Below are 111,833 nucleotides of genomic sequence, written 5' to 3'. Positions count from 1 at the left end.
TTGTGTAGGGACCCTTCATGTCATATTTCGCCATACCTTAAAATTAGGGAGGATTTCTATGATGCACTGAACATTTCTTCTTCACTCTGTTGACTCCCCTTTGCGTCACAGTCTGGCTGAGTAGCTGACTGTGTGAAGTATGAATAGTAGACCCAAGTGCAAACAAAATGGAACATGGAATCTAACTTGAGAGACAAAAAGCGAGCCGTTTAAAGTGGCTGATGGAGAAATACAAAGTAATGCACAAGGCAAACAAAGATGAGAATATAAAAAAAACCGAAACTGGGGAAACTAAAAATAAACATGAAACTTGGTGTGGATGCAAAGACCCTGGACCATGGAGACATGGCACAAAAGACAACCTGACACTGAACAAAGTAGGACAGAGGACTTAAGTACACAGAAATATAATGAGAGGATGGGGAACAGGTGGAAACACAGCTGGGACAAATCAGACCTAATGAGACAAGGGGAAGAAAAACTAGATACACTGCATACAGGACAGAGACTTTCACAGAAAAATAGGAAGCAGAATGGAATGCAGACATGACAACATAAGACACGCAAACATAAAACACAAAGGGCGAAGGAAACTCAAACAGGGGTAGAAGACAGAAGGGGAATCTGAAAAACAAACTATAATGGCAACTTAGCCATAGTAGAAATTAACTTAGATAACCTAAAGGACTTAAACATAAACCATAAAAATCAAAATAAGCCAAAACTCAAAACTCTGAGACAAAAACCCAGGGGCCATGGAAAGGTCAGGGTGGTCAATGAAAGTCTAAGGAAAAGGACCCCCTTTCTATTATTTATATTATAATCTGTATAAAATCATTCGGTAGCCTTGTTTCAGGTCCTGCACAGCTGCTCCTCATTAAAGATTGTGGTGGTTGTCTGTGAAAAGGAAAAGGTTGTGATTCAGAGGAAATAAGGTTTACCAGTAAGGAGAATTAATGCAAACGTGTGTGTGCAGGTCTAGAATTAAAGGGGGTGCAAAGAAGTTATTGTAAGATGTGATTACTCACCTTTCTCTCCTGTGTACTCTGCAAGGTGTTTGGGCAAATGTTTCCCTGAGGGTCCAGACACCCTTTAAAGGTTCCGGGAGAGACCATGGATTAAGAGAGTGTGGTGAATCTTTTGTGCTTGGGTTTTGGGGTATTTATAATAATGTTTGGCGTAAGATTAAAGTGTAAAATATTTATTAATATGAAAATGTGAAATGTATTTATACATGTATTTATTCAAGTTGATGTGCTGTATACTGGGGTGGAAGGTTGGGATTTAAGAATTTACCTGTGTGTGGAATAATGCTTTAGTCTGGGACAGCTGAAGGTATTTAAGGCTGCCAGTTGGCATTGGATGGGGAGTGAATTGTTTGTAAGGAGAGCTGTATGACAAACAAATACTACTTGTCCCCCTGCACTTGCCTTGATCCATCTCACTGTGATTCCAGCTGCTAAGGGCCGCCCTGTGACAGAGAGAAAGAACAGTGGTGCTAAAGAGCAGTAGCATTGAAAAAGATCTGCTGATTATTCCACACTTATTAAGGTGTTTTTTTCACTTTCTATGTTTGACACATAAAACACAAAAAATGACAAAAAAGGAAAAGTTAAAGAAATTAAATCTTTTTGTTAATTATTTGATCTGAAGCATATGGAAATTTCTTGTTTTGCAACTTATCATATGAATGTGATAAGAGTGGGTGTGCCTAATGCCTGCGGTAAAGAGACTGTAAACAGAGGGAGGCTTAGACAGGTGTGCTTAATTCCAGGAAAGGGAGTAGTCAGAGTGCTGTGAAACTGAAAGTTACTTTTATAAGATTAGATTTTTTTTTTCTTTTACAAAAGTAGCTTTAAGGTTTCATTCGGCTTCATCTGGGCATCGCTCCATGAGTCGACCTGCTTTGCAGTTGCTGCAGTTTCACACTCTTTGCCTGCCTGCACGGAGCTACTGATAATAGATACAACAATATGAAAGTATGACTCAAGCCTACCTTTTATCAAGTTCAGAGTGCCAATGATGTAATGGTGTGGTGAATATGTTCTTGGCACACTTTGGGCCCTGTAATATTTAAACCCCTCAACCTACCTAAGTAGGCAACTTGCCATATATATCAGTTTTCCATCTGATACATCAGACAGACATATTGCTAGTAATGGATCTAAATGATCATCAGTTCCAAAAATCTGTTATATCTGTAAAATCCTCGATCAATCCAAAGCCACTACAGCAAAATTTACATGAATTACTACATCTTAAAATCAAAGGAGCTTGCAAAGAAAAGCGTCTGGACTTCTTTAAGTTACTTGAAGACGTTTCACCTCTTATCCGAGAAGCTTCTTCAGTTCTAAGGTCAAATGGTGGAGAGTCCCAGATTTAAACCTAGTGGGAGTAACCCCCCACAGAGGGACAAAAGGACCCCTTGATGATCCTCTAATCGCCTGAGCCAAGGTGTGAAACTGGGTGTGGGTCCCAATCAGCCAGAGTTTCGGGTGAGTTCATTGTGAAACCTGGCCCCACCTTATCATGCAAATTCCTGAGATCGTAAACCACCGCACCGACGACACCAACTCTCTGCCATCTATAATCCAGTTTTGAGATCCCTTCCCAGACGCCTTAACGCCCACTCACATCCTGGGCCATCTGACCTCAGGAATTCGCATGATAAGGTGGGGCCAGGTTTCACAATGAACACACCCGAAACTCTGGCTGATTGGGACCCACACCCAGTTTCACACCTTGGCTCAGGCGATTAGAGGATCATCAGGGGGTCCTTTTGTCCCTCTGTGGGGGGTCACTCCCACTAGGTTTATATCTGGGACTCTCCACCATTTGACCTTAGAACTGAAGAAGCTTCTCGGATGAGAGGTGAAACGTCTTCAAGTAACTTAAAGAAGTCCAGACGCTTTTCTTTGCAAGCTCCTTTGACTACGATGACCTGGATGACTGAGAACCTTCACAGATACATCTTAAAATAATGATCCGTACATTAAAATATCTCATTTTTATTTTCCACTTTGCTAGTTTACTTCCTGCTTTTCTTATTATGAAAACTTTTTCTTCTCTTATATTTAAATTTCTTTCCAATTCAACTTTTACATCCATATTTTCCCACTTAAATTAGTGTAGACCTACAGTATGTATGTTTTTAAGGTTATACTTTCTTAAATTTCATCATTATTTGAAATTATTGAATGCTCTACTTTAAATGTCTCTTAACAAAAGTTTCCATCATTCATGTTAGTGATATTTTATTTCTTGAAACAGGAAACTTTAGTGTACATTGCTCACTTTATTTCACAAACAGCAGTAAATAAATAAAGTTCATGAAAACATAACTAAAATTAAACATTTTACAATCATTTTCCACCAACTTAAATCTAAAAATGAAAAGTACATTAAAAATGCAAACACCATAATAACCCTGAATCAAACACATCTGATATATAATTACTTTTTTCTGTATTTTTAAATATAATGAAGTTATTTTCATATGAATTTATATTTATGTGAGTTTTTTCTGTTAATGTTACAACAAAACAGTGGTTAAATATAAAATATGTAAGAAATGAATATTGTTTTGCCAAATAAACAGTATAGGAATGCAAAGTACATTAAAAATGCAAACACCACAATAACCTTGATTCCAGCTTATCTGATACATAGATTCATCTTTAACAGGTGCAGGATAGATAAACACATCTCAACAAGTAGCACACAGCATCAAATTTCACTATTTTATGTTTATTCTCTTCTTGAGCTCACACACCTCAGCAGTGTGTCCAGCACTTTGTGGAAGCCACAGTCCAACATGGAGAGGCTGAGTGAACCTGGTCTGGACTCTGTGGAGGAGATTCATGGTCTCAGTGATGCTGTAGAAAGAAAGAGTTCCTGCCCTGTGATCCAAATATACTCCTATTCTGGAGGACAGAGGGCCTGGGATGGGAGTGGAAATGTTGTTGTGTTTGAATTCATAACCGCTGTCTGAAACTGTTAATGACCAGGATTTGTCATTCAGTCCAAATCCACATTCCTCTCTGGTCCCTCTACGGCCGATATCCTTGTATGCAACAGCTACTCCAACAGTCCCGTTGCACTTCACCTCCCAGTAACAGCGTCCAGTCAGACCCTCTCTGCTCAGGACCTGCCGGCAATCAAGGAATTTGTCTGGATGACTTGGATATGACTGGTTTCTACTCATCAGTGTCACTTTTCTGTTGCTGTCACTCAGTGACATCAGTGTGTGTGCTGTATTTGGATCTAGAGTGATCTGACAAGAATATTTCAAAAAGTCATCTCTGGTTTTGGGTTCTCCTTGAGGCAGTAAAATATCTGCTTTGGTCGTTCCAACTGAGATTTTTGGCCATTCATCACTGAGAAGAGCCTTCACTTTATCTCTGGTCCGTGACACAGATGCAGTCACATCCTCAAAGTACTGCAGAGTAACATTGTTGTAGGTGGGTACGTTTGTAGATGCACTCAGATCTGACTGCGATGAGTAGCTTTTCAGAAAATGGAGGTGATCCTCTGTCAGTGAGAGCTGCTGCAGTTCAGCGTCTCTCCTCCTCAGATCTCTGATCTCCTGCTCTATTTTCTCCTGAAGCTCTTTGACTCTGTTCTGTTCCGATTTTTGCTTGGATCTGATCTTCTGCTTCACCTCAGAGCTTTTTTTCTCAATTAGACTGATCAAATCTTTGAACATCTTCTCAGATTGCCTCAAAGCTTTATCAGTAGAAAGATTGATAGCCTTCACCTCCTCTTGAAGCATCTTCACATCTTTCTCTCTGTTTGGGATTATCTGTTGGACACTTTTTCGATTTGTTTCAAGATCTTTCTGTTTCTCAGCTCTTTCTGCTGCAGCTGGCACTGTGACATGGTCTTTGTGTTCATCCATTGAGCAGAAATAACAGACACACTGCTGATCAGTGCGGCAGAAGATCTCCATCACCTTATCATGGCGAGGGCAGAAGTTGTCCTGAAGCTTTGAAGCATCATTGATGAGCTTGTGTTTCTTTAATGGAGCTACGTTGTAGTGAGGCTGGAGGTGATGCTCACAATAAGACGCCCTACACATCAGGCAGGACTTGGAGGCTTTCCGCTTCCTCCCAGAACAGAAATCACAGGCCACATCTCCAGGTCCAGCATAGGCAAGACCAGATGAAGTAGCTGGAAGTTCTGCTTTCTTTACGTCTTCCACTAGCTCACCTAAAATGGTGTTTTTCACCAGGACAGGCCACGGTGTGAAAGTCTTCCTGCACTGAGGACAGCTGTGGGTTTCCTTCCCATTCCAGCAGTTTCTGATACAGGTCATGCAGTAGCTGTGCCCACAGGGAATAGTGACTGGATTCTTTAGAAGTTTCACACAGATAGAACAGCTCAATTTTTCTTGATCCAGCGGAATAAGTTGATGTGCCATTTCTCTTCCAGATAAATTAAGTTTCACTTTCCCTTACTAGAGAAAAGCTCCATTCAATGCCTTCTGACACTGAGACACTGATCCGTGGTGTGTGGTGTTTTCAGCGCTCGCATTTGATCACATGGTGTTTCGATCCATATTTTAACTGGCTGCTGAGTCAAAGGGGAGGGAATGAGTTTTCCTTGATCCAGCTCAATTACTTATTGCGCCATTTCTTCTCCCCTCAAATGACATCTTACTTTCTGTTTCCAGATAAAAGCTTTTTCATGCAGAGACACTCACCTGAGCAGATGAAAATGTTCTGTTTTGCATCTTATCACATGACCGGCAGATCAGTAAAGTCTGAAGTGAATACTCTATAAACAAGGAGGAGCTTAAAAAGGTGTGCTTCATTCCAGGAAAGGAAGTATTCAGATTGGCGTGAAACTGAAAGTGTTTCAGATGAAAACAGAATTGTAATTGTATGTTTACATTGGAAACTGTTACTCACTCAACAATTAACTGGGAATACAATTAGCAATACTAAATATTAGTAACGTTCAACACTGATCCCTTTATGCCTTTATAGAGAAATATTAAATTGACTCAAATTTATAGGAAAAATGGACTTGTAATTGTCAAAAAATAAACATTTTAGTACATTTAATGTCCATTATATAATTTTAAATGCTGGGAATGGAGCAGAATAGACTGGAGCCAATACAAGTTTAGAATAAGCTTAACAGTTGATGTGAGACATCACTAATGCTGAAAAGTTCTTTTAAGTCTGGCTTGAAACATACAGAATATACAGATTACAGGTCAAGCATTTAACATGTAAATAACAAATATAGGCCTAATTACTCATTAGAAAGCAACTTTCACATCTCTGTTTAGGTACGTTTATTATGGTTAAAAGATGCTTTGTTATCCCAATAACAATTAAAACTGTTTTTTAAAGTGCTGTTCTTTCTAGAAATCATAACTAGGTTTCAGTAGGGATGCATCCATCACAGGCGTAGACAGCCACACATTCCTCATTATAAAACGCAAACAACTACAAATGAATTATACTTGTGTAGGGACCCTTCTGGGGTCCTGGGGAAGGACAGAACATCGGCAAAACTGGAAAAAAAATACTGCAAACTCTGTAAATACTACTCTAAAACACAAACAAAATAATTAAAAAAAAATAATCCAGACTCCAGAAAACTCAAAACACAGGAATCAATATATATGGCTACAGCTGAATCAAAACTACCAACTCATCCCAGAAACTAAATAACAACAAATAATAACAAACTAAACAAAACTGTGAGACACAAACCCAGGGGCAATGACAAGTTCAGGCCTGTCAATGATAGAAAAAACAGTGGTGCTAGAGGGCAGTAGCATTGAAAAAAAATCTGCTGGTGTCAGAGTGAAGGGCACATTATTCCACACTTAAGTTTATCAACTTTTTGTTTTTCATTTTCTTTGTTTGACACACAAAACACAGAAAGCGAAGAAAGAGGAAAAGAGAAAAAAAAACAAATATTTTTGTTAATTATTTGAGCTAGAGCTTATGGATATTTCCTGTTTTTCAACTTGTCACATGACTGTGATAAGAGAGGGTGTGCCTATCGCCTGTGGTGAACAGTCTGTAAACAGAGAGGTAAATAGACGAGTGTGCTTAATTCCAGGAAAGGGAGCAGTCAGATTGGTGTGAAACTGAAAGTGACTTTTACAAGATATCTTTTTTTCATTTACAAATATAACAAATAAAAAAAAACATAACATTGGGGTTTTGCCCACGTGAGACATGCTGCTGTGCAGTCCTCCAAGATCTTTACACTTTTATTCATATAACGCCAAATAACAACGGTTGCCTCATGGCGCTTTCTATTTTAAGGCAAGACCCTGCTGTAAGATGGAGAAAACAGAGAAACCCTCAACAATCAGAAGACCCCCTATGAGCAAGTGGTTTGGCAACAGTGGGAAGGAAAAACATCTTTTTAATAGGAAGAACCCTCCAGCAGAAGGGCTTGTGTACACACAAAGCCTGAAGAAATTCATCATTTTTTTTCCACGTGGATGGAGAGCTTTAAAGTTTAATTCATCTGGCCATCACTCCACGACAAGATCTGCTTTGCAGGTGCTGCAGTTTCACACTCTTGGGTAGCTCTTTACCTGCAGGGAGTTACTGATAACAGATACAACAACATGAAAGTATGACTCAGTCCTGCCTTTCATCAACAGTTCAGAGTGCCGATGATGTAATGGTGTGGTGAATATATTCTTGGCATGCTTTGGGCCCTGTAATACCAACTGAGCATTATGGGGAAAAAAATCAGCCTACCTAAGTAGGCAACTCTCCATATTGTCAATATGGAGCAGAATTCTTAACAAATATATCAGTTTTCCATCTGATATATCATACAGACACATGGCTAATGTAGAGTAATGGATCTAAATGATCATCAGTTCCAGAAATCTGTTAAATCCCTTTTTGAAAATCTTTTATGAAATGAAGTAACCTTGAAAAATCCCAAAATATACGTGTAAAATCCTTAATCAATTCCAAAGCCCCTACAGCAAAATGTACATGAATTACTAAATAATAACGGAAAAACTCGTCTGTTATATTTAAATTTCTTTCCAATTCAACTTTAACATCCACATCCTCCTACTTAAATTAGTGTTTTAGAGCTATCTATGTTTTTAAAATTACACTTTTTTAATTTCATCATTATTTGACATTTTTAAATGCTCTATTTTAAATGTCTCTTTACAAAGTCCATCATGTTAGTGATATTTTATTTCTTGGAACAGGAAACTTTAGTGTACATTGCTCACTTTATTTCACAAACAGCAGTAAATAAAAATGAAATCATCAATCATCAAATGAAAACATAACTAAAATTAAACATTTTACAATCCACCAACTTAAGTATAGAAATAAAAAGTACATTAAAAATGCAAACACCATATTAACCGTGATTACAATTATCTGATACATAATTTTTTTCTGTAATTTTAAATACACTGAAGTTATTTTCATATGAATTTATATTTATGTGAGTTTTTTCTGCAAATGTTACAACAAAACACTGGTTAAATATAAACTATATAGGAAATGAATATTGTTTTGCCAAATAAACAGTTTTACCCAAATAGCTATTGAAAACAACACAAAGAAATTAAAGAACACACTTATATCCATAAGCATTCATCTCTAACAGGTGCAGGATAGATAAACACATCTCAACAAGTAGCACACGGCATCAAATTTCACTATTTTATGTTTATTCTCTTCTTGAGCTCACACACCTCAGCAGTGTGTCCAGCACTTTGTGGAAGCCACAGTCCAACATAGAGAGGCTGAGTGAACCTGGTCTGGACTCTGTGGAGACGATTCATGGTCTCAGTGATGCTGTAGAAAGAAAGAGTTCCTGCCCTGTGATCCAAATATACTCCTATTCTGGAGGACAGGGGGCCTGGGATGGGAGTGGAAATGTTGTTGTGTTTGAATTCATAACCGCTGCCTGAAACTGTTAATGACCAGGATTTGTCATTCAATCCAAATCCACATTCCTCTCTGGTCCCTCTACGGCCGATATGCTTGTATGCAACAGCTACTCCAACCATCCCGTTGCACTTCACCTCCCAGTAACAGCGTCCAGTCAGACCCTCTCTGCTCAGGACCTGCCACCATTCAAGGAATTTGTCTGGATGACTTGGATATGACTGGTTTCTACTCATCAGTGTTACTTTTCTGTTGCTGTCACTTAGTGACAACAGTGTGTGTGCTGTATTTGGATCGAGAGTGATCTGACAAGAATGTTTCAAAAAGTCGTCTCTGGTTTTGGGTTCTCCTTGAGGCAGTAAAATATCTGCTTTGGTCGTTCCAACTGAGATTTTTGGCCATTCATCACTGAGAAGAGCCTTCACTTTATCTCTGGTCCGTGACACAGATGCAGTCACATCCTCAAAGTACTGCAGAGTAAGATTGTTGTAGGTGGGTACGTTTGTAGATGCACTCAGATGTGACAGTGAGGAGTAGTTTTTCAGAAAATGGAGGTGATCCTCTGTCAGTGAGAGCTGCTGCAGTTCAGCGTCTCTCCTCCTCAGATCTCTGATCTCCTGCTCTATTTTCTCCTGAAGCTCTTTGACTCTGTCCTGTTCGGCTTTTTGTTTGGATCTGATCTTCTGCTTCCCTACAGAGCTTTTTTTCTCAATGAGACTGATCAAATCTTTGAAAGCCTTATCACATTCTCTGAAAGCTTTATCAGCAGAAAGATTGATAGCCTCCACTCTTTCATGAAGCGCCTTCACATCTTTCTCTCCGTCCTGAACTCTTTGAAGAAATTTTTGTCGATTTCTTCCAAGCCCTTTCTGCCTCTCAGCTCTTTCTGCTGCAGCTGACACTGTGACATGGTCTTTGTGTTCATCCATTAAACAGAGATAACAGATACACTGCTGATCAGTGCGGCAGAAGATCTTCATCACCTCATCGTGGCGAGGGCAGATGTTCTCCTGAAGCTTTGAAGTGGCTTTGATGAGTTTGTGTTTCTTTATTGGAGCTACGTTGTAGTGAGGCTGCAGGTGCTGCTCACAATAAGAGGCCATACACACCAGGCAGGACTTTGAGGCTTTCCGCTTCCTCCCAGAACAGGCCACATCTCCAGGTCCAGGATAGGCATGATCAGGTGAAGCTGTCAGATGTTCTACTTTCTTTAGGTCCTCCACTAACTCAGCTAACATGGTGTTCTTCACCAGAACAGGCCGCGGTGTGAAAATCTCTCTGCACTGAGGGCAGCTGTGTGTTTCCTTCTCATCCCAGTAGTTTTTGATACAGTCCATGCAGTAGCTGTGCCCACAGGGAATAGTGACTGGATGCTTTAAAAGTTGCAGACAGATGGAACAGCTCAATTTTTCTTGATCCAGCTGAATCGTTCGCTGTGCCATGTCTCCTCAATGTAAGTAACGTCTCCCCAGATAAAAGCTGCTCTTGTCTCTTTTATATAGAGACACTGAGTGTGGAAATTTCCTGTTTTTCCACTTATCACATGACTGTGATAACAGAGGGTGTGCCTAACGTCTGAGGTAAACAGTCTGTAAACAGAGAGGGGCTTAGAAAGGTGTGCTTCATTCCAGGAGAGGCAGTCATCAGATTGGTGTGAAACTGAAACTTTTCATGTTTTTGATTAAGATGTATTTGTAGGTGCTTCAAGTCTTTGTGCAATACTTGCAGGCTGGTTGGTAGGTTGAAGCCCATTGGTTTTCCTTACTTATTTGCAATGTATATTATGGGGTTATTTCATGTTTTATTGTTCTATTACTGAAAATGATGAATTCAATTAGTATTGTCTGTATTTTCTAACTGTTAATGTGAGTTTTGTATTCTGATTTAAACAAGAAAACAAGCCTCTATTTAGAGGATAATTTTCACTCTAAGGTTTTAATTGTTTTTTTTAAGAATGCAATTTGTTCAGAATAATAATAAAGAATAATAAATGACCTTTAAATATATTTCTACTTTGTCTTGAGCTCATTTTGCCACACACACCACATATGAATAATGGCAGTCACTTAGTTTTTACAGTAGTTTTTAATACAGCTCATGCAGTAGATGTGCCCACAGGGAATAGTGACTGGCTCCTTTACAAGTTGCAGACAGATGAAACAGCTCAGTTTTTCTTGATGCAGCTGAATTACTTGCTGCGCCTTTTCTCCTCATTCAAATGGTCTCTCTTTTCGTTTTTAGATAAAAGCTGTTTTCGTCTCTTAATGCTGAGACACTGAACTAAAGCATATGGAAATTTTCTGTTTTGTATCTTATCACGTGACTCTGTCAAAGAAGAGGGTACGCGTAAACAGTGCAGAGAGGAGCTTCCATCCAGGTACTCAGATTGGTGTGAAACTGAAAGTGTTTCGGATGAAAACCAAATTATAATTGAATGTTTACACTGGAAACTGTTACTCACTGTTTATCTACCCGCTGTTGCCAAGTGCTTGTTCATACTGAGTGAAGCAAATACAAATAAAACTGAATTTAACTGAACTGACCTGAAGTCATCATGGGCATGAATTTGGACCTTAAAGACTTCAGTAACTTTTCAACTTCAAACTTTTCATTTATTAGTTAAATCCTGGCAACACATGTCACATTTTTTTTTAAATTTTCAATCTGTGTTCAGATCACACCACAAAACTGAAACTGCTCTCATCAAAAACACAAACTACCTCCTCACTGCTGCAGACTCTGGCCATATAAGTACCCTCACTCTCCTGGGCTTATTACATTGTACTTAACTTATTTATAGGGCGATCGTCACTCAAGAGTTGGCAGTTCGTCTTGTAATCGGAGGGTTGCTGGTCCGAGCCCCGGCTCGGACAATCTCGATCGTTGTGTTCTTGGGCAAGACACTTCACGTACCGCCTACTGGTGATGGCCAGAGGGGCCGATGGCGCGATATGGCAGCCTCGCTTCTGTCCGTCTGCCCCAGGGCAGCTCTGACTACAACTGTAGCTTGCCTCCACCAGTGTGTGAATGTGAGACTGAATGAAGAGTGGAATTGTAAAGCGCTTTGATGATCTTGAAAAGCGCTATATAAATGCAATCCATTATTATTATTAATGCTTAGCGTTCATCCTCCAGCTTCACTGTGTTTCTATTATTTTAACCATAGCTGTGTGGCTAGCTCTATAAATACTACTCTAAAACACAAACAAAATAATTAAAAAATAAACCAGACGCCATATAACTCAAAACACAGGAATCAAAATATAGCTACAACTGAAAGAATGAAGACTACCAACTCACCCCAGAATCTAAATAACAAAGAATAAGGAACACTGGGACAAAAACCCAGGGGCCATGACAAGTTCAGGCTGGTCAGAAAGAACAGTGGTGCTGCAGGGCAGTAGCACTGATGTCAGAGGGAATGGCACATTATGTCACATTTATTACGTTTATTTTCTTTTTGTTTTGTTTTTTTGACACACAAAACATAAAAAAGGAAGAAAGAGGAAAAGAAAGAAACAAAATCTTCTTTTTATTATTACACTGTACTCTGTCCAGTTAGCAGTGTTCTTATATGCTGTACGTTTACAACACAACTATTAGTGTCAGGACCAAAGCTCTGAGTAGTAAACACTACTGATACAGTGTTTAGTGTATTTTGAGCTACAAAAGACTGAAAATGAGCTTTAGAGGAGATCCTTCTCTAAAGCTCGATTCTCACGTGAACACTGTGGTAAAATCCTGCTTCCAACTGAGGCAGCTGTCAAAGATCAAGCTTCTTTTGGTCAAACGCAACCTTGAAAGAGACATACATGCTTTTATATGCTCTCATCTCAACTACTGCAGTGCACTTTTCATCCAACTCACCCAGGCCTCCATTGCTCACCTTCAGCTGATGCAAAACGCCACCGGTGGATTTTTATCTTGTGCAAGCAAGAGCTCCTTCACTCACCGTTTTAAAACACACTTTTACTCCCTGTCCTTCAACCCAGTGTCAGATGTCTGTGATCTTATGTTACTTTTATGTACTTGTTTATTGTTTAACTTCAACTCCTCTTTTCTGTTTCCGTATCTTTTACCTTCTGGTGTGTGTTGTTTGTCTTTTGTATTTGATATCATTTTACTGCACTTTGGTTTGCCCTGTTGTTGTTTTTAAGTGCTTTATAAATAAAGTAGTACGGTAACTGTATTTGTTTAAATTACATACTTACAAGTCACCATTTTAGAAAATGCAAGATCAAATCAAAAATGAGTTACAAAAATACTTATATATTTGCCTCCAGTTAGCTGTATTATAATATAAAATACTTAAAAACATAACTATTGGAAAAGGAGTGAGCATCTTTACTCTCCAGGCAGAACAAAGCAAGTAACATGTTGAATATTTTCATGTTTTGAGACAGGCGAGATCACATGAAACAACTACTTCACCTTAACTCAAAAAATATATACCTAAGATCGTCTACAATCATTCACCGCACAACCCTTCCCTTCTTGCCCTGCTATCAGAATCAAAGTCCATTCAGTGTAAATATCTTTGTACCCTCCCCTTTCACAGACCTCCCTCAAAAGGACTTTGGGTTCGAATTTCAGTTCATATTTGCATTCTTATAACAGAAAGGAAAGCTTTCAGACATTTACAGTCATCGTGAGGAGACATGACGCAGCAAGTGAATCAGCTGGATCAAGAAAAATTGAGCTGTCCAATCTGTCTGGATCTCCTTAAAGATCCCGTCACTAATCCCTGTGGGCACAGCTGCTGCATGAGCTGTATCAAAAAATATTGGGATGAGAAGGAAACATACAGCTGCCCCCAGTGCAAGAAGACTTTTACACCGAGGCCTGTCCTGGTGAAAAACCATGTTAGCTGAGTTAGTGGACGACCTAAAGAAAGCAGGACTTCCAGCTGCTTCACCTGATCATGCCTATGCTGGACCTGAAGACGTGGCCTGTGATTTCTGTTCTGGGAAGAAGCTGAAAGCCTCCAAGTCCTGCCTGGTGTGTATGGCCTCTTACTGTGAGCAGCACCTCCAGCCTCACTACAACATAGCTCCACTAAAGAAACACAAGCTGGTCAAAGCCGCACTGATTAGCAGTGTATCTGTTATCTCTGCTTAATGGATGAACGCAAAGACCATGTCACAGTGTCAGCTGCAGCAGAAAGAGCTGAGAGGCAGAAAGATCGATCAGGGAATCGACAGAACATCCAGCAGAGAATCCAGGACAGAGAGAAAGATATGAAGGTGCTTCAGGAGGAGGTGGAGGCCATTAATCTTTCTGCTGATAAAACAGGGAAGGAGAGTGAGGAGTTGTTCAAAGACCTGATCAATCTAATTGAGAAAAAAAGCTCTGAGGTGAAGCAGAAGATCAGATCCAAGCAGGAAACTGAACAGAACAGAGTCAAAGAGCTTCAGGAGAAGCTAGAGCAGGAGATCAGAGATCTGAGGAGGAGAGACACTGAACTGCAGCAGCTCTCACTGACTGAGGATCACCTCCATTTTCTGAAAAACTACTCCTCACTGTCACATCAGAGTGCATCTACAAACGTACCCACTATCAGTGTTCAACCTCAACAGTACTTTAAGGATATGATGATGGAAGTGTCACACCTCAGAAATGAACTACAGGCTGCTTTGAGTGAAGAGCCGGCAAACACCTGTCAGAAAATGACTCAAGTGGATCTAAAAGAGCCCGTGACTAGACACGAGTTTTTGAAATACGCCCGTAAAATCACACTGGATCCAAAGACTGCAAATCCATATTTATCTCTGAGTATGAGCAACAGGAAGGCAACGCTGACGCAAGTCGAACACTTGGTTTCCATTCATCCGAAAAGGTTCTTTTTTCTTTTCTTTTTTTTTTTTTTTTTTTTTTGCCTGTCCCATTTGGTTCTTTAGCCATCAGAAATGTTGTCTGAAGACCAACAAGGATACCCAATGGATTTACTTTGCCAAATGGATCATCGTGGCATTGCCGTATTGGTCCATTTGGTTGATCTTTGTTTTTATTATTTATTATATTTTATTTTCAGATGTTACAGACGGGACAGACATGAGTGAGGGATAGGAAAGGGAGAAAGAAAGAGGAAGGAAAAGAAAAACAGAAGGGGAGAGGGACAGTGAGAAAGGGGGGGAGAAAAAAAATAAAAATCTCCTGGATCACCTGTTGAGAGAAGAATAGAAAACAAGCAAAAAAAAAACAAAGCAACGTACTAAACACAACACCATCGCATTAATCTAGCTAAGTGTAAACAGCAGTAAATACTAAATATTCAATGTTGTTGTGCAGCACGCAGGACAGATGTGCTTCGAAGTAGCAGCCAAGAAAGGTGTAATTTGGGTCTACGAGCAGTGAACACCCGTGTGCATACCTGTGTGGATCAGCGCGCTTGTATTCCAAAGGTTTCTCCATGTAACGATCTGCTAGGGAGTGTGGGGGGGCCACAGCCCCGTCCTCCGGGGTGTGAAGCGGGTATGGAGGAGATCAAAACTCCAGACATCCAGAGGCCCCCAGAACACAAGAGACCAAGGAAGACCAACAGAGGGGCAGCCGCGCCACTGTTCCAGTAAGAGCTGAGGAGAGTCCCAGATGAGGGTTGACTCAGCAGCCGCGGAGCAGAAGCCAGGGGGAGTTGCAGTGACGCGCCCGTGAGCTCCGCCGGCCCCCAGCTGTGCCTGAGTGACCGAGCCCCAGGCCGAGAGGCCGGGGGCACCCCACCTCCGAAGGGGCCCAAGCGAGCCCCAGGCTCCAGGCCCCCGATAAGCGGCCGCCAAGGAGTGAGCCCACCTGGACGCCCACCCCCAGACACAAAGAACCACCAACGCACCGACACCTGAGGGAGTCCGCCACTGCATCCGAAAAGGTTCTTACCATGGTGGCAGGTGATGAGTTCTGATGGTCTGACTGGATGTTGTTACTGGGAAGTAAAGTGGAGTGGTAAAGTTTTAATTGCAGTTACATACAATGACATTTGTAGAACAGGAAACAGGATTAAATGTGGATTTGGAAATAATGAGAAATCGTGGGCACTGGAATGTGAGGACGGTAGTTATGTTTTCAGACACAACAGCATTTCCACTTTAATCTCAGGCCCTCAATCCTCCAGAGTGGGAGTGTATTTGGATCACAGGGCAGGTATTCTGTCTTTCTACAGCATAGGTGTCAAACTCTGGCCAAATTTGGCCCGCAGCCTAATTACATTTGGCCCGCGAAGCCATACCAAATTACTATTAGAGCTGGCCTACTGGTATTATACAGCTAATATATATATTGTTTAGTATTAAGCTTTGCTTGTTCCATATTCAGTTTTTCAGCAAAACTTGCTTGAGTCCATAAGAAAAGATTCATTCTTATATCTGAGAATCTGAAGATTTTGTTTTTCAATAAATATTAACATTAGCCCGCGACTTTGTTCCAGTTTTGAATTTTGGCCCACTGTGTATTTGAGTTTGACACCCCTGGTATATATTGTATTATCTTACTTATTTTGTATTTGTTTGTATTTTATTTGTATTTTTGTATTTTCCTGCTGCTATCTGTACCTGAGCTGAGGTAACGCAAAAATTTCCCCGCTGTGGGATCAATAGTCTTATCTTATCTTATTTTAGAGAAGAGAAATACATTTGTTTTGGCCGATTTCTCAACTTGACCTCCAGCTTTAGGCAACTAAAAAAAATGGCACAGTGTCCCACATTGTAAGGAAATATGGGCAAAGCTGCTGGGGGAAAGGGTTTGCTTCAAAACAATCCAACAACTACTGTACATGCTGGGATAAAGAAACATTTAACATAATAGGTCTGTAGTCCGTTATACTGCTGTGAGAAAATACATGCAATGTGTCACAAAATACAGTGTCATCACTTTTTGGCAAGATAAATAAAATTCTTGAAAAGTGCAATTACATATGGCTGCTTTGCCAAAAATAGAAATAGTGAGTGGTTAAGGTTCTCGGTATTTAACTTCTTGAAGTTGAACAAATGTCAGTAGACTTCCTGTTTACACGTTGTGTCAGGACAAGCGAGCCACACTGTATCTACTTTAAGAAGCTCATGTGCAGCAGATGCAGCATTACCTTTAAATGTCACTCAGCTCTGCCCAGATAAGTGACTTCCCATTGTTCCCAGAGTGAAAAGGAATGGCATTAACACAAGAAAGAAAACAGCGGTTTAATACAAGACATTTTTAAAAAAAATGAAAAAAAGAAAAGAAAAAGAAATTATGATTTCACAGAAACATCCCTGGTTAATATTAGTTTTACATTGAAAAGTGTTCAACTGCCTTTCAGAGAGGTGACACCTCCCAATTTCAAGGTAGTTATTTTATTCACTTTTTCCATTAACCATTTAACAATTTTCCCTTTGGGTTCAGCATCACAGCTTTTTTTTGTGGGAAAGATATTGCTCACATCAAATACCTAAAAACCATATCTGTTGCTCTCATAGATTCCATCCAGTTTACCACACACGAGGCTCCAAATTGTACCAGGAGTGGGGTTTGAACCCACGAGAGCATCCGCTCATTGAAACTTAAGTCCAACGCCGTAATCACTCAGCCATCCTGGTGTATATACTTACATTTTGCCAAATCATGTGCATACATAGTAGCCCTTACTGGTAATCTCTTATGCATTAAGAGCTAATTAAAATCCTTACATCTATTATTCAGTTCTTTATCCTGCACCCTTTCCCACATTTCCGCCTCCCTGATCAAAACCCCAGTCTTATACTTTTGCACCAAGGTTCTATACAGAAGTCTATGATTTATAATTATTATTACATCTTTACATTCCTTATTTTTCTTTCTCCATCTGTCCATTTGACGGTAATAAGTTGGTCTATCCTCAGCTTTGGGGACCTTATTATCCCATTCAATCAAAAACCGCAGAGGTAAAGACAACCAGAAACAGATTAAAGCTTGGCACTTGTGTATATATGCTTCCTTTAGCAATTTGCATACATTACTGCAAAAAATCATGTCCAACTTCAGAGGGATGCATGGCACATTCCTTCCCCCCTACCTTATCTCTTGGTACATCATCCCCCTTTTCACATATTCATAATCCCTCCCCACATAAACTTAAACATTTTTCATATAAACCTCAACACACATGGAATTGGGAAGATGTAAGCAAGGTGGAGAAGGCCTGGTAGGATATCAGCTTTGATAACTAGCACCTTTCCCAAAATGGTAAGCTTCCTCTTGTTCCATAGCCCCAATTTTATACGCATCTTCTTCAAAATCTTTCCCCAATTAAAGATAGCATCCCCCTCTGTATTCCCAAAGGAAATACCCAAGACCTCCATTGGCCCTCCACATAATTGATATTCACAAATTGCCTCTCTCCTGCCCGCCCATCTTCCCAGGTATTTATACATTGACTTATACTTGTTTATTTGAGGCCCCGCAGCCTTCAAAAACTCCTGTATAACTCTTATTGATTCTGTTACACTTTTATCATCAGCCAGGTACAGCATTGTGTCGTCCGCATACTGTTAAATTTTTAATGTTTCTCCTCCCGGTAACTGTATTCCTGTTATGTCTGGGCTTTCCCTAATTGCACAAGCCAACGGTTCTACATATAACATGTACAGTAAGACTGAGAGGGGGCAACCTTGGCACAGACCTCTCATTTGTCTTTCTTGTCTTACATCCCAGCTTTTTTGGGGGTGACTGGGTGGGGGGATATTGCTCACAGCAAATTCCTAAAAACTCCTATTGATCATTGTTGCTCCCATAGATACATTTCAGTTTACCAGTCATGAGGCTCCAAATTATACCAGGAGTGGGGTTTGAACCCACGAGAGCATCTGCTCATTGGAACTTAAGTCCAACGCCTTAACCACTCGGCCATCCTGGCGCATATATATTGTGTATGTGTGTTCCTTTAGGAAACAGGAAGATTGGTAGGAGAAAGAAACGTATTATTCTTGTTTGTTAGGATCATAGCCATAAATGGAGGACTCTTATAAAGTCCATGGATTTTCATTCACACATATTACATGAGTTATCTACTCTTTACACACTAAGGATCCACACTACCAGGGCTACGGCACACAGCTGTTTTATAAATCATCAAAACCAATACTATCCTAAGATTTATTATATACAAAAATGATCTGTTCCAAAATGTTTTCATGTAATCCTGAAAACAGAAAAACAATCTTCTGCACTATTAACCATCCACAAATGGAAACAACAGACAATACAGGTGATTTTAGCTAAAGAAGCCAAGAAAAAATTGTGGGGGGTTTTTTTTTCAAACGATGTAATTTACAGCCACAGAGGACAGGAAGCTGCAGTATGTAGAGAAAGAGAAGAGTTAAACCTATAATCAACATGAGTCCTTGTAGATGGCAGCCTCCGGTTTTTAAAGACTTCTATCGGTCTCTAGTGGACAACAGAGGTAACTGCAGGATTCGAGCCAGAATAATGTAACTGCAGTTCAAAACTACATATTTTTTTGATTTCCCATAAAAAGTGTGTGTCCACGTGTCAGTCCAAGTGGCAGGATTTAGTAATTCTCGTAATAGTTAAATGTAACTCATTCACAAATATTAAGTCGCAACATTTCAGCCTGACTAACCTTCGAAGATTACACGAAGGCAATGTCCACATATCCACACGCACGCATATATCTAACGTATAACAAATTTCTTTACAGAAACTGTTGAATCAAATTACACTTCTTTTTCACAGCTTCAGGGGGTGCACCGTTCCTGGAAATACTGCAATACCAGGTCGATGCGTGGAGTGGACGGAGCAAGCCCCTATTCCATCTCCCTGTTCCAAAAATCAATTTAATATATGGTCCCCGGGTAGGGGACGTATCAGATATTAAACTGATAAGAACAGATACTACACTTGATCTTAGCCAAAAGGCCGAGAAGCGATACCCACATATGGCACGACAGAAACGACTCATTCTGCTTACTGCAACTCTAACTCATGGTTACAATGAAGAACACAGTCGCCTTCTAACAAATGGTAGAGGACAGGTCGATGTTTTACTGACGTTTTACCTCCGAAAATCACAATATAACTATGGTCGGCATGTTTCAGTTTATAAACGGCGCCACATATATAACGACACTTTAGTTTCTGAAACGCCGGTCAGCGCGTGCCGGTTAATGAGATTCAAAATCACGTGGTCGTCTGCAGTCCAATCAGCGGTCGTTAAGACGGAGCGTCTTAAATTCATTTTTATAACTTTCTTGGCGTTATAATTGTTTTCATAATATGATAATTACAAGATGAAAGAATTATAATACCAGTATCGTGCGTTGAAATGAAACGACGAAAATCAAATAAACACGTCTATGATTGTTTAAGGTTTCACAAAGACACACTTCCGCCCTCAGGTGTACAGACAGAAAACTGCACAAAGTCTACTCTAGACCACAGTAATCTACTGTAGAGTACTGACACTGGATTTGCAGCAGTTTCTAACCATGGAAGTGGACATACAAAACTAGCTTAAATAAGTTACAATTATTTATGCATTTTTGTAACTTTGGTGTGAAATGAGAAAGTCTGAGAAAACTTGCAGCTGGAGGGAGGTTGAATGTATCTGTTTATCTTTTCTGCATTTGTATTACTTTAACGAACTAACCCCAGTGCTATTTCTTTTTTTAAAAAACAAACAAAAAAACATAACAAACAAACAAAAGAAAAGCGAATAATTTTTTTTACACTTTAGCTTGTTTAGCAGTTAGCAAAACACCCTTAGGTTAGAAAACACACACAAAAATAAACAAACAAAAACAATTAGGATTAACAAAACAGTACGACATCGACAATTGAAACTAGGGTTAAATGTCAGAATGAAATAAAAGGCACTGTTCATAAAGAGTTGGTTTGACCACACCTACCTTTAAAAGGTTCTCTTAGGGGGCAGTGTTTACTTTATACGAAGTAATAGAATACAAGCCACCCTAAGCCGTAGACCGCAAGACGTCTTAAGATTGTGGTGTGATGGTGTGACATTTAATAAAAACATTAAATAGAACTATTGCCAGCTATTTTTTAAACACTTCAAAAACAAAGCCAGTTTAACCACCTTAAACTAACAAAAGCTACACTTACACCAAAAGAATCAGACATGTAAACTGCTCTTGAAGCATTTACAATTCTTAAGATTGCAGTCCCATTTAGAAGAAAACTGGGTGATGTAGAGACAAGGCACCATCTTGGTTAAAATATATATTTAAGTCAGCTCAAGAGGACAAAGGCAAGGAAGGCAGCAGGTTCGAATGGAATCTGCTCCAGATTGCTCAGGGACTGTGCAGACCAGCTGTGTCAGGTGGTCCTGTACATCTTCAACCTGAGCCTGAGTCTGGAGAGGGGTCCTGAACCGTGGAAGACTTCCTGCATGGTTCCGATGCCAAAAATCGCACACCCCAAGGAGCCAAACAACCTCAAGCCTGTGGCCTCGACTTCTCATCTGATGGAAAGGCTCGTTCTGCACCACTTTTGCCCACTGGTGAGCTCAGCGATCGACCCCCTGCAGTTCACCTACCGATCTGGAATCGGGGTGGATGACGCTGTCATCTACCTTTTACACCGATCCCTCTCTCACCTAGAACAGTCTGGGAGCACTGTGAGGAAAATGTTTTTTGACTTCTCCAGGAGACTAAGGTCCTTTGGAGTCTGCAGGACTCTCTTAAGGACATTCTATGATACCGTGGTAGCATCTGCCCTTTTCTATGCAATGGCCTGCTGGGGGAGCAGATGCACGGACAGGGACAGGAGCAGGTTTGACAAACTGGTGCGGAGCTCTAGCTCTGTGCTGGGATGTCCTCTGGAGTCTGTGGAGGCAGTGGGCAAGAGGAGGATATTAGTAACGCTGACATCCATCATGAACAACCCACATCACCCTCTGCATGAGTCTGTGTGCTGAGCAGCTCTTTTAGTCAGAGAGTGAAACAGCCTCACTGCAGGAAGAAGCGCTCTCGCAGATCATTCATCCCAACAGCAGTTAGACTCTATAACTCCTCAATCACAAAATCACAAGTCACTGGACATTGTGGACATTCACTGTCACACTTCATGCATAATGCATCTTTTTATATGTATGGACGTGTGCAGGTATATGTGTATGTATACATATGTATATTTAGTGTGTACATTCAATTCAATTCAATTTTCAATTCAATTTTATTTATAAAGCGCCATATCACAACAAAAGTCGCCTCAAGGCGCTTCATAGATACAGAGAAAAACCCAACAATCATATGACCCCCTATGAGCAAGCACTTTGACGACAGTGGGAAGGAAAAACTCCCTTTTAACAGGAAGAAACCTCCGGCAGAACCAGGCTCAGGGAGGGGCGGCCATCTGCTGCGACCGGTTGGGGTGAGAGAAGGAAGACAGGATAAAAGACATGCTGTGGAAGAGAGACAGAGATTAATAACAGATATGATTCAATGCAGAGAGGTCAATTCACACATAGTGAGTGAGAAAGGTGACTGGAAAGGAAAAACTCAGTGCATCATGGGAATCCCTCGGCAGCCTACATCTATTGCAGCATAACTAAGGGAGGATTCAGGGTCACCTGGTCCAGCCCTAACTATATGCTTTAGCAAAAAGGAAAGTTTTAAGCCTAATCTTAAAAGTAGAGATAGTGTCTGTCTCCCGAATCCAAACTGGAAGCTGGTTCCACAGAAGAGGGGCCTGAAAACTGAAGGCTCTGCCTCCCATTCTACTTTTAAATACTCTAGGAACAACAAGTAGGCCTGCAGAGCGAGAGCGAAGTGCTCTAATAGGGTGATATGGTACTACAAGGTCATTAAGATAAGATGGGGCCTGATTATTTAAGACCTTGTACGTGAGGAGCAGGATTTTGAATTCAATTCTGGATTTAACAGGAAGCCAATGAAGGGAAGCCAAAACAGGAGAAATATGCTCTCTCTTTCTAGTCCCTGTCAGGACTCTTGCTGCAGCATTTTGGATTAGCTGAAGGCTTTTCAGTGAGTTTTTTGGACATCCTGATAATAATGAATTACAGTACACATGTGTGTGTAGTGTGCATGTACATGTCTATACTTATAGATATCTATTACTTACAAATTAATAGTAGCGGTAAAATAGTTAAATTTATGTCTTGCATGTTTCTACAACCATATCCATAATCACATACTGTGTATGCTACCACTGTATATATCACAGGTGTCAAACTCTGGCCCGCGGGCCTAATTACATTTGGCCCGCGAAGCCATACCAAATCATTAACCATTTAACAATTTTCCCTTTGGGTTCAGCATCACAGCTTTTTTTTGTGGGAAAGATATTGCTCACATCAAATACCTAAAAACCATATCTGTTGCTCTCATAGATTCCATCCAGTTTACCACACACGAGGCTCCAAATTGTACCAGGAGTGGGGGTTGAACCCACGAGAGCATCCGCTCATTGAAACTTAAGTCCAACGCCTTAACCACTCAGCCATCCTGGTGCATATACTTACGTTTTGCCAAATCATGTGCATACATAGTAGCCCTTACTGGTAATCTCTTATGCATTAAGAGCTAATTAAAATCCTTACATCTATTATTCAGTTCTTTATCCTGCACCCTTTCCCACATTTCCGCCTCCCTGATCAAAACCCCAGTCTTATACTTTTGCACCAAGGTTCTATACAGAAGTCTATGATTTATAATTATTATTACATCTTTACATTCCTTATTTTTCTTTCTCCATCTGTCCATTTGACGGTAATAAGTTGGTCTATCCTCAGCTTTGGGGACCTTATTATCCCATTCAATCAAAAACCGCAGAGGTAAAGACAACCAGAAACAGATTAAAGCTTGGCACTTGTGTATATATGCTTCCTTTAGCAATTTGCATACATTACTGCAAAAAATCATGTCCAACTTCAGAGGGATGCATGGCACATTCCTTCCCCCCTACCTTATCTCTTGGTACATCATCCCCCTTTTCACATATTCATAATCCCTCCCCACATAAACTTAAACATTTTTCATATAAACCTCAACACACATGGAATTGGGAAGATGTAAGCAAGGTGGAGAAGGCCTGGTAGGATATCAGCTTTGATAACTAGCACCTTTCCCAAAATGGTAAGCTTCCTCTTGTTCCATAGCCCCAATTTTATACGCATCTTCTTCAAAATCTTTCCCCAATTAAAGATAGCATCCCCCTCTGTATTCCCAAAGGAAATACCCAAGACCTCCATTGGCCCTCCACATAATTGATATTCACAAATTGCCTCTCTCCTGCCCGCCCATCTTCCCAGGTATTTATACATTGACTTATACTTGTTTATTTGAGGCCCCGCAGCCTTCAAAAACTCCTGTATAACTCTTATTGATTCTGTTACACTTTTATCATCAGCCAGGTACAGCATTGTGTCGTCCGCATACTGTTAAATTTTTAATGTTTCTCCTCCCGGTAACTGTATTCCTGTTATGTCTGGGCTTTCCCTAATTGCACAAGCCAACGGTTCTACATATAACATGTACAGTAAGACTGAGAGGGGGCAACCTTGGCACAGACCTCTCATTTGTCTTTCTTGTCTTACATCCCAGCTTTTTTGGGGGTGACTGGGTGGGGGGATATTGCTCACAGCAAATTCCTAAAAACTCCTATTGATCATTGTTGCTCCCATAGATACATTTCAGTTTACCAGTCATGAGGCTCCAAATTATACCAGGAGTGGGGTTTGAACCCACAAGAGCATCTGCTCATTGGAACTTAAGTCCAACGCCTTAACCACTCGGCCATCCTGGCGCATATATATTGTGTATGTGTGTTCCTTTAGGAAACAGGAAGATTGGTAGGAGAAAGAAACGTATTATTCTTGTTTGTTAGGATCATAGCCATAAATGGAGGACTCTTATAAAGTCCATGGATTTTCATTCACACATATTACATGAGTTATCTACTCTTTACACACTAAGGATCCACACTACCAGGGCTACGGCACACAGCTGTTTTATAAATCATCAAAACCAATACTATCCTAAGATTTATTATATACAAAAATGATCTGTTCCAAAATGTTTTCATGTAATCCTGAAAACAGAAAAACAATCTTCTGCACTATTAACCATCCACAAATGGAAACAACAGACAATACAGGTGATTTTAGCTAAAGAAGCCAAGAAAAAATTGTGGGGGTTTTTTTTTTCAAACGATGTAATTTACAGCCACAGAGGACAGGAAGCTGCAGTATGTAGAGAAAGAGAAGAGTTAAACCTATAATCAACATGAGTCCTTGTAGATGGCAGCCTCCGGTTTTTAAAGACTTCTATCGGTCTCTAGTGGACAACAGAGGTAACTGCAGGATTCGAGCCAGAATAATGTAACTGCAGTTCAAAACTACATATTTTTTTGATTTCCCATAGAAAGTGTGTGTCCACGTGTCAGTCCAAGTGGCAGGATTTAGTAATTCTCGTAATAGTTAAATGTAACTCATTCACAAATATTAAGTCGCAACATTTCAGCCTGACTAACCTTCGAAGATTACACGAAGGCAATGTCCACATATCCACACGCACGCATATATCTAACGTATAACAAATTTCTTTACAGAAACTGTTGAATCAAATTACACTTCTTTTTCACAGCTTCAGGGAGTGCACCGTTCCTGGAAATACTGCAATACCAGGTCGATGCGTGGAGTGGACGGAGCAAGCCCCTATTCCATCTCCCTGTTCCAAAAATCAATTTAATATATGGTCCCCGGGTAGGGGACGTATCAGATATTAAACTGATAAGAACAGATACTACACTTGATCTTAGCCAAAAGGCCGAGAAGCGATACCCACATATGGCACGACAGAAACGACTCATTCTGCTTACTGCAACTCTAACTCATGGTTACAATGAAGAACACAGTCGCCTTCTAACAAATGGTAGAGGACAGGTCGATGTTTTACTGACGTTTTACCTCCGAAAATCACAATATAACTATGGTCGGCATGTTTCAGTTTATAAACGGCGCCACATATATAACGACACTTTAGTTTCTGAAACGCCGGTCAGCGCGTGCCGGTTAATGAGATTCAAAATCACGTGGTCGTCTGCAGTCCAATCAGCGGTCGTTAAGACGGAGCGTCTTAAATTCATTTTTTATAACTTTCTTGGCGTTATAATTGTTTTCATAATATGATAATTACAAGATGAAAGAATTATAATACCAGTATCGTGCGTTGAAATGAAACGACGAAAATCAAATAAACACGTCTATGATTGTTTAAGGTTTCACAAAGACACACTTCCGCCCTCAGGTGTACAGACAGAAAACTGCACAAAGTCTACTCTAGACCACAGTAATCTACTGTAGAGTACTGACACTGGATTTGCAGCAGTTTCTAACCATGGAAGTGGACATACAAAACTAGCTTAAATAAGTTACAATTATTTATGCATTTTTGTAACTTTGGTGTGAAATGAGAAAGTCTGAGAAAACTTGCAGCTGGAGGGAGGTTGAATGTATCTGTTTATCTTTTCTGCATTTGTATTACTTTAACGAACTAACCCCAGTGCTATTTCTTTTTTTAAAAAACAAACAAAAAAACATAACAAACAAACAAAAGAAAAGCGAATAATTTTTTTTACACTTTAGCTTGTTTAGCAGTTAGCAAAACACCCTTAGGTTAGAAAACACACACAAAAATAAACAAACAAAAACAATTAGGATTAACAAAACAGTACGACATCGACAATTGAAACTAGGGTTAAATGTCAGAATGAAATAAAAGGCACTGTTCATAAAGAGTTGGTTTGACCACACCTACCTTTAAAAGGTTCTCTTAGGGGGCAGTGTTTACTTTATACGAAGTAATAGAATACAAGCCACCCTAAGCCGTAGACCGCAAGACGTCTTAAGATTGTGGTGTGATGGTGTGACATTTAATAAAAACATTAAATAGAACTATTGCCAGCTATTTTTTAAACACTTCAAAAACAAAGCCAGTTTAACCACCTTAAACTAACAAAAGCTACACTTACACCAAAAGAATCAGACATGTAAACTGCTCTTGAAGCATTTACAATTCTTAAGATTGCAGTCCCATTTAGAAGAAAACTGGGTGATGTAGAGACAAGGCACCATCTTGGTTAAAATATATATTTAAGTCAGCTCAAGAGGACAAAGGCAAGGAAGGCAGCAGGTTCGAATGGAATCTGCTCCAGATTGCTCAGGGACTGTGCAGACCAGCTGTGTCAGGTGGTCCTGTACATCTTCAACCTGAGCCTGAGTCTGGAAAGGGGTCCTGAACCGTGGAAGACTTCCTGCATGGTTCCGATGCCAAAAATCGCACACCCCAAGGAGCCAAACAACCTCAAGCCTGTGGCCTCGACTTCTCATCTGATGAAGACCATGGAAAGGCTCGTTCTGCACCACTTTTGCCCACTGGTGAGCTCAGCGATCGACCCCCTGCAGTTCACCTACCGATCTGGAATCGGGGTGGATGACGCTGTCATCTACCTTTTACACCGATCCCTCTCTCACCTAGAACAGTCTGGGAGCACTGTGAGGAAAATGTTTTTTGACTTCTCCAGGAGACTAAGGTCCTTTGGAGTCTGCAGGACTCTCTTAAGGACATTCTATGATACCGTGGTAGCATCTGCCCTTTTCTATGCAATGGCCTGCTGGGGGAGCAGATGCACGGACAGGGACAGGAGCAGGTTTGACAAACTGGTGCGGAGCTCTAGCTCTGTGCTGGGATGTCCTCTGGAGTCTGTGGAGGCAGTGGGCAAGAGGAGGATATTAGTAACGCTGACATCCATCATGAACAACCCACATCACCCTCTGCATGAGTCTGTGTGCTGAGCAGCTCTTTTAGTCAGAGAGTGAAACAGCCTCACTGCAGGAAGAAGCGCTCTCGCAGATCATTCATCCCAACAGCAGTTAGACTCTATAACTCCTCAATCACAAAATCATAAGTCACTGGACATTGTGGACATACACTGTCACACTTCATGCATAATGCATCTTTTTATATGTATGGACGTGTGCAGGTATATGTGTATGTATACATATGTATATTTAGTGTGTACATTCAATTCAATTCAATTTTCAATTCAATTTTATTTATAAAGCGCCATATCACAACAAAAGTCGCCTCAAGGCGCTTCATAGATACAGAGAAAAACCCAACAATCATATGACCCCCTATGAGCAAGCACTTTGGCGACAGTGGGAAGGAAAAACTCCCTTTTAACAGGAAGAAACCTCCGGCAGAACCAGGCTCAGGGAGGGGCAGCCATCTGCTGCGACCGGTTGGGGTGAGAGAAGGAAGACAGGATAAAAGACATGCTGTGGAAGAGAGACAGAGATTAATAACAGATATGATTCAATGCAGAGAGGTCAATTCACACATAGTGAGTGAGAAAGGTGACTGGAAAGGAAAAACTCAGTGCATCATGGGAATCCCTCGGCAGCCTACATCTATTGCAGCATAACTAAGGGAGGATTCAGGGTCACCTGGTCCAGCCCTAACTATATGCTTTAGCAAAAAGGAAAGTTTTAAGCCTAATCTTAAAAGTAGAGATAGTGTCTGTCTCCCGAATCCAAACTGGAAGCTGGTTCCACAGAAGAGGGGCCTGAAAACTGAAGGCTCTCCCTCCCATTCTACTTTTAAATACTCTAGGAACAACAAGTAGGCCTGCAGAGCGAGAGCGAAGTGCTCTAATAGGGTGATATGGTACTACAAGGTCATTAAGATAAGATGGGGCCTGATTATTTAAGACCTTGTATGTGAGGAGCAAGATTTTGAATTCAATTCTGGATTTAACAGGAAGCCAATGAAGGGAAGCCAAAACAGGAGAAATCTGCTCTCTCTTTCTAGTCCCTGTCAGGACTCTTGCTGCAGCATTTTGGATTAGCTGAAGGCTTTTCAGTGAGTTTTTTGGACATCCTGATAATAATGAATTACAGTACACATGTGTGTGTAGTGTGCATGTACATGTCTATACTTATAGATATCTATTACTTACAAATTAATAGTAGCGGTAAAATAGTTAAATTTATGTCTTGCATGTTTCTACAACCATATCCATAATCACATACTGTGTATGCTACCACTGTATATATCACAGGTGTCAAACTCTGGCCCGCGGGCCAAATTTGGCCCACAGCCTAATTACATTTGGCCCGCGAAGCCATACCAAATTACTATTAGAGCTGGCCTACTGGTATTATACAGCTAATATATATATTGTTTAGTATTAAGCTTTGCTTGTTCCATATTCAGTTTTTCAGCAAAACTTGTTTGAGTCCATAAGAAAAGATTCATTCTTATATCTGAGAATCTGAAGATTTTGTTTTTCAATAAATATTAACGTTAGCCCGCGACTTTGTTCCAGTTTTGAATATTGGCCCACTGTGTATTTGAGTTTGACACCCCTGTTCTACAGCATCACTGAGACCATGAATCTCCTCCACAGAGTCCAGGCCAGGTTCACTCAGCCTCTCTATCCTGTTTTTTGGTTGTCAGCATTTGTTGGAGACACTGTTGAGTTGTGTAAGTTAAAGTAGACCGGAGTGATGACTGATCTGTGGTGAACAGTAAAATAATATATGCTGAGATGTGGCTGCACTGCTGAGGTCAAACTCTGTGGGTGAGAATTTAAAAAAATTGAAAAATACTTCATTTATAAAAGCAGGTATACTTATAACATATGCAGATTTTATAAGAATAAAACTTGCATTAGAAAGTGTTTTGATTTATTCATTTAAATAAACCTATTAATTTCTCTGAACACAATCATCTCCGAAAGGAATGTATTATAATGTAAGAAAATGTCATTATAATTTATATATTAATTAATTCAATGTCTATATTTGTTGCTGGGTATTTCATATGCTGTGTATTCTTCTTGTATATATTATAAAGCTGTTTTAATGATATTACAAAATCACAGCAGTATTAAATGTAAATTTAAGCATGTTTAATTGAAGCATTCTGAATAATGACCAAATTTACTTTTGGTAGCTATAATGTTAACACTAATGCTTTCAATCTTTACAAATGCAGGATTTTTAATTGTTATAGAGTATATTTAGTGTAAAAGCTCAGGTTATCTTTTCTTCCACTGAGCAAAACGGTCCCGTCTTTTGTAACCTGCACAGCAGAAGAGCCACACCTGATGGTTGCATTTATTTCTGATAGATTTCCTATTGTCCTGTCCATGGCCATTTAAAATAAATCTTGGATTTGTTCCACTTTTATGATTCTCAATTTCTTTACTTTTATTTTAATATAACAAATAAGTAAAAGGTTACAAAAGTAAATAAAAGTAAACATTTCACCAGACAGTGTTACTTTCAGATTTATTACACAACTTGTTTAAACATTCCACAACAATCATGCAGGAATAAAATGGGAATTATACAAAGCTTTACACGCTTCTCCAATCACACTTCAGGAATAACTGGACTTCTGATCATTGTCTCAAAAACACTCAAAATGTGAGGTAATTTTTAAAAATCATTATCTACAGACGAAAGACCGTGTGTTGACTGAATGCCGAAGAGGGTGAAAGAAACAAAAACACTCATTATAGGGTAATGAAGTCAGCAATTAACTATACATAACTGTGCACTGCGTCAGCATTGAGTTCATTTGGAATATTAAAGTTTAAAATGCCAGGAATGTCAACAAATGCACCATCAATTCCTTATCCCTTATTTGATGTCCTCCTTAGAAGTAAAAAAAAATTACACATCAGAAATTATTAACATAACACCTTGTCCTTTTTTCTTTTGTACATCAATTCTACAAAAGAAATAAAAGCTACAGTAAAACAGACGCACAAACAAAGTCAGGGCGCTCTGGGATCATTGGACATTTATCATTTCATTCCCTTAAATTCTTACCATTCAGAGAAAATCTGTAAAGGTGCAGAAAGTGTCTTACCTAAATTCTGACTTTGAAAGGTCAAATACTTGAGAGTCAATCATAACTACCTCAGCCTCAGCATATATCTATACTTAAAAATATCAAAGCTTGAGATAATTAAGATAACGGTTGTTATAATTACCTTCTGTTCTTTTAACGCCTGTAACACAAAAAGCTTCCTGTCTTTTTTTTAAGAGCTGAAACATGTTTTGGGGTTTTTCCTTAGTTGCATACACTATACACACTATATGAACAAACGTATTGAGCCACAACTTTCAGTCTTTCAGTCTCATTGCCACAGGTGTGTAAAATCAAGCACCTACCCACACAGTCTGCCTTTTGTGAAAGAATGAGTCATTCTGAAGAGCTCACATTCAAGCGTAGTGCTGCGGTACCTCTGCAACAAGTCAGTTTTCATGCTAGATATATTCAACAATCAGCTGTAAGTGGTTTTATTGCAAAGTGGAAGTGTTTAGGAACCACAGCAACTCAGTCATGAAGTAATAAGAGCAGAGGAGGCATAGTGTTTAACAGTCAGCAACGCTCTGCTGACTCTGCCGCGCTCCAAAGCTCCTCTAGCATTAACATCCTGAGTTCAATTCCACCATCAGGCCGGGGTCTTTCTGTGTGGAGTTTGCATGTTCTGCCTGTGTTTGCGTGGGTTCTCTCCGGGTACTCCGGCTTCCTCCCACTGTCCAAAGACATGCACTTGGGGATAGGTTAATTGGTTAATCCAAATTGCCCATAGGTGTGAATGTGCAAGTGAATGTGAGTGCGAATGGTTGTCTGTCTCTGTGTGTTGGCCCTGCGACTAATTATTGGAATTCAATCCAGATAACAGTTTCCCCCTTACTTGCTAAAAAAAAAACGCATATGAGAGCTAGCTAAGCTCTTTCAATAAAAAATTGAATATGCCTGATGAGGGTTTTTTACACATAATCTGGGTGTTTGGCGTTAAATACTGTTGTTATTAACAGATTTTAAAAAACGCAAAGTTTCCAAAACTCCACTGTCTATGTGCAAATATCTAGCTTTTAGCCGCTAATAGCAAACTAGCAAGATGTAAAAGTCTATTGGAGCTGCTAAAAGTGAACAAAGCTAATTGTGTGTGTGTGTGTTCACTTTTTCAGTAAGTTGCAGATGTTATAAGAACAGAAGCTACCCAGAAGATTGAAGAGCAGTAACAAAAAGCCATATGTCACAGCTTTTACTAAAAGGTGACTTACACATGTTATAAGCAACCTTAACATGTCTTCAAATCTCCCTAAGTCACTGCGAGCAAACTTCACAATAGCCATTGTGTATGCTCTTATTTATGCTTTTCCTGCTGTGTCATATATCAAAATGTCTGCTGTGGGAAAAGCTCCCCAGTTTTGTTGATCCTATCAGGGTTAGAAACAAATAATAACAATTTAATAAACACTTTAGCCACAAATACTGTGTAAAAAAAAAAAAAGGTCAGATCATGAGAAAAACAGGCACCATATCCACCATAATCTCAATGGAAAATATCAGGTAAATATCAAACATGACTATATAAGAATTATGGATAAAAAGAAGTCTAATTTTGAAGCATATAAATAGAAAACAATGAAAAGTAAAGTTTGTATTATCAACGTGTACTACTTTACAGTGTGCTCATTAAACACATACTCTCCCAGATGTAACAATGTAACGATGAAGCCAAACAATCATTTTTTATGGGTTAGTGGTTTGTTTGTTTTTCAACTTCCATTTCCATTTTCATGCGCCGGCTGTTTTGTGAGGTTGTTCGAGTATTTTTAGATCAAGTCAGATGAGATCATATTCTTTGGTAAAAGGAGGGTGAAGAGGATGTTTGTATGAATTACCTCTGATAACACTACGCACGTCAACAAACCAATGATAAAAGGCCTTATACACAAGTTTAAAAATACAATGATAAAAAGTGATAGTATCAAAGTTTCCACAGTACAATACATACAACAGATTATTGCACCAAATGTAACTATTATAAATGTTATAGCAGAGCGACTTAGTGACACTGTTTCACTTTCTCCACTCTCTGGATTTAAAGCCACCCATAAATGAATAATACAATTAAAAAGCGAATGTTCAGTAGGGAACGTTTTAAAGACCAAAAATTATTATTTGCTGAATGATTAAGTAAAAAAATTATAGTGGCAAGTAGTTACATAGCCAATCGGTCATTTTGTATCAAAATTCTCATTAACTATATGTGTATTACACATGTTGTAAAGTCACAAATATTAAACCAATAAAGCTTTGTGCATCTTACATTTACACTAAACTGGCATTTCAGAAAACATCGCTTTCACCTACGGTCGGCTTCAAGTGCGTTACAGGGTAATGGTAATATACCTAAAAATGCACAATAAATACTAACCTTAAATAATAAGCATGATTGGACTTTGTCATCACTTAAAAAATAATGAGCTGCTTAAACTTTTCCTTTAGGAAAGTTACATTTTAAGTGATGATTTTAAGTGATGATGCTGTGAGACTCACAGCAGTGATGGTGTGATCACCAAATGTTGCTATCAGCTCGTCTTTCCTCTGGAGGAACAGCGCCCTCTCTCTGCAGATTTCCCACTAAAACCTAGAGGCCTGTGGTGGGAGAAAGCCTTATTAGATGGTCTGATTTGTTTACTTTCAGCATTTTGTCCATACACTGCCTGGCCAAAAAAACAAATTTTACAAAGCAAAAAAAAAAGAAAAATTTTCATCCATCATTTTTCATCCAAGTATGTTGGAAGGGTCAAATTATTGGCCTCTTTCAGGCAAAGAAAACAACTAAAGAGACTGATAAACTACTAAAACCGGGTAGGGGCTTTCCAAGTTCTCATTACAATAAGGCAGTAAGCACAGAGTAAAAAGAACAGGACTAAACAAAACCACTCGTCAATGAAAGGGTAGAAAAGGGTTCAATTTGGTAGGAAGTATAAAGATTGGACTCAGCAGTGGAAAAATTGCCAGGTTTAACCCTTTAACGCCTATTGTTTCATATTACATACATTCAGTTTTTTGTGAGTTATATCATCAGTGTGATTTTTTTTCCCAATAACAAACCTAAAAAAATTAATTTTTAAGTATTTTCTTTGAAGCCAGATGTAGCAAACACAATATAAATTAAAAGTCATATATAGAAATTAAAATGTAATTCATTTTTCAAACAAATTTGCTAGATAGTTCAATAAACTCTCCATTTTCAAAAAATTCAAAGAACTTTCTAGCAATTATTTCATATTTCAGGCTTTCATAACCCTGCAGGAGCATGCAACTGTGTATGTACAAAAACGTGGTGACGCTGCATAAGCTTATCGAAACAATGCCATGGTGAATGCGAGCTGTCATCAAAGCTAAAAAGGCAGTGCAAGATATTATTAGATTTTTTTTGACAGGCAGTGTATTTTCTGATCTGTGAGCAAGGATGCCAATAAGACTTTTGAGTCTTTAGCTGGGTAAAAGTGTTTAACTTTTAAAAGTCATATCATTCGAATTACATTCAGCAACACATTCATAGCAGATGAGATTCTGAATATCTGTGAATCTGTTCACTATCTTGGGACAAATGTAACACTGACGCAAGATTTCATTATTTTACACCAACAAATGGACCCTGTGGTTTGACACAAAACAAGAACACAATAATAGGTAACAGATTTTCCTCTACAATGTGAGCCTTTTAGAATAAAGCAGTGTACCCTTTCTCTTACTTTATACTGACATCTACACACTAAAAACAGTCACACGGGTTTACATTTTGCCGTAGGAGTGATAAATGCAAAGCTAAAAATGAAGCTTTTAGATCAATATAAGGACATTTAAGCTGCGTTTCAAACACAAGTGCCTCCTAAAAACGAAACAAAACATGTCTAAAAGTTGTTCCAGAGCAGGAACAGTGAGGAAGGTCATATTTTTAAATGGGCATGTTGCTTTTTTAAGACATTAAGTTTGTCGTTCTTGTAAAAGTAAGCTGTGTAGAAAAAGAGCGCATTTTAAAAAATGATTATTTTGGTATTTGTGCTGAAATTTGCAAAAGAATAGCAGACAAAAGCAGAGAGTGGAGAAACAAGTCCCACCACAAATAAGCCAGCAGGTTGCTGGGACTAGCTAGTGGCTGTGAAGAGTGATCAAATACAAAAACACCATCCATCCAAATGTCTACAGCTTCTCTGTGCCGAATATGTAACAAAAAAGGCAACCACAGTCCACATTAGCCAATTTGTAGCAAGTCATCAGAGACGAAGAGTGTTGCTGTGAAGGTGTGTACATTTTTTTTTAAAGTTTTATACTTTTAGTTTAAAAAAATACAAACAAAACCTTAGCTGAATAACAATGATCTGCATGTTGAGTCAGTGGTTTTGCATGCAAATAATATGTAGATATTTTGCAATGTGACATTTAGAGAATAAAATCTGTTTTTAGGAGGAATTCCTTTTTTGTGTTACATGAGGAGCTGAGTGGAACTGGATCGGTCAGATTTTAGTTCTTGGATGCTGGATAAATATTTAGATTTCTACTTTTGAAGTGCCACTGAGCAAACCACTAGACTACCAACCTTTCCTCTATAACTATATTTCTTTACTTCCTATCAACCTGCCTGTTTTTCATGACGGCAGCTCATTTAAATTACAAACTGTAGTTCAGCAATAATGTCCTTGTTTACATCAAACAAGATTTTGAATTGTTTCCATTAGAGGTTTCCTCGATAATTTAAAAATAAATGATCAACATCACATCATACATTATTGTGTAGCTGTTCTTATTCTATGCTTTTGCATGGCTATGGTTACACACTCTCTTGCGAACTCCATTTATTTGGAGATTTAATTAAATTGCCTCAAAAGAAATTATGCAATAGACAACGGTGTAGATGAACTTGCAAAATTGCAATAATATTGTCGTTATCGGCAATAATCGTGAAGAGAAAATCTGACAGGACAGTCCAAGTTTCCAACATTTGTTGGCGTTAAAATGCTACATGTAACACTCTAAGACTTAACTACCACAGTAGCTGCTGGATAAAAGCCTCTTGTTCAATGAATATCTGGTATTTTTTTCTCCCCAGAAAACAGATACAGCAATGTGTACACTGTGTAGTGAAACCTTTCGCACACTATAGATCTCTAGCACTGAAAAACAGTAATTTTATCAGGTGGCAGGCACACAAAAGACACAAACACGAATAATAGAAAAATCCTCCTCTCTCTCTGCCACACAGCAGACTAGGAAAGTTTGCAATCACCCTCAATATGTGGCAGGAAACCTGTGCGTGTCTGTCTGTTATTCCAGAGACGAAGGGTGAAGTAGAAACGGGGTACAGGCTTTACTCATTAGCGGGCTTCTCTTTGCAGGAAGGTTCACAGAGGATTTCTTTGTGTGGTAGTGGATAGGGGAAAGCTGCTCCGCTGCAAGTGCTACTGTGAACCAGTTTGTTGAGGCGAGAGAGGCCCTTGATGCTGCCAGGAGGCCTCCCGGGGCTGACCTTATACCCCGCCGCTCTGGTCGTACCGAGCGGCCTTCCAGGACTCGTCTTGAACCCGGCAGCTCTGGTGGTGCCGAGTGGTCGCCCTGTGCTGGTTCTATAACCAGCTAGCTTGGTGGTTCCCAAAGGCCTCCCACGTCTGCCCGTCTTCCCGACAGACTTGTTCTTCTTCTTGGCATCATCTGTTGCTTGATTGGTGTTTTTTAACCCTGCTAGCTTTCCAGACGAGCGGGGGTCACCCCCAAGAACTTCCTGTCTCTGGCACACCATGGGCTTGTGGCTCTGGGTGGGTAAGGCCATGGGAGCCAGTGTCATCTGGAGGGATGATGGAGGGGGAGGAGGGTAGAACTTGCTGGCCTGTGAGGTGCACAGGTCAAAGTGAGCAGTGGGGTGGTGGCTGTCCTCTGCTAGGCACGACGGCCTGCTGTTCATGCAGAAGTCACTGGTTGTCACCTGGCGCATCATCTTCTGTTGGGGGTTGGAAATAATGCATCATCACTCAAACATCAGGACTAATGTTTTCTGGATAGTGCCATGTCAGGTTAAAGTTAAAAAACAACTCTGCAGTTGAAACTGATCATACCCATATTTGCATGAAGACAAGAAACATGGGAACACTAAGACTTCAGTGAAATATTCTGAAAGCATCATCTGGTCTAATCCAGATCTACACACGGTGGGTCTAATCCCATCCCAACAGATTATTCTCATAAGAAAGGTCAAGAAAGGGTGCTGCTTATTTCTGAAGTGAGCTTCACTTTTGTGCTGCTGGTCAAAGTTCAAATTTAGTGTCAGCGCTAAATATTAAGGGCTCATTACTGCCACGCTGACAGTAGAAGGCTGAAAGCATCTACTATGACCAAGGGGCAACAATGACCACATTGCACACTGAAAGGGGAAACTTCAAAGTGCATGAAGGTGGGAGACGATGCTATATCTGAACCATTTTAACAGAAGAAAGGACTTGAGGATTGTTTTGCTCTGCAGAGAAGGAGCAGCAGCATACTGTAATGTGGCTGTGTGCTGAAGTCGAGGTTATTACAGCAAACAAACTACACAATAACTGTTGTCTCATGGTGTTTGTACTATAAGATAAAGACCCAACAACCAGACCTCAAATAAAACGTAGACTCAAAAAGAAAGGCAAACTAACAGAAACAATAATGGACTTACAAAAGTAATCCACAATATTGAGTAAATATGCTTAGTCTTAGTTAACTTGCACTACTTCTAAGCACTTTGTTCTCCAATTTCTCTTGTTTCTTATTTATTCCTGCTGTCTTACCCTTTATATTTTGTTCCTGCACAGTTGGCATGGAGGACTTATAACTTAGTTCTACATGTACAGTGACAATAAAGGGCTATTTTATTTATTTTCAGCCTGAGGAGGCATTGGTTAATCTGTTGGGTTGTTTGTTTGTTTGTTTTTATTATAATGACTGTGAGTCAACTGCCTTCACACAGTGTTGTCCTTGTTTTATAATACCAGCTTTGAACTTCCTAATCTGCCTTCAATAATAATTAGCACGGAAACATACAAAACTAAACTAAAAGTAAACAAGAAAAACAAGCAAATCCACTCTGAAACTAAACAGAATTAAAACCAAATTAGAAATTTGGATTCACACCCTTCATGTAACAACAACAACCCCTAAAAGTTAAAAAACATTATTGTTATTATTACTACTACTACTACTACCTATATAACCAGGCAAATACCCTTCATATAACAACAAAAAAACAAGTGCTGAAACTATTAAAATAAACAAGAAAATCCCCTGAAACTAAACAGAATTAAAAGTAACTTATTAGAAATATTGAAATAACAATAAAAAAAATACAAAAACTATAGATCTCGATGAAAAATGCTTTGTTTAGAAACTCAAGTTCACATCTAGTTCGCTTGTTTACACGCAGACTTTCTCGTGTTAACTCGACCATGAAAAGCTGTTTCATAATTTAACAAACAGCATATGATTACATACGTCCCATAAACAGCTTCGACCTTAAGAATAAGGATAGACCTCACCAAAGTGGTGCTGAAGTGCCTTAGAGCAAGACCTCTCCTCTCGCCGGTCATAAAACCGCGTTAGACTGAATGCATTTGGCTGCTTTGCACACTTTAATTACAGTAATGAAGAGTGTAAATGGAGTGAAGTAAAGAGTGCACACAGCTGCTGTCGCCTTTTCTGCAGAGGAAACGGGACGCAGGGAGGTGTGGACTTTCACCATCACACACGCCACACTGTCAGTAGTAATATTCATTCACAAAAAACAAAATGCACATGGATTCCGCATCTTTGCATTCAGACAAAACCTCCAGCTCTCCGTTAACGAGCAGCACCGAGGGCTGAACGTAGCCTCGTTCCTGGCCCGAATAACGGGCTTTTTTTTTTTTTTAAGAGACACAGAGACTGGTTTACTCTGTTTACAACATGGCAGCTGACCGCGGACAGAGCTGATTTATGTGCTCGCATTTGAGCCGCATAACGAATCTAAATGCCCCTCCGGAGACCCGCGTTAGCGCTAACGTTACTGTACCTCGATTGTTCGCAGATCTCGGAGCAGAAAGGGTTAAGGAGCAAAATGATCTTTCATCCCCCTCAAAGCGCGAGTCGATCCATTTTCCAGAATATTTTCTCGCCACAGGACATCGGTTCGCTAACACACGATCACCGCATCGGGTAGTTTCGACGCGAGCGACGATGAGAGGTGAGATGTGGTCAGCTAGACGGCTCCTTTTTTCATCTCCCAGCTCCAGCGGTTTGGATAAGAAACGCAGCCATTTTCCATTAAAAATTAATAAGACAGCAGCGCAGTCTGAGCATGCGCACAACAGCAAACTGGGGATGTGAAGAGGTTATTCTCCTTCCCCTCCTCCTGAACTGCTTTCACGACGGAAAACGCTTTTTTTGTCTCTCAAGTCCTGAAAATTCTAATTTTCACCAAACAAGCGAGAGTAAAGGCTCAAAAAACGACTTTATTTTTCAGATTATTATCCTGAAACCGAGCCATGAAGCAGTTTTAATGCTCACCAAGCATCACTTCCCACCACTGATGAATAATATACAAAGAACTGCTATTAAATAATTAACATTAGCAGTCTGAACAAATACGAAGCACCTTAACAGACTGGAAACAAGTTTATTTTCTTAGCAACATTGTTTTCTTGGGATCTTTCATAAAGATGATGGTTGGTGTGGTGTTCCTACATAAATGTGACTAAAAACATCTTATTAATGAAACCAGGTCTTATACTTAAAGACATATTGTGGATAGTTCACTGCAGCATTGTGCTGGTTTGATGGTATAAAAATCATTGGACATATATATGTGTGTGTGTGTGTGTGTGCGTGTGTGCGCGTGCGTGCGTGCGTGCGTGGGAGGGGGGGGGGAGGGGGGTCAAAAATGCAAACAAACAAAATGCAACTAAAGTTGGACACATTACAAAAAATCTTGACTAAAATATTCTTCAACAACTTGGATGAAACTGTGGAGATGAGGAATGGAAGCTCCTCCGGTGTGCCTCGGTTCATCCTCTACAGCACTTTGTACCGGCCTTTGCTCGTCGGCTGGTAGGAGTTTTGCTGGGGGGGGAAAAAAGAAAGAAACGGGAAATAAAATTAAACATTTTCGGCATAAAGTCACTGCATAATAAGAGTGGATGACATGTTTTAACATGTGTGAGCAAAAAGATACTTACTAATCGGATGAGCTCTTCCTTGATTAGCCGTGTAATTTCTGTTTTGGCTTTCTGCACAGCCAGTTCATTTGCACCTACAACACAAATAACATGTTAATATTCAGTATAGGCTGCTCTGTTAAGGAAACTGGACACCCCATTAGGAAATTCATTGCCTTCGAGGTAATTAAAAAAAAAAAAAATACCAAAAGGGAGGGAGGAGTTGTATTTTGCAAGAGGCACTTTTAACAGCATGATTTAAGCCAACAAAAGCTTTTTTTCCTTCTTTAAAACTTGAAAAGTCAAGATTATCTGCTCCGTGTGATAACTAGTTTATAAACTTCCTGCGTTGTGCTGTTCTCAAGTTATCATGTTCATTGTTCATGTTCACTGAACCTTAGAGTTCAGCAATTGTACAGCTGCCCTAAAAATATCTTGTTATATCAGGTGTCAGGACTTTAAAAAAAAAAAAAAGGACAGACGTTCTTTGACACATACTCTCAATAGCCAGGTAGATCTTGCGCTCTCCTTCCTTGGGCTCTTTGCCTGGAGGGAAGTACGTTCCTCTGATGGTGATGGCAGCTTCAGAGTATTCACCGATCCTCTGCAAAGCTTCTTTAGATGTCACCTTCCACCTGGCAGTCTGTGGGAAGGAAGAAAAGGAAGATTTTATAAGCCCTTTTTTGTCTGCTTTATGTTCAGAGGAAGAAACAAAATACTTTGGGATTCTTGATTGTTAATCAGTCGTGACAAAAAACACAAAACGCTCAGTTTAAGCATCTGTCATCTAAAAGATAAGCCCCTCTCCCGGACAAAAAGCATTTGTATTGAGCATAAACATTTTGCCAAAAATTAGAACAGCTTAGCTTTTTTAATCAGAGATTAAAAGAAAGTTATTTTCTTAGTAGCTTAAAGAAGTCGAGGATTTTAATGTCAAGTATTTTTAATAGATGGATTTGCTTAATTTTCCACTCAAATTTGCATATGTTAGACTTTACATCATGATGCACCAACTACATGCAAGAGGTGGATTTTAAAGGAGTATAACAGGAATGACTACTAGGCCCTCAGGTCTCCAGCTGTCTGCATCCGTGTTCGCAATGGAGAATAATCAAGACTTACGTGTAAGCAAATCAGGAACACACATTCACAGATGTTTTAAAAAAAAGTACAAATGGCTTTCCAACTTTAAATCTGAAATTGCATTGCTAAAAAAAGCGACAGTGTAAGTCTTACATAAACACTTAGAGAAACAACGTCTATGCTAGAAAAACTTGAACGCGTTTCACTTGAAACCACAACCAGGAGATGGGTTTGGTGTGGTGTGAAAATCACTAAAAAGAAAGCAAAGAAAACACTCAAAGACGTGTAAAGTGGAACTTCTGGTATGTATGGGTAGAATGCCTGCAGACTAAAAAGTGAGCAGACTCTAAAATGGGAATCATCTCTCAGTTTTATAGGGGTTTTAGCAACGTTCACTCAACACAACGTATAAAAAGCAAGATGAGAGAAGAAGGAGGTCTTACAATAATGCAAAAAGAATGACAGGATATCTGTGCATTTGGCAGGAAAAATAACTTTTGAAGGAATTTTGCTGGATTTTTGTTATTGCTCCCCACATGAAAGTACACTTTAATAATAGTAAATCTGGGTGTTGGAGGAATTGTGGCTCCCAAACTGCAGAGCATTATGTCTGCTGGGAATGTCAACACATGCAAAACTACTGGATGGAAACAGACAGGGTGTGACAGGGTGGATCGTCAACACTCACATATGACCTTATGTCTGGATAACTTTCCACCAAAGGAATCAATAAATAATCATATTGATGATGTTGTTTTATCGCCTTATGATGTATTATGATCCTTAGATTTCCCCATTACGCATTCGTTATTTATATACAAATGTATGGCTAACCAGGTAGCTGCAGGTTAGTCTTACATGTCTGTAAATTTGTTGAAAAGTTTTAAATAATAATAGTTTTGGGGTTTTTTTCTTTCTTTTTTTTTTAAAGTGGGCTTGAAAAACAAAGGGAGCAATAGTAGAGCTCCGTTTAACAGGAAGTAGTCAGGAAAAAAAATGCAAAAGCAAAAGTTTGTTTTATGTTTTGATTTGTCTTCTATTTGGTCTTTTACTCATTTTTAAGTCCTTACACGGCCTTGCCCCACACGACATCTGAGCTGTTTTATTTCCCAGTTGCTCAAATCAGCAGACCAGCTGCTCCTGGATGTGCCGAGGACACAGTGGAGGCTCGGGAGAACAGGGATTTGCCATGGCGGCTCCCAAACTGAGGAATTCTTTGCTGTTAAAAAGACAGGCCTCTTCACTACCAGTTTGCGCTTATGACCCACCTCTTCATCTTGGCTTTTCCCAAGTGTGAGATGTTGATTTTACGTTTTGATTTTAAATTTTTACTCGTGTTTAATTCTGTCTTGATGCTTTTATTTTACATTGTAATTTTAATTCTATTTATTTTATTCTAACATATCTTTATTTTTGTATCCTGAGGTTTTATCAGTGGTTGCTGTTTTTTAAAGTGCTTTAAAGGAAGTTGGCTTGGCTTATCAGCAGCACGGGCTAAGCTAACAATCCAACAACAGCACAAACAGAAATAAGCTAGCATGCAGACAGTTGATCCCCATATTTTTGACACAGACCCCTGGTGACAATACACAGCAACAACATCCAGATTCATGATTCCTTCCCTATGCTGTTTTGGAGAAATGACTTAGTCGAGTTAAACTACTGAAACCCAGCGGCTGTGAAAAGAAAACCTGAGTCCAAAAAACAAAGAGCAAAAATAAAACTGATCCTTGCTGAATATTTCAGTACAGCCCTGCGCTGTGTGCCGCTGACCTGAGGGAAGTCGTTGATCTCCAGCTCCTCTTCATATCTCCTGACTGTCTCAGCCTGCTCAGCCGCCTGCCGCTCCTCCTCCAGCTTCTCCACCGGGGTGTAGTTGAGCTTTGCATTGATCTTTTCTGCCAGCTGCTCTGCGATGGTTTTGGCTGACACTGAGGGGGTCATGATGGTGCCGCCCCGCAGGATGGCGTTGGTTGCCTGCTGCATTACATCCTGTAGACACAGAGTAATTGTAATTGTCACAATGCAAACAAAGTTTTAATTACTAGCTGAGGTCCTAGGATTTTTGTGGGTACTAAGTATTGGACACAATAAAAATTAAACCTAAGTGGTTAGTCTGAAAAATCACAAGTCCAGCAATCTCAGCTGTGTCATGAATACGTGCACAACCGTCCACTTCACGGTGGCACTGGAGTCTTGACGTACCTGAGCCTCAGCGCCCAGGTTCTTCTGAGCGTTGATCTTGAGCGCCAGCCTTTTGGCCATTTCCAATTTCTGGATGTTACCAGCAGACGTAGGCCCGAGTCCTGGCAAACCTCCGGGGGCAGCCGCTGTGGCGGCAACAGCTCCAGCTGGACCAGCAGCCGTGCCCGGAGCAGACAGATCCTTCACCCTCTTCTTGGAATTAAACATACTTTCGATTTGCTCCTCAATCTAAGAAGGAATAACAGTTAAACATGTTTAATAATAATAGAACTGCAATTAGAGGACAAAAAAAAACTTGAAGCCAAGCAGCTTAGCAGAGGTAAGTAAATAATTTAAATAAAAAAAATTTAAATCTCCATTATTTAAAAGTTACTCACATCCAGGGCTCCGTCCTCATCGTCAGAGTCCTGCAAACCGAGAGCAGCTTTCTGCAGCTTCTTCCTCTCATTGGCCAGAGCATGCTCAGTCTCATCAAACTTGAAGCCTTTTCCTGAGAAACCACTGCTGGTCTTAATGGTCTTACCCTCCTGCACAGAGCAAAGGGAGGAAAGAAAGAAGCTTTCAAGTTTGTCACATTGTTCTTCTAGATCCTTTTCAATCTGCTTACTAACTGAGACACCAAAGATCAAATTTTATCCCAATTAATGTTAAGCATTTACAATATAAGAAAACAATAAACAAATGAAATACGAAGTATAGAAGCAACAAACTAGCACCATGTAACTGCAAAGAAAGCATAAAAATGAACATGATATTTAAGCTGATGCATTACATGTGCAGAAAGACGTTGCTAATACCTTCAGAAACTTCAACATACGTTTCTGCCTGGCAGTAAGTACTGCTAAAATATACGATTGCCTACTGCGGGTCTTTATCTTACCGCTTTTTGTTGGTCTTTGAAAGAGGCCCAAAGCTGCTCCAGTTCTGGTGGGACCGGAGAGCCCGACAGCTCCAGAGCTTTAATGATATCGCCAGCATAGCGAACCTGATCCTCCGTGATGAACGTGTAGGCGTATCCCTGAGAAGCAAATGTGTACAGATTTAAACATGATTACCACCAAAAACAAAACACCCCAAATGTCAACACAAATTTCCTAGTTTTTGATGTCTAAAATTAAATGAGCTCCCTTTAAAGGGGCTGACCTTGTTGCCTGCTCTGCCCGTGCGCCCGGCCCTGTGAACGTAGTCCTCGTAGTGGTTGGGACAGTTGTAGTTGACCACCAAGATCAGCTGCTTCACATCAAGGCCTCTGGCTGCCACAGAGGTGGCGACCATCAGACGACACGCTCCATTCTTAAAATCGTTGATGATGCTGTCTCTGTCGTACTGATCGATTCCTTGGAGACACAGAATTACTAATTTGTAGTAAATGTGGCCATAACAGAACAGAAACCTAAAAATATAACTGACAGATATAAAACTGACTGATTGTATATTCACATTAGGAGGACAAAAAAAATATATGAATTCATGTGGTTTGATGAGACTTTTTAATATTCCTGGTCGTTGTTTAAACAGACCAGATCATCCCAAATACCTGAAATTGAAAAGTGATTGACAATCTGCTAGCCAATGAAGATTCAATATGATGAAAAAAAAAAAAAAAAAAAAAAAAAAAAAAACTAATGAGGCTTCTAAATGAGACTTGAGAAACCAGAGGGTGATGTCACAGTAGCTTTGTTATTCATCATATGGCTGTCAAAGTCAAAGTGTGGCTCACTACCTCCATGTAAAGACATGCAGGGGTACGAGGCTTTCATCAAGTCTTTGAGCAGTCCGTCTGCGTGCTCCTGTTTGTCCACAAAGATGATAACAGATCCTTTTTCCTGGTAGTGACCCAGAATCTCCAGCAGCTTCAGGAATTTCTTGTCCTCATCGATTACTAGCTGCAGAAATAAAAACAGATACTTTTTAAAAAAGGGGGGGAATTAAAACTGAACTAGTAAGCAGAGAAACTGAAAGGGAAAGTTACTGTTTAGTGAGATGTAACATAAATGGCTTACCACGTGTTGCTCCACATCAGAGCAGACGACACTGCGGCCTCCCACCTGGATCTCCAGGGGCTTTGACAGGATCCTGCGAGCCAGCGCCTCCATGGCTCTGGGGAAAGTTGCTGAGAACATGACCGTCTGACGGTCTGGACGCACGTTGTCAACGATACGCATCACCTGGTGTGTGAATCAGAGGGGGAAAAAAATATATCTGAGAATTTTTGTCACTGAACATTTTCTTTTGCAGGTTCAAAGTTGATTTGTCCTGGCTTTATAAAACATTATTGTGACAACCGTTCCTCAAGTGCTAAACATTATACACTAAAAATGCTTCATTTGATGCTACTGATGCATGAAAAGCTGTATGTTAATGTATGATCCCCCACCTGTGGCTCGAAGCCCATGTCAAACATCCTGTCTGCCTCATCCAGGACCACATATGTGACTCTGCGGAGGTTGGTTACCCGACCTACACATTAAGGAAGACGGGCATAAGGAAATCAGTTAAATATGAACAACGCCAAGGCTTAACAGGCATCCTGCCTTCTTCACATCACATGAAACTAGTCTAACAAAACACAGAAAAGCTTTTTCCATGATACAACTACTTGATACAACTGGACAATAAATCAAGGCATCCTAATTTCAGCACATTTTTCAAGTGGCCAGAGTTTTATTGCATTGGTATTTTAGGCTGTTCATTTCTTTGCTCGTCTTGCGTACCATCTCAGGGGCAACTGGGACCTGTAAAACATATAATACAAGAGATGGAGCCACATCAAGCACTATCTGAGCGAGCGCCTTTTCACCTACAAGGGAAACATATTACAGATTACCTCGCATGTGTGGAAGCAACAAGAAACCCCTTCTATCATACTAACTGCTACACACATGTAATAGCTACTTTCTAAGTACACTAATAGTGTTTTTTTCACATTTCTATGCAAAGGCTCAGTGCTGCGCAGGACTCTACAATCATATTTACTCCCAGAAGCAGCACATTAAGTCAAAATAACCTGACATGATGCAAAACTCTGATATAATACAGTGCATACCGCTGACCACCTTACATCCATGTTATGATACACTTATCAAACATTACGATTGTTTCCTGCTTTAAGTCAGAGGAACCGTGGAGGCAGCACCAGGTCCACCTACCTGTACTTGGCCTGAGCTTCGGGAATAACACATCAGTCTTGTAGATATGAGTGATCCCAAAGGTGGTCAAATAATGCCAACAGTTTAGTAAGTAGTACTGATTTGGTTCATTATGTACTGTATCATACTGTTTAATCCATGCAAAGCAACAAGAAAAGGCATCAAATGAGCAGATTTGCATTTATGTCCTATAAGGATAGAGAAGCGACACGACCAAGAGTGATGAACTCACCGCTGTTGGCCCCCAACATGTCAATCATTCTTCCTGGTGTGCACACGATGATCTCAGCTCCTCTCTTCAGCTCAGCGATCTATAATACAGAAGGCAGCGTTAAGGAAAAACACACATTTTCTTTCTGTTACAGGAGTTTTGAGGGAGGAACAATGTCCAGAATTTAAACACTTATAATACCAACACAAACACAATAAAGTGATTATGGTGCACGAGGAGCGTATACAATAATGAGCAACTTGAATTTGGAAGTTTCTGCTACTGGGTCTCAAATCGGTGTTTCCTCCAAACCTTTTCAAAATTCTTCAAATTATTTTACAATATATTTTTTAAGAAGTCTCAGCCATGCATGTTTTTGTTTAAATATATACAAGAATTGCAAAATAGTCTAGAAGACCAATTTTAGGTAGGTATTTTATGCCGTTATTTGATAGTATAAAAGGTAGACACAGCCACAACGTCGTCACCTGCTGTTTGGTGACGTTCAGTTTGACATCACCACCTTGGTGTTTTGAAATTAGATGTGAAAAGTGAGACTCAAACTGAGGATATCACCACCTGGTAAACAGCCTGGATAATCCAAGTCGTTAGCCAGTGAACATAACCTGGATATTCCTCCTTTCTGACTACGAATGGCCATCATTTAGACTCAAGTCTTCAGGAAAGTGCTTACAGGTAACAGAGTAAAGGAAACCAAGGTCTGTTATAGCACAGACTCTACTACTTAAAATCTTCTTGCAATTGGAGGAATCACCCCCTTGCTGCCCATAAAAAGAAGCAGGTTTAATCTTCTACTCCACCTCAAAGTTAAAGTAGAATTTATTTATGGTTCAGCAGGGAGAGCTCGCTCACAATATGCTGGAAGTCCAGGGATGGCCCATCTACGGTCTACCTGCACAGAGCTTTTTGTCAATTGAGGCAGCGAACAAATAAGTGCTACAGCCGGTCTGTGGGCCACTCTTCTTGTGCTGTTGATATACAGTATTTTTTGACATGCACTACTGGCATTTTGGAGGACTGCATGGAAGTGTTTTGCAGTGGGTGAAAACCCTTCTCTCCACTCACTGTCCACACAGAAACATGTACATGGATGGAACAAGCGGAACCACAATTTGCTCTGAAGCCTGTGTTATACTGTCAATGTTGACAGTAGTCCTGTAAGCAGTTATTATAGCAGCAGTTGTTCTTTTGTTGTTGTTTGTTTTTTTAAAAACAACCTATTGTAGTTTCCCACACTATTACATCAACATCAGCCTGAATCATTAATGCAAGGCAGGATGGATCCATGCTTTCAAGTCGTCTATACCAAAATCTAACCCTACCATCCAATATATAAATCCATTTTTGGCTCTACTGAAAAGCATGAGCTGCTATTTCAGATGGACACCATAGGTCTATTAAACCTCTAAAATGATGTAGTTGTGCTACAGCGCACACTTACCTGTTCACTGATGCCCGTGCCTCCATAAACACACACCACCCTGAGTCCCAGCGGTTTAGAGAATTTCTTACACTCCTTTGTGATCTGCAGAGCCAGCTCTCTGGTTGGAGTCATAATTACAGCTGTGTAAAAGGGAGGAAAAACAGGATAATTGGATTGTTGTCGTTAGGAAAAAAAAAAGGAAGAAAAGAAAAAAAACTTGACCATTTGATCTTCATCTGACCTACAGTTGGATTCTGAACCCGGACTATGAAAAGCAAAGGAATCAGACAGGATTCATATGTTTTTATTTAAATGTGATCAAAAGATGAGTTTATTTATATTTTAGCGAGAAGCCCAAAGGAAAAATAAAAGTTCCTGTTGCTTACAGATTGGGCCCTCAGATTCCTCCAGGGGTCTCTGGTCCATGATGTGTCGGAACATGGGCAGCAGGAAAGCTATGGTTTTCCCGCTGCCGGTCTTAGCAATACCAATGAGGTCTCGGCCCGACATGATGGCAGGGATGGCCTGGGCCTGGATGGGTGTGGGTTTCTCATAACCGTGCCTTTAAAAGAAAACCATGAGCATCTTGTCAGAAAGAGTCATATGCAATCCCAATATATTAATTATATATTTGTGGCTAGTCTTGAGTGAATATGAATGGTCATATTTATTGGCTTATTAATGGATTTTATATAAAGAGAAAAGACTGCTCACTGCACAATGATTTTCAAACATGCACACACAGAGACACACTCACTTCTTCAGGGCGTTCAGGATCTTCATCGACACTCCACACTGCACCCATGTCTTGATGGGTTTGGGACAGCCTTTCCCTTTCACCGTGATGCCTTCCAGTTCCAGCCTGTACGCATTCACTTCTGTATTTATTTAAAATAAAGTAAATAAACAAATTGAATAAAGAGATTTTAAACAGGTAATTAAGCATGAAAAAGACAAGTCGTTTATCATAGAACAGATATGGTTTTCTCACTGACCTTCTGTAGTCATCTTGGCCAGCTCAGGCACCTCCACGTAGAAGTTTTTGCGGTACGATTCATACTGGATCTTTGTGTGGTCAACAGGCTCCAGGATCTTCCTTTGTTTGGTCTGGAAGCCTGTCAGAGCCGTCTGGAGATCAACCTCTTCCTCCTCTGATGAGTACTGTCAAACACATGAGCATCATTTTAGATTGTTAAAAGATGAGCCCATCAGCAGAAAGCAGATTAATTACTGAGGATCTCTGTTTCATTCATATCAGCTTCTCGGGCAGCGAGAGAAGAGGTTTAACCTTTATTATATAATCAAAGCAAGCATTAAAATCTCACCTCCATGGCATCCTGGTCATTCTCCATCAGCTCTCCCTTCTTTTTGTGCGTGTGAGGTCCTTTCTTGGTTTTAACGACTGTCACCACTTTGGTCACAGTCATTGCACCTTTCTGCAGAAGAAGAGAAGACACGCATATTCATCAGCAGAAGAACAAACATCCATAAAGGCAGCATCTGGTCTGACACTAGTAGATGATAAACCCAAAGCCACACGCTTCCAGTGATGAACACCTAAAGACAAAATGATAGCAACTACACAAACATCAGGAAAATGTTGACAAACTTCAATTGCATTTGAACATTTTTTCTAAGATTTTTAGTTCAGGTGTGTTTTTAGAGCTGATCCTAATGACTTTGGGGAGGGTTGGGCAATAAGGATAACACTGCAAAATGCGGGATTTTGTCCTCACCTTATCATTTCCTTTCATGGCTCCAATGTTGAACTTCTTCACTTCCTGTTTCACCTCCTCCATGTAGGCATCCAGGGGATCTATATCATCCTCCTCTGTCTGCTGCTCCATGGGAGTCTCCTTGTCCTTATCGTCATCACCCTCTTTCTTACCATCCTTTAACTCCTCTTGCCTTTCCCCTTTCCCGTCCGCCTCCTCGTCATCATCTCCCTCCATTACAGCAGAACCGTCCTCGTCATCGTCTGAAATGAAGAGTTAATTAAGATGCTGGGCAAAGATAAACCTATAGCAAGTATTGGTCAGTTAGCTGATAAAATTAAAGCAAATAAAGGGTGACTGATTGGTTTATCACACAGATAAAGTTTTGTTAGACACAGTTTAAACAATTTAAACTACTCATGAAGTCCAAAGTAAAAATTCAACAGTGTTTCCTCCAGTTACTTCCTCACCATCATCGTCCTCCAGGCTCCATTTCTTGCCCTGCTTCATCTCCTCCAGTTCTTTCTTGATCTCTCCGATGTTTTCGATGGCCTTCTTCCTCTGCTCTTCCCTCCACTTCTCCACCCGCTCCTTCCTCTTCCTCATCTCCTCCTCCAGTTTGTTCTGGTCAAAGTCTTGCTGCATGAAAACAAAGGAAAAGCACAAATATTTTACTTCTCGTTATGTTCTTTACTTACTTGCTTATTATTTCAAACAAAGAGGCACTTTAAAGTTCTTTCTATGGGCAAAGAAAAACATGAAGAAAGGACAATGGCATTCAAGCTAGCAGAAATAAACATATCAACCAACTTACATCCTCAACCTTTTCATCTTCTTTCTCCTCTTTAATCTTTTTCTTTTCAGCTATTGGCTCCAGGGTGTCCTTCTCTTTGCTTTTAGCCCTGCAAGGGAAAAAGAAAATAAGACAAAGTGTAATAGATGGGATTATGGAATTGCTCAGATTAAGCAAACCATCCATCCAATTTCCAAGGTCTTCTATACCGTTCACCACTTCTAGAGGACAGTTTAATCTTTATAAAAATGGAAAGCTCCATATATTATATGGTGTTTTTTTTAACTGTCACCAAGCTCTGAAAATATGCCTCACATCCTGGCTGCTGATAGCATCTTTACATGACTCTGCGTGCCAGCAAAAGAACACAGTGGAAGTACAGAGTAGAAGACTCTGTGTGTTTTCAATTTCACAGATGGGAATTTAAAGCCTCACTTTTCATCCTTTTTACTGCTCTTGCTGGGGCTACCAGAGCGGGACCTCCGGGCTCGGCTTCTGCTGCCCGACCGCCTCCTGTCTCGGCTTCTCGACCTCCTCCTCTCCCTGCTCCTGGAGCGCCTGGAAGCCAAAGGCAAACATATCACATGTAAAAGGACAAATCAACAGGGAGACAACAGTTTTGTCAGTTTCAGCTTTTTAAGTGTGCAGATGCGCATCTGAAAGGAAACCTCACAATAGCTTAATCATGATAAAACTGTATCATAAAAAAGTGCACGAGAGTTTTCATTGTCTCGATTCAAAACGATTCTTCGCCATCACTGTGATTTTTATCCACTGTCCTACTGGATTTGCAAAATTCAACACATGTGAAAGTTTTAGTTCAAAAGAATTTTCAAATCAATGGATGCAATTCTACTGAAATTAAAGATAATTACCAGACAGAGCAACAGCAGTAAACAGTTTTGTTAAAAACTAAATTTGGCTTCTGTTCATCACCGTATAGCTTGGACATATAGCCTGTTGTTTTTTCCCCCCATTAAAGCAGGCTATTGTCTGATGATGTTTATCAAAGAGTTTTTGGTGGACTCTGTTGTCCTAATGTCTCTGAAGGAAGAAAAAAAAATTGAGAATGTGCCCCTCTCCAAGCAGACAATTGACCTTTTCTCATTGGCTCTGGACAAGAACTGTAATGTTTGCGAGTCAAGTTACTCATCTTTGCAAGTGGGAAAACAAAAGAGTGTGAGATTAGCGAGTGCCCCAGGAGTGATTTATTAACAGAATACCTGCATGCTGAAGCTGAAATGGGACAACAGGCAGGCTACAACCAAAACAATGTCAGACTTTTGAAACAGATGCAAGATAAAGTGACTGAAATGAACCCAGAACTGCAATTGGTATTGTTGCGTCGTATTATAGGTCAGGAAGTGTTGTGCAAGTCTGCAAGAGATGGTCATTCTGCCTGCATATGGTTGGAAAGTCAGTATTGTTACATCGGATCAAAAGAGTGACCAAAAACTTCAATTTGTGTTCAGGCTGTAAACACCAGAAGACTTCAGTCCACTTCAAAATGTATTTATTTACGTGTACACTTAAACTTAAGTTCAAACCACCACACACCTGGCTCGTTTTCTGTCTCTGGAGCGCGACCTGCGGCGATCCCGGCTCCGTGACCTCTCCCTCCGGCTCCGCTCGTCTTTCTTGGAGCGCTTGTCCGGGGAGCGACTCTTTGATCGGCTACCCGACCGTCCCCGAGATGCGGAACGTTTCCGGTAATGCCTGTTGATTAAAAAACACATGATATGAGAGATTAGCTCTTGGTTAACGTGCATAAACATCAGTACGCTTTTAGCCAGCATGCTAACGCTAATCTAAAATCGCTTCCTCAAACAGAAGTTAGTCACACTCGATTCACCAGCACCAGACTAACCGTAAAAGTCCAGACATACCTCGACTCACGTCCCATCTCGAACCCACGCAGATAAGTCTCGCAAAAAAAGTGAAATTAGTTCTCAAAAAATAAACGAGTCTTGCGCGTCGAGTGGATGTTTGTGTGTTTGAACTCGCACGTAAAAAAAGTGCGACTCTACAACTCCTGAACTCCACGGGTAAAAGGTTGCTGCGCCACCAAGTGGTGGGAGGTCAGAATACCCCAGCCTTATCACAGGCTGTGTCGCAGGGCTTTTCATTTGTGAGCGGTTCCCGAACTTTATGAAGATGATTTCATTTTCATTTATTTCACCTTATTCATCTCTATCTTTCGTGGAACTGAAACATTTTAAAATGCTCTCATTCTTAAATATAAGATGTATTAATTGGAGGATCAGTGGTTTATTGGTTCCACCACAGAGTTATAAATTAAAAACCTATTTATCTTTCTTGTTATCTTCCACATTTTAAAGCTGAGACTTACATGAGAGATCGCACTGGATTTGAAAAGAAAATATATAAAAAAAAAATCCTCCAATGGCAGCTTTTTGTCACTACTGGGGTGAATCTAAATGCAAAATGTTCAACGTAGCAAATATTTGCCAGAAGATTGGTTAAATTTCAATATGAACCATGAATAGTAAAGTAAAAGAAGAGTAGTAACCGTAAAGACAAGACGTATAACAGCAGATCAAATGATTCCAATAAGTTTTACTCAAAGATAACCCAAGTAAATACAAAATGCAGTTTTGAAATGACTTCATGTATTTAGGGAAAAAAATCTAACCAAACTTACCAGGCCCCTATTAAATACTACACCATTACAACCAGAGGAGCGTGAGCTGTTGAAGGCAGAATGGATCCATGCTTTCATGTTGTTAACATCAAATTCTGACCTTACACTTTCAATTGTGCAAGAGTTTGTTGGTTTGATTCCAGCTACAGACACAAATACCCTTTAGGGTTACATCCTGTCTAAAACGCTGCCAAACCAAACATGCTTGACCATGCTTACATGGCTATACAGGCATTTAGTTACTGCCCTGTGATTGGCTGATTAGATTAGATACATATTTTTAATAACCTAAATTTAGTCATTTCAGTTCCCTTGGTCTTTCAAATTAAGGCTTTTTCAAAGTTTGGCTCAATAACTGACTGCCAAAAAAAAAAAAAAAGAAGAGGTGAGTCACACAAGTAGTATTTATTTGGTATGAATTGTTCGGTTGCTCATTCATCTTTTGGAGCAGAGACTGTTTACATCACATCAACACTACATTTGTTACTCACGTTCAAATATGTAAGATACCGCAAGAGCCATTAAAAACAGTATCTGCAAATTTACCTTATCAAAAAACAATCAAGTAGGTCAGACAAGTTGTGGGATAAATTACACCAAGTCATTCACATGGAAAAAATATTCACATTCATAAATTAATCAGGTTAAAATTACAAATATGAAACAAGGACAGCACAGAAGTAGAGAGAGCATACTGTATATTTATGCAAGTATGTATGAGAGAGGCTTGAACAAAGCAAAGCAGGATATGTCACCAGAATTACTCAACACAAATAAGCATACGAAGTCCCACTGCCTCACACAAAACTGCAGTGACAGCACTTTCTAGTAAAACCCCCCAAAACACTCTCAGCGTGTATAAAGTTCACCGCGGTTTTAAGCTCACCGAGCTTAATAAAGTACACAAAACATACAAGGGCTAAACTCTTCATCAGACGTAAACAAAGAAGGAAATTGTTTGTAACGTAAGTGGACCCTTCCCAAAGATCAGAGAAAATGTGATTTTTAAAGCAGTGCTATGAGGAAAAGAAAATCCCTCAGAAATGGGAAGGTCCTCAACACTCGACTATCTTTAAAATCTCTAACTGAAGGTTGGAGGGCCATCTATGTAAAAGTTTGTTTTGTAGAAAAATCAAAGAAGCTCACAGTTTGAGGCAATCCAGAAATTCTGTCATTCTTCCTCATTCCATTTATACCAGAGTAGTTTTGTTCTTCCCGGCCTCTTCTACCTCTAAGATCTCGGTCTTTTTAAGCCAGCTCATTCTGATGGACAGAAATGTTTGATACGGCTCTTTCTACAACAGATTATTAGTGTGGTTAAACGATGTCTAACTGCTGGCCTCTTTCTCTCCTTCTTATTATTTGTTTTAAATAGGCTGTGCAGCAGTGTCGGAGGTCATCCGAACCTCTCCACTCAGAGAGAAGCAACGTAACTGTGAGATCTCTGAGATTAATCACAGTATTCACAAAAAAGCTGAATTAATAAACCTGAGAATAAAAGTCAGAAAGCAAATTTCTGAATCTCAGGGCGAGTATTTTTCCAACGCTGCTCGAGTTAAACGTTTCTCACACTTTTGTTTGCGGGAGATTTTTCTACTGGGCTGCTATGCTACGATCTGTGACACAGCTGTCACGTCTCTATCTCGTCTACAGCTCTGGTGTGGACACTGCAATCAGCAGGGGTGTTTATGTACCGTATGAGAAAGAACAGAAAACTGCTGCTTCTGTCAATGTCATTCATACTGTCAATTGTAACGGATCAAGAAACTTCTCCAATCTTTCCTTGCAAGGTTGTACCAACGTCACTTTCACAATGTACAAATGAAGCACTTCAACCTAAAAGGCCAGCAGTGTTCTGCGTTTGATTTGAGTGGCATGAACTGAAAGTGAGTTGACCCTGTGCGATGCCCTAAGTTGACAAAAAGATTACCGTACTATAGTGTTGTAGACTAGCTACCTCCAAAATTCTCCAGCAGTTTTCATCGGTTTGACAGCAGATTTTGGTTTTACAGAAGAGTTAGAACCCTGCTGAGGAATCTGGCTGAAAATATGACACCCTGCTCAGACTAACCTCAACTTTGGAGGTTATTACTCCGCAGAATGACTCACAGGCTTGGCGATAATTCAAAGCGTTCTGACTCAACATCTTGTTCAGCAAACAATTGTTCCTATCAGGTGTCAGATTTTGAATTATGACCCAGCCTTTGAGGAGTCTCCAGTGTTTCCCCTTCATAAGTTAAATGCAATCTGTGGCTGCCCACTGGGATGTCAGACTGATGACTGTACAGTAATCCAATCTTCGGCGTGATACTTCCCATTTTCCGTACTAATAAATATCCTTCGGCGCAATAAATGGCAGTACATTCTTTACACACAGGTAACACAGGTTTCACAGCTTCTGTTCAGAGAAATATTAACCTGGAAGTCTGTAACAAACACCGAACTTTGTGGTTGGGCGTAGCTTTAGCGTTAGTGAAATCCCGAAGAGCTCAAATGACGAGCACTCGTCCAGCTGGCGTGTGCGGGCCTGATCATAAGGCAGCAGGGGTTCACCTCCAGACTGTCAATGATAAACAAGCACCTAAGGGTGCAAATGAGCATGCCTATGTTGCTATGAGAGATGGGAGGGGACAGCAAAAAAGGAGGGGTGGGGGTTTACAGAGGTCCTTGTAACCTATCAGGGAGTCTCTGAGCCAATGAAGAGCAGTATCTCATGCGAGAGGATGAAGGTGAAGAAGTAGACACAGAGGTCAGCGAAGACGTCACCCATCCTCCTGTAGGTGTCCATGGAGCGATTGATGACCTCGGCAGGGATGCCGGACAGTAACAGGGCAGCAGTTAGCACAGTGGTCTGGGTCTTCTTCTCTACCTGCAGAAACAGGAGAACCCAAAGCACATTATATGCAAATATATGTGCTTACTTCTCATTATTAATCAATCTATTTTTGCACTAAATAAATCAAGATTAAAATGTTCAAAAACTAAAACTCTATTAGAAATTTGTGCCAAAAGTTCCTTCAGTGGCCACTTGAGGCTGGCTCAAAGAGCAAGTCAATCCCCATAGACTCCCATGTTAAAATGTCCAGCTTTGCAGCAGAAAGAAACATGTTTACAACCTGCTTTGGTTGTAAATTAAGTGGAGTCACTGAACTGGACCTCTCCATCTATTCTTCTGGTGATGACTTAACAATCCACCAGCTTTTCCAAATATGATCACTTCTTATTTAAAAACAAGAACAGCAGCTGTTAAAATTAAACCCTGAGCCTTCAAAATGAGTCTAAAACTAGTGGGTGATGTCACGGTGGCTATGTCCATGTTTTAAAATATCACTGGACCCTCTGTGGCATAAATTCAAAATGCTCCTGGAAATATTCCTCACATATTTTGGACCATACTGACATTAAAGCACCACACAGTCGCTGTGGATTTGTTAGCTGAACATCCATTATGCAGATCTCCAATTCCACCACATCATAAATGAGTACAGTGAACTCAACGTCATGCTCATGAAAGCAGTTCAAGAAGATGGGTATACTGTAGTCATAATGGGATGGGCATGGTCGGCAACAGTACACCAAAATCTGACCCTACTATCTGAATGACACAGCAGAAATTCAGACTCATTGGAACAGGCAGCATTTTTCCAAACTTCTATTGTCCAATTTTTGAGACCCTGTATGAGCTGTAGCCTCAGTTTCCCTTTCTTAGCTGACAGAAGAAGCACCCGGTGTGGTCTTCTGCTGCTATAGCCCATCTGCTTCAAGGTTCAGGGTATTTTGCATTTAAAGGTGCTCTTCTGTATACCTTAGTTTTAACAAGTTCTTTGAGTCAAACCCTCAACATGGATTTTTCTCACAGAGAATTGCTGATCATAAGATATTTTCTCTTTTTTCAACCATTCTCTGTAAACCCAAGAGATGATTGTCTGGGGAAATCTTAGTAGATCAGTTTCTGAAATACTCAGACTGCCTAACTGGCACCAGAAACCATGCTATGTTACATTTGAATCATCTTTCATTCCCAGATTTTCTGATGCTCGGTTTCAGCAGGTTGTTTTAATCTGTCTAATTGTTGAACAGGTATTTGTCTTTTCCTTATTAGCAAATAGTTTTTATTGTACTTTGTATGAACTTGGCGTTGGTTGAGAAGATTGTAGCTAAAAAGACTGGGCTGTCAGACAGAGCACAACTACATCGGAACAACTGCAATAGGTCATTGTAGGTCATTGTAGGTCATTGTATTTGATTTTCTATTTATACAGAGAAAAACAAAACTAAAATATTATTCGTAGTACTGTCCGCTCTGCATGCACAATGTGTGCATGCAGAGTGACGAGAGTCTTAAAAAAATAAAAACTCACCTTTGGAAAGTATTTGGACAACCCCATGTAGGCCAGTTCAAGTGTCAAAAATGGAGCAAATATTGACTAAAATAAAACAAGATAAATGTAGCATTAACAAACAAATAAATAAATACATATTTGGTACTGATACTGGCATAAAATGTAAAAATGAACTCCTTACTAGTGCACTAACAAGTCTGTGTTAAAAACCAAAGGCTCACCAGATACTTGCAGACAAAAACCCTGACAAAAACAGCAAGGAGGACGCTGCCGATGAGCCTGAAGACCCTGAAGGGATCAAACTCCTCTGAGTCCGACCTTCCATCCTCGGCCGGCTTTTCATTGGCCAGCTGACCCCGAAGCTTCATGGCATCATCAAAACGAGAAAAGTAGGATGCAGAGAGAAAGCCTGGACGAGGAGAGCCACTGACATCATCTGACGGCCGCTCGCCCCTCGGTCTCCGCCGGACTCCTCCGATATCATCTTCTGAGGATCCTCCGGGTGGCTCACTGGAGAGCTCTGGCAGGGGTGAGCCTCTCCTCTCCGGGGTGGAGCTGTGGGAGTGACTGCCAATCCCTGGAGACGGTCTCGGAGAAGATGAGGCAGTGGACCATGGCTCTAGAGGCAGATGGAACCGGGGTTCTGCAGGACGCCGCGACGCTCCTGACAATGAGAAGACAATAATCAATAATATGACATTAGCTAGTGCTAAAATGATTGGTCACCCCCCCCGTCCCAAAAAACCCCAAATCCAGGTGTGATGTAACTGCAGTTTTAGCTTTAATTCAAAAGGATTTAACAAATTAATTAATTATCTTTATAAACAAATTGCAAGCAGTTTAGATTTTGTACAGGGGACTATGGTTTTACTTCAGTTCAGAGACAGCATAATATGGATAACAGATTGTAGTACCAGTAAGTTTCCATTAAGTTTTTTTTTTTGCTGGGTCTGACGGCGTGAAGACACTGATGAGTTCCAGCTTGTCTGTGTTGTTTAAGTTAAACTGGGAAGTTAATGTCAGCATAATTTTTTGCCTCACAGTGTTCAAGAGCACAGGAGTGAGTGAGAACAGAGAGGTCTGAGCAAACACAATCAGGACTTGTCAAAACTCATAGTATGTTCCACAGAATTGAGAATTTCAACACATTCAAGTCTGGGAAGATTGATTTTGGATATTTAGAGTAAGATAACTTCAGCGAGGGCACTCATGATGATGGAGGAGGACCTGGGCTTGGTAGATATGGCCACACTGAAGAAGAGGGCTTGAAGAAGTCAATTAAGAAGAGAACAGTGACTGATGATGATGGTCGCTTCGATCACTTTTTGAAACATGATAACTATGATGTGTCGCCAAAGAAAGGGAATGACATCATAGACAGTACTGCTGGTGTTGTGCCATAGAGTGATTGTCTGCCACTTCTGATTTTTCTATGCATTTTCAATGTATAATATCTTTGCTTATTGTACCTACATTATAATAAATACAGTCATTTTTGGCCACTTAAAATATCTCAATAATTATTTGTTGCAATTTCAGCCCCCTTTTGGCCATATCTCTCTATTCTTCATGTCAATGACACTTTTTACCCTGATAAATAAAGGATATATAAAAGTCACAGCCAAAAACCAACTGCAGCTTTTACCTTGTCACTCACTCCTGTGCTTTCTGGTTCCAAATGACTAGATATTTGTTACAAGAGATATGCTTGGCATATATGTACTTTTTGTTTTCTTATGTACTGACTACTGCAGCTTCTCTGCAGGTGTCTTAAAGCCTGTGTGCAATAAGACAGGTTGGCTGAGGTACCTTCTATCTACACTGCTGTATTGTTGTGTATTAATTATTCTGTTTATCAGAGCTGAGCAGCCTGTGAGCCACCCTCTGATCTCCACCTGCTAATGCTAACAACATTTAGCATGATTTGAATCCCAAGCTGCTGCCATTTTCCTCTTCTACTTAATATATCTGTAGTGAGCCCGATTATTTACATAGTAAGTTATGGTCCTAAAAGACAGCACTAACGTCCTAACTGCAGCCGCAGGATGAGGCGGGTCTCTGTCACGACAGCGTGTTTCAATAGGAAAGACACGCCCAGGAGAAATTCAGAGGATCGTTTGTTACCGATTACCGTTATTTTCAGGCTCGTTTTTGGTGATTCCCACGATCCTGTTCATCCTGTCCTCTGAATTCATGAGCAGCCTTTTCCTCCGGATCTCCGCTCTTTTCTGTGCCGTCGACATGGAGCCCGTCTTCTCCTCGCTGGCCTCCCCGGACTCCATGTCGATAATTAAGTAAATGACCCTTTAATGCAAACTCAACCCACAGTACATAAAGCTAGTGCTTCAGTAGCTCACGGTACACGACACAGAAGCCTCAGACCACTGAATTAAACGCTTAACACGAAAGAGCGACGAGCCTTAACTGTGGCGCACAGTGATGATGTCAGCACGGCTTTTTTAGATTACGTCAACGATATGCGATGATTGCGACGGTCAATAGTAATAAAATAATAATAATAGTGAAGGGGCCGGATGGGTATATTCTGCAAAAAGGCAAATTTACAACAAAACGGGTCATATATTTAAAAGAAAAAGGTGATATTTAAAACAAATAAAAACAAATGGCAAGTTTACAAGAAAAAGGTAAAAAAAAAAAAAAACTATATAAATTTATGGTAAATAAATGTATTTGTTCTTAGTTTGTTTAAATCCTCAGCCTCTTTATGCCTTTAATCGGCTCTAATACGCCTTCATAAAACTGTATAACAATATTAGCATTTAACGAGCATATAAAAGTACAAAGAAACACTAAGGAAACAGTGTGTTCTGAGTGGCAAAGCATAAGCATAACAAAGCATAAAGCATAAAAAACGGGATAATTTCATTTTTAGTTTCATTTTTGTTTTTCGAAATGGCACCAAATTTTAGATTTTCTCTAGACCTCAAGAGGCTGGAAGTGACAAGTTCTGCCTTTTAAAAAAAAAATCCATTTCTGAATGGTCTGTAGTGTTAATAGGAAAAATAGCTCTAACCTCTAGGTTTGGAGTATTCTTTACTCAAGCTGAAGTAAAAAGTGCATTAACGATGCAAAAAAAATCAGACCTGAAATAACAATTTTTTTCAGTTAATTATATAAAAGCAGGGCATATTGATTTAAATAATTGTAACTGAGCTATGGAAAAACTGAAGAAATGAAACAACTTGATCATTTTATTTGTTTCATCTTTTGGTCATTGGTTATATTAAAGCAATGAAGTGATATAATTAAAGGTCTGAGAAAAATGCTTATTGCAAATGTCAACACAGCACATACTGATGCTGAAAAACAGACAGACAGATATCACTAAAAGCCTGAACTTACCACAACTTTCATACCCTTGATGGGTGTCTGTACATCTCAGACTCTATGGGCCTCTGTTAGCATGTTCAAGTTAATGACAGCACAATTTTAAAAAACGACCGAACAAGAGAAATGAACACATCAGCACAGCTTACATTTGCAAAGTTGCATCTGAACAAACCACTTCTTCTTCTAGAAGAATCACCATATCAATATAAATGTCCACTCGTCAATATTCTACGATAGAGTACTAGCACTGTAGAGAAAGGTGGGATTGAAGTCCACTTGGCTAACCTCTCACTACATTGGAGATAGGGTAAAAGGTCTTAACATCCAGCCTTTATGATAACAATGAAACAAAGTTCTAGAAAAGATCTTATCAATGTGTGTTTTTAATTTGTATCAAAGTTATAATTAAAGTATACATCTAAGTAATATGATGAATGAGAAATCTGAGTAATGAAACTGATTTAATATTTAATCTCCTGACCTTTTGCTGTGATTTGGTGTGTGCGTGTGCTTTTGTGCTGAGGTTGATTGTACCAGCAGGGAATCTAAATATGGCACACAGCCTAGAGCTTGTCTGAGGTCTGTAGTGCTTGGTCAGAATGACTAAGCAAATACTCAGAGAAAGTTTGATTTTTAATGTTTATGATTTAATTAATTTAATTGATAAAACAAAATTATATGAAGTAAATTGTGATTGACAAACTGAGTTTTGAAGAGTAAAGATGAGAGAAAGTATTTCTATATAATGAGCTGTTTGGAAGACTGGATCTAAGCAGATCCAGCAGAGACAGCAGAGGGATCTATTGCTGAGCCGGGGACAGAGGCTGACTGGAATTTATTCTTTATTGACAAAAAACAAACAAAAAAAGTCTGGTGCTAAGAAACAAATATTTTATGGTGATAAGTTAATAAATTTTCACTCAATTGTCACTTTTCTCCCCTTTAATTATCTTATACCAACTATAACGCATGATGGCACAGGCATGATGATTTGGCCTTGCTCTGCAGCCACAGGGCACTGTCATGGCTGCTGTCATTGAGTTGACCATGAACCATGACCCCAGAACAAATTTCCAAATGAGTGCCTCAAAGCCCAGGCCTCCACCTGACTGGAGTGAATATCCACAAACCTCAATAATCTGAAACAACATTGTAAAGAAGAGTGGACCAGAAGTCATATGGAAAATAATTATTTCAAGTTATTTCATGTCACGCTGATGTTCATCTGAGGTTGTATTTAAATCATTTTAGAACCTGTAAGGACAAAATGATTTTTTGTTACATCCTGATTACATGAAGCCTAAGAATTAAAGGAGTGTGTACTTTAGTTTTTACAATGCCTGTACAATTAGGGAACACAGAGTGGGCCAAGAAGAATCAGAGAAGCCTCTCAGATTAGAGAAAAAACCTAAAATGAGTCTACTTTCCTTCAACATGAGTACTGAGACTGAGGTCCTGCGCACAAACACCGATGATACAGAGGTAGAAATTCATCAGTGCTGCTACTGTTTTTGAACAGTGTATAGATGTGGGGCAAAGCCAATATTGATGATCCACTTTATACTCAAGACACAGCTAATAACTAACAGGTAAACCTCCACCCACCCTCCAACCAATTTTAAAGTTTCAAAGACAAGGTCTATTATATTGTATATTGTATAGCTTTCTTGTTATATGTAAAATTGTATTGTATTTATTTAAATTTTTACTTTTTAATTATTTTACCTGCATTTTTTAATCACTCTTATATTTAAATGTTCATTTGCTATTTTATCTAGGGATTGAGAGTAACGTAGTTTCTATTCTCTGTATGTCCTGTACATGTGGCAGAATTGACAATAAAGGTGACTTTGACTTCATGTTGTCCATGTAAGTCAGAAGAGAAGTCACAGGTCAAGTCAAATTTGTATTATTTTCTACTTTATTTTTTGGGTGTTAAATTAATTCAATTTCTTGTTGAAAGGTGAGGTCATTCTAAAAAGCCAGTGGCATTACATCTGTTGATTTAATCCACTCTGTCCACACTCACGAGTGGTGTTATTTTAGCTGTAGTCATGTGACTGACATCCAGTCCTCAGCAGGTTAACTCTGTACAAAAACAAAGCTGCTTTTTATTTTCATCAGTATTTTTTTATGAAAAACAATTTTCCTTGTGCATGAAGACCAAAACATATTTGTCTGTTCCTAAATACATTTTTGTTGATATGATACATAGATTACAAACTGTATGAAATGAGACCAAACCAAATTAAAAAAAAAAAAAAAAAAAAAAAAAAAAAAAATTCGATTCAAATGCATTCAAGAGAAATATAGACTGATTTGGTCCATGTTGTCTTTTGTAGTCTTTGTGTTCACAGAATAAACACTGTTCACCCACCAAAACACAAACTACACTTAAAAAGTCCCAACATTTTATTTTCTTAGCGTCATTTCACCTTATTTGTACTAAAATCATCAGCATGTCTTTACCTTTATATAATGCAATCTTTTAATATACAAGTATCAATAAGCATGATTAAAAGATCACAATGGCTTTGTTATGTCTGTGTTAAAGAATTTCCCATATCCTATTATATTAAAATATTTCATATATAGAGTCTGTATTTAAACAGAGGTTTTAATAATAAAAAGTGAGTTCCCATACAAGGCAATTATAGAATTTAATCAGATTGGGAGTCTCATAAATTAAACAATCAGAAAAAGAAACAAACAAACAGAACAGCAATGTCGTCAGAGGTGTTCTGAATATCCAGATAGAAAGAGCGAAAAGATGAGCGACAGACCAGACCGATGAAACCACCTTCCGCTGCCAAATCCAAACATTCGAGGCAGCGACGGCAACGAGGCTGATCTGCCTTCAAACACCTTTAAAATTCAGGCTTTCAAACAACAGAGTCTACAGATTTGTTCAACACACAAGTATAATGACTGTCAAATAAAAAGCACACGCTCTCTCCTTCAGGTACAATATTAGAGTGTTGTTAGAGCTCAGCTGCTGTGTGTACAAATACTCCAGGTGACACCCAAAAAACAAAACAGTCTTTTTGCCGGTTCCTTTCTGTCTTATAAACTAGTCTTAAGCGTATGTATATATGTTTGACTCTTATTAATAAAGACTGTGCTTTTTCCAAACACAAACACTTCACACATCTGTTTTCCTGCACTGTTTCTGAGCACTACCTCAGTTAGACAGCATTGTTCTGTGAGAATAAACACTGATTCATTCGATCATTGACACAATAATCATCCAGGATTTCTTGTTTCTTCAGCAGGGTTCAAAAGTGCCCAATAAGCATCAGAACCAATTATTTGTCACATCCTCGTCACATGACTTGATTGGGCTGATGCCTCGTGTTAAGTTCAGCTCGGGTTTCCCCCCCTCAGAGATATGGTGGACCACAGCTGAAGAAGGACCAAGAAGCGACCTTGAGTGTAGTCTCACTCACACGCATACACACTCTCACACCATATACATATATACTCGCACACATACACTAACGCACATGTTCGCTTCAATGTTCCCTCGTCTCCGGAGCCACACTGAAGATTATTTGGAGATTTGCTGTTGGAGGTGAAGGAGGAACTCGTAGTACGACAGGGCCGACTCTGTTCGGTCCTCGATCATGTTTTGCATAAAGCTGGCTTTCAGCTGGCTCTCGTCCCTGAGTCACATGATAATGGGTGGGAAATAAGAACACAATGAGAAGACGTGAGTTGGGATTGCTCCTACATATTCAGGTACTAAAGATGTGCAATTTAAAATACTTTCATTCATTTTAACAGGGAAGAAGAGGAGATGCTAAAGTTTTTCAGAGCATTTCCTTCAACATAGCACAGTTGCAAAGCCTATATTTTACTATTTTGTTAACATGAAGTCTGTACTATAAAGGAGGGTTAGGAGGCCTGTTGACGACCGTCTGGGACTTTCCCATCAATAGTCGTGAAAGAAAAATTGATTTTTACTGACCAGTTAAAAAAGTGTGACGCAAACCAGAAACATAGACCATGGGCTTTCAAAGTAAAAGCTGTGCTTCAGCAGTACAACCAACACGTTTCAAAAGTAGCAACTTTTACACTGGAGGGGAACGGTCTCTGTTTGCGGTCTGCACCACACTTTTCAGTTTCTTAACTGCTCAGTGAGTAGTCAATATCTGCCCTGCAAACTAGAGGTAGCAACTCCATGCCCACCAAAGCTACTGTAAGGTGGTTTTCGATGCTGCTTTGTAATCCTCTTTGCTTGTTACACAGATAGCAAAAAGGTCTATTGGTTTAAGAGATCATCTACAGTTTTTGTCTTTACTTATCAGCCTCAACAGGAAATACAGTCCCTCATAAGCCACTTGCCTTACTTGATTTATACATTACATTATAGTTAGTATCATAAGCGTTAAAGTGCTATAATCCTAAAGGCACAGGGTGGCTTGTATTTTTTAGACCCTTTTGTTTTGCTGGGTTCTGAAAGATCAAGTCTGAAACAGTCTTATATGCCCTGAGAAAACATTAAGTCAACACATCACCCTATAAAAAACAGTTACTATAGTGAAATTTTAGCTGTTATATAGATAAAGCTATAAACTGATCTTGATCTTTTACCTGTGGAAGAGTGTGGGAAAAACTGACAGCACTACAAAAAGTATCGGTAGTTTATAACAGTTCTTAGCTAGACCACCAGGGAGCACACTTTTTACTTTTGCAACTTAATTCATTCTTTTCTAATACCCAGTGAGGCCCCACCTGATGATATGCAGGGAGGGGAAAAATGGCCTCTGATCTCTCAGCCAACCAATGAAAGCTCTGGTTCTCTGAGACTCTGCAGTGTCCAGTTCCGGAAGCAAATACTGTGAGAGGACAGCAACAGTTTTTGTTATCAGCAAGTAGGGGAAGGCGTCAACATATGGAAATGTAGCTGGGCTGCATGTTTTGAGAAGTCTTGTTACAGAGATAGAGCAGTTGACCCAAAGTAAGAAATCCTACCAGATTATCAGGCACAGCAGCGTAGTTTGGAACTCCTAGGACCTGTGTGAGGAAGTTGGAGTGGCAGTTTCGTCCAATCCACAGGTATATCACCTTTGGGAAGAGAATGAGGTTCATTTAAATATCTTTAACTGAAGAGCAAGAAGATTACAGTACTGAGAACTGTGACTGAAGAGCTGAACACCTTTAAGTACAGCTCAGGAAAGCTCATAACTGATGTTTTTAATCTAGAACTGTGCTACATGGTTACATAAAATGTTGAGTGTACAAGTTATTATCAGGCGTGGGGGGAGAATGATTAGTGTCATGGAGAAAGCTGGAGTAAGGCTTCATCACAGAGCTACACATTTGCATAAGTCACACAGAGAAGAGGCACTAGTGATACAAAATGTACAATTCAGTGATTTCTCATTTTCCAGAAAAGGAAATCTCTCAATCTCTCTCACTATGCCAATATTAGCACCTTTTAAAAAGCCAGAAAAAAGGGCCATCTAAAGAATCTTTAGCACTGCTGCAAATAAGTAGGAAAAATGTAGGAAATAAATTAAATGAGACATTCAGGATGGGAAATGCCAAGCTGTAATTTTGCCCGACATTGAAAATTGTTAGCTTGCTCTAAGAGCTCATCTTGAAACGCACAATTCCAGCATCCATGAGGAAAGCTCCCTCCCTGCTGAGCTTCTCCACAGACAGCTGCAGCAGTCTGGGCTGAGGGATGGTCCGCTCGTTGATGTTTAATGCTCCCTGAAGATGGAGAAAAGAAAAGATCACTTAGTAATGAAGAAAAGCTGAAAATAAATAAAATCCTTCCGAAAATGGTTTTAGTCCAGTCATGTAATCTTAAAACTACACATTACGCATAAAAAGAAATAAAACACAGGGCTTTGAAACTTAAATTCATCCTCCTCACCTCGTCAGTCAGGTCGTCGACACGGTACAGAGCAGGATGGATCATCAGCATGGCGTAGGCCAGTGGCTGGTACTTCAGCTGAAGCATGGCAAACACCCGGTCATCCAGCCTGGTGCTGGTGCCTGTCCTGAAGGCTTTCTGCAAAGCGCACATATAAACACACCAAAAACCTTCAATGACGACTCAGTGGTGGCGTATTCAAGAAAGGCCTCTGGAAGTAGAGCCAGTTAGTGTTAATGTTCATAAAAATTAGTGAATTTAGCAAAGAGAGGATATAGTAGATCGATCTTTACACCAAACAAAGGTACGTTTAAGCACAGGGAAAGGTTGAAAATCAGTCAGTGGAAAAGATTAATGGCAGTGTAGCAGTTGTGTAAACCAGCCAACCTGTTTGAGCAGCGCAAGAATGTAGAGCGGGAAGAGTCTGAGGCAGGCCGGAACCAGCAGGCCAGGCTGCTGGATTGTCAACACAGACTGCCGGTAAGACATCAGCGAGTCGATAGCAGCGTTGGTCATTGCGTCTCTTGCATCGCTCAGACTTGCCGTCACCGAACGGTCAACAGCTGTGGAGAGGGACATTAAGAACTTTTAGGCAGATATTTGTGGGATTAAATAGAAGGGCTGTCTCTACAAACAACACCGACTACCAGAGTAGTTTAAAAGAGGCTCCAGTCTCACACCAGTTATGAGACAATCATGCATTTTAGGTCTGATATTGTAATATAAGGGGCGCTGTTCCTAGACCATGTTCAAAACGTAAAAAAAAAATCTGTGATCAAGACCTCAATAATTACACTTTTTAAGACAATGTTTTTTTAAAATCAGACTTTTATGAACCTTTCTTAAATAATTTAACTGAAACAGAAATATAATACTTCTCTTTACCAGAATATGGTAAACTAAATATTTGTGTGATTAAAAGATGAACTTTCTAAAAAAAAAAGATTCATTAAAATTTTATCTGCTAATCTAATTCACCTAACAGCAAAATTGTTACTGTTAAAATTCACAATATGTGTGACTTTACAAAAACTTATTTTCCTTCATAGTAACGCTCTTCTAATAACATTTCAATGGAGACTATGATGTGAATTCAGTTTGAGGAAATTAAATAAATTTGTGTTTGACAGAATGAATGACCTGCAGGACTGTGGCTATATTGGTTCTTGTGGGTAAGCGACAGTTGTGTTGGTGGGCCAGTAAAAGTCTGATCTACTTACCCAGAGGGTGGAAAGAAAAACATGCTGAACACTGCTAAGTGACCCAATTTTATGCAGTAGGACATTTAACTACCAAATGAATTTTCTGTGAATTTAAAATGAAAAAATACGTCCGTCTTTGAGATGTTAACATTTGTGACATGACCTGTAAAAAATGCTTATATTTCCCAGCAGAGCTTAGCATTAGGATTAGTGTTTATAAATCTTTTTGAGTATTAGCCTTGTGTATATTACAGTTGTGAGTTGATAATCATCATTCACATGGCATGGCTGCGCCTTACTATGCATTTGAAGTCACAGTGCTAAAACAGCCATGCTCCACCTGATTGTTATAAGATTAAAATGAAATAAACTCTTCTGAAACATAATATCAGTATCTGTTCTCCAAGTTAACATCAGATGAGCCAGCACAGATTTGAATGCTCGGTTATAGAATGGTCGCTAGGACACCGCAGCTGTCACCACTCATCACCATCTGTCAGTGCTTATAACAGCGAAGACGATGAAAACCCTGTGAGGATTTAGGATCCAGCCAATTAAAAGAGTATTAACTGTGACAATGAAGAATAATCGCCTAGTTATGCTTTCCACAAATCCAAGTTTATCCAGATTTTACAAACACACAATCACGTATCCAGAAATTTACAACTGGTGAAGACAAAGCTCTCACACTGTTACTTCACTTTCACATTTCTGCCTACAATTATTATATACAAGTTTCAAAACAAACATAACTGGTAATAACTCTTAAGTATGCAAAAGAGATGTGCAAACTGACCAAATAAAATTAAGTATGAGTGGTAAAAAAAATAACAAAATAATTGTAAAACTTTATTATCTCATGTGAAATTTTAGAAAACAGTTTAGCACGTACCCATGCAAGCCAACAGCCCAGTGATGGCTTGAACATCAGCCCCAGCAAAGATATCCGACAGAGAATTCACCACAGGGAGACACAACGTGTGCACGCGGATCCTCCTCTCTCCTGTAAGGGACCATTCATGTTATTTAAACATATTTTAGTTCTACCCATTTATTGCATATAAAAATGTGTAAATAATAACATCTGCTTTTCATTCGATAAAATTACACTAAGTAGTTCCATCTTATATAATAATAATATTCATAAGTCACTATTTGCATGGATGTTTTTTTTTTCCATTTATCAACACTATTCTGCAAAAAGATAAGGAACCCAACAGGCTCGTCTAAGTGAGCATGTGCGTACCTTTGCTGGAGGTGTAAAGCAGCGCAGCCTGGAAAGAGACAACCTGCATGTCATCAAGGTTTTCCTCGATGGACATCTGAACTGCGAAGCCGGCGTCTGGGTTGACGTTGGGGAGGGACAACAGATCTGTGGAGCGCACAAAGAAGTTTCCGTGGAACGTGTGGATGGACAGACCTGCATAGGAACAGAGAGAAATAAAAATCAATTAAACTGGACTGCATTATCTTAAAAGGTAGCAAAAAACAGAAACCATGAATGAGTCCAAATGTGTTTTCCTCTCTATAATGACTCAGAGTTTAAGCTTTTATGTCCAATTTCCATGATGAGCAAATACAGGGCTACAAAGACCTTGGTGTTAGCAACAGTAAGCATATACTACTAATACTTTTACCAATAAATCAAACATGTAAAGAGAAACTTGAAACCATATTTGGGAATTTATCGCTGTAAGGAAAAGTTTTGAACCAATTACCAGGATTTCTAAAAATGATTTTTGAGTGAAAATCAAAACTATTTGTATTATTATTACTATTACAAGTGTGTTTATCTAATTGTGCCTTGGATGATGATGAATAGACCACATTTTATGCCAAATCAGTGCAGAGTTGCTAATTCCAAAGTTTATAAACAACATCATGCAACGGTAACCTTCACTTCTATTCAACACTCAATCATCTTTAGCTCTTTTGTGCCCACAGACCTTTGGTGCAGCGTATCCTCATGACAGCCTCAAAGCCAATTTTCCTGGTTAAATATCTCTTCAGATCCTTCTGGAAGCGCTCAACCTGAGCTGGGTTATGCTGGTGGTGGTAGGATGGGTAGTAGTAAACGCTCCCTGCTGAATATCTGGATATGCATCCTGCAATAAAGAGAGAACACACAGAAATGGAGAGAAAAAGCTTTAAAGTTTTGAAAAAACAGACTGGTTAAGAATTTCTATCAATTTCCATCTCGTTAGGGAAGAAATAAAATCTGATAGCATCGATTCTGTAATCAGATTTCCTCCCATTAACAACAAATATTTTTGTGCTTAACGTTTTTACCACTCAAGAGTTTTAAAATCTAGGAATATGAGGGGATTTTTAAGCAAGAGGTTAACATGATAAAAACAATAAAAGATCCACTGCATCCATCTTTTCCCTCCATTGTCCCCCTCCAGTCCATTGAGGTGAGATTTACCAAGAGATGCCAGGTCACAGTACTGAGCACTGAGCAGGAACAGGTCTACAGCCACCTGCTGGCTGGAACAGTCCAGAGCCAGCTTCTTGTAGAAGTCTGTCGCCGGCGCTAAGTGCTGGATATCCTGAAAGGAATGCACATCAGATAGCGCCATGAACATAAAGTGTAAATGTAAAGCAACAACTCAAAAGTCGTCCAAAGTAAAACAAATTTTTACAGTTTGTGGAAAAGCTGACATTTTTTAATCCTGATTTAACCCTCTGGTTTAAGATCACCAAAATCAAATAACTCTAAACATAAAAAGGTAAATCTTCTCTCTCTCTCAGTCTCTGAAAAGTTAGTTTTTCTACAATAAATCTGATCTTATTCCAAAAAAAATGCTTTTATTTTGCATTTACTAGAAAAGTTTAAAACTAGCTGTCAAACATTCGTCATGTCCATTTTTGTTCTATGACTGACTTGAAACACTAGTCATTAAGACTTACTTTAATATAGTTATGGCAACTGGTGTCTACATATAACACAATGGTTATATTTAAATCCCGCTGTATACCATTCAGCACACTTCTCTCATTACCTTGGCAGATGCCCGCTGGTTGGGGTCCTCTCTCGACTGCAGTGCCCCAACACCGAGGTTAGGCAGCTGCGTTTGAAACACTGACATGCGCCCTCCAGTGGGGGACAACAACTTAAAGGCTGCTTGCAGAGCTGAACCCAGGGCGGACTGCGTCTCCATCGTCTTCTCAAATAAATTTGGCAGGCTCTTCAACAGATCCTGCACAAGCTGAAAGGCAAATGGGTGGACATGAGTCATATTTTTATGACGTGTTATCGCTATTAATCAGAGAAAACGGATATGAATATAAAGCAGCAATCAATTTTACTTCCTAAATAATGTAAACACATAGTAAACTGTTACACTGAATCTCAGTTTCAGAATACAGTCATTTATAAATTAAACAACACAGGACTTTAACAAAATGTGCATATCTGACCTCTTTGCTTTCATTGAGGTTTACTAGAAGGCTGTCTGGTGTTGGTAAAAAGATATCTGTAGAGAACAAAACGTATTTATTTAAACAAATATAACAGTAGGTAATGACAACCATAAATCAAACAGGCGAACAACCATAAAGTGGTTTCATTAAGAAATAAGAGTCACTGCATGTATTGCAACAGTTTTTACAAAGTTTCGCTTAAAATAAAGGCGAAAAAACATAAATGTACTAATTTACCAACATGGCATTCATGTTTAGTGAGCCAGTAAGTCTGTGACCTTATATGTTTGCTGGTTCTCGATTCCTGCAGCAAGTGGGCACACAGCTGATGTCAAGTTACTGTGATAATGAAAGTGTGGCCTTTGCCGTCAGCTGCGTCTCACCTTCTATGTCAGACACGATTAGCATCTGAGGCTGGGAAAGTCCTTCCTGGAGGTTGTAGAAGTGGATGGTGCTGTCAAAGGTGATGAAGCCTACCTTAGTCCGTGAGTCTCCAGGAAGTCTAGGACACATAAACACACACTTCAGTAAAGCTTGCCCTTATGTGTCAGGGATAACCTATTTTCATCGAAGTTAGCAAAGACCCAAATTAAGATCCTTCCATTAAGATATTATGTTGGATCGTGTTACTGCACATTACAGAAAATAACCATCTGTTGATCAAATATGTAGACAGGTGGTCAGAGTCAGCCTGCCAGGGGGTCCAGTTTGTCCTATATAAAAGGGATCAACCTTCATGTGCAAATATTAACTGTACATGTTTAATATGAGTATCGTCCACCAGAACAGTGTATGACAGAAAATAAGGTACACTATGTTGCCAAAATTATTCGCTCGTGTACCTTCACATGCATATGAACTTGGGTGACATTTTATTCTAATCTATAGGTTTTCATATGATGTCAACCCACCCTTTGCAGCTATAACAACTCTTAAACTCTTCTGGGAAGGCTTTCTTTACGGTTTAGCAGTGTATTTATGGGAACTTTCGATCATTCTTCCATTCCATTAAGCTCTCTACAAACTGTTCTTGAGCTAATCTAAAGTTCAAATAAAGTTTGGAGATTTGTAGCGAATGACTGGAGAAAGTCGGCGACCTCTGTGCACTATAAGCCTCATTGTTGCACAGGTGGGATCCTATCACAGTACCATGCTGGAATTCATGGAACTCCTGAGAGCGACCCATTTTTTCACAAATGTTTGTAGAAGCAGGCTGCATGCCTAAATGCTTGATGTTATACTAAATACGGAAAATTACTGTTTAAAAGGCTATTTTGTCAAAAGGACTCTAATGAATCAAAATTAAAGGTTGTACATACGAATTGATGTTGTCCAGCAGTGACTGACAGAACACATTTAGGTAGCCTGTCTCCACTGCATTGTGGGAAACGTCCAGAACGAAGAGGTAAACAGCAGGCTGGGGTGGCCTCAGCTGAACAAAATCAGAGCAAACACAAGCTAGTTAAAGCAGGGTTAATAAAAAGAGACAAAATTACTATCATGTACACAGAAGACTGCACAATTTCCAACCCTCAGAATTTAATTTAGCAGGTTAAAATAGCAAGTTAAAAGCTTAAAGTAACCACTAACTGACTTTGCCCTGAGACAGAGTCCTGGAAAGTATTTTCCCTGCAGAAGGCTACACCTCTCCCACCATCTTTGAAATCTCCCTCAGCTTTCAGATCATAATTCTTCAATTTTACATCACTCTGAAAATGCCAGTTTTATAATAGCATGGATTTAACTGGTGACAGATGCAATGTTAAACACCTACCATGTATTCTGAAGGAGCAATGAACTCAATGGTGGCATTCTGGACCTCAGGTCTTTTGTGTGGTTCTCCATATGATCTGCTGACAGGGTTGTACATGAACTCCTCTGGAACTACAAACAAACACACAAAACTTCCAGTGAGATTTTAGTACTGAGTCAGATCTTCTACCTGAGGTGAAAACACATATAAACTAACAAAATCTTCTTTCCAAAGTAGGTGACATTATTCTCTCTTTGTACTTAATCTGTGGGTGGAAAAAAAAAACCCTCCTGTTACTTACCATCATTAACCCGATAGCAAAGGTTGCACTTCCACCTTCTCTGGTCCAGGAAAGAGACAAAGGGATTGATGTAGGTTCTGCAGAACCGACACCTAACAATCGTGCTGGATGTCACAACAGGAAGCTGCTGTATTTATAAAAGCAGATGAGAAACAACTTCTGTGAGATGAGAGCCTCAAGGCAAACATTATCTGGTATGCAGCTTATTTCAATAAAGACGTTTCTTGTTGCTGTCCAAGCTGTGAAATGTCTCTGGAATTTGTGTCCTCAATTAACAGGGAAACATAAACGTAGTCACTGTGATAGATTTTGCCCAGGGGTGTATTAAGTCAAACCCTACTGGGAAATAAACAGCTGTTAGGAAGACACTGTTTAACCAATACAAATTTGATGCAGCTCATGCATCTTTTTAAAGATAATATAGCTGTTATATGTTGGTGTTATATGAGGATGAAACGTTTAAAAATGGCTCTGGGAATGCCTCATTTTTAAAAGCACCACTAATGAGATTAGACAATTAGCTCCTGTAACATATATATGATTTCTGTGGGGAATTCATTTAATGAACTATAAGTCACAGGCATATGTTTAAGGAAGAAGCCAGAGGAATGAGGCACCTATTCCAGAAAGACACAGAACAAACTCATTCACTCTGAGTTAAGCATGTGTGTGCCACTAAGTAAAGAGGAAAGTCTGTTCCACTGAAGGGAGACATTACCGCACTTTTATCATTCAAACCAGACATGCAGCAGTTAAAGCAGCAGAAAGAGTCAATATCCTAACGCTACATTTTATTCAATGCAATCCTCTTATTTATAATTTAGTCTTTTGTCAATGTGTGATAAGTGCCAATTGCCAGGTTTGACCCAGTGATAATGATGACATAAAACTGCATGGAAGCGTTTAAGATCAAGACAAATTCTTATCCACTTCAAATGAGAGAAAAACAGACAAAAACAGAAGTTAATACATGCAACCTATATGGTAAATGGTAAATGGCCTGTATTTATATAGCGCTTTTCTAGTCCCTAAGGACCCCAAAGCGCTTTACACAACCAGTCATCCACCCATTCACACACTGGTGATGGCAAGCTACATTGTAGCCACAGCCACCCTGGGGCGCACTGACAGAGGCGAGGCTGCCGGACACTGGCGCCACCGGGCCCTCTGACCACCACCAGTAGGCATCGGGTGAAGTGTCTTGCCCAAGGACACAATGACCGAGACTGTCCAAGCTGGGGCTCGAACCAGCAATCTTCCGATTACAAGGTGAACTCCCAACTCTTGAGCCACGATCAAGAGTTGGGACTGTTTATAGACTGTTTATTCATAAACAGTCTATAAATATTCTCACCATATGACATAGCTATGACAGCGATATATGGAGAGAAATTTGTCTTAAAGTGTTAGTGCGTGAAATGATTAATACATGTGCAAATGCATAATACTGCAACCCCTGCATTCATGTAAATAACCAAAATAAGTCACTGCTTCGAAAGACATTTGAATGCTGGGAGAAAACGGAGACATCTGAGCTTTGGGTGTAACCCAGTATCGTTTCACATAGAGCAGACCTTTTTTCTAAACAGACAGAAATACCTCGCCACCCTCTGTCTAAAAGCCATTAACCTACACCTCTAATTGTTGATACATGATAATGACTACACACATTTGTGACTAAATTGTCTCCTATGTGTCACCAATATTATGTGTATAACTACTTAAATGTGAGGACAGAAATCAGTGCTGTCTCCTCACACTCAGGATTGATCATAAAAGTGGTAATGATAGTAAACATAGGCCCCGGGTAACAAATCTCCAGCTGGGATTGTGGTGATGTGTATGACATGTAATTAATGTTCTCTGCTTTGAAATAAACGAAAGATAGACTCAGCACTTGTTGCTGAAAACCTGCTGGCTTGCAGCTGAGGTTCACAGTGGAAGCTGTTGGAGTAACTGACCCAGTTAAACTGACTGACAACTTAGAATGAACATTCAATAATAAATTGACACGTTACCGAGAGGTCTTTGAATGGGTGAAGCAGCAAGCCCAGTGGCATCTTGGCTTTATTGAGCAGAGACTGGGTCTGAGGGATGCTGGTCAGTGTAGAGCGAAAAACTCTGGAAGCACACAGAGTGGCAAATTCAGCGTTTAGGCTGTGTGCACTTAACACGAAACAGTGATATGATTGATGTCCCACTTTAAACAAAGCATTTCTTAACCATTTATAATTTTGAGTTTAAAAACATAAAAACTAAACAGAGATCATTTACAGTATTACTAGCTGTATGAGATAAAAACAATCAATTCAATGAAAGACAAATGCAACAACACGGAAAATTAGTTCATTATGACTCACTCTGGGCTGCAGTTGAGTTTCTGCAGGTCCTGGGTGAGGCAGGGAGTCGGGGCAGGGACTGGAGCCGGTGGCAGCAGGTTCCTCTCTTGCAGGAGGTTGACCACTCTCAGGGCCTCTGGAGTGCTGGACTGGAGGCTCATGGCTGCTAATGATGGGCTTAGCTGAGCTGGCCCCAGGCCACCAGGTGGCTGAAACAAAAAAAACAAACAAACAAACAAACAAAAAATACATTAAGCCTGATAGTCTAATAATATTTACTTGACACAATAAATGTGAGAATTTTGAAGTCCACACGTGTTCAAGTGCTTTTTCCTAAATTCGTATCTTGAAATAAAATTAATTTAAAATTGATTTAAATATTGGTTGCAAACTGTTCCCTCACAAGCCCTTTACTATAATTCACCTAAGTTTGTTTAGCCATTCCAGTTCTATAACCAGTTCAACCCTATGCAACAGTGAAAAAAGCAACCCAGTGTTGGTTATTCTCCTTTCCATATAACCAGCACGTGTTTTGCATTCATGTGCAAGTCAATGAAAAATCGAATAAACAAACTGTGTATGCAAAGTCATAACAACCATCTGCCTCTCTTCATTGGCAGTGAGGCGGTGGAGAGGGTGAGCAGTTTTAAATTCTTGGGGGTAACTGTGACCGAGGACCTGTCCTGGGGCAACCATATCACCTTAGTTGCACGGAAGGCCCAACAGCGCCTCTACTACCTGAGGAGACTACGGAGCGCACACATTCCCAGACCTCTGATGTTGAACTTCTATAACTGTGCCATCAGCAGCGTCCTGACGCATGGATTTCTAGTGTGGTTCCCCAGCTGCACCAAGGCCGACCAGCAAGCACTCCAGCGGGTGGTGAAAGAAGCTGGCAGAATTATTGGAACAATTCTGCCAGAGATTAGTAATATCTTCCCCACTCGCTGTCTGAGGAGGGTGCACAGTATCCTGCGGGACCAACATCACCCTGCGCGCCACCTTTTCCACCTGCTGCCCTCAGGGAGAAGGTACAGGTCTATACAGGCCAGAACATCCAGACTGGCCAACAGCCTGTATCCACAGGCTGTGAGGCTCCTGAATTCTGCCCCCCTCCCCTCTCTGCCCCCCTCTCACGGGCAATAACCATATCCAACTTCTTAATAGCACTGAACTGGTTTGCATTGGTGCATTATATCTTTATTCTCTCTCCCCCCCCCTCTTTCTTAAATAGACAACCATCATATCTCACAGTACAATAATATTGAACGGGTTGCATTGTTGCATTTTGTCATGTTTCTCAGGTCTTTGTCTGAATGTCCTATGAACATTACCTGTCTTGTTCTCATGTTGTTGCTAAGGATTGTCTCATTGCACTGAAGTCACACTGGGTTAAATATTTACACTTGGGTTTTAAGGGGTATTTGTTTGTTTTTTTTACGGGTTGTACGGAAGCCCCAAACGCAATTTCATTGTTCTTTGACAATGACAATAAATAAATACTTGACTTGACTTGAAAGTGTTCTAAAATTATGTGGAACTGGGTTGTGACGTTAGGCTCACCTGCTGATATGGCTGAGGTGCTTGAGTGTAAGGCTGCGTGGCGGCTTGCATCGCAGGGTGGATGGGAGGGGTGGCGTGGGGAGCTGAGGTGTTCTGGTACCCAGGAGGGAGCGAAGGGTAGTGGCCCAAGTGCCGACCGGGTGGTCCAGGCTGAGTCGGGCCAGCTATGGAAGAAACAGTAACATTAAAAACATTTACACTTACAAAGGTTTACATGAGAACTCAAATAGCAGACATCACTAAAAATGGGAAGCTCTGTGGCTGACAGGTACACACAGCAGCAAGGCATATTAGTCACCAACTTAAATAAAACCCAGTGGCAATGTTTCGCGGTAATGAGGATTTGAATGTGTTTTTATAGGCTTAAGCTACTTAATGTTTGTCTACACAAACAATGGCTGTTAGCAGAAGTTGTTTATTGTGGATTTTGTTCTTTTCATGGGATTTGCTGATGATATGAAAAGTATATTACAAATTCCGAGACGCCTGCTGGTATGGAACCAAAGGGAAAAACAGAAAATAAAAGACTGTTCACCAGAGCTGACAGTCGCAGTGGGATTTGTGACAGTTAATATTTAGATATTTGTACTGAAAAGGGAATCCAGTTGGGATTCAAGACGTACATCACACAATTAAAGATTGTACAATAAAATGTAGAAATGCCTCATATTCGTCAAAAAATGCAAGGGCAGGCATTTGCAAAGGCTGCAAATGTGACTGGTGTGTGCACAGAAAACCGCCTTACCCATTTTGTTGTCAAGATGATTATAGCTGTTTGTTGCTTGCGGGCCATTGCCAGCCACAGCTCCTGTTTCAAAGCAAACACAGACATGATATGAATAATTTAAGCGGCACTTTGCCAACCACAAATAACAGGGATGGAACAAAATGAACTACAAAAAGGGTCAAAACAATGACAATACTAATGATGACGCAAATTAAAGAGACACTAAACATGTTTATGGGAAGTATTATTACATTGGTGATTTTAATATTTAGAAGTTGAGCCACATGGAAGACATGGTGAGTCTAGATGACTGAAAAGGTAAAACACACCACCAAGAAATAATTGTTTCCATGGATGCTCAGTTTAGCACTAAAAAGATACAGAGTTACTATGAATGCCATTACAATATCTCTAGATTAGTTTTCATTTTATATCCATTATTCTTTAAGACTATGAGATGAAACCTCTGTATATGCTCAATAGTGCATCCAGAGATACAAGCAAGAACTGTACAGATGAGACAGGACTGGCAGCACAGCACTGACACAACATCTAAGAGCTGAAAACTGATTTTGCCACACCTGGACATTCAATATCTCCCTCCTGGCTGTCGGGCTTAGTGGGGGAAAGAGTGCTGTTAACAACACCCCCACACTGAGCTGGCATGTAGTGGAAGGAGCGGAGGGAGGGAAACAATGGAAGGTGATCAGGAAAAAAAATATATAGAGAGATAATAACACGTTGGCTTATACAAAGGATATGCAGTCATTAAATATCACGATTATCACATCTGTGGGAGTAAAATGTTTAATGATTATTCTAATGTTTCCAAATGTGCTGAAATCTGGGCTCTGTGTTTTAAAAAAAACTTATAAAAAGATTACACATACCATCTGCTTTAGGTGGTGGTGGTGTGGCATTTGCCACTGGAGGACCAGTGGGAAACGATGTGGGTTTCATTGTTGGTGGTGGGCCTGCAGGTGTTGGACCTGTAGGTGGAGGCCCATAAGCAGGCCTGTTTGACTGGCCTTGGTATGTATGGGGCGCCATGGGATTCATTGGTGGAGGTGCCACACCTGTAGAGAAACAAAGACTGTAATTTGTCATGATTTCCTCTATTCAGTGTATAATGAGCTAATTACTTTGCATACAAAATGTGAAAAATTTGAGAGGTTTCTTTGACACGAGAACTAGAAAACTTTAAAATTAAAAGGCTTGAATCAATGACTATGTTTATCTTTTCTTCTCTTTAATAAATGACTAATTAATCAGAAACCAGTGTAGCTTGTTTCTCTGGCACACAGCCGGGACTTTAGCAACATCTTCTATCATCCCTGTGAATCTGCTGACATCATGTTACAGCTTTCAGCTGGTCAGTTATCACTTCTAAAATTATGTCAAGGTTGCAGTCTATGTAAAACAACTCCAACATGCTATCATGTACAAGACATCAGAGTGTACTGTACCGCACTAAGCTCCAGGCTGTGGTGACAGCAGCTGGTGGCGCTACTAACCTACAGCAAGTTAACCTCAGAGCACAAATGAATTCATCTGCACTAACACACCAGCTAGTTCAGGACTGTCTGTGCCCAAACAAACACTTCTTGATGAACTTAGTGATGACTGAAGACAGCAAGTATGTTTACTCTTTTACTATGTTAATTATGCAATTTCCTAAGCTTGTATGCCAAGGGTGGGCAACATTTGCTTTCTGTCTTGAAGAAAGAGTCCCGTTTTACCTACTTAAGTTAAACTTAAAAGTTAAAGTTAAACCATCAATTTGCTAGACAGCATTACCTCCTTTACAACAGGTCTGGCCAAGACGAAACAATTTTTGTTTGTTTTGTTGTTTTTTTGCATTAATATGAGACACTCCAAACTAAAACAATCCACCTAAACACTTATTATTTAATTTTTGTAATATTTACTGTTGTAGAGCAGGTGTTTGCAGCAATGAACTAAGAAAATATAAAGGTTCACAGACACAAATTAGGAGCAAATATTTAGTCAGAAGAATGACTAGTGAGAATTTAATCATTTTGTCTATGACTTGGACAGGTATCTGAAACTTTAAAACCGCTGCAGTAGAGACCTGTATCACCAAATTAGAGTGAATTAAGACATCGACAAAGATTACTAAATACATTAAGTTATTAGTAATTATGATGTGTGTCAGAAATGTGTAATTTAGTTTAATGAGAATAACTGCACCATCAAATCATGCCATCGGATGTTAAAAGGATAGATGTTTCAAGATCAGCTAAGAGCTCTAACATGATGTCTTTGTCGCCTCACAGAAAAAGTGGCACACCTTCTGTTAGAACTGGGCTTAGAAGCACTGCAGACCAATTACAGTCTAGTCTAGTGATTCAGTCACATTCAGTGCTCTTTAATGATTTGGGGGGATTTGTTTAGACTTCTTTTTTAGGGATGCCTGGGGAGGATTTAGACTGTCTGTCAGGCGGATGTATTTGTGTGTGCATGTGCTGTATAGGTTGCACACACAATCAGTGGCTGTATAGGTTTCCATTGATAGCTAGGACCAAATCCAATCCACTGGAATTTTATGCCTGATCATCTCAATTCCTTTTATTAACACTGCAGTGGTTTTCTAACAGTTCACACTGCAAAGCAAAGATTTTGTTCCACACTGTGGGAGATAACACAATAGTTGCACTGATGCTGGAAACCTATGTCCTCCTACTTTTCTTCCCAAAAAAACAACAACAAAAACACAAAAACAAAAAAGGACCTGACCTATATGAAGAAAATCTTAATAACATCCATCCTTAATGAAGTTTTAAAATGTAGTTTGGCAGGTTCATTATGTATATAGACATAAAATGGCTTCAAGTATGCTTTTGCAGACTGGAGCAACTCAACAGAACAAAACCCAATTTCATGATCACAAGCATTTTTTTTACCACTTAAACTAAATGCCCTTTGTGCCCATACAGAGTTTATTCAAAAACTGATTTATGTAGTAAAAGCATAAATAGACAAAGAACTTTAAAAAAAAAACAAAAAAAAAAACTTTCCTTTACAGTTTTCAATGTTACAGAAAATGTTTCACTAATAATAATAATAATAATAATAATAATAATAATAATAATAATAATAATAATAATAATAACAAGAAGAAGAAGAAGAAGATATCAACACATAGTTCTGATGGGGCAATTTTAAATCAAAGTTGACTGAAAAATTAAAGACTCAAAGCAACCGTTTGACCTCTGCAAGTACTGCACTAAAACAAACAAAAATCTAGGTTAAATTACAGAAATGCTTTGTGAAATCACTTTGCCTCTGTGGTCACATATTACACAACCAATTTATGTCAAGCTAAATCATGTAACAAAGCCACTTCCTGTTACTAAGACTCTTTATGAGTGTTTTTTGTTACCGCTGTGAGCTAACTGAAGGCTACCCTTAACCCTCACAGGAAATTAAAATGTAACCAATAACCTTGAGATACAAATGAGTGCAACTGGTTAATATCAACAGCATTAATTTGTGCATTTTTCATTTTTCATCATTATCACCAGAGGCTGTGCCAAAAAGTAAAAGTGGTCCCAAAAGCTAAATTATATTCAGTATAAGAAACAATATGGTTTGTATTTGAACTTTGTATTCAGACTAAATGAGTTTCTGTGCTTGGGAGGGAGCCAGAGGGCACAGCAGGCCAACATGTTCAGTGTAGGAACAGAGGGCAATGTCCAGCTCCAACATATCAGCATTCTAGATATGCATATCTCCAACACATATCAATGAAAGAAGACAATGACAGGGAGAAATTAAAGCAATCACACCACAGAAAAGATACCAGAAAGGAACAGTGCCAAATTAACACACATTACAGTATATATTTTCAAGTAATTAAATAGGCAATAATTGCATGATAATAATTGGTTAAAGTTCAGTGCTTTCAGTGAAACCCGACAGGATGATTCATCTATTTACTGATTTGACCCCAGGACAGGGGGCATCATTATGGTTTCATTTGCAACAACTAAGAATTGTTGCCTCACCACTGTGTAATTACATCTTTTTTTTAAATGAAATTGCATTGGGTTAGTGCAGTGGCCTCTGGAAGTTCAGTGTTGTACACAGAATTCAACTGAACAGTGCATACAGTGGTGTGAAAAAATGTTTGCCCTCTTCCTGATTTCCAAGTGTTTTGCACATTTGTCACACTTGTTTCAGATCATCAAACAAATTTTAATATTGGACGAAGATAACCCGAGTAAATACAAAAAGCATTTTTTTAAATGACGATTTCACTGATGATGGGAGAAAAGTTATCCAAACCTACCCGGTCGTATGTGAAAAAGTAATCTCTCCTCTTGTTAAACATAAATTAACTGTCACTAAACACATTTTTTGGAAAGCTGAATTCAGTTTCACTAAACTCAGGCCTGATTACTGACAGACCTGTTGAAACAAGAAATCACTTAAATAGAACCTGTCTGACAAAGTGAAGCAGGCTAAAAGACCTCAAAAACAACACATCATGCCAAGGTCTGAACCTGAGAAAAAGTCACTGACAGTTACCAATCTGAAAAGGTTTACAAAGCCATTTCTAAGGCTTTGGGACTCTATTGAAGCCATTACGGTATATACAAATGGAGAAAACTTGGAAGATTGGTGAAGCTTCACAGGAGCAGCCGGCCTACCAAAATTATCCAAGAAAGCATAGAGAACACATCTAGGTCACAAAAGAACCCAGAAGAACATTAAAGAATCACAGGCTTCATGTGTCTCTGTTGAGGCCAGAGATCATGATTCAACAATAATGAAGAGACTGGGCAAAAATTGTCATACCACTGGTAAAATATGGTGGTGGTAGTGGGATGGTCTGGGGCTGTTTTACTGCCTCAGAACCTGGAAGACTTGCTGTGGTATATGGAACCATGATTTCTGCTGTCTACTAAAGCATCCTGAAGGAGAATGTCCAGCCATCTGTTCGTGATCTCAAACTAAAGTGCACTCGGGTTCTGCAGCAGAATAATGATCCAAAACACACCAGCAAGTCCACTTCTGAATGACTTAAGAAAAACAAAATGAAGACTTTAGAGTGGCCTAGTCAAAGTCCTGACCTAAATCTGACTGAGATGCTGTGACATTAGGGGTGGGGGAAAAAATAGATACTGTGTAGTATCGTGATATTTTGTTTGCTAATAATGTATCGATACAGGGACAGCAAAAATCGATATTTTGTTACAAAAAAGGTTTTTTTGCTCAGAGCATGTTGATCCTTTTTCTGAGCAAGAATCCTGACATTCCTTCACTGTCCAAATGTGTTTAACTTTTTTTTTGGCAGCAATAAACATGACAGTTTACTTATTTTAATTTAAGACATGTTTTATTTTAATTAAGTTTGAAACTTTTTTATTTAATGTAAATTTATATTTTGTTTTAATTTACTTTCAAATTCTTCAGTTGCTGAAGGGGCTGCATAGTTTTCATAAATTGCTTAGTTCAGAATAGCTATAATTGTACCAGATGGTTGCATTCAGTTAAGTTGGACTAGACTGTAATACAAACCGTTCAGTTTGTCAACAATAAAACTGACTGAAATGAGAGAAAGACTGAGTGCGAGACTTTGATATTAGATAAAATGAATATTGATAAAGTTTAACTTTATGTACAGAATCTGAATATTGCAAAATATTTTTTTTTAAAAATCGCAATAATATCATATCGTGCGTTAAGTATTGTGATAATATCGTATCGTGGGATGTATGGTGATTCCCACCTCTATGTGACATGACCTTAAAAAGATGGTTTACGCTTGAAAACCCTCCAATGTGGCTGAATTATGGTAAATGGCCTGTATTTGTATAGCGCTTTTCTAGTCCCTAAGGACCCCAAAGCGCTTTACACAACCAGTTATTCACAGAGGCGCACTGACAGAGGCGAGGCTGCCGGACACTGGCGCCGGGCCCTCTGACCACCACCAGTAGGTAACGGGTGAAGTGTCTTGCCCAAGGACACAACAACCGAGACTGTTGTGGGATTATAATATTATTTTATGCCATGTTAGACCCCTAATTAAAGATTGTGAATTATTATGTAGTTTTAGTTTGCATTATTCTCCTGAATTAGAAGAAGGTGATAACTATTGCATTTGTTAAACTGATTTGCATTACATTAGACCGCTGATTTATTGTGAATGAATGATATTGTTATATGATGCATTATACTGCTGAGTTATAAGAAATACTGTTCGCAGAAAGTCATCGCCTTATTTGTCTGATTAGAAGAGAACAGAATATACTGGAGTTTTCTGCCCCATCTCAGCAGGAGCAGATAAACAGGGAGCCAAGGTCATAGCTTAGGCGCTGTGTGAGAGAAAGCATGTGAATGTTTAGGCTTTTATGATTAGGTGGGGGCCACTAGAGGCTATAAGAGTTTGATCAATGCTCCACCATTTCGAGATCTGATGCTGTCTGCGTACGGTGTCCATCTCCCACGCGTGTGATCATTAAAATCATCGTTTGACTCAACCCGGCCGGACCAGTGTTGTTATTGTGGTTTTTCCTCTTGTATCCATCCCCAATATTTGAATCCGTAACAGTTTGGGGGCTCGTCCTGTGGTATTGGGGTGGAAGTTGGAGGTTTGGACGGTCCGAGGTTGTCGAACGGACAGGCACAAGCCAGTGGTCTGACGTGAGTGGGCATAAGCCGGCTTTTGTATAAGCCGGCTTATACAACGGTAAGGCACTACCTGTTGAATCTATTTCCAAAGTGTGCCAAATTGGACATGATAAAATTAAAGTCTACTCACTGAAATTACTGGTAGAAGGCCTGTTTTGATTTTGATGAAAAAAATCTCATGAGAACTGAAGCTGAAGTAATGATAATGAAACGTTGAAAGTGACAGTACTGAGTATTTAAAGCAGTTGGACTGCTGATTGAAGTTAAAGCAGTTGGACTGCTGAGTGAATTTAGTTTGATAGGGAATTGGTCATTTTGTGGGTTAGAGTCCCATTGGTCAGACAGGTTGGACCTGGGTCAGTCATACACTTGTTTTGGGGTATTGACTGTTGTTTCAAAGTATTATAAATTATTATAGAACGGCGGTTGGACCGCTAAGAAACGCAGTGCTCAGAGGTAACGCTTGCCAAGGCCGGGGACGCCTAGGCCTTGTACTCTTTGAGGGATAGTCAGTTGGTCACTGTCACATTCAAAATGGAGATATGTAATAATAAACACTGGTCCCCATCTTTTGGGTGCTCTCTTGAAATAGTCAGCAATTTAAAAGTAGGGGCATGTGCTGAGAGGTGGTGCTGCACAAGAACAAGAGCAAAATAAAGAAAAATTATTGTGTTTAGCTTTGATAAATTCAAATTAAAATGTACCATTACACTCAGAGGATCAATATGAAATCAAATATATGCTAATTTTGTATGAAGTACATGGCTGATAACTGTTCTGTCCTGAGCATTTGTTTTTACAGCACCCACTTGACCACACCAACAGTTTCTCGCCACCAACAGGGGGTACTTGCAAAGAATAGGGAGGAATATCATCAAAACTGGGAAAGGTAAGCCCCGAAGGGGGGTGATAACACCATAACTTTCACTTATGGTCAAATTCTCAAAATTTGACCCCAAACTAGAAAATTCTTCAAACATTTAGAGACAGAGTGGATAAACATAATGTCGCAAACCACATAAGGATGGAGCATTTGAATCGATAAGATGGTGAAATAACACACAGTAAAATGTTGATCATGTTGATTCTGTTTATTCCAGTGTGCAGAGCAAGGCTATTATTATTAACGAAAACAAATGAAATAACGAAAACTAGAAGTGAAAAAACATTTTCGTTAACGGAAATAAAATAAAAACAAAAAAAGGAAAACTAACTAAAACTGTAATGAGTGTTCACAAAACTAACTAAAATTAACTGAATTTATAGCAAAATGTGTTTAGTTTCATTGATGTGTGCATGTCCTACAATAGTCAAGGGTGAAAATGAAGTTTAGCTTCCAGATTTTTTCTTGCTGTCTCATTATGCCAGCAGGTGGCAAGTATGTTAGTCGAGTCGTCTGTGTTGCTGCTCCGTCCACGCGCAGAATCATGTCAGGAAAAGTCGGGAGAAAGCGTCAGAGTCCAATTTGGGATTACTTTGAATACGACTGTGTTTTGGATAAAGCAAGTGTCTTGTAGTGGAAAGAGACAAATTGAGGGGCAAATAAGGGACATTTCTAAAGGGAAAAAATCCCACAAACCTTAAAGTGCACTTGAAAAGTTCACACCAGAAAGCTAACCTAGCTTACCTTGAGAAGGTACGGGAGCACACTCAACCGTCATCCCCAGAAAACAGAAGCTAACCCCAGACAAGGCGGCGTGATGCATCCCGAGACAACAGGACTGGGATATCTACATGACTGTGTGAGTCATGTGAGCCTTCAAAAAGTTTATCAATTCATTTGAACCAAAATTACGAACACCCGGTGCTGCAAGAGTTAATAGTCTCAATACCCAAGGATAAGCACAAGAGCATGACTGATATGATGAAACTGGGATTTTGTTACACTTAATTATTGCAGACACAACTAAAACTATAACTGACACTAATCAAAACTAAACTGAAACTAAGGATTTTCAGAAAACAAAAACTAGACTAAACTAGCAAACAATTGGTAAAAACTAATTACAACTGATATAAAATTGAAAATCTGAAGTCGAAGCTAAATAAAAATAAAAACTAATGAAAATTGCAAAGCTATTAAAACCCTGGTGCAGAGATTGGCAAATCTGACCAGGAAATGTTATCAAATGGATTGTCGGAACAGTCAGCGTTAAAGTCACCTTTGACAGTCCAGACTAAGATGGCGTTGAACATCTTCAGGGCGGAAAAGGGTTGGTGTGACCAAGGTGTGGTTTGGCTTGTTGTATGTATATTTCAAGATCATATGGCTCTGGATGGACCAGTTACCAGGGCATGGAAGGAGGACAGACTCATTAAATGAGGAGAAGGAATTTCCTGCGATTGAAGATCCTCTGGGTGAGTGGTTGACTAAAAGCATGCATAAAATAAAAGCTATTTTTTGTTATTGATTGATAATTGGCCACATTTACAGCTGTATTGACTTGTTGTGGACGCAGTCTACTTCATGTTTAAGCACTCTAATTAACAGATTGAACATAGAGACATTAAAGGAAGAGTATGCAGCGCCACCCTGTCAGATGCCAGTCACGGTGGGGCTCAGTGATGAATCAGGTTAGCCGGATTCATAGCATGAATCAAGACAAAGATTCCCCTGCTGTGGTCAGTGAGGGAAAAGCAGGGGGAAATAAAATTTAAAAGAGGCATTCATAAACGTTTATGTGTCAAGTTTATTAACGGGATAAAAGGGGGTGTTTTACTGTTATTTTAGCATCAGCATTATTGTTACATCAGAATCATATAACAAACATTGCATTGATCATTTATTGAAGCTTTTGACATTATACTAACATTTGTGTTCCAGTGATTGTTATAACCTCAGGTTAATCTTCTATTTACAGGTGTCAGGATAATCATATGATCTTTCATTGCAGGTGTAACCATGATCATTTTTATACATATTGCAGTTTGTTGCTCATTATAGAGTTGTGCTCAAGTTAATAAGGGTTAAAAGCTACAGTCAACGCGATGTTTGGCTGATCTATGGACTGGAGTGACTTCGAGCATAGAAGGCCTCACGCGCTTACATAACACTGATATCATGTTTTTCTTGGCGATCTTTTATTCAGTTATATCTTTTGCTAAGTTTTAAGTAGTGGCAGTTAATTAAACGACATTCATTTAATATTACATACCTGATTCAGAGCATTACACACAGATCAACTTAACAATCTGCGAAACCTTGTAGCTGCAATATTGTGTCTCCATAAGGGACAGTTGGCTCCAGGAGATAAGTGGGAGTCAGTGCCTGTCCTCGAGAAGGAGAGAATGTTCCTTTGCTGTGTCAAAAGTAGTCAACAAGTTCATATTCCAGTGAAGTTCATATTAATGCAGGTTTTGTTTCTTGGAAATTCTGCAGACGCAGGCTCTGGGCGGAGCCAGGAGTTGAACAGATCTAACATGACAATTAAATTGGTTTCATTCCCTGGCACAGGCTGACAGGACTGGAGCAACGACACTGGATAGGAGAAGGTCTCATACTTTCTAAGATATGAGGTCACTAACCTTTTCTTTTAATTTTCTAGCTCCGTTGATTTGACACATGGGAACGTGTCAAAGAAGGGGGGAAGTTGAGTTTTAACATCAAACAAGGGTTATATGAACATCTTTATGACTTCATTTGTGTTTTAATAACTTAGGTATGGTAAAGCTTAAGCTAATAGTGACCCAAGAGGTTTCCGGACTTTTTTAGAGATCCAGTGAGAAGCATAAATCATTATTTCTATGTTTAAGCGTTAATCATTGAAATGAACTGAATAGCGTTTAGATGATAAAATGCTTGTGTTCATGAGAAGCTGAGTACCACACTGGAGAGGAAACCATGGGACAGTAGGCGGAAGCAAACACATGATTTTTGGGGGGGCAAATGTTAGGATTAAAAATGGCTAATTTGTTTTTGATGTCTTTTGTTAAAATGAGTGGTTTTAATAATTTTCAGACACACCTTGCAAATGTGCTTATAATGAGTTGGCACTCGGTCTTTTGAAGGTCATAAGCTTCGTTCGGCGTGATGGTCCAGACTGATAAAGTGTAGGAAATGCCTTGAGTGCAGAGGGCTAACAGCATTAACCCTTTAAGACCTACCATAGAACCAAGTCCGCCAGAGCTTATATCATATTTTTACATGCTGTGGAGCCATTTTTGGGAGCATTTCAAGTTGCTATACATCAATACAACCATTATAGCCCAGATTTTAATAATATGTATTCATTAAGTGCATAGTAATTACATAAATTGCAAAAAAGTGCAATAAACTACAAAAAAATTGAAAATCGTTTTTGCTTTTTTAACATATATTTGTAGTTAGAGAAATTTAAGAGGCTTATCCCTCAAAACTGTAAATACAAAAAAGTTGCACAAAATAGTTTCCCACCACAGGAAATTTATTTTGAGTGTCTTCATAGTTTTATTTTTGAAATACACCAATTTTTATACACTGCAGGAAAAACGAAAATAAATATTATACTGCAAATTTGCAAAAAAGCAGCATATGCATCAAAATAAACTATTTCCAGCAGTGCAATATGAGTCCTAAGCATCCCAGAAACGACACAGAAAGTCATAAAGTCAAAGATAACTTTTAAAAAGACGAGTATAGGCCCTGAGGCCCTGATAGTAAAAAAGACTACATTTCCGCGAAAATGACGTCACTTCCGGTTTCGGGCATGTAATGGCGGAAATGCAAAAGTTCGCGCTGACGTCTATTCCAACGTAGGAAGTGTTATGACCAGCTGATTGGATCGGTAAAGCGTGTTTCTGGAATATTATGTTTTTGTTCCTGCAAGCGCTTTTTATTCAGTTTTTGCAAAGCTTTATGTGCTGATGGCATAAGATGTAAGTACAACTCCTCCGGTTTCATATGCAAAAAAAATTTTTGCGCTAGCTTACGTGGTTGCAGTGCTACCGGGATTTAAAAATAGTTACGCAAAACAGAGCGTGCCCACTCCGATCGGCTGTAAAGGGTTAACCATGAAGGGGTTGGCGGAAATCCAGGAACACCAGACCAACGAGGTTCGAGAGGCTCTTGGGCAAAAGGGGGACACGTTCCTGTTCCTTTTTCTGGGGGATACACAGGACACACAGGACCCGAGGATACACAGATCGTTGTTTGAAATCGGGGCAGAATAATCCCCTGATCTGTGCAACGACTGAAGGGTTGTCTAACCCCTGAGGTTGAAGAAAGAAGAGCAGAGGATCACCCAACTGGAAGACACTGGTGGCTGCAGCAATAAAATAAAGGCTAAAAGCTCCTCGGACAGAGGTTCTAGTCTGAGTACGTCTGAAGGGTATAAGGTAGCACCAAAATAAAGCTGTGGAAGAACTGGGGAGTGTCATCTGTACCTGCTACTGTTGTAATAATAGTTTTTCTTGCATCTGAACTGCGCAAACACAGAGGTCATCTCACATATGGTTCGCCCAACAGGGGGACAAAGGGCCTCAGGGGGAAGAAGAAATGAACCCGGCCACACTGGATTACAGGGTGTAGGTGAGCTCTTTATTCTAAAGAGCTCAACAGGGGGAGTGTGAGATTATAATATTATTTTATGCCATGTTAGACACCTAATTAAAGATTGTGAATTATTACGTAGTTTTAGTTTGAATTATTCTCCTGAATTAGAAGAAGGTGATAACTGATGCATTATACTGCTGAGTTATAAGAAATACTGTTCGCAGAAAGTCATCGCCTTATTTGTCTGATTAGAAGAGAACAGAACATACTGGAGTTTTCTGCCCCATCTCAGCAGGAGCAGTTAAACAGGGAGCCAAGGTCGTAGCTTAGGCGCCGTGTGAGAGAAAGCATGTGAATGTTTAGGCTTTTATGACTAGGTGGGGGCCACTAGAGGCTATAAGAGTTTGATCAATGCTCCACCATTTTGAGATCTGATGCTGTCTGCGTACGGTGTCCATCTCCCACGCGTGTGATCATTAAAATCATCGTTTGACTCAACCCGGCCGGACCAGTGTTGTTATTGTGGTTTTTCCTCTTGTATCCATCCCCAATATTTGAATCCGTAACACTGTCCAAGCCGGGGCTCGAACCGGCAACCTTCTGATTACAAGGCGAACTCCAAACTCTTGAGCCACGATCGCCCCGAATTACAACAATTCTGTAAGAACAAGCGGCCAAAATTATTTCACAGCACTTTAAAGGACTAACTGCCAGTTATTGCAAACACTTGATTGCAGTTTTTGCTACTAAGGGTGGCCCAACCAGTTATTAGGTTTAGGGGGGTAATCGCTTTAACTTTTTTTTTTTTTTTTTTACTCTTTTTAATAACAAACACCTTCATTTAATAAGTGCATTTTATGTTTACTTGTGTTACCTTTACATGAAAGTGTGACAAACATACAAAAGAACAGGAAATCAGGAAGAGTGCAAACACTTTTTCACACCACTGTATATGCCCTTTCCAATAACATAACAAATAATACCATATGTATTTGGTTACATGAAATAACAGTAACAATTAGTTCCATCGTAAGGACAGACTCCAGCTATAGGTGGAGAAAGGCCTTGTTATGCTCTTTATCCTCATGAGTTTAGCTTTCCACTTGTGGCAGCTGGTTAGAGTGGCACTCTACCAGCAGATTTCCACACCAGAGCAAGGACTATAGGGCAAGAGGCTCAAGACGGCTCAAGTATAAAAGGCACAAGAGACAAGAGCAAGTTAACCAACTCACTTGTAGGAAAACATGGAAAAACTGGACGCAAAGGACTATAGGTCAATAGCACCTGAACATTCGAAATAAGACTGATGGGATTGTCAATTTATATATTAATCTTAATGTTGTTTTGGATGAAAACAACACTGTGAAATAATTTGCAAGAAAAAATTATGTCTTTGTCAGTTTGTCCAGGTTTCCCAGCCACGTAAAGTCTATGTGTGGGGAAACACTGAGTATCTCTTTGTTATATGCCTTGATGTACTTACCTGGCTGTGTATAGCCGTGCAGAGAGGTGGGAGGCATTCCTGGGCCCGGGGGTTGGGTAGTGCTGTAAGACATGTTGGGAGGTGGTGGTAGTGGTGCTGCTGAGCTGTAAGATGCTGATGATGGCAGTGATGGCCCTGCTAAGGTTGCAGCTGGATTCACATGATTTGCCACAGGGCCCATTGGAGGCGCACTAATGGAGGTTGCTGGCCCCAGTGGTGGTGTAGGTGTGTTGTACTGCCATGCTGGAGTCATGGGCTGCTGAGGGTTGGGGTAGTAGCTACTAGAAGACACAGAAGGAGGAGGTGGTGTTGCCTGTGCAGGAGGCATTGGCATCCTAGGACCAGGACTGGGGCTGGCAGACTGAGGAGGGGTATGTGATGGATGACCTCCCATTGGAGGCCTGGGCAACAGTGGCTGGCCTGCAGAAGATGGGTAGGAGGTGGGTGGTGGGCCTGGCTGATATGAGCTAACTGGGGGAATAGGCTGGTATAGCCCAGCTGGGTAAAGTCCAGGGCCAGGGGGTGCAGGAGCTTTGGCCTGCACTGGATTGTATGGTGGTTGATTAGTCATCCCATAACTAACCCCTGGTAGCTGCTGGAGGGCAACAGGATTCTGTGATGGACCTGGAGACCAGAGGAGGATAAATACAGACATGTTAATACATTTTTCTCACAGTTTCCTCTTTGAGTAATTAAAATCAGACATGAAAATCATTTAATTCTCTGGTTAATTTTATGTCAATTTTATTTTTTTATAAAAACTCTTATTTCAATCCCTTTGTTTAGGGGAAAAGATCTGCCTGACTACTCGCCAACATTTCACAATGGCTGCAGCTCTTTAAATAACAGTATTGTCATGTAGGATAAGAGTTATATCTGAAATTTAGCCTTCGGTTCAAAAGCAGTAAAGCCTTTAGCGTTACAGAGAGATGTAACCAGCAATGTTATAGATTTCAAGCTAGGGGCTATTTTTTGTGATTCAAGTGCATTTTAATTAAGGCAATCCACTTGCTTTAAATGTTTTTATATGAAAAACAGATGGCACAGTGCTGGCAGTGAAAACTACACGGATGCATCAAATGACCAATGAGCCGACAGCCCAGAGGAGTAATCTCTTTACTTGGATTTAATTTGTTGTGATTTTCCCTCAGTGACAGTGGGTTTCAGGCTTACTTACTGAACACAGCAGTGATAAAAGCTGACACCTGTGCACCATTAAAATGCTGTGTTTACTGTGCAGATACTAGGCTAAAAATGTAACACAAACATCTCAGTTTCAAGAGTGTCAAACATTAATAACAATAGGCGATGTAAGATCTTGTTATGAACAGGAAACAGTTGTCAAATTCTAAATAGTTATAAGGAAGAAGGAAGGAAAGCAGGACAAAAACTACCAAGAATGATCTAATCAGCACACTTTAATTTGCAGCATCAATGTGATGCCATTTGTGGCCTAAACGATTATGTAATGCAAGCAGTTTCACTACTATGCATTTATTCCTTTACTTTATAACTGACAGCAGAGCTAAGTCAGCAGAGTGAAAAGGGATTAGAAAACTTTTCTCAACATGCAAAGATAGATGACGGAACATAATCCAGTAATCTATGCCATTTCTAAGAGCAGGGAAATTCTAAGAAAATCAGAAATCATAAAGTGCCGAGTGTGATATCAGACCTTTCACTCCAGTAAAAAAACAAAAAGCATCTAATGGTAAAACAAGAAAAACTTCACTTACAGAGTAGGAAAATACAACCCATGTGAATCTAGACTTGAGGGTGTAAATATGCATTACAATGATTAAGATAATGAAAGCAGCTCTAAAGACCACTTTATGACAGCAAGTTCAAATAGTGAGGCTGTTAATGTACTGGCGCTGTTTAACTCCAAACACAAAACTAATAATTTCAGTTTAAATGGGAGAATGCCCATGGGTAAGTGCTGTAATGAAATTATTACTAAATTGTCTTCAGAAGTTCAACCCTGTGCTGCCAGAAATACTAATACTCAAGACAAGAAAATGAACCAAAGATACAGAGACAGCGCAGACTGTCAGCTTTAACTTGAATACTAGTAAGGCAGTCAGGAAAGCCTTTTGAGTCTAGTCCACTGCAACTTCTGGCTTTAACAAAAACATAAATAATGATAATGATACCGAATAAAATATAAATCAGTCAAGAAAAAAACCCAACAACAACAAAACACACACACACACAAAAACCACACCCTCACCTATGAGCATATGCAGGGGCTTGTAATGGACAGTTTCCTTATAACTGCCTTTAGTCTTTATACACGAAGCTTAGCATTATAATATGACATTTCTGTCCATTCATAAGTGATGGGAATTACACCTGATATATGGAAACATTTTTTAAACAAAGATCCATATTCACACATTAACATTTCATTTGCATAAAGATAACCCAGGATAACAAATATTATTCAAGTCATGCCACCCAGCTTTATTGATGTGCTTGATGGGTTTTTTTCTTGTTGGTAATTGGCATTGTTTATTTTCCACTGCTGTATTTTTAACTGAACTGCAATTAGAAAAAAGAAAAAGAAAGGAAAAAAACAATGCTATATTAAAATGACCAAAATCACGTGTACTCATTTACAACTTTTGAATTGGAGCTGAGGTATTATGACCTAGGGATGCTGTTGTCTGCACAGAACAAGAAAGTTATTTCAAGTGCAGACTAATTTGATTGTGAAATATCAGTACTCCACTGGAAAACCATAAAAAGATATGAATAACCTGAAATTAAGACATTTATCTGTTTCAGGCTGCTTTGCTTTAACATATTTGGATGGTCCCCAACGTGCCACATGTACAGAAAAACGCAGGACGCAGACACGCCAGAGCTTTTAAGCCAGCTGAAAATCCGTATTGCACAACAGTGAAAGAACTAGTAAACAAGCAAATGTATTTATTCACTGCCACTAAAACTACATCGGGAGTTTAAAAAAAAAAAAAGGAAGGGAAAAAAGGTTCAGACAAATCCAGCAGCATGAAAGGAAAAAAACAATTACTTTTCAAGTTATCAACGAGCTCGCATTATATCTACGTATATTATATTATGTTGTGTGGAGAAAGGTCGGACAATTGAACACCTGTCTCTATAATTTTATGGTGCCTGATGAGTCCTATAATCAACCTGTTGGGCTGCCACCTCGACAAGGGAAAAGTAGCAAACATTCAAACACTAACTAAATGTGTATGTATAGCGTAACTTAAAGAAAGAAACTATTTTGGTCACGTTAAGTCATCATGGTAGCATAGATCAAGATTAACCTCAGCTCTACACCTGACAGGTCGCCCCTACTTAGCTACCTATCGTTACAGTGTTACTAAGCAAGTCAGTTAGCTAACAACTAGCATCAGACACAAGATCCAAGAAGTGCCGCTAGTGCTCGTTTGTGACTACCGAAAAGCCAGTTAGCGGTTAGCTACTTCGCGTTGAAGTAAATATATTTAATAAAAGTTACTCACCATTTGCGTATGTTTGCCCTGTCCCAGTCCCATTCTGAGAATTGAACCCCGCAGTTGACATCTTGAAACAGACACCAGGATCTAATTTAGAGGTGCTTGGTTGGCGAAAAGCTAGCTACGACTTTAGCTGGCTAACTAGCTGGCTGACAGTCGCGGGTAACGTTTAAACCTGTAGCTCTGACGGCGCGTAGCCTGCTCAAAGCGTCGTCCGCGGCGACGTCTCCTATTATCTCAAAAAAAAAGTTGATTAGGTGACTTGTTGACGATTACAAGCCCATCGCCATTATCAAAAAACCCGTTCGGCTATCTACGGGTGAGTAACGATGGGCCTGGTCAGAGTAATCGTGTCAGACACTTCTCCCCTTTCACCGGAAGCTGGGATCACCCAGCAGGATCAACGTAGAAACTGTCGGGCATGCGCAGTATTTACACGTGGCATTTCCTCCGGTGCACAGGATTTTCCAGTGTACTAGAAACATCATCGAGTTCATGGACAATCACTGTGCATTTTTTGAGAAGCTGCTCATTTAATTGCACGTGAAATACAACCTGCGATACTTTTTCCAACGTATGGTGGAATCCTCTAATCTAAGTTAAAGCACTAAAAGAATATGCTATAGTTTGTCCCCAGGTGAATTCTTTTGGACATAACTGTATGGAAAAAACAACCTTGGTTAGTTGGGAATAAGCTTCATCTTTATAATAGGATTAATGTAGTTTAATTCACCTTTTTTGCATTTGATTAAACAGTCAAGCACTGGAAACATTTAGACTTGACATTGAGTTTCCTTACAACTTCTATGAATTCCGAGCTATTTGTTTTGTCCTTGCATGCAACTGGGAAAAATCCAGCATCATTGTTTTGAAAGTGATAAGAAAGTCAAAGGGAATACATTTGTACATTATTTTTTTTAATCACTGGGGAAATTCCATATGAATAAGAACTGGTGGACAAACTCCAAATCAGATGTTTGACCATTTTTGTCAAGAAATGCAGAAATGTGACAACAAAACTTTAAGAATAATAAGTCAGTTAACTATAATTTGTTAATTTTCTTTTTTCGTTTTTGCCAGGACTTTATCCTTCTAGTCATATGCACATAATATGATGTAGCCTATACATTTTGTGCTTATAATATAAAATGAAATAAGAATTGCTGAATGTAAAAATGGTCTACAAGTCCTATACATTTCAAATAATCTGCAAAATAATTACATCCTACATGACCTGTGTCTATCTTGGGATATGATGTTAGTGTTGTGGGTGTCTGACCTGAAAGACCAACACAAAAACTGTATAAAAAAATGAAATGAGCAGACTCTGTTTCATAAGAAAAATTAGATCCTTCAGTGTGTGCAGATACATGATGGAGATTCTCTATTACTCAGTTGTGCAAGCACAATTACTTCGCAGTGGTCTGCTGGAGGGTGGCACTGTGACTGGCTACAAATTTAACACTTTTGAAGCTGGAGAGCAGATCACTGAACAAACTGTTCCCATCATGGATTAATCCGGACCACCCTCCGCACCGGTTACTGTAGAGAGACCGCGAGAGAAAGCACCTTCTCTAACAGAGTGATTAAGCTCTGCTGACATAAGTACAGCTACATACCACATCACCCTCTATAATAAATAATATAATAAAATACACCTGCCTCGTAGAGAAAGTATTTGACGGGTATTTTTATTAATATTAATATTTTATCATCCTTAAAATCCTGTTCTGTTCACTCATGATATTGAGTTTATTCCTTCAACTTAGAACTACTATGAGATATCATGTGATGATTCACTTGATGGATAAAGTCCTCCTCAGAATGTGACCAGTTCCCAGGAGGACTATCTTCTGCACCTCCTGAATGGAGTGCAAGATTTTATTAGTATAGTTTTCCATTTCTTTCTTTCTTATTATTATTTTACTATTAATTTGAACTGCTTTAAACAAATGATTTTCTAAATATGAGATAAACAAAGTACATCTCGTCATATCAGAGCTGACATGGACTTGCCTAACGAGATTATTTGACTATAACAATATGAAAACTTGGAGCAAACCATCACACACGCGTTAATACACCGATAAAATTATTTAATTAAAAAAATGAGCAAAATATGTCCATGTTGGCTCTGAAACAAAAAGAAATCCAGAGCGGAGCTAGATTTTAGTTCCCCTGCCGGAAAGATGACTGTGAAACATAAACAGGAAGCGGCAGGGCAGAGTTTTCGGGGAGTTGCTGGACAGCCATTGCAGTGTCGTGGCTCAGTAACAAAACACGAAGGAGGAGAGAAGGACCTGGCATTTTGCAGGCTCTCTGGGTTTTTTGAGCAAGTGACCAATTTACATGAGTATTAGAGCGAACATACTTGTTATATTAATCTACACCTAGATAACGGGTAAGTTTTTTTTTGTTTAATGTACTTGATATCTGAAGAGTCCCGTAAACGTTCGACATCTAGGCTAGCAATTTCTCCCGGCTGCTAATGTTGCTACGTTAGCATTTCTTACACCAAGTTTACTGTTACGGTGCTGGGAGTGAGGTGTACATTTAACTTGACCCGTTGTCATATTTATTTAAACATTGGTGCTTATTTCAGAGTTGAAAAACAGTCGGAGTATTGCACAAATTTCATGGTTTTAGCACGTCGAAGAGCCGCTTTTGTAGCTAACTGCTAGTTAGCTAACGTAGCCATCGATGCAACGTCGCCTAAGTGATAGAGAATATGACACGTAGCTAGAAGCTTCCTGCTAGCCGGTTAGCCGGCCTCGCCTTCTCTTTTCAAACTATACCTAACCAATATATATATATATATATATAAGCGTGGCATGGTTTGTTGGCATTCTTAAATACAGTCCTCGTTGTAGTTTTTTGGCTGAAGTGTAACCTGGCAGAGACCATCAATTGCTGTAACATTAGCCGTCATATTGAAGGTTAGCTCACTTCACTGCTACGTCTATACTGGCTGTTATAACCCGGGGATTTTGACAGCCGAGTCAAACCGCATTCGTTGTCTTCGCAGTGTTATGTTAGTTGACAGGTACTGCCTGAAACCTAAATGTGATAATAATTCATATCTTCTCAGAGGAGAAAATGTGCCCCATCTTAGTTTGGTAACACACTGCTCTGATAGGCTTTATCTAAGACATGAGCACTTTGCTACTAACACGCTGAACTAGGAATTCAAGAGGTAGATCACGTTAGTGTTTGAGGTAAGCGGTCTACATGGGTGACGATTTTTGATAAGACACCCCTGTTACCCATTTAATGTTGACTCAGCGTTATTGCAGTGTATTTAAATGTCAGATTTAATTATATTAGACATCTTAGTTATAACGAGTTTTTCTTTGAGGGCACATTTGAGTTCCCGAAGTCATCTTTTTTGTTGTCACAAGTTAAAGGTTCAAGGCAAAGGAGACAAATAAATATAGAGAAAATATAGTGGCCAATGAAATTAATTGCCTTGTTGCCAGTGTGTGAATGTGTGTGTGAATGGGTGGATGACTGGATATGTAAAGCGCTTTGGGGTCCTTAGGGACTAGTAAAAGCGCTATATAAATACAGGCCATTTACCATTTGTTGTTTCACATAACTTTGCAAAAGCGAACATTTGTAGCATAACTATTTTAATATATGTAACAACTAATTTCAAAACATAATTTCTCAAAGTACTGAGCAATTGAGCACAAAATTTTACTGAGCATATTTAAAAGTAAAAAAATAAATCAAACTAACAAAAAAAACTTAATGTATGTGAAAAGTTTGGGGCCCACCTAGGGCTGTACGATATAAGGATATATATCGGATGACGACATAAAAACGTCTATCGTTTCATTTTACGCTATCATTTGTTTCGTGGTGTTGCAAAATAAACTGTTTATGGCAATATTTTTTCATCGTTTTGATGGTCACTGTAGTGGCTATATTCATTTCTTAAAGTTCTCTCTTTCTCTTATATTTAATATAACCACACTATGGACGGACAAGCGCCTGTTTTTATGCATTGTCATCAGCAACAATGATGGTAAAACCATCGCGTCCGCTTGTTTATTTTCCACATAAACCTTTCTCAATAAAGCTCAAGATCCTGTTGAGACTTTTCAAAATAAACTGAATCACGTAAAATAGTATGCAGAGTATTTACCAATGAGAAGCAAAAAAGAGCCGTCAGGTGCTAAAAAATAAACCTTAGACTCAAACGTTAGAACAGGCTTTTCCCTGCAGCACGCTGCAAAGAAAACGGCGGCTGTTACAACCTATGTCTAAAAATGTGTAGTTTCATGCATTGGTAAAACACTCGACTCCAGATATATGACGCCCAGCTAGAAACACTTCAGCTACCCGAGATTCACAGAATTTACAGAAAATGTTACATTTTTGTGATTTATATCGTTATCGGACGATAGATGTTTTATATCGGGATATGAGATTTTGGTCATATCGCACAGCCCTAGGCCCACCTAATAGTTTTTGCCTTTTCCTCAATCGTATGACATGAGAATGGATTTTTAAGAAGTTGTTTCTTAGGGGGTGTTCTTTTAAGGAATCTTGTTGTCTATTAGATGGCCAGGAAAATTCATAAACTTCTGTTAAGATAACACAGGTAACGTTGACATCTTAAGTGGGGACCATTCGTCCTAGAGGCCCTTTATGAGGAAAAAAGAAGGCTGTAATGGTTCGGAAACCTTCTTCATGGATAATCAATTTGATCAGAGTAATTCACCTTCATGTTTGCATTACATTTTTATTTGTTTACTCTAAAGACCCATTCCTATTTTCCCTTTATTTTGATAGTGTCTGTGTCTTTCTTAGGGCTACCGTTTGGTTTGGGTGAGCTCTTGTTCTCTTGTTAGAATATTGTCATTGTTCATTGGACTCTGAGACAGACGGCAAATGACAGAGCAAGTCAACAACAGCAAAATGTAGTAGAGCGTCAGCATAGTCTTTTAAAGTTGTTCATGTGTATTTTTTAGGGCATATATTTACCCGTCAGTGTGTCAGAAAGTCTTCTGAGATTTACTGACCAAACAGAAGATCTGTTGGCATTTGGCTTTTCATTTCAGACCCTAGTAGTAGCAGTTGGTCATGCTTGATGATCAGTTTGCACATCTTGTAAACGACACCGCCAAATGCAGTTGAAACAGAGTAAGGCAGCAGACTTCAGGCAAGCTTTTTATGGCCACATGCATCTTTTGCTTGCCGAATATTTTACAGTCACTGAGGCAGGCATGGGAGCATATCGGTCCACAGTGTGGCACCAGCTGACGTGTAGTTCAGCTGTATTTGCATGATCTTGACCTTTGTCAGCCTTATACTTTAGCCCTGGAGTTGTTTTCATGTTACGTAATTGGGGCCAGAGGTCTGTACCAGCTTACCTTGCTGTGATCAGTGTGCAGAGGATTGAAAAATGAGATGAAGTTGGAAATGGAGTGCAAAAACTTCTTATTGGAGAGGGGATGTTTGCTTTTTCTGTCCTCCCTTTTATTGAATGTCATAAGCATAGCTCTCACATATTTGATTGGGTCACTTAAATGGGAGACAAAGAAGCTTATATGAAGTAGAAATAAAAAATGAAGACTGTAAAAATGTGTCTTACCCAGAAAAAAAGAAGAAAAAAAACCATCTGTTACACAACAGAAACTGCTATTGATTTCATACTTGTAGTAGTTATCTGAGTCTGTTTATTTTGGGTTTTTTTTTTAATTGGACAAACAATTAGGCTACCCCCATTTAAACGTCTTAGACGGCATAATTTTCAGATTAAAGCTCATGTTGTCTGTCAAGAAACTGTCAGATGGTATGTGATCAGGGTTCTGAATCTCCTGTCCTTCTGGAACAAGATAATCATTGGCTGTAGAAAGGCACTCACTGTTCTTATCAGCAGTTGCTAGTATCTGTGTGATAGGTTGATGCAACTGGCATATTTAGTTCTTAAGTTATGTGTTACCCTTTAATTGTGTTTATCACTTAATATTTTCAGATACTTTGGCAAGTTGGTTTTTGCCCTATTTAAAAAAAAAAAAAAAAAAAAAAAAAAAAAATCACAATTTTACAACTTATAAAATTTGAAAAGTACTGTTGAATCAGATAAGATATTTTCTTTAAATATTTAAAAATTTTGCTTCACTTTACAGCACTTATCAGTCCAAAGGGGGAAAAATACCCTTCTCTGTGAATTAATTTGTTCTTTCCTTTGTTTTGAATCCTCTTTTTTTGGGGGGTGGGGTTGTTTTTCAGGATTCAACAGCTCCGGATATGTCATTCCTATTGGAGTGGATTTCTAGCGGTTTCAATAGCGTACTACAGTTTTTAGGTGAGTACCAACTAGGGATGGGAATCAAGAACCGGTTCCCAGTTGTCCATTTCCTTGGACTACTGGGAACTGTTAGTCTTGTTGGTCTGCTTGTCTATCGATCCAGTTATCGGTTCTTGCACTTGCCAATAGTGACACAGTCTATATTGTGGATATGACATTACTTTTATTGTTATTGCACAATAGGATGAGAATGCAATGGTAAACTGGAAACTCCATCTAGGACATAAACACCTGCATTATGTTGCTAACACAGCTTCGACTCTTTGCAAGCATCTAGTCAGACAGCATGCTAACGCTAAGCTAGCCAAGAACGCAGGGTGATGTTAAAGCTGAGTGACTGCTGACCCCAACCCAGCCAGACAGACCCTAAACTTCAAAGGTAACAAACTGATGAGCAGACAGGCTGCAGCCTCCGTTTCAACAATAGAATTACTGTGTTGATCACTTTGAAGTGTCTTTGTGCTGGTGTTCATCATTGCTTTGTGTTGTCAGTTTTGTGTTCATACCTAAACACTGAGAGAAAGATCATATTATTATCATTATCTTATTCCAGTGTTTTTCTAATTTTTCTATGTAACTTTGCACTGTCCACTTTCTGCTGTAACAAAACAAATTCCCCACGTGTGGGACTAATTTATCTTATCTTATCTTATCTTTTATCTTTGTGACCTTATTAGGATAGCGATTTGTTTTGGTGTGTGAAACTGTAGCCTCTGTTTGTATTGTTAAATGGTAATTATGAGTCAATGCATTTCAGCTATGTTACAGTCAGTGTTCGGAAGGTTACTTTTAAAATGTATTCCATTACAGAATACAGAATACATGCCCCAAAATGTATTCTGTAACGTATTCCGTTACGTTACTCAATGACAGTAACGTATTCTGAATACTTTGGATTACTTAATATATTATCATGCTTTTTACAACAACGTGAATGTACTATTGCTGTGTGATTTATTACTATTACTGAAGGTCCGCGACTCCGAACTGTAGTAAAGGGACCTCTGACTAAAACGGCGGGGTCCCTGTCGGCTCGTAGCCGAAAACTAGCTTTACTTTGTTGTGTGGGTCAACTTTTCTTGCGACAGACAGAGAGAGGCGTTGAAAGACTGCTCCAACGGAACTTATTGTTTTCGGAGGAAAACACGAACACGGTGTACAGTCGAGTCTTAATAGCTTACTTACAACTGGGCTCGTCAGGCACTCTTCTTGGCTGAAGTGGTTATTATTATATTTACATGCTTCCAGCTCCCGTTTTTCCTCGATGACAACTCGTACCTTTCCACTCCCCTTTTTCTCTCTCCCTCCTCGAGCTCACAGACCCATAACGTGTATGGCAGTCCATTCTCCCTGCAGCACGGACTACACTGCCCATGATGCTACATTCTTTAGAGCTATGCTTGTAGCATTCTGCCTGTTAGCTTAGCACAACAACAACAACAACAACAACGAAAAGGCGCTCTCTCACCCAGGAAACACACAGTCGCAGAGAGAGAGAGCGTCGCCCTGTAACCATGGCAACCGTAACGCTGCCACCTGGATCAACAGAACGTAGCTGTCAAACAAAACCCAAACAGTCCTGACCCGCGACAAAATGAAACAGGAAAGTACCGCAGTGTAATCCATTTATTTCAACAAAGTAACTGTATTCTGAATACCACCCTTTTAAATGGTAACTGTAACGGAATACAGTTACTCATATTTTGTATTTTAAATACGCAACGGCGGTACATGTATTCCGTTACTCCCCAACACTGGTTACAGTAAGATGAAAATAATGTTACGAGTAAAATTAATTACTTTCTCCTTGGAGTGATAATTACTTTTTTGAGTATTGACTAACGCTGATCTGCTTGCCGCTTGGCAGATCAGTGTTACGAGAGTCCATCTGTTAGTCGAACCTTGGATACAGGAGAAACAATGCGTTTTTTATCCTGGTCATGGAACACTGGACCAGCTCTTGGTCTGCATAACTGGCAATAAGTTGGACTCATTCCTGGTGGGTGATGGGATCCACCAGGGCTGCCCTTTGTCCCTGATTCTGTTCATAATTTTCATGGACAGAATTTCTAGGTGTAGCCAAATAGCGAAAGGCTTTCACCTGGGTGGTTTCAGAATCTCATCACTGCTTATTACTTTCTAGTATCAGCTGATATTTGCTGGAGCCACAGCTGTAAAAGCTACTGGTCATGATATCGGTTTGGATATCTGGTGAGAGGGAAACATGAAGATGAAACCAGGAGATGTCCTTACTGAATCATCAGAGCTGAACAGGTGAAGGAGAGACAGGTTTACCTTTTTAGGTGACATGAATGAGTTGAAGGGAAGTTATAAACTGTTTCTGAGAGACAAATAACATCAGGATCCTTTTCTAAGTAGCTGACAGCTGGTAACTGTGCAGGGGCGGGTCAGGGGGCCAGGTAGGGCATTAACAGGGAAAGGGGGGCACAAAGAAATACTTTTCTTTCTTATTCTCATTTAAAATGTCTCGCTTTTAAAAAATAATTATCTGAATCTTACAACCAAAGTTTTTATCTGACGTAAAATGTATAGAAATCATACATATACCAACAGGACAGTGTACATCACTGTCACAACAGCGTTTATTTTCATTCAAAGGCTTTATGGCTTTAATACCTGGTGGGCCGGTCTCTAGTCAAAATGCCCAGGCCGATTTTTTTTTTTTTTTGTCCCAGTCCAGCCCTGAAGTCAGCTGTGACGTGAGGACTATATATACTGGCTGAGAGTGCTTGAAACTCACTGCAATATCCACCTAAACAAATAGGTGTTGTCCCTCAGGCAAAACCTTTCCAAAGTTTCACACAGAAAGTCTGATCTTTCCAGGCTGTTGCAGCATCTCCCTCTGTGTAATATGGATATCTCTGAGCGGTGAACCATGGTGGTTAAAAACTGACAGGATTGCACATGCATGTCTTCAACCTGTCTGCACCTCCATGCAAGGTAACAAAAATTGAGAGATGCATGATCAGGAAAAATGCACCAAAGCATGTTTTAAGCGTCACCTCTGGCGTCTGCCGCCATTTGCTAGGGAGACATCAGGTATAATGGGCCATTTATTCAATCCTGACCCTGTTGACATAAGAGGGACACAGTGGGTAGTACAGCTTTAGTTGAGATCTGATATCAAATATAACTGAAGGTAAGGTATCAAATTAGAAATGGAATAAGTTGGATTGGTACATCCTCACTCATTATCTCCTAATCCACGCTGCAAAGTTTTATTGTTGTTCATAAAATATTTTTCAGCTGCAGCCCTTGTCAGGAAAATGCTTTGTTTTGTTTCACATTCTAACACATCCATTTTTACACTCTTACACTTTTGATTGTATCACCATTTTTTGGAGTGGTCATCATTTTTCAAATTCTTTCTATTGCTTCAGTGTATGTCTTTAGTTCCTGGTTAGAGCTCTAACACACGGTAGCCTATGGGTTATGGCATTGCCATTTTGCTCCCTGAAAGTCGCTCAGCTTAAAGCTTTCAGTGATGTCCACATGCTGCGTAAACATGAAAGCCTCATAAAGGATACATCTCTCAGAAACATGACAGAATTTTCCACCCTTCTTTTTTTTTCCCCTCTTTTCTTTCTCTCTCTGAGTGTCCATTTGAAATGTGTACCAGCAGCTCTTTTCCCCAGGGTGTGCTGTTCTGGTTTCTGTGTTCGAACTGCTTATATGAAACGGGCGTTCCTGTTCTCCCAGTTAGACAGGTCGCATAGTGCTGCTGTAAGTAATGTCATCCAGTTGACTGACTCAGAAATGTTATAAATCCACCAGGTATCACTATGCTGACTCAGAGTTGTAAACACAAAGGCTTGTAATCTTGTTAGGAAAGTTGATCAAGGAGTGGCATAACTTTGCACCTTTTATGTTTTGAGAAAGGTTTTTTTTTTTTTATATATATATATATATATATTTTTAATAAATGTAAAAGAAAAAAGAAGAAGAAAGAAAAATAGTCAAATCAGTCCATCAAATTGGAAACTAACTACTTCTTTTTAAATAATCATTGTGTGAATTTGAGAAAACCAAAATGGTGTTCTGATTTATATAAACTTATGTGGATTAAATGTCCCCTGTAGTTCTAAGAACAGGTCTGAGCTTGACAGCCTTTGTTTAGTGTCACTGATTTGCTTTAAAGGTTAAAAAAATATATAATGTGATTCAGCAACTTAAAAAAAAAAAAAGAGTAGTAGCGTACAGGTTTGTGTTCTGAAATACTTTTGGCTTTCTTTCAGGACTGTATAAGAAATCCGGCAAGTTAGTATTTCTTGGCCTGGACAATGCTGGCAAAACGACGCTACTGCACATGCTCAAAGATGACAGATTGGGACAGCATGTGCCAACTTTACACCCAAGTGAGTTGGTGCTTACTCTGTCACATGCATGCACGTTCACACATGCTCATTCGGTTATGTGTCAAAAGACTATCAATACAAAGAAATGGAGGCAGCTTTTACAGACATTTATATCTGTTTTCTTGTTAACAGACACTTTTAAAGCAGATGCTGTTGATTGGATGTAATATCATAAATGTAACGTACCTATGTGTAACATGCGCTTGGATATTCCATATGGAATTGCATTAAACTGATGTTTTTTCAGTATCTTTGCTTGACTAATTCATTTCCTCCCCTCCAGCCTCAGAAGAGCTGACGATTGCTGGTATGACTTTCACCACCTTTGACCTTGGAGGCCACGCACAAGGTGTGTCTGTGTTCTGATAGTTTTTGTATTTTACTGATTGCATTTTGTTTTTAAGGAAACAACAATATTCATTTGTATGGCTAATGTACTTCAGTTTTCAGTCTGGTTAGCCCAAGGTTAAAACAGAAGAGAAGTTGACAAATAAGATTTTTTTTTTTTTTTTAATTTTGTTTGTTCACTCAGCCCGCAGGGTGTGGAAAAACTACCTCCCTGCCATCAATGGCATTGTCTTCCTTGTGGATTGTGCAGACCTCGGGAGATTGGGTGAATCAAAAGCAGAACTTGATGTAAGTACCCGCAACACACGTGGTCCCCATCACATCGCTAAGCGTCGTTTTTGACAGCTTTTAATATAATAACAAAGAGAGAAATAAGTGTAGTTTTGGTTATTCATTGTGCATGTTACCTTTTACCACATGTATTTGATAATTGCAATTTGAGAAAAAAATAAGAGGAGATAATAGTTTTTGTTTTTCCCCAGTAAGTCCATATAAAGATACAAAGGGACCATTAAAGAACTACTCATAAAGGGATTATTTCTTTCAGAAAACAAGTAATCATGTAGAAAAAGAACACAATATAATTAATAATTATTTTAAAAATAAGCGAAAAAGGAAACATGTTGAAAAAAGCGTGTTTGTATGAAAGCGGCACCACAATATTATTGATCACAATTGTTTGCCCAATGGGTACCAATATTATGGGAATTATGATAGATTATACAAAACAGTATGGCAGTTTTTCTTTATTCAAATGTTTTTTTTAAGGGTTTCAGTTTGTGGTGCATTAATCTAATGTCTTGGATGTTTCTGAAAAATCTGCTTCTAGCCCCGCTTCTTAAAAGAGAGGGGTTCATTTCTCTTCCCTACATGTTCTAATCTACTTTTCAACCAGCCGACCAAAGGGATATTTCTGGTAACTAATTTACCAGTTTTAGAATAGTCTGAAAGGCAAAAGCTGCTCACAGAACATCCAAAACTGAGTAAATTCTAAAAGTGTAACATTGGCCAGTCAAATGTTTTGTTTGTATTTTAGGAGTTACAGGAAAATGTTAATCACACTCTTTATTTTCTAATTGTGTTTCACAAAAGCATGTTTTTTGCTGGCTTTTTTAAATTTAATTTTTAAATGGACAAATCTGGGTGAATGATTAATGACCTGGCATGGCTATAAGAATCACTCCTCCTCCTTGTATTGGAAAGAATTTAACCAAACTTGTGTGCAAGTTTGTTTAAATTCACACCAGCTGTGTTCAAGGTCACATTTTAGTTTTACAGGCAGTAACCTATGAACAGTGATGGTTCATAAGCCAAATGAGCTACAACGTCATTGTTACTGTGGTCTCCTGTCTGACTTCAAGTCACTAAAAACTCATGCTATTCAAAGGCTACTACTGTCTACTAGTTACATATAACTTAGTCAGTTAGAGGACAATCAAAGCAATAACTGTGAGAACTTACTAGAAAAAATTATAATAGCCATAAACGCTTCATTCAAACACCGCATTTTTAATTATTATTTTTTTTTTTTTTTAAATAAATCTGCTCGTGAATTAATTTTTTCCCTTTAATTTAGAAGGGACGATGCATATTATTGAAGATATCAATGTAAATATACCAGAGTTAGCTAAAAGGCTGCTCCTCATCTGTGGTCTCTGACAGGTCAGACAAAAATAGTGAAGAAGAAATTTACCCCACACTGTCAGACAATGTACAACAATTTATTAGCCATTGTTTGAGATGAATTTTAAATGTGTTGAAGCATTGTCTTACTTTTTGGAATATGATTCCAAATCTACCTTTACCTACCAATACGAATGTTGTCACTCTCATTGACCCACCCAGGCATTAATGACAGATGAGACCATCGGAAATGTGCCTATTCTGATCCTGGGCAACAAGATTGACAGGCCAGAAGCCATCAGCGAGGAGAGGCTGAGGGAAATCTTCGGATTGTACGGACAGACGACAGGAAAGGTGAGACACCGTCCAAGTGAACCAAGGCTTTAAAGCTCTAAATGCTGAAGAACAGAAAAAAATATATATAAGTTCATATATCAAAATGTGAAAGGACCAACAGTCCTAAATAAATCCCTGCCTGGTTCTTTTGCATAACATGTCAGATATTTTATCAATGTAAAAGACATAGGGGATCATGTGCAGTAAATGAGCCTTGTACCAATGTGTTGTGGTCCCAAAGTGGGTTTGGTCTAATTTTTCTTTCTGCTTTTTTTTTTCTTCCATCCTCAGGGCAACGTTCCCTTGAAGGAGCTGAACACAAGACCACTGGAGGTGTTCATGTGCAGTGTGTTGAAGAGGCAGGGCTACGGTGAGGGCTTCCGCTGGCTCTCCCAGTACATCGACTAAAGAAGCCAAGCCCCGTGACACGCTGACACCACCACCACCACGATTATCAGGGCGAGCGCTAAATCCAACCATTCGAGTCGCCCACCGTTGCCACCAGTACCATCATGCTCAGCCCCACGTTCGGTTAATCAAGTCTACATCCACCTTCAGAGAAACCAGTACAACTTGATCCCAATAGACTTTTATTGGTCGAACATTTGGTTCTGCACTTACAGCATTCATACCTGTACATGAACACAGTTGTTTCCATCTCTCGCTTTTTTTTTTCTCTTCCCCTCTTTGAAAGAGTAACATAGCATTGGTTCCACAGCAAAGGGTGTTCAAATTCAAGTGGATGAATCTTTTCTATGTTGTCTGTCCTCTGCTGCCCCTTTCTCCCTCGCTCCCTGCGATCTGTTGATAATGATGATAGATGCATTATAAGTGTAAAACTGTACATGATTCCATTTATATAATCAACAATCCAATGCCTCTCCCCCACCCCCTCTTCAACAACATGTTAAACAATGAGAGAGAGCAACATAGTTGTATACATTGCAGTACACTTTTTTAACAGTAAAGACATTCAACATCGTATTTAATCGCAGTGTTTTTGTTTTTGTTTTTTTGCTTTCCCCACATGGTTTCAATAACTAAATGAAGTGGCCACATGCACACCCCCCACTCTATACATGTGGCTGTTTTACCCATTTATTAAAATGGAACAGTGCATTGATCTTGGTGTATCAGAAATGTGATGAGTTTCTTTAGGTTATTTGGAAGTTAAAATACTCTCATCCCAGGCTCTGTGGGCACAGTCACATTATATTGAGTCAAAATAGTCAATAACACCCCCCCCCCCCCTTTCTTTTTCTCTTTTTTTTTTTTTCCTTTCTTAAATTTACATAAGAGAAGCATGGGGTGGTAACATAACTAACAAGAGGAACGTTTTAATAGAAGTAATACTGGCTGTAACTCTGATAAGGTTTGAAATTGTGTAGGTAGCACAATGGTCAGTTGATGCAAGGAAGACTATTTAAATAAATTAAATGAACTTTGCAATAAATATCTTTATAATAACATGCAGTAAGAAATGAAGCGAGGAATAAAATAAACAGCCAGATGTAACGTCTAGTAGTCATCACTGTTAGAAGTTCATACTACAGATGTACGTTCCTGCTCAGACCTTTTCACAGGGTTAATCTAGTGACCAAGCAGAAGACACGTCCCACAGTGGGAACAGGTAGATAGGCTTCAGACACCTAAGAAAGGGACCATATATATGAAATGTACACAAACATCGTACATGGATTTTGTATTTCTAAGTGGTATCCTTTGATCTATGTGCATTACCAGATACTATTATGCATGCCTTGTTCTTTTGAGTTTTTTTGTTTTATTTACATTTACTCCACAATACAACAGGAGAGAAGGAGATGCCAAAATTCACTATGAGATGATTGTTATGTTTTTGTTTTTATTTTGTAAGGAAACAATGGAATTGCGCATAATACATACTTTTTTCTGTCCCTGTCCCTTTGTGTCTCTTTAATTCCCTCATGACAAGATGATGAGCTATTCCAGCAAGGGTGGGACTTACTGTTGTTTGCATCATATGAAATGTAATAAATGTTTGCAATGAATAACAGGCTAAACCTTGATCCCCAATGTAGACTCCTTTTTCCCCCCCCACTTTAATATTAATGTTTTTTCCATCAGCAATCAATTGGTGCTTCACACCCAAGCGCCTTATAAGTCAATGGAATTTTTTTTCTTCAACATTTTCCAGATGTGGTTCTTTTGAAATCACATTATATTTTTGTGAGTTAATAACATCCGAGAGCCTTCATAACTTTAGTTCAGGGGAGACAAGGGGCTGAAAAACACATTGAGGCCCTGCAACCTAGTCAGTCAAATCTCTCCAAGTGTCATGTTCTAAATGATAAATCTAGTCTTGTTTTTGTTCATTGTTTATTTCTGTAACCAGTATTGGTGTCGTGGGATTTGCCAGTCTTAACGGCACCAAATTAATGTCTGGTGTAGAATAATAGAAACTAACATTGGTACCCTGGATGTTTTATCCCTTTTCTGATAATTCACTGGCTAAAATCTTAATTTGAGGTCAACTTTCAAGGGCCAATATCACTTTGTGAGACGAGTAGTAGTCAAAATGAGTTATAGTCCATAAAAGGCCTACATTTTTATACCTCACTTATCTCTCAGGTAAATTAAGACATTGCACAAAAAACACTTGATTCTGAGAGGGTCAGGTGCAAAGTTTTCCTTTCCTTTTTTTATGTAACGGTCCAATTTTGTCTCTTTTATTCAAGTAAAAGTGTCAATCCACCAATATTAACTGATCTAAGAATATGAAATAAAAATCTTAATTTTAAAAGTAACAGTATTAAAAATTAATTTAGTTAGGGTACAAATTCAAAAATAATGTTGATGAATTACTGTTTGCCAGTTTAATAGTCAAGTTCAATGATCTCTAAGATAGTGATCCCTTCAGGAAAACACAAAATGGTCCCATCTCTGGGATCATGAGATGACAAATGGGGCAGGGGGGAAAAAATCATATATTGAGATTACAGTTTAAAAATGCTTAACAAGCAAGAAGGTTAAGAACATTCAACAACTCAAAGAAATTCTGAATGTGATGAAGGGTATGAAATGAAAATGACTTTTTATTAATAGGTCACAAGACAGGTTGGTTGGCAATGACTGTCACAATAAGCTTTTGGCTGATGACTCCACATATGCGCATACAATGTTCTCAACAAATTTATATTATTATGATTCATGACCATCTGATAAAATAAAATGAGCATTAAACATGAAAAAAAAAACCTAAACAAAACTGCAATTTATAAACATTGTTAAAAAAAAAAAAAAAAAAAAGATGTTGCAGTGCTGGTGCTTTTGCTCTGACTAAAATACCCCTGGGTAGGATGTGACAAATATGACAAATATGTAGGCTGCTTACAATGTAATGTGCCCTGAGATAGCCATTGATGCTACCTAAAAATGCAATGATTTGATTTTGTAACTACAGTCCAGAATTCCCTGATAAAGTAACAAGTAAAAGTAGATGAAAAATAACATCAAAAAACAAAACAAAACAACATATTCACCTAAATGTTATCCTCCACATCACCTTTATGGGTGGAAGAAGTATCTCATCGCAATATTAAACAGCATACATCAACATGTTGTGCTACTTGAGTTATTAAGCTGTCGTGATTTACATTATGAAGTTTGT

The 111,833-nt window shown here is 39.4% G+C and overlaps 6 protein-coding genes and 1 pseudogene across 9 annotated transcripts; 2 read left to right on the top strand and 5 right to left on the bottom strand.

Moving 5' to 3' along the window:
- Nucleotides 1-3,736: 3,736 nt before the first annotated feature.
- Nucleotides 3,737-10,386, bottom strand: LOC308387504 (uncharacterized protein; the record flags this gene model as incomplete). Its single annotated transcript, XM_080867610.1, has 3 exons — nucleotides 8,673-10,386; nucleotides 8,547-8,554; nucleotides 3,737-5,451 (listed from the first exon to the last, which is right to left on the bottom strand). Exons 1-3 carry the CDS (start codon nucleotides 10,343-10,345, stop codon nucleotides 3,737-3,739), a joined length of 3,396 nt encoding a protein of 1,131 aa, XP_080723736.1. The 5' UTR covers nucleotides 10,346-10,386.
- A 3,175-nt stretch (nucleotides 10,387-13,561) lies between these two features.
- On the top strand, nucleotides 13,562-29,403 carry LOC308387592 (tripartite motif-containing protein 16-like; annotated as a pseudogene). Its single transcript has 3 exons — nucleotides 13,562-14,739; nucleotides 15,766-16,056; nucleotides 29,283-29,403. The product of its transcript is annotated as a tripartite motif-containing protein 16-like (transcript).
- Nucleotides 29,404-30,191: 788 nt separating this feature from the next.
- cUnh5orf24 (chromosome Un C5orf24 homolog) lies at nucleotides 30,192-39,076 on the bottom strand. Of its 2 annotated transcripts, none has more exons than XM_080866998.1 (2): nucleotides 38,796-39,076; nucleotides 30,192-36,722 (listed from the first exon to the last, which is right to left on the bottom strand). In XM_080866998.1, exon 2 carries the CDS (start codon nucleotides 36,717-36,719, stop codon nucleotides 36,096-36,098), a length of 624 nt encoding a protein of 207 aa, XP_080723124.1. In that variant the 5' UTR covers nucleotides 36,720-36,722; nucleotides 38,796-39,076; the 3' UTR covers nucleotides 30,192-36,095. The 2 variants fall into 2 exon arrangements, with proteins under 2 accessions (XP_080723124.1, XP_080723125.1); XM_080866999.1 differs by having other exon boundaries at nucleotides 30,192-36,719.
- A 138-nt stretch (nucleotides 39,077-39,214) lies between these two features.
- Nucleotides 39,215-52,571, bottom strand: ddx46 (DEAD (Asp-Glu-Ala-Asp) box polypeptide 46). Its single transcript, XM_080866997.1, has 23 exons — nucleotides 52,423-52,571; nucleotides 52,094-52,252; nucleotides 50,972-51,094; nucleotides 50,558-50,645; nucleotides 50,214-50,382; nucleotides 49,765-50,006; nucleotides 49,354-49,464; nucleotides 49,024-49,189; nucleotides 48,786-48,906; nucleotides 48,415-48,590; nucleotides 48,047-48,168; nucleotides 46,606-46,684; nucleotides 45,602-45,684; nucleotides 45,228-45,392; nucleotides 44,948-45,110; nucleotides 44,368-44,561; nucleotides 44,105-44,242; nucleotides 43,602-43,751; nucleotides 43,225-43,452; nucleotides 42,793-43,011; nucleotides 40,435-40,579; nucleotides 39,958-40,031; nucleotides 39,215-39,841 (listed from the first exon to the last, which is right to left on the bottom strand). The coding sequence occupies exons 1-23, from the start codon at nucleotides 52,437-52,439 to the stop codon at nucleotides 39,794-39,796; spliced, it is 3,180 nt and encodes a 1,059-aa protein (XP_080723123.1). The 5' UTR covers nucleotides 52,440-52,571; the 3' UTR covers nucleotides 39,215-39,793.
- Nucleotides 52,572-53,590: 1,019 nt separating this feature from the next.
- camlg (calcium modulating ligand) lies at nucleotides 53,591-59,983 on the bottom strand. The gene is made up of 4 exons (XM_080866727.1): nucleotides 59,673-59,983; nucleotides 57,763-58,205; nucleotides 57,560-57,625; nucleotides 53,591-56,067 (listed from the first exon to the last, which is right to left on the bottom strand). Exons 1-4 carry the CDS (start codon nucleotides 59,821-59,823, stop codon nucleotides 55,876-55,878), a joined length of 852 nt encoding a protein of 283 aa, XP_080722853.1. The 5' UTR covers nucleotides 59,824-59,983; the 3' UTR covers nucleotides 53,591-55,875.
- A 2,985-nt stretch (nucleotides 59,984-62,968) lies between these two features.
- On the bottom strand, nucleotides 62,969-95,572 carry sec24a (SEC24 homolog A, COPII coat complex component). 2 transcript variants are annotated; one of them, XM_080866549.1, is made up of 23 exons: nucleotides 95,189-95,572; nucleotides 91,695-92,318; nucleotides 78,975-79,160; nucleotides 78,103-78,165; nucleotides 77,358-77,521; nucleotides 75,816-76,003; nucleotides 75,474-75,576; nucleotides 73,456-73,579; nucleotides 73,176-73,285; nucleotides 72,721-72,833; nucleotides 71,785-71,903; nucleotides 71,399-71,454; nucleotides 70,981-71,187; nucleotides 70,404-70,527; nucleotides 69,925-70,083; nucleotides 69,225-69,398; nucleotides 68,871-68,981; nucleotides 67,164-67,339; nucleotides 66,777-66,914; nucleotides 66,506-66,610; nucleotides 65,867-65,959; nucleotides 65,627-65,730; nucleotides 62,969-64,554 (listed from the first exon to the last, which is right to left on the bottom strand). In XM_080866549.1, the coding sequence occupies exons 1-23, from the start codon at nucleotides 95,247-95,249 to the stop codon at nucleotides 64,440-64,442; spliced, it is 3,417 nt and encodes a 1,138-aa protein (XP_080722675.1). In that variant the 5' UTR covers nucleotides 95,250-95,572; the 3' UTR covers nucleotides 62,969-64,439. The 2 variants fall into 2 exon arrangements, with proteins under 2 accessions (XP_080722675.1, XP_080722674.1); XM_080866548.1 differs by having other exon boundaries at nucleotides 62,970-64,554; nucleotides 73,456-73,582.
- Nucleotides 95,573-97,424: 1,852 nt separating this feature from the next.
- Nucleotides 97,425-109,168, top strand: sar1b (secretion associated, Ras related GTPase 1B). The gene is made up of 7 exons (XM_080866249.1): nucleotides 97,425-97,583; nucleotides 101,423-101,498; nucleotides 105,758-105,877; nucleotides 106,161-106,226; nucleotides 106,410-106,513; nucleotides 108,071-108,202; nucleotides 108,476-109,168. The coding sequence occupies exons 2-7, from the start codon at nucleotides 101,441-101,443 to the stop codon at nucleotides 108,590-108,592; spliced, it is 597 nt and encodes a 198-aa protein (XP_080722375.1). The 5' UTR covers nucleotides 97,425-97,583; nucleotides 101,423-101,440; the 3' UTR covers nucleotides 108,593-109,168.
- The last annotated feature ends 2,665 nt before the right edge of the window (nucleotides 109,169-111,833 follow it).

Source organism: Rhamphochromis sp. 'chilingali' (assembly GCF_963969265.1).
Source record: "Rhamphochromis sp. 'chilingali' genome assembly, chromosome: 19".
In the NCBI taxonomy this organism is placed as follows: domain Eukaryota; kingdom Metazoa; phylum Chordata; class Actinopteri; order Cichliformes; family Cichlidae; genus Rhamphochromis; species Rhamphochromis sp. 'chilingali'.
Note: the sequence above shows the minus strand (reverse complement) of the source record. Positions and strands in the feature narration are given on the sequence as shown.

What these genes read in the sequence shown, in the direction of transcription:
- cUnh5orf24 (XM_080866998.1), bottom strand. Translation starts at nt 36,719, where the DNA reads ATGATGCGCCAGGTGACAACCAGTGACTTCTGCATGAACAGCAGGCCG.
- ddx46 (XM_080866997.1), bottom strand. An exon ending in AAGATGAAAAGGTTGAGGAT is followed by an intron (nt 50,383 to 50,557) that starts GTAAGTTGGTTG and finishes GTTTTCATGCAG; the next exon opens with CAAGACTTTGACCAGAACAA. An exon ending in GCACGGGCATCAGTGAACAG is followed by an intron (nt 46,685 to 48,046) that starts GTAAGTGTGCGC and finishes TCTGTATTATAG; the next exon opens with ATCGCTGAGCTGAAGAGAGG.
- camlg (XM_080866727.1), bottom strand. Translation starts at nt 59,823, where the DNA reads ATGGAGTCCGGGGAGGCCAGCGAGGAGAAGACGGGCTCCATGTCGACG. An exon ending in AAACGAGCCTGAAAATAACG is followed by an intron (nt 58,206 to 59,672) that starts GTAATCGGTAAC and finishes TCTCATTGTCAG; the next exon opens with GAGCGTCGCGGCGTCCTGCA. An exon ending in TTTTTGTCTGCAAGTATCTG is followed by an intron (nt 57,626 to 57,762) that starts GTGAGCCTTTGG and finishes GTTTTATTTTAG; the next exon opens with TCAATATTTGCTCCATTTTT.
- sec24a (XM_080866548.1), bottom strand. Translation starts at nt 95,249, where the DNA reads ATGTCAACTGCGGGGTTCAATTCTCAGAATGGGACTGGGACAGGGCAA. An exon ending in ACCACCACCTAAAGCAGATG is followed by an intron (nt 78,166 to 78,974) that starts GTATGTGTAATC and finishes GCTTTGAAACAG; the next exon opens with GAGCTGTGGCTGGCAATGGC. An exon ending in CTGCTGTGCCTGATAATCTG is followed by an intron (nt 65,731 to 65,866) that starts GTAGGATTTCTT and finishes GTCCTCTCACAG; the next exon opens with TATTTGCTTCCGGAACTGGA.
- sar1b (XM_080866249.1), top strand. Translation starts at nt 101,441, where the DNA reads ATGTCATTCCTATTGGAGTGGATTTCTAGCGGTTTCAATAGCGTACTA. An exon ending in TAGCGTACTACAGTTTTTAG is followed by an intron (nt 101,499 to 105,757) that starts GTGAGTACCAAC and finishes GCTTTCTTTCAG; the next exon opens with GACTGTATAAGAAATCCGGC. An exon ending in ACGGACAGACGACAGGAAAG is followed by an intron (nt 108,203 to 108,475) that starts GTGAGACACCGT and finishes TTCCATCCTCAG; the next exon opens with GGCAACGTTCCCTTGAAGGA.